Source organism: the organism of the source record quoted next, unplaced genomic scaffold (genome assembly GCF_019419815.1).
Source record: "Pyrus x bretschneideri cultivar Hongxiangsu unplaced genomic scaffold, Pyrus_bretschneideri_v1 Contig14, whole genome shotgun sequence".
Taxonomy (NCBI): Eukaryota; Viridiplantae; Streptophyta; class Magnoliopsida; order Rosales; family Rosaceae; genus Pyrus; species Pyrus x bretschneideri.
In genome coordinates this window covers 7,647,484-7,791,662 of record NW_025999435.1, presented here as the reverse complement: position 1 = coordinate 7,791,662, position 144,179 = coordinate 7,647,484, and the positions used below count along the sequence as shown (strand labels likewise).

Genomic DNA, 144,179 nt, shown 5'->3' with positions numbered 1-144,179 from the left:
ACTTCAAAAGTTCCTTGTTTATGTAACAAAGAAACAAGCACTAAAGTTTGTGTTGATTAAGGGTTGTTCAAAGCAACTCTTATTTCTTCATACAACAATTTGTATTTGAAGAATTATGACATTAAAAGTGTTGTTCTTCTCATGTTTAGACTTATCTAACATATTCTTCCAATGATACATTATCAATAGGAAGATTGTGAGGATGAGACTACTTAGTTATATCTACAAGCCATTAAAGACAATCTATGGGATTGTAGAACTAAGTCCGGAAATTAAAGCGTTCGGTTTTTCTTTGTCAAGTTTTGGATAGCGTTTGCAAATATATTGGTAAACAAATACATAACGAATATAAATTGATTGATTTTAAGCCATTTGATTCGGGTCTTTAAATCAAATAGCACCACCCACTATTTTCGGCAAATTCCATATCCCTCATCGGAATTCGAGAGTTTTGGAGGAAACTCTTAGTAGGGTATGGGAGGCTCACTATTACCAAGCCCACCTCACGATGATACGATATCGGCTAGCATTAATAATAATGAGAGAGTACGCTTACTCATTTGCATCTCTTGCAAGTACCCATCTTATTTGGCCTCTAGAGAATGTTGCCTCACAATGATATGATATCGGCGCCATTGCACTTAGTTAAGTTATTCCCACCATGCTTAGTTCATGAAGGGGTTCAAGAATAGCCTCACAATGATATGATGTTGGCCATCCTCGTTGCCTACACTCACCTCATCATATGCGTATAGACTCCTCCTGAGTGTAAGCATGCACTTTGTACTCCCCCATGATAGGGTGAAGCCGGTGTACAAGTCACAAACGATTGGAGCCTACCACAGTGGAAGGCCACGAAGAGATATTCAAAGCATCTCTCGCTTATCAACTTAATAATGGTTTGGTTGAGGGTTTTAGGTCTCATCACATAAATATTCATTTTAATCTAATTAAAACAATTTTGGTCCTATTACAACTATTGGTCCATTTGATTGATTTAGTTGTATATAATACTCCCACTAAGCTTTTAAAATGGTTTTTAAAGCAAGAGTATATGATACTACTAACATAAGGTTTGCATTCATTGATGGACTATATAGTTGCCTTAGGGCCTTAGGATGACTATGAACCTTTGATTCGATTCAACACGAGCCTAGTGTTGAATCTTGGTCTAGGGATGGTGATTGATTTTAGTTACGCGTTTAATCACATTAAGGCGTGTTGTCTTATTGGGCGTTGGACCCAACTACTCCAATTTAATGCATATCGAATAAAACAAGAAAGGAGTACTTCAAAGTAAATAAGAGCTTATGCTCTTTTACAACAATTGATCAAATCAAATTACTTTAAAGTAAAGAAGAGCTTATGCTCTTTTACAACAATTGATCATATCAAATTACAACCAAAATTTAATCTACACATTCCCATGGTTCAAACAAATTTGAAACGGCCTTTCACATAGCTCAATTATAGTAGGCTTAGGTTCATAATCACCCTTTCTTTAATTAATTAACGCTTTAACTAATTAAACTTGAATGCAACATTTTCATTTGGTTTTTGTATCCATAGAATTGATTTAGATGGAGCTAAATGAAATGAAAATCCAATTCTCATTTAAAGAGACAAAACAATTTTGTTCTCTACCTAATTTGGGCCAAAATGCTATGACCTCAACTTGTTTGGGCCATAGTGCAATTAACCTCAACTTTTGGGCTATTTTGCAAAAACTTAAACTTTTGGGGTCACTTTGTAAAAACACAAAAGTCCACTACTTCATGTAATTACAACTAGAACCCAAAAATTTCCACAAAAAATAAAACTTCATTAAAGGAGCAAAACAATTTGTCCTTTTAGTGATTTTGGACCTTTACATAAAAACGTAAACTTTTGGGTCAAAATGCAAATACACAAAAGTATCAAAACTTTATATAATTGCACAAAAGCCCCACAAGGACCCTAATTGAGTAGGGTGGCTGATTTTGAAGCAAAGTAATAAAAAAAATTTCAAAGTTTTTTGTAAGTGGGGTGTGTGTAATGGAATAAATCATTACATACCTACCCACTAAAATTTCTTTAATTTTTCAAAACAAATATCTAATATATTTAAACATTAGAAATATTTCAAAACAAAAACTTTATGAAATAAATCAAAACTTTGAATCAAAACACCAAACCTTTTGTTCTTGGCAAGAACATATCAAGAACAATGAAGAACATCCATGAAAACCCATAAGAGCTCCATGAACATTCTTCACCCAAAAACATACCAAAACCACTCAAACTTAAGGGAAATAACATACAACCATACTAGGGTACATAGGGGTTCCAAAAGTCACTTTAAAACACTTTTAACAAGTCAAACAAGAACCCAAAAATCCACCCTTTGGATTTGGCCGAATTTCCCCAAAAAACATGGCACCAAATTTTAGCTCCAAAATTCATGCTCATATGAACTACATCTACAACATTTGAGATGGCAAATTTTCTAACAAAATTTACATTCAAAGAAGCAAGAATAAAGCTTGTAACAATTACAACATTCAAATCACAAACTATGAACTACAAAACCCAAAAGGATTCACCAACTACTAGACTTAGGCTCTTGATACCACTTGAAGGAAGATTTGTGAAAAACATGTTCATTTAAGCAACATCAATAGCATGCAATTAACAATTAAAGGCGGAATCATGCTTGTATGCACTTAAAAACAAAACATTTACCCATGAAATTCAAAGCCTAGTAGATAGGTGAACCAAGACTCAACTCAAAACAAAGTGAGTTGAGAAATCAATACCTTTGTAGATTCCTCTTTGCATAAGCAAAGGCTAATCACCCAAAGAGAGGGCCTTCATTCCTTGCATCTTAGATCCACGGATTTGGGTGGATGAAAAGGTTTCTCCAAGTTCCCAAAATTGAGAACCTCTAATGATTCATCACCAAGGCATAATGAAGAAGAAATGAGTGACCTTGGAGGAGTTTGATTGCTAGATGATCCCTCCAAGGTGGCCTAAATTTTAGAGAGAAAGGAGAGCTTGTGTTCTCATCCTTTCCCCAAAAATTACCATATGTAAATTTTAGGCTATAAAGTCCTTTATATAGTCCCTTCAAATAAGTGACCTAATGGACCAAAAGCCCTATTCTTCTAACATGGCAAGCCTATAGGGTTTATTGGGCTTTCAAGCCCTTTGTTTATTCAAGTTGTCATACAACTTGAGTTAATGGGCTTGACATTCAAATCCCATTGGGCCTTGCGGCCCAAAACTAACCCGAGGTCTTTAACGAACTTATTCGTTTGATTAATTAACATATTAATTAATCCTAGCCTTAGATAAATAATTAAACCATTTAATTATTCTTACTCATCTCCGTTGTTTCTTCAAACTCTACCTTACTCGGTGAACGATCCATTAGGTTCCTTTTAGCGAGGCAGTGGGCGATTAAAACTCTTTCTAATCGATTGTGAATTGAAACTTACTTTCAATTCTCCCGTTAGTGATAATACACTTTTAGGGCTTCCACAAACCATGGTTGACGCCTAGCAGCATGTCATGGTTACCCAAGCTAATCAGAAGAGGTGGAGAACCTATTCAGTTTTAGGATTACAAATGCAATACGGTCTTTCTCTAATACAATACTCTTGACCACATTGTTTGGTTTGATAGTTTATTCATGTCTACTATCCAATGTGAGTCTTGTGCTTATATGATTACCTTGAATGTGATTTGGAACACATTCCTAAATCTCATTCATACTTTGGCCAAAGATTCTTAATCATATCATAGAGTATTCTCCCTCAAACAGTTTGAAGGTTAGAGATCCCTTATTGTGCATTCACTTGCCTCCATGGCTAAGTGGCTTAACCCCAACGATGCCATGGACACCCTCCTGATGGAGTGACTTTGACATAATCAAAGATTAAGGACCTAACCACAAGACAACTGTGATGCCTCAGGTCAAAAGACTAATTTGCATTATCCCAACCATGAGTTCTCATGTGACATGAATATGAGAACTCTTCGTTGATCGTGTTCAGTGAACTCATTCTCTATTGAGCACCTACGTACTTGTCTTGATGTCACACACACCAATGACTCGAGACTAGTCACTCTTCCTGAGAGAAGACATAGCACGTACTGATCTTAACGGACTGTCAATGCCCAATTGACAATCCTATGATCAGGAACATTTAGGATGTGTCAACGAAAGAATGGTCTCATGAATCTAACTTCTTTAGATCGCATTCTTCCAATCACATATTCCTTGGACTTATCGTTTAAGCATATAACATTTATATGAGACGGCTCAAACAATAATGTTTGCCCTTTACATTTAAACTACATTAGTTTGAAATGTCCCTAAAGTATCATCATATGATTGGTTTTAGGGCACATTTCCAACAGAATATTCCGTTGAGTTTAACGGAATATTCCTAACGGACGTTGACGGCGTCAGTTTAGGGTTAACGGAATATTCCGTCAGTTCAACGGAATATTCCTGACGGCGTCACTTGACGCCGTCAGTGTGCCTGGCACGTGGCCGCGCGTGGGTCTGTGTCTGTTTTGGCGCGTGAAGGCGCGTGGAAGGTCCAAAAATTATTATAAAAATATGGGTGTGATCGTGAGGTTGTGTAGATCACATTGGTATATTCATTTGTCCATTTTGAGCAATGTATGAGAAGTTATTTTGAACGGACGGTTATGTGCTTTAAAGTTAACGTTTTTATAGTTAATTCGCATATAGGTGACACGTATCCCGAGGACGAGCGTGCACACTCGAGGCAGGGGGGCTACGACCCTTCCACATACCAGTGAGTGGGCTTTTGGTTTTCCGTATATACCTATATACATTTATATTCCCAGAAATTGTTTAAAAAGGGTTAATTGTTTATGCCATGCACCATATCCTTATTGTTTACGCATTATCATATGCATTAGTAGTGGCATACATATGCATATTTATATTTGGTGCTGAGGAGGCGCAGGTAAGTGCCAGGTAAGCGTTATTTAACGATTGCATTAAATAACGGTTATAGATGCTTAGAGAGCTCATAACCTGCACCCCCGGTGTTAGTGCTCCCGCCCAGAGTAGGGCACAGTCCTTCACGTGTTGTTCACCTCCCGCACCACACGCTCAGCTTGAATCCAAGTTAGGTGCACAGTCCTGTCGTACAGACCACTATCGGTGGTTCCGACTCGTAGGTGACCCGCGATTATTCGCACAGTCTTCACGTGATCGTAGCACTAGAGCGTTCATATGTATTACACCCAGGCCTGTCGTACAGACCACTATAGGTGGTTCCGACTCGTGGGCAGGTTTAGTGATTAAGTTTTGAGATTTGAGCTCTAGATTCAGCCGTACAGGTCACTTAGGGGACTCCGGCTGCCAGATTATTATGCTATTGATGTGATTTATACCTGAGCACATGCATGATATTATAAAGTTTTGTGATGGCATACATGTGAGCATGATTGGCATACCCTTGAGCATGACTTGGCATATCTACGTATATGTGTTTATTTTCTGGGAAGTAAACAGGTTTTACGGCGAGGGGTTAGATTGTATTTTATGAACTGGTTTTCAAAGAATTTGTTTTTGCCCACTCACGCTTTTGTTTTGCGCCCCTCCAGGTTCTAGTAGCTTAGCGGGTTTGGTGGTTTTCCCGGAGGACGTCCCGGCATTCTGACAGACACTCACCTACGTAGGGTCACCTTCGGGTGCACTAATGTTGTATCGTTTCTTTTGGACTGCTGTAGGCTTAAAGCTCTGAATTCAGCGACTTAATTACGCTAGCACATATTCTATCACATTATATTTGCTAGTTTTTAAATTATTCGTACTTTTATATTACTGTTTTTAGCTTCCGCACTGTGCACATGGCTACGTCACTTCCACGTGACGGCCAGCATGCCCTGATCTCGGTTGGGGTGTGTCAGTTTGGTATCAGAGCTTAGGTTTGGCAGTCCTGTATCTTTTGTGAGTATTCTAATGGTTTTGGTGCCTTCTGTCAGAATTATGCCGCCTCGTCGGGAACCACGCCGTTCAGATGAGTCTAGTTTCCCCGATATCACTCAGCTGGGGGAAGCTATTGCTACCGCTATCCAGGCAGCTATCCGCCCTCCCCAGAGGACTCCTCTAGAGACTATGTACAATCTGAAATTGGATAAGTTCCACGGTCACGAGGGGCACGAGGGCGCAGAGCGTTGGTTAGAGCATATTGAGAAGACTTTCCGAGTATTGAATAATCAGGGGAATCTCCCTGTGGAGAGATGGGTCGAGATGACTTCATGGTTTCTGGGTACGGAGTCTGCATCCTGGTGGGAGCAGGAGCTTCGTAGTTTGACTCCAGCCGAGAAGACGGACTGGAATGTTTTCATTAGGTTATTTAAGAGGAGATTTGTGCCCCCAGAGTACATCGATCGCAAGAAACAGGAATTCACTGAGTTGAAACAGCGGAAGATGTCTGCGAACGAGTATTATCGGAAGTTCACCGACTTATCTCGCTACCACCCTGAGATTGCTAGTAATCCAGCAGAGATGCTTTGTCGTTTTCGCATCGGCACTAAGAAGAAGTGGCGTTCGATGTCGACCTCCACTCATTGTGATACTTATCAGGAGTTCTACGAGGTTTTGCTGAGGGTTGAGAACTCTGAGAACATGACGAGCGAGAGTGATGACGATGAGAAGAATGGTAACCAGAAGAAAGATGTCAAGGGTAAAGGTCAGGCATCGCTCGGGCCTCGTCAGACTCAAAACTTCAAGAGGGGTAGTAATAGCTCTAGCTCTTCTAGTGGTGGTTTCAGTGCCACTGGTCAGGGACGAGGAGGTAGATTTACTGGTGGCGCTCGAGGCCAGAGACAGGGGGACGGTGATCGAGGTAGGGCCCCACTTTGCCGAATGTGTAATAATCGGCACACTGGCGAGTGTAGGCAGGGCAGTAGTGGTTGTTTCACTTGCGGGCAGATGGGGCATCGAGCCGCGCAATGTCCCCAGAGTCAACAGCAGAGACCGCAGCAGACTTTCCTGCCACCACCTGCCCCTATCCAGCAGATTCAAGGTCCGAGTGGTTATGGACAGGCCGGTCGGGGTGGTACCTACCACTACCAGGGTGATGCTGTTCCCTATGCCCCGGGACAGTATCAGTATCCTCAGGACCCCTACTCCCAGGGTGGTTACCCTCAGTATTCGGGCGGCTATATGCCGTATCCTCCAGCTCTAGCCGGTGGTTCTCAATGGTATCAGGGAGGACAGTTTCAGTCAGGAGAGATTGCTACTAGCAGTGCAGGGTCTTCGAGACAGACCGGTCAGCCCAGTCAGGGGCGTGGTATGCAGGGTCGCAGTACTCAGGCAAGCAGAGGTCGTGGCGGACGGCAGCAGGGCCAAGGGCGTATTCACAACATTTCTCTGCAGGATGCTCAGAACAACCCGGATTTGATTATGGGTACGTTAAATATTCTTGGTTATTTTGCTAGAGTCTTAATTGATTGTGGAGCTACACATTCTGTGATTTCTCATACATTTGCTCAAGTGACGCAACCTCGTCCCACACCTCTAGAGTATGATTTAGAGTTCGCTATGCCTAGAGGGGAGAGATGTATTGTAGATCGTGTGTACCCAGGGTGTCCAGTGATAGTTGAGGGTGTGGTTATGCCAGCTGATCTTATCCCGTTAGATATTGTTGATTTCGATGTGATTTTGGGCGCGGATTGGTTGCACCCCAATCGTGCCAATATTGATTGTTACGGGAAAATAGTTACATTTCGTCGTCCTGGACTACCCATGGTTACTTTTGTTGGTGAGCAGAGCGGGGTGAGACATGACGTTATCTCTGCTGTGAGAGCGAAAAAGTTGTTGACTAAAGGTTGTCAGGGGTACTTAGCCCATGTGGTGTTGGATGAGGCTCCTCCTTGTAGTGTTGAGGACGTGAGGGTTGTCCGACACTTTCCAGATGTTTTCCCCGAGGATTTGCCTGGGTTACCACCAGATCGGGATTTGGAGTTTATTATTGAGTTGCTTCCAGGTACTAATCCTATTTATTTGACTCCTTATCGTATGGCACCTGCTGAATTAAGGGAATTGAAGGTGCAGTTGCAGGAATTAGTGGATAAGGGTTTCATTCAGCCTAGTACTTCGCCTTGGGGCGCTCCAGTATTGTTTGTGAGGAAGAAAGACGGAACTTTGAGGCTGTGTATCGATTACAGGCAATTGAATCGGGTGACGATTAAAAACCGTTATCCGTTGCCACGTATCGATGATTTATTCGATCAGCTTAGAGGTGCTTGTGTGTTCTCTAAGATTGACTTGAGGTCTGGGTACTATCAGCTGAAGATTAATAGGGATGACGTTCCTAAGACGACGTTCAGGACTCGTTATGGTCATTACGAGTTTCTGGTTATGCCATTTGGGTTGACAAATGCACCAGCAGCTTTTATGGATTTAATGAATCGGGTGTTCCAGCCTTACTTGGATAGGTTCGTGATTGTTTTTATCGATGATATTCTGGTGTATTCTAAGTCGAAGGCGGAGCATGTTCGACATCTTACTTTGGTGCTGAAAAGGTTGAGGGAACATCAATTATATGCTAAGTTTAGCAAGTGCCAGTTTTGGCTAAACCAAGTAGCGTTTCTGGGGCACGTTATTTATGCTCAGGGTATTCTGGTTGATCCTCAGAAGGTTGCGGCGGTGGAGAATTGGGAGCAACCGCGAACCGTCACCGAGGTGAGGAGTTTCCTTGGTTTGGCGGGGTATTATCGGAGATTCGTTAAGGATTTCTCGGTGATTGCTTTACCATTGACGAGACTAACAAGGAAAGATGTTAAATTTGAGTGGGATGATAGGTGTGAACAGAGTTTCCAGCAGTTGAAGCATTGTCTCACTCAAGCACCTGTTCTGGCACTCCCGGACGATAGTGGTGATTTCGAGGTTTATAGCGATGCTTCCTTGAATGGTCTGGGATGTGTGTTGATGCAGCATGGTAGGGTGATTGCTTATGCTTCGCGTCAGTTAAAACCCCATGAGTTGAATTACCCTACTCATGATTTGGAGTTGGCTGCTATCATTTTTGCGTTGAAGTTGTGGAGACATTACCTTTACGGCGAGAAATGTAGGATCTTTACTGATCATAAGAGTCTCCAATATCTTTTTACTCAGAAGGAACTTAATCTTTGTCAGCGGAGGTGGATGGAGTTGCTCAGCGATTGCGACTGCACGATTGATTATCACCCTGGTCGTGCGAATGTAGTTGCTGATGCACTTAGTCGGAAGTCTCAGGGCCGCATTAATGCGTTGTATGCAAGCCGTATTCCTCTTTTGGCGGACTTGCGTGCTACGAGAGTGAGGTTAGAAGCAGAAGATCGAGATGTGGCTTTACTTGCTAATTTTCAAGTTAGGCCCATCTTAGTTGATCGGGTGCTTGCAGCTCAAGTAGCTGATGAGCAGACTCAAGAATTAATCCAAGCTCGAGGACAAGGAAGGAGGAGAGACCTCAGGGTACGTGAATCGGATGGCATGTTGATGCAAGAGGGAAAAATGTTCGTGCCAAATGATGTGGATTTGAAGAAGGAAATTCTTGATGAAGCACATATCTCGGCTTACGCCATGCATCCTGGAGCTACTAAAATGTATCATACCATTCGACCATTTTATTATTGGCCGGGTATGAAGAGGGAGATAGCCGAGTATGTGAGTAGGTGTGCCATTTGTCAGCAGGTTAAGGCAGAAAGGAAGAAGCCGTTTGGGTTGTTACAGCCGCTTCCCGTTCCCGAGTGGAAATGGGAAAATATCACCATGGATTTTGTGTACAAGCTCCCGCGTACACATAACGGTTTTGACGGCATTTGGGTGATCGTTGATCGACTCACTAAGTCCGCACATTTTATTCCAGTGAGAGAGAAGTATTCTTTGAGTCGTTTAGCGGAGTTGTTCATCTCGAAGGTAGTGAAGTACCATGGTGTCCCGGTGAGTATTGTCTCAGATCGTGATCCACGGTTCACATCTAAGTTTTGGGTGGCTTTCCAGAAAGCTTTGGGTACGAGACTACTCTACAGCACGGCGTATCATCCTCAGACAGACGAGCAATCTGAGAGGACTATTCAGACGTTGGAGGATATGTTGCGAACTTAGGTGTTGCAGTTTGGTGATGCTTGGCACCAGCGGTTGGATTTGATGGAATTTGCCTATAATAATAGTTTTCATTCGAGCATTGGCATGGCACCATTTGAGGCATTGTATGGTAGAGCTTGTCGCACACCGTTGTGTTGGTCAGAAGTCAGAGAAAGAGTTTTAGTGGGTCCGGAGATTGTTGAGGAGACTACTCAGAACGTTCAGGTAATCAAGACTAATTTGAAAGCAGCACAGGATAGACAAAAGAGCTTAGCGGATCGGCATGCTACGGACAGAGTGTACGAGGTCGGAGATTGGGTATTTTTGAAGCTTTCGCCGTGGAGAGGTGTAGTGAGATTCGGGAAGAAAGGTAAGTTGAGTCCCCGATATATTGGACCATACATGGTCACAGAGAGAGTAGGTGAGGTAGCTTACAGGTTGGAGTTGCCTCCGGAGCTAGCCAGGGTGCATAACGTTTTCCACGTGTCTATGCTCCGACATTATGTTGCTGATCCATCTCATGTGATACCTCCGCAACCTCTGGAAATTAATCCAGATTTCACGTATGACGAGGAACCGGTAACGATCATCGATTGGAAAGAGAAGGTTCTGAGGAACAAGACGGTGAAATTAGTGAAAGTTCTGTGGAGGAATCATTCAGTCGAGGAATCTACTTGGGAGACAGAAGATCAGATGAGGGACTTGTATCCTAGACTGTTCTTTGACTACTAGGGTTTGTTATTTGGTTGTTTTGAATTTCGAGACGAAATTCTTTTAAGGTGGGTAGGTTGTGACACCCCGTCCCGAAACTATCGAAACGCATAGGTGAAATTACCATTTTACCCCTAGTTTGTTTTGTTATGTTTTAGGTTGTTTTGCGTGGTGTTGGACACACACACACACACCCTATCCCTATCCCTTTCTCAGTCTCTTTCCCTGTCTCTCTCTCTCTCCCGAGTCTCTATCCTTCCTCTTCCTTTTGAAAGTGTACGGACACACACACAACTACCCTAAAACATCACAGATCGAGGGATCCAAGACCACCATCGTGCTTGTGAGGCTGAGAGGAGTCCAGTAGTGCCATTTTCAGGTAAGAACTTCGACGTTTTCACGTCGATATCGCCATGTCCGTTTTGACCACTGTTCATGCAAAGTTATTCTAGTTTGTTTTTGGGATTTTGAAGCTTATAGTTGTGTTTGTGAGGTTCCCAGGAGCTTGGGAGTGCTTTGTTGGACAAATTTGGACGTCGGGAAAGCTTGGTTCGAAGTTGGCCGAGTTTTGGAGTTTTGGACAGGTATATTCTCGTAGTTTTAGGCCTTAAAACTTGTAGGATCGTGTTCTACTAGTCCTAAGGGTTAAAATGGTGCAAAAATCTTGAAAAACGGTTGAAAAACGAGCGAGAAAACCTAAGTTGCAGGTTTTCCGGCGACGGCGACGGCGCCGGCGAGGGAGATTGGCCGGAGAAGAAAGGGGAATATTCCGTTGAGTTTAACGGAATATTCCTAACGGACGTTAACGGCGTCAGTTTAGGGTTAACGGAATATTCCGTCAGTTCAACGGAATATTCCTGACGGCGTCACTTGACGCCGTCAGTGTGCCTGGCACGTGGCCGCGCGTGGGGGCGCGTGGGTCTGTGTCTGTTTTGGCGCGTGGAAGGTCCAAAAATTATTATAAAAATATGGGTGTGATCGTGAGGTTGTGTAGATCACGTTGGTATATTCATTTGTTCATTTTGAGCAATGTATGAGAAGTTATTTTGAACGGACGGTTATGTGCTTTAAAGTTAACGTTTTTATAGTTAATTCGCATATAGGTGACACGTATCCCGAGGACGAGCATGCACACTCGAGGCAGGGGGGCTACGACCCTTCCACATAACAGTGAGTGGGCTTTTGGTTTTCCGTATATACCTATATACATTTATATTCCCAGAAATTGTTTAAAAAGGGTTAATTGTTTATGCCATGCACCATATCCTTATTGTTTACGCATTATCATATGCATTAGTAGTGGCATACATATGCATATTTATATTTGGTGCTGAGGAGGCGCAGGTAAGTGCCAGGTAAGCGTTATTTAACGATTGCATTAAATAGCGGTTAGAGATGCTTAGAGAGCTCATAACCTGCACCCCCGGTGTTAGTGCTCCCGCCCAGAGTAGGGCACAGTCCTTCACGTGTTGTTCACCTCCCGCACCACACGCTCAGCTTGAATCCAAGTTAGGTGCACAGTCCTGTCGTACAGACCACTATCGGAGGTTCCGACTCGTAGGTGACCCGCGATTATTCGCACAGTCTTCACGTGATCGTAGCACTAGAGCGTTCATATGTATTACACCCAGGCCTGTCGTACAGACCACTATAGGTGGTTCCGACTCGTGGGCAGGTTTAGTGATTAAGTTTTGAGATTTGAACTCTAGATTCAGCCGTACAGGTCACTTAGGGGACTCCGGCTACCAGATTATTATGCTATTGATGTGATTTATACCTGAGCACATGCATGATATTATAAAGTTTTGTGATGGCATACCTGTGAGCATGATTGGCATACCCTTGAGCATGACTTGGCATATCTACGTATATGTGTTTATTTTCTGGGAAGTATACAGGTTTTACAGCGAGGGGTTAGAATGTATTTTATGAATTGGTTTTCAAAGAATTTGTTTTTGCCCACTCGCGCTTTTGTTTTGCGCCCCTCCAGGTTCTAGTAGCTTAGCGGGTTTGGTGGTTTTCCCGGAGGACGTCCCGGCATTCTGACAGACACTCACCTACGTAGGGTCACCTTCGGGTGCACTAATGTTGTATCGTTTCTTTTGGACTGCTGTAGGCTTAAAGCTCTGAATTCAGCGACTTAATTACGCTAGCACATATTCTATCACATTATATTTGCTAGTTTTTAAATTATTCGTACTTTTATATTACTGTTTTTAGCTTCCGCACTGTGCACATGGCTACGTCACTTCCACGTGACGGCCAGCATGCCCTGATCTTGGTTGGGGTGTGTCATACAAACTTAATTCTAAATTTTTTTTTTATTTTTTATTTTGGAAATCTTTTGAATTGAAAGTTAGTTAGGAGTTTAATAAAGGTTTGAGTATTAAAATCCTAAATCAATTATTAATTTTTATTTTAAAATTTATGTAACTGATATGTAAATTCATTATTGCATTAATGTTAGGGACCTTGATCAAAATCTGAAAACTAATAAGATTTCAATCAAAGAACATTGGTAACTAAGGACCAGATACTAATTTTTCCTTTTTTTTTTTTTTTTTTTTTTTTTTTTTTTTTTTTTTTTTTAATATGTTCGATGAATCCCTCAAAAGTCTAAGCTAGCTTAGGCAGTTAGTACTGCAAAGTTCCCACGAGGAAATATTCCTGAATATGCTACTATTTGAGGTATGATATCATTTTATATCAACCTTGTGCCATTGATATGGACAGATTGAACTGAAATGTGCAACTGCAACGCTAGTTTATCGATGCATGAATGTGAAAAGGAGGTAGAGATAGAAGATAATGCATGCATGTATAGTAAACTTACACATACATCTGAAGTGTGAAAATAAATGGTGACGAACTCGTACCCAAAAAAAAGTAAAATTACAACCGATGGCGACAAGGCATGTGAGTTGTGAAGAACAAATTGGTGCATGAGCTTTCATGCTGTTGTTACCTTGACCACTGCTCTCAAGTAGATTTTAAATGGTGGAGGGATAATGATATCACATTAGTTGTACCACATTGTGCAACACCTCTTGCATTTGACTAGCATTATCGGTTTTCAGTGTGGTTCATTAATATGGTACTCCTAACATTACTCCTTTGAGTGTCACATTGTTGCGTTTCTACTTGACTCTACAAATTCACATGTTATAAGCAAATAACTTATTTTCATTTACCACATAATATTAATATACAAAACACACTTATAACACAAGAAGGCTGGTAAAACGAGGTGTCAAGGACACCATAATATTTCTCATATATCTACATATTCAGTGGCGAAGCTAGGAATTATAGAGGGAGGGGCGAAACTTAAAAGGGTAAAAGATCCCAAAAAATATAGACATCCAATTCACTTTAGATAGCAACATATTAATGTCGCTCATAATTTATCGTTGCAAACAAGTCACCATTGTTGCCAGTGAGGTTTCATGCCATGAAACGTCGCATAATAGGCTCATTATCAATAAAAGCAAAAACATCTCTCTCAATGTAAACAACTATTGATCTCCCATTTTGTTACGCAGTGTATTTTCACAATATTCAGAGCAGAAAATGCTCTCTCCACCAAAGCAGTTACAACCGGTAACACCAAATCCAATGTAAGAAGCTTATACACTAACTTGTAGCTTTCTTACATCTTGGTCTTTACCAATTCCTTTGAAATATCACTAATTTCTTTTAATGATGAACTCACAATGTATCTTCATATCATGAATATAATTGTCAAGTTGAACTAGAAGATTCATAATGTCCACACCATCAAAATATTGAGGATAAAATTTGGCAAGACGAACAAAAAAGTTCAATTCACCACGTACAAAACGCCCCTCAAGTAGGAATGGCGACAGTTTGGTTTGGGGACGGAAATGCTATATTCATCCCATAACCACGAAAATTAACAATGTCCATTACCACAAATTAATCATCGAGGATTATCCACAACCATACCCACCGGGTAATGGATGCACCAACAATTAACGGTTATATCCATCTTCGTCAATACAAAAAATATATTCGTTCGATTGATGCATTATAATTTTGTAGATATTATTTCGTTACTAAATATTTGATGTATAAAATGATTCAATGAGCGAATCTTATAGAGTATAAACATAAAAGCATTGAATTTAAAACATTGATGATGTTGGCTGATCTTTGATATCTCGCATAAGCACCATTGAATTTTTATTGATTTTGATTCAAAACTTTTGAACTTTCTCACAAAATGCAACTCACACAATGCAACTTTTGTATTCTCAAGGTCATGGTTTGATGAATATACATATATATACAGGTTATATAATACAAGTATACTTATATACAAATTATATTATTATATTAGTTAAATTATTTAATATATTATTTAGGTCGGATTTTAGGATGGATACGGATTTGAAACCCTAATAACCATATCCATAACCAAATAATATTCCCGGTTTTTCACATATCCAAAATATACCCGAATTTTCATACCAAAATTCATTCCAATCAAGCATTTATCCACAATTATCAGATTTAATGATTAGAATTATCATTCTTACCCTCGAGTGGCCAACAACACCTAAACAACATAACTTTTGCGTGGGCCTTAAAAACTAAAAAACCAACAAATTTTTCCTCCTTACCGTGTGGACCTCACAAACAAACAGCCAACTTTTTTCTTTTTCTTTTTCCTTTTTTTTTTTTTTTGACCTTCTTTTCTTTCTTTCCTACTGGGCATTTTTTAGATTTGATAATTTCCTACACAATCCAATCCGTTAACACGATACAAAATAATAGATTTAAAATCAACGCGATAACTAATCAGGTCACTCGTTAAGAATCCTGTAAAAAATGAGTCCTTATCGGGTTTACACATAGGTGACCAGTTTCAACTCATTAAAAAAATTATTTTGATGATTTTAAAGTTAAACTACTAAAAAAACTTACTATAATAAAATAGCTATAGTGTATATATTGTATATTAAAAGGTTATTTGGTCAAAAATCAATAAAAGCCTTACTAGTAAGTCATATATTAATGACATATTTTTGTTTTGAACTTAATCAATAATATATTTTTATTAGTTAGGTATAGATCAATGATAAATGCCATATAAACTTTAAATCATTATAAATAGTTAAAATTTAACTCTTCTATCCTTCTGTCTCTTTCTCTTTGTCAAATCCCGTACTAGTTTTTTTTTTTAATTTAAAAGTTCTGTGATATTTTACATACATGTCGGAGTCTCATTTACTAGTATATTTTATTCAAGTTTGTTATTTATATTTATTTGGTAATAATACGTTGTTATCGAAATGGCCACGCATTGCATTTTATACTTCAGTAGCCACATAATATTACATGCCATTGACAATTTGACATCTCCAACAATGGGTGAATATTTACCAGTTAAGATTTATTGGTTTGTTTAATTCCATATTATCTTCCACTTGTCAACCTCTCTATCATCAATTGCATTCCTATCTTACGAAACGCCACCATGTGGCCTAATTATTCATAGCCCTCATATGTGTGCGGCTATGAGCCCTGGGGGTAGAAGTCTACTTGCATGAGGTGTTAGCTACAGGCATGAAGGTTCGACAGCTCTTAAGCCACTCTTCACGTATATACTTGACACATCTCCATGCATTCAAATGCTTAGTTATATCTGCAGAGTTAAACTTCATTCAAATTATTTTATTATTGTTTTACCTAGCACCGAGTCTTTTGGCCGACCTATACTACTATGAAAATAAAAATACATGAAAACTTTGGTTGAAAGTATTGAAAATAGTGAAATATAATGTAAAGTGGATGAAGATGATTAGGTATTTATAGAAAAATGAAAAAAAAAAACAATAATTTTTCGTTTTATTTTTTCTGTATTTTTAAATATTTTTTTATTAAGTTAATTAATTTGGATCCTTGGACAGCCAAAATTGGACACATGGTCAACGGTAAGATTTTTGACTTTTTTTTGGGTAAAAAAACCTAGACTGTTAATCTGGAAATCGAATGGTCCAGATTTTGTCACATCACTAACCATTGGTTTTGAATTTCAAAATTTTTTGATCGTTGGAAATCCAATGGTCATCGCCGCACCACATTGCGTTTGTCCCTCGTCCCTTTACTGCACTGCCAACGCGAGCCCCTCTTTTGCACGTTGTCGAGGAATATGTGCCCACTCACGTGTGTTTCCCCCACACCTGATACGAAAAAAAATTAGTGCATATGGCTGACATCAACCTGTTGTCAACTCAGCTGGGTATTGGATTAGTGGATTTTCTGCTGGGTGACTTGCAGGCTCATGGATAGGTTGGGGTGAAGCGGTTTTTTTTTTTTTTTTTTTTTTTTGAGAGAGAGAGAGGTAGACTTGCTCTTGGGAGCATTTCTTCGATATTTTTGGAAATGAGCTAGCATGCAGTGCATGCTTTGGAGCTCACGTAGAATACATGTGTATGTGTGTGTATGTGTGCGTATGTGTGTGTGTATGTGTGCGTATATATATATATAGACACAAGTGTTAGAGAGAGTGTTAGAGAAAGAGTTAGAAAGAGACTAGGGTTAGTAAGCTTGTGTGTGGAGATTGTTGTGGACTTGTCTTGTTGAGGTTTTACCTATCAATCGAGGTGAGTGGTTTATCTAATGTGTCTTAAAATGTTTTTATTTTCTGATAATTGAAAACCATGAGTTATCATGCGATTTTACACTATTTCCAAATATCTCTCTATTTCAAGTCAAGCATGCTAGATTTTGTGAAGTATTTTCAGAGTTATTATATATCTGATCAGTGAGAATTGTTTGAGATGTTCATGGAACATGAGGACTTTGGTGTTCATTAATCCGATGGATAAAATGTAAGCTGCACATGAGACATTAGAGCAAAATGGCCATTAGGGGTCACGTGGTGAGTTACAATTTATGAAAGATATAATGAACATGTAAAGGAATGATGTGATATGGAATTATGTGGCCAATATTTTTATATTATTCTCGTACTTTCTAGCGTGTGTAAAATGACATTGCTTGACTAGCATATTACCTATTCTACTCACTGGACAACGGTGGTTGACCCCTCACCTTTAATTTTACAGACGAGTTATTTGGCAAGACATGTTGTAGACGAGCTACGGTAGTGTTAGATAAGGGAATTTAAGGATTTTATGTATTTTGTACATCATGTAAGGATTATCGAGATTATTGTTATAGGAGAAATTTAGTTTTTCGTATTTCTTTTTCCTTTTACTCGCGCGCCAGGCGAGGAGTTATTTTTTTCACCGACCTTGGGTCTGGGGCGTGATACTCTCTTTATAAATGTCATATGGGCTTTAAACTATTATAAATAAGGATTTAGATCCTCTCCGAATTAGTTTCGTAGGGATCCTCCAAACCGATGGATCTCATCAATTGATACAAATCTAACGGCCAAAATCTCTTCTTTTTCCTCTATTCCCTTAAACTCTTCTCTTTCTCCTTCACTTCGAAGCTCTCAACCTCGAACCACTTGCCCCCCAAATTCCAGATCAAATTCAACCTCACCTCACAACACAGCCACAACCCACAACCCCCATTGTAGGTTCCTCACCTTACACTCCCTAAAATCAGCCCCAGCACCGCCACATCCCTAAATTGCAGGTCCATTAACCCTAAAATATCAGCTGACCTTAACGAAACAACAAAGAGAAGGGTTGTCCAAACCGATGTCTATTGGTTACAGAGTTATTTTTCATAACTATGGAAGAATTATAAAGAGATAAACAAAGTTACAGTAAAAAGAAATCTCAAAGATGAAGAAGAAGAAATAGCAGAATAGGAAAAGGTTTTGGCTGTTGAATTTCTATCCCCAATATATAATTGATTTAGAGATGATCTTAATCTTATAAATAATTAAATAGTTAAAACATGTATATTCTATCACTCTCTTACCCTTGGTTTATATGGAGGAGTTTGCACACAAAATAAATAAATAAAAGAAACCAGGAAATTGAAACTGCAATGCAGTGTTCAAATCCAAATGTAAAAAATAGAACTAGGAAATGGACATTGCATTACAGTGTCTAAATACAAATGTAAAAAATAGAGTAGGAAACAAACACTGCACATTACAGTGTTTGAATCTAAATGTAAAAATCAGGAGTCGCACGAGATATGGGGCATAAGAGATGTGTGAGTGATGGAAAAAACAAAACCATGAAACAGACATTATAACGCAGCACCTGAATCCAAAAGTAAAAAAACTAAACCAGGAAACAGACATTGCATTGCAGTGTCTGAATCCAAATGTAAAAAGGAACATGTAAGAGGCATATGAGTGACGGAGAAAACGAAACTAGTAAATGGACACTGCAACACAGTTTCTAAATCCAAATTTAAAAAGCAAAATCCGTATTGACTTATTGCAAAATAGAAAAAACTATGAGAAATGGAGTATCAACTGAAGTGGGTGTCAGCTGTAGTGGCAGATTTTGTAATTTTTTTTTTTGTTTTAAGTGCATTTAAGTATTACTAGACATGATTGACCTATTTATAATTAACATAAATATTGTTGATATATTGTTAATATTGTAACTTTTTATTGATTTTACACAAAATCACCCTATATTAAATATGTATTATTATTCTATATAAGTTAAAAAATTTAAGTTTTATTTATTTATTTATCTATCTTTATTATGAGAGTTTCTTATTATCATTACTGGGATAAATTCAAATCTACTAATATAGGCAGAAGGACAGACTTTCAATTTTAGAGTCAACGACCTAATAAAGTTTTTTACTCTCTCTCATACAATCATATACACAAATGTTACCCTTTTACAAGTGAGATTAAAACATTATAAAACACATTAAAAAATAAAAATATCAAAGTAATTTAAAAAAAACACATTAAAAATTTAAAATAATTAATTTACAAGTGCGAAAAATATGAAAACAATATGTAAATGCTCGTGATCGCATTCTCGACATTTTGAGATGGGTAAATTGTCGTTTGAATTTTTGAAACCCTACAAACCCTCGTTAATAGGAATTTTAGGGGAGTTCAAAATAAATAAAAATTCACATTAATTAATATACAAATGTGAAAAATATGAAAGAATATATAAACACTCGTGATTGAATCCTCCACGCGTATATGATGGTTACATTGTCATTTAGATTTTTTTAAAGGAAAACTAATGAAAATGGTTTGAAAACTTTGAGTTTTAATGATAAGACAAAATAAAGGGTAAAGTGAATAGTACCAGATTGACTTTTTAATGTAAAAATGTGGTTTTTCGTTAAAGTGAACAGTATCATGAGCTTTTCATTAAAACTCCCTTTTTTAAAACCATCTAAACCCTGATGAATAGTTTTTTTTTTTTTTAGTGAAAAATTAATAAAATTCATAATAACTATTGTAGAAGTGTGACAAATGTAAGAAACTTGAACGGTTCGGATCGATTGTCGTTTACACCTTACTCTTCTCACATTCGTTTTTCAAATTTTCATTTTGACAACATGACCTTTTAACGAATATACATAAATGAACGATTCGAATCGTTAATATCATGTTCTGATATTTACGGTTAACTAAAATATAAGTTGATATTTGTAAAGTGTCTAGAGATTTTATAAACTCCTAGCAATATTTTCACTAACAGTAAAACTCTGAATGTAATATCAACGATGCGAATTGTTCATCTTCCTACACCCTCTAAAAGATCATGTTTTGAAAAGAAAAAAAAAAAAGGTTTGGTGAGAAGAATGGATCGTAAATGTAAATGACAATCAACCATTAAATTTCGATCTATAGTTTATGTGATTATAGTGGCGAATGTCAAAGTTGAGCCCTTCATAAATGTTGCAAAGCTTGTCATTACGAGCATATATATATTTACACTCAACTTTGACATTCGCCACTATAATCACATAAACTATATATATATTCACACTTCTACATTAATTAATATTTATGTGATACTTGAAAGACAAATATATTTTTATATTCTGAAGTAATATTTATGTGACAGTGTGATATGTATATACGATTTTAGTATTATGTTTTTCATTTAATTATTTGTTGGTTTAAATTGGCGGGTCAGATTACTTGTTAATATTAGCGGGTCGAGTTGGGTCAGGTCATATTACACGTTCATTTTAACAGGTGTTACACGACACGACCCATTAAGGTATCAGGTATGACACGAAAATGATATGAACACAGAAAACACTGTTGGAAAATATTAGTATTTTGATTTATTTGAATATTTGGTTTTTTGGGCTTAGCCCGTTAGCATTAGGGTTTCAATTTCTTACCTTTTAGGATTATGGTTAGTTTATTATAAATAACATGTTTGTTATTCGGTCAATAACAAGTTAATCACAATGTAAGCTACGGTTATATAGTCGTTTCGGCATTTTTGTTTGTTTGATAATATTCTTATTAGTTTGTAGTCTTGGTTATAGCACACTATATTTGACACACCCCAACCGAGATCAGGGCATGCTGGCCGTCACGTGGAGGTGACGTAGCCAGGTGCACAGTGCGGAAGCTAAAGGAAATAATGTAAAAGTACGAATAATTTAAAAAACTAGCAAACATAAAGTGATAAAATAAGTGCTAGCGTAGGTGAGACGCTGAATTCAGAGCCTAAAGCCTACAGCAGTCCAAAGGAAGAGATACAACGATAGTGCACCCGAAGGTGACCCTACATCGGTGAATGTCTGTCAGAAATGCCGGGACGTCCCCTAGGAAAACCACCGAACCCGCTAAGCTACTAGAACCTGGAGGGGCGCAAAACAAAAGCGTGAGTGGGCAAAAACAAATTCTTTGAATACCATTTCATAAAATACATTCTAACCCCTCGCCGTAAAACCTGTATACTTCCCAGAAAATAAACATATATACGTAGGTATAAATATGCCAAATATGCTCAAGGGTATGCCATCATGCTCAAAGGTATGCCGTCATGCTCAAAGCCTCAAAATAATATGCAAGTGCTCAGGTATAAAACATGTCAATAACTTATCACTGGCAGCCGGAGTCACCTAAAGTGACCTGTACGGCTGAATCTAGAGCTCAAATCTCAATCTCAACAACTAAACCTGCCCATGAGTCGGAACCACCTATAGTGGTCTGTACGACAAGCCTGGGTGTAATACATATAAACGCTCTAGTGCTACGATCACATGAAGGCTGTGCGAATAATCGCGGGTCACCTACGAGTCGGAACCACCTATAGTGGTCTGTACGACAAGACTGTGCACCTAACTTGGATCCAAGCTGAGCGTGTGGTGCGGGAGGTGAACAACACGTGAAGGACTGTGCCCTACTCTGGGCTGGAGCACTAACACCGGGGGTGCAGGTTATGAGCTCTCTAACATCTCTAATCACCATCGAATGCATATATGAAGTAACGCTTACCTGGCACTTACCTGTGCCTCCACAGCACCATTATATATATACATACACGTAATTGCATTTATAAATAAACGTAGATGCAACTAATCATGCATAACCACCAATATATAAAAGAAACGGCGTATAACGAATAAGCATTTATACTAATTTCTGGGAATTATATGTATATAGGTATATACGAAAAACCAAAAGCCCACTCACTGGTATGTGGAAGGGTCGTAGCCCCCCTGCCTCGAGTGTGCACGCTCGTCCTCGGGATACGTGTCACCTATATGCGAATTAACTATAAAAACATTAACTTTAAAGCACATAACCTTCCGTTCAAAATAACTTATCATACATTGCTCAAAATGGACAAATGAATATACCAACGTGCTTTACGCAACCTCAGGATCACAACCATATTTTTAAAATAATTTTTGGACCTCTCACGCGCCCCCACACGCCAAAATAGGCACGGACCTACGCGCCCCCACGCGCGGCCACGTGCCGTGCACACTGACGGTGTCAATTGACGCCGTCAGGAATATTCCGTTAAAACCCCGGAATATTTCGTTATACTTAACTGGATACCGTTACTGCCGTTAGGAATATTCCGTTATAAATTAACGGAATATTCCTGTTTCTTCTCCGGCCTACCCTCGCCGGACTCCGGTCACCGGAAAACTGAGAAAACTTTAAACTCACTATTCTCCTTCGTTTTTCAACCAATTTTCATGATTCTTGAACCAAAATAAAGCCTAGACCTAGGAGAATCACGATAGACCACTTTTAAAGGCTAAAAACCACGCGATCATACCTGTCTTCAAACTCAAAAACCGGCCAACTTCGAACCAAGCTTTCCCGACGTCCAAATTTGTCCAACGAAGCACTCCTAAGCTCCTGGGAACCTCACAAACACAACTACAAGCTTCAAAATCCCAAAAACTAGCTAGGTTAAATTTGCATGAACAGTACTCAAATCGGAGCTTAAGAAATCGACGTGAAAACGACTGGTTTCTCACCTGGAAATGGTACAGCTGTACTCCCACGAGCTTCACGAGCTCGAATATGGCCTTAGTTTCTTCGATCTGTGAAGATTTGGTTTAGTTGTGTGTGTGTCCGTACGTTGCAGGAAGAAGAAGAAGAATAGAGGACTCGGGGAAGAGAGAGAGACAGGGAAAGTGACAGAGGAAGAGGGAGAGTGAGACAGTGTGTGTGCAGGTGTGGGTGTGGTCCAACACATGCCACAACACACAAAACAACCAATTACATCAAAAAACGAACTAGGGGCAAAGTTGACAATTCACATGTGCGTTTTAATATTTCCGGGACGGGATGTCACAACCTACCCACCTTAAAAGAATTTCGTCTCGAAATTCAACACAACCAAGTATAACCCCTAGTGACCAAAGAACAATCTAGGATATAAATCCCTCATCCGATCTTCTGTCTCCCACGTCGCTTCCTCGACTGAATGATTCCTCCACAAAATTTTCACTAAACCAACCGTCTTGTTTCTCAGAACCTTCTCCTTCCAATTGATGATCGTCACGGGTTCCTCGTCATACGTCAAATCTGGATTAATCTCTAACGGTTGAGGAGGTATCACATGAGATGGATCAGCAACATAATGTCGGAGCATAGACACGTGAAAAACATTATGCACTCTGGCTAGCTCCGGAGGCAACTCCAACCTGTAAGCTACCTCACCAACCCGCTCTGTGACCATTTCTGGTCCGATGTACCTGGGACTCAACTTGCCTTTCTTCCCGAATCTCACTACACCCCTCCACGGTGAAAGTTTCAAAAATACCCAATCTCCAACCTCGTACGCTTTGTCCGTAGCATGTCGATCCGCTAAACTCTTCTGTCTGTCCTGGGCTGCTTTCAGGTTAGATTTGATTACCTGAACATTCTGAGTAGTCTCCTCAACAATCTCCGGACCCACTAAGACTCTTTCTCCTACCTCTGACCAACACAACGGTGTGCGACAAGCTCTACCATACAATGCCTCAAACGGCGCCATGCCAATGCTCGAATGAAAATGATGCGAACTAAGTAAGCACACAAATTAAAACCCTCTTGTGACAATTGTAGTATATAAATAAGTAGGGATCGTTCTTAACCGGGGATTAGGAGGGATTGCAAAATCACTTGGAAACTTACTCAAAAACGTAAAATAAAGTTTGAAACACTAAACTAGACTCAAAGAATGCAAAACTAACAATAAAAACACTCAAACAAATCAAAAGACTCAAAGAATACAAAACACTTATAAACACAAATTAAGACACTTTCTAACTAAATTAGACACTAAGGTAAAGGGGGATTGTGGTTTTGACGAAAATAAATTAAATGCACAGATTGTAAATTTAAGGCAGAATGTAAATATGAATGTGATGAAATATGGAATGAATGCTAGCTAGAAGGTTCTTCTCCACACATGTTACACTTGCATACACTTTGATTTTCAGTTGGTCTTTCGATGAATTATGAAACTCAACACCCCGGGTTAATTAGGTCCGCTTAAATTAACCGTCAAGTTTTCCTTAAGTTAATGAATTGGATGATTGCATGCGACAACCCAAAGCATTCCCCACAAGTTCCCTACATGAATTGCATAATAGAGATACAAGCAAGAATCATTAAGCATCATGAAAACTATAAGTATTGACGAGGCATTCGTTACTATGATTGCATGAAACTTATGCCAAGAATTTATTTAACGCGATTGTTTATAAGCAACCTCCACTACTTGTGAAAATAAGTTCATAACTATTAGGTGAAATTCACTTATATTCTAGCGTCATATTCATGCATGAAAATTAAGCGTGCACTCTCAATCAACATACATAAATAAGTTATCGATCAAGCAGTTAAACAAATTGAATTCACCATTCATGAAATTCCAACCAAAAGTAATCAATTCATATTGCAAGCATAAACATGGTTTCGAATCACCCCCTAGCTAACTAGGGGGATTTAGCCTCTCATGGTCACAAAAAGAGAATTACAAATGAATTTAAACATAAAGCACAAAGGATTGATTACACCTAGAACGCCCAACGAATCCACGTGAATTGGTGCGCGTCGAAGCTCCTCTTTCCTCTTCTCCTTTCTGCGGCAGATTGGTTAAATGGTGTTGGTGGATGATTTGCGGGTTTAGGGATGGATTTATGGAGGTTGGGTGGTGCGGCAAGGTGGTGTGGTGGTGTAGGAAGGTGTGTAAGATGATGGAGAGTGGTGGAATGATGGAGGAAGGCTGGTATGGTGGCTGCACTGGAAGGGAAAAGGTGCGGCTGGAAAGAATTCTCCAATATGGTGCTGCGGCTGATTGGGTTTTTTATGGGAAAAAGTGGCTGAATAATTTATGAATCAATGGGATCAAAAAGGGGTGACGGCTGAATGTGAATTAGTGGAGAATAATTAGAATGAATCACGGCTAAGAAGAAAATATAAAAATATGGTGGCTACGGCTTGAAACCTTTTTTGTTTATTAGGTTTTCTTTTGATAAATGGGGGGGGGGGGGCCACGGCTTTTGGGAATAGCTGGAATGGAATGGTGGGATGCACGGCTTAGGAGGAAGATTGAATGGTTGCATGCGGCTACTAGGATTAATGTGTCAAGGCCGAATAGAATGAATGGGAAAATATAGAATAATGTGCGGCTAGGTTGTAAAAATGTGTAGGGTTTTAGAAAATAAACCCTAGCTTATTGAAATTAAATTAAAGTTAATTCAAAGGCTGCTAGAATTAGGGAATTAAATTAGAAATTAAAGGGGATTGCTTAATAGGTGCGGCTAGGGTTTAGGGTTAGGGCTTTTGTGCATAAAATTGGACCAAAGTGCCCCCCTTGCACGGCAAGGGAAGGGAATTAGGGTTAAGGCACGGCAAGGTTGTGTAATTGGGCTAGGGCCTTGGTTTTGTGTCCTAAAATACGGACGTTTAAGTTTAGGAAAGGTTACCAAAACGGGAAACTTAGGGTTAACTTTCCCACTTCAAGTAGGAAACCTTGTTTGAGTAGGATTCCTCGTTTTGGTAAGAATTCATCGTTGGAGTAGGAATTCGTCGTTTCTTCAAGTCTTCAACTCATTCATTCCTCTTTCGCTCCAAAAGACTCCAATTTGCATCTTCTTGCACACTTTGGCCTTATAATCTGAAAATGCAACAAAGTGACTTTAAACACTAAAATAGCTAAGGAAACACAACATAAATGCACGAGAACAAGCTAATTAAGTCGCATGAATATGCTCCTATCAGAAAACTATTATTATAGGCAAATTCCATCAAATCCAACCGCTGGTGCCAAGCATCACCAAACTGCAACACCGAAGTTCGCAACTTATCCTCCAACGTCTAAATAGTCCTCTCAGATTGCCCGTCTGTCTGAGGATGATACGCCGTGCTGTAGAGTAGTCTCGTACCCAAAGCTTCCTGAAAAGCTACCCAAAACTTAGACGTGAACCGTGGATCACGATCCGAGACAATACTCACGGGGACACCATGATATTTCACAACCGTCGAGATGAACAACTCTGCTAAACGACTCAAAGGATACTTCTCTCTCACTGGAATAAAATGTGCGGACTTAGTGAGTCGATCAACGATCACCCAAATGCTGTCAAAACCGTTATGTGTACGCGGGAGCTTGTACACAAAATCCATGGTGATATTTTCCCATTTCCACTAGGGAACGGGAAGCGGCTGCAACAACCCAAACGGCTTCTTCCTTTCTGCCTTAACCTGCTGACAAATGGCACACCTACTCACATACTCGGCTATTTCCCTCTTCATACCCGGCCAATAATAAAATGGTCGAATGGTATGATACATTTTAGTAGCTCCTGGATGCATGGCGTAAGCCGAGATATGCGCTTCATCAAGAATTTCCTTCTTCAAATCCACATTATTTGGCACGAACATTCTTCCCTCTTGCATCAACATGCCATCCGATTCACGTACTCTGAGGTCTCTCCTCCTACCTTGTTCTCGAGTTTGGATTAATTCTTGAGTCTGCTCATCAGCTACTTGAGCTGCAAGCACCCGGTCAACTAAGATGGGCCTAACTTGAAAATTAGCAAGTAACGCCACATCTCGATCTTCTGCTTCTAACCTCACTCCCGTAGCACGCAAGTCCGCCAAAAGAGGAATACGGCTTGCATACAACGCATTAATGCGGCCTTGAGACTTCCGACTAAGTGCATCAGCAACTACATTCGCACGACCAGGGTGATAATCAATCGTGCAGTCGTAATCGCTGAGCAACTCCATCCACCTCCGCTGACGAAGATTAAGTTCCTTCTGAGTAAAAAGATACTGGAGACTTTTATGATCAGTAAAGATCCTACACTTCTCACCATAAAGGTAGTGTCTCCACAACTTCAACGCAAAAATGATAGCAGCCAACTCCAAATCATGAGTAGGGTAATTCAACTCATGGGGTTTCAACTGACGCGAAGCATAAGCAATCACCCTACCATGCTGCATCAACACACACCCCAGACCATTCAAGGAAGCATCGCTATAAACCTCGAAATCACCACTATCGTCCGGGAGTGCCAGAACAGGTGCTTGAGTAAGACAATGCTTCAACTGCTGGAAACTCTGTTCACACTTATCATCCCACTCAAATTTAACATCTTTCCTCGTTAGTCTCGTCAATGGTAAGGCAATCACGGAGAAATCCTTAACAAATCTCCGATAATACCCCGCCAAACCAAGGAAACTCCTCACCTCGGTGACGGTTCGCGGTTGCTCCGAATTCTCCACCGCTGCAACCTTCTGAGGGTCAACCAGAATACCCTGAGCAGAAATAACGTGCCCCAAAAACGCTACTTGGTTTAGCAAAAACTGGCACTTGCTAAACTTAGCATATAATTGATGTTCCCTTAACCTTTTCAGCACCAAAGTAAGATGTCGAACATGTTCCGCCTTCGACTTAGAATAAACCAGAATATCGTCGATAAAAACAATGACAAATCTATCCAAATAAGGCTGGAACACCCGATTCATTAAGTCCATAAAAGTTGCTGGTGCATTCGTTAACCCAAATGGCATAACCAGAAACTCGTAATGACCATAACGAGTCCTGAACGCCGTCTTAGGAACGTCAACCCTATTAATCTTCAACTGATAGTATCCAGACCTCAAGTCAATCTTAGAGAACACACAAGCACCTCTAAGCTGATCGAACAAATCATCGATACGTGGCAACGGATAACGGTTTTTAATCGTCACCCGATTCAATTGCCGGTAATAATACACAGCCTCAAAGTTCCGTCTTTCTTCCTCACAAACAAAACTGGAGCGCCCCAAGGCGAAGTACTAGGCTGAACGAAACCCTTATCCACTAATTCCTGCAGCTGCACCTTCAATTCCCTTAATTCAGCAGGTGCCATACGATAAGGAGTCAAAGAAATAGAATTAGTACCTGGAAGCAACTCAATAGTGAACTCCAAATCTCGATCTGGTGGTAACCCAGGCAAATCCTCGGGGAAAACATCAAGAAAGTGTCTGACCACTCTCACATCCTCCACTCTACTAGGAGGAGCCTCATCTAACACCACATGGGCTAAGTACCCCTGACAACCTTTAGTCAACAACTTTTTCGCTCTCACAGCAGAGATAACGCCATGTCTCACCCCACTCTGCTCACCCACGAAAGTAACCACAGGTAGTCCAGGACGGCGAAACGTAACTATTTTCCCGTAACAATCAATATTGGCACGATTGGGGTGCAACCAATCTGCGCCCAAAATCACATCGAAATCAACAATATCTAACGGGATAAGATTAGCTGGCATAATAACACCCTCAACTATCACTGGACATCCTGGGTACACACAATCTACCATACATCTCTCCCCTCTAGGCATAGCGAACTCTAAATCATACCCTAGAGGTGTGGGGCGAGGTTGCGTCACTTGAGCAAATGTATGAGAAATCACAGAATGTGTAGCTCCGCAATCAATTAAGACTCTAGCAAAATAACCAAGAATATTTAACGTACCCATGATCAGATCCGGGTTGTTCTGAGCATCCTGCAGAGAAATGTTGTGAATACGCCCCTGGCCCTGCTGCCGTCCGCCACGACCTCTGCTCGCCTGAGTACCGCGACCCTGCGTACCACGCCCCTGACTGGGCTGACCGGTCTGTCTCGAATACCCTGCACTGCTAGTAGCAATCTCTCCTGGCTGAAACTGTCCTCCCTGATACCATTGAGAACCGCCGGCTAGAGCTGGAGGGTACGGCATATAACCACCCGAATATTGAGGGTAACCACCCTGGGAATAGGGGTCCTGAGGATACTGATACTGTCCCGGGGCATAAGGAACAGCATCACCCTGGTAGTGGTAGGCACCACCCTGACCTGCCTGTCCATAACTACTCGGACCCTGAATCTGCTGGATAGGGGTAGGTGGTGGCAGGAAAGTCTGCTGCGGTCTCTGCTGCTGACTCTGGGGACATTGCGCGGCTCGATGTCCCATCTGTCCGCAAGTAAAACAACCACTACTGCCCTGCCTACACTCGCTAGTGTGCCGATTATTACACCTTCGGCAAAATGGGGCCCTACCTCGACCACCATCACCCTGTCTCTGGCCTCGAGCGCCACCAGTAAATCTACCTCCTCGTCCCTGACCAATGGCACTGAAACCACCACTAGAAGAGCTAGAGCTATTACCACCCCTCTTGAAGTTTTGAGTCTGACGAGGCCCGAGCGACGCTTGACCTTTACCCTTGACATCTTTCTTCTGATTACCATTCTTCTCATCGTCATCACTCTCGCTCGTCATGTTCTCAGAGTCCTCAACTCTCAGCAAAACCTCGTAGAACTCCTGATAAGTATCACAATGAGTGGAGGTCGACATCGAACGCCATTTTTTCTTAGTGCCAATGCGAAAACGACGAAGCATCTCTGCTGGATTACCAGCAATCTCAGGGTGGTAGCGAGATAAGTCGGTGAACTTCCGATAGTACTCGTTCGCAGTCATCTTCCGCTGTTTCAACTCAGTGAATTCCTGCTTCTTGCGATCGATGTACTCAGGGGGCACAAATCTCCTCTTGAATAACCTAATGAAAACATTCCAGTCAGTCTGCTCGGCTGGAGTCAAACGACGAAGCTCCTGCTCCCACCAGGATGCAGACTCCGTACCCAGAAACCATGAGGTCGTCTCAACCCATCTCTCAACAGGAAGATTCCCCTGATTATTCAAGACTCGGAAAGTCTTCTCAATATGCTCTAACCAACGTTCTGCTTCCTCGTGCCCCTCGTGACCGTGGAACTTATCCAATTTCAGATTGTACATAGTCTCCAGAGGAGTCCTCTGGGGAGGGCGAATAACTGCCTGGATAGCGGTAGCAATAGCTTCCCCCAGCTGAGTGATATCGGGGAAACTAGACTCATCGGAGCGACGTGGTTCCCGACGAGGCGGCATAATTCTGACAGAAGGCACCAAAACCATTAGAATATTCACAAAAGACACAGGACTGCCAAACCTAGGCTCTGATACCAAACTGACACACCCCAACCGAGATCAAGGCATGCTGGCCGTCACGTGGAGGTGACGTAGCCAGGTGCACAGTGCTGAAGCTAAAGGAAATAATGTAAAAGTACGAATAATTTAAAAAACTAGCAAACATAAAGTGATAAAATAAGTGCTAGCGTAGGTGAGACGCTGAATTCAGAGCCTAAAGCCTACAGCAGTCCAAAGGAAGAGATACAACGATAGTGCACCCGAAGGTGACCCTACATTGGTGAGTGTCTGTCAGAAATGCCGGGACGTCCCCTGGGAAAACCACCGAACCCGCTAAGCTACTAGAACCTGGAGGGGCGCAAAACAAAAGCGTGAGTGGGCAAAAACAAATTCTTTGAATACCATTTCATAAAATACATTCTAACCCCTCGCCGTAAAACCTGTATACTTCCCAGAAAATAAACATATATACGTAGGTATAAATATGCCAAATATGCTCAAGAGTATGCCATCATGCTCAAAGGTATGCCGTCATGCTCAAAGCCTCAAAATAATATGCAAGTGCTCAGGTATAAAACGTGTCAATAACTTATCACTGGCAGCCGGAGTCACCTAAAGTGACCTGTACGGCTGAATCTAGAGCTCAAATCTCAATCTCAACAACTAAACCTGCCCACGAGTCGGAACCACCTATAGTAGTTTGTACGACAAGCCTGGGTGTAATACATATAAACGCTCTAGTGCTACGATCACGTGAAGGTTGTGCGAATAATCGAGGGTCACCTACGAGTCGGAACCACCTATAGTGGTCTGTACGACAAGACTGTGCACCTAACTTGGATCCAAGCTGAGCGTGTGGTGCGGGAGGTGAACAACACGTGAAGGACTGTGCCCTACTCTGGGCGGGAGCACTAACACCGGGGGTGCAGGTTATGAGCTCTCTAACATCTCTAATCACCATTGAATGCATATATGAAGTAACGCTTACCTGGCACTTACCTGTGCCTCCACAGCACCATTATATATATACATACACGTAATTGCATTTATAAATAAACGTAGATGCAACTAATCATGCATAACCACCAATATATAAAAGAAACGGCGTATAACGAATAAGCATTTATACTAATTTCTGGGAATTATATGTATATAGGTATATACGGAAAACCAAAAGCCCACTCACTGGTATGTGGAAGGGTCGTAGCCCCCCTGCCTCGAGTGTGCACGCTCGTCCTCGGGATACGTGTCACCTATATGCGAATTAACTATAAAAACGTTAACTTTAAAGCACATAACCTTCCGTTCAAAATAACTTCTCATACATTGCTCAAAATGGACAAATGAATATACCAACGTGCTCTACACAACCTCAGGATCACAACTATATTTTTAAAATAATTTTTGGACCTCTCACGCGTCCCCACGCGCCAAAATAGGCAAGGACCTACGCGCCCCCACGCGCGGCCACGTGCCGTGCACACTGACGGTGTCAATTGACGCCGTCAGGAATATTCCGTTAAAACCCCGGAATATTCCGTTATACTTAACTGGATACCGTTACTGCCGTTAGGAATATTCCGTTATAAATTAACTGTATATTCCTGTTTCTTCTCCGGCCTACCCTTGCCGGACTCCGGTCACTGGAAAACTGAGAAAACTTTAAACTCACTATTCTCCTTCATTTTTCAACCAATTTTCATGATTCTTGAACCAAAATAAAGCTTAGACCTAGGAGAATCACGATAGACCACTTTTAAAGGCTAAAAACCACGCGATCATACCTGTCTTCAAACTCAAAAACCGGCCAACTTCGAACCAAGCTTTCCCGACGTCCAAATTTGTCCAACGAAGCACTCCCAAGCTCCTGGGAACCTCACAAACACAACTACAAGCTTCAAAATCCCAAAAACTAGCTAGGTTAAATTTGCATGAATAGTACTCAAATCGGAGCTTAAGAAATCGACGTGAAAACGACTGGTTTCTCACCTGGAAATGGTACAGCTGTACTCCCACGAGCTTCACGAGCTCGAATATGGCCTTAGTTTCTTCGATCTGTGAAGATTTGGTTTAGTTGTGTGTATGTCCGTACGTTGCATGAAGAAGAAGAAGAATAGAGGACTCAGGGGAGAGAGAGAGAGACAGGGAAAGTGACAGAGGAAGAGGGAGAGTGAGACAGTGTGTGTGCAGGTGTGGGTGTGGTCCAACACATGCCACAACACACAAAACAACCAATTACGTCAAAAAACGAACTAGGGGCAAAGTTGACAATTCACATGTACGTTTTAATATTTCCGGGACGGGATGTCACAATATTCAATCTAGTTGGTCTTTTATTTAATCTGCTTGGTCGGGTTGGTATTTTATTTGTCAGTTTGTATGCTAGTTTTTGTCGTTGGTTTAGTTAGCAAAAAAACCAACAATAAAAAACTGAATTTGGAGTTGTAGTCACCGCTTGCGGCCAAACCAGTCGAGTCCACGCACCAGATTCTGCCTCAACAACCTGTGCCGTCTCACCAGCTGTAACCCAACCCAGAAGCTGATATGTTGCTGCACACCTGCACAAACCCGATCACTCACCGCTGCACCAGAATCCCATCGCCATCACACGATGTCGTCATCCTGCCGCTGCAACCAAAAGTCGCGCCCATAGAACTGTTTGCAACTGCTGTTAGTAATTATTGTCTTTGCCCCTTTTTTTTTTTTTTTTTTTTTTTTGATCTGATGATTGTATTGGAGTTCTCATACACTCGAGTGCTTGGAATTATGACCACCAAGTGATAGTGTTTGTGTTTGTTCATTGCTACACTTGAGATATGGAAATCTCGTCTGTTTAGTGACGGGTTCTTTTCATAGTCTCAACACTAGCAAATCAGAATCAGAATCAGTTTGCCAATCTAGTCAAGTCAAGTTTGCCAATTCGCCAGTCAAGTCAAGTCCAATCAAGTTGCATGCCAATCCATCTAACGGAGCTAGTCCGCATCTGCCTGTTTACAAACTCATGTCGTATACCATCATGAGTTTGACGGGGAGTGTTGGAAAATATTAGTATTTTGGTTTATTTGAATGTTTGGTTTTCTAGGCTTAGCCCATTAGCATTAGGGTTTCGGTTTCTTACCTTTTAGGGTTAGGGTTAGTTTATTATAAATAGTATGTTTGTTATTCAGTCGAGAACAAGTTAGTCACAATGTAGCCTAGGGTTATGTAGCCGTTTCGGCTTTTTAGTTTGTTTAATAATATTTTTATTATTTTGTAATCTTGGTTATGACACACTCTGATATTTAACTAACACGACACAAATGCCAAGTCTAGCATTTCTTCAATTCGCAAAACAAATTACAGCAAACAAAACAACTCCAATGCAAGGTCAAATTGTAGAAGGAGACGTCAAGCAAGCTACGACATGTTCAACTCGTAACAATGATTATGAGTAGAGCAGGTTGATGCGGGTAGCAGCGGTTGCTGAACAACGCAACAATAAACGGAATTGCAGGTTTCCATTCAGGTTTAGAGGAACCAAAGGGACTGATTCTCGCTCTTAGGGTTAATTTCCGACAACCGGAGGTGCTGTAGCACTTTCTTGCGCCTCTGTGTGGCTTTGCCATTGTAAATTATTAGAAGCATTTAATAATCATTTTATTTTTAGTTTTTACTTATTAGAAAACTGAAAACTGATATCTTGGTTAATAATTACTTTCAGTTTTATTAAAATTTTCCTTAAGTTTTCACTTTTTGGTTTTTAATTTTCTATAAAATAGCTTTTTGGTTTTCATTTTCCATAAAGAATTTTTTTTTAATTTTCTTTTTTCCTATTCGTAAGGGGAGGAAATAGAGTTTGACTATATATTACAATAACTTACAGAAGAGGAGGGGTTTTTAACCCAGTACATGTAGATAAAAACCTAACACCTATCCATTAGGATATTAACTCACACACAATTTGTTAACGTAATTACCAAACAAGATTTCAGTTTTAAAAAAAAAAATGTAAAAATGAAATGGTTATTATGACCCAGAATCCGTTTTTTACTCCCAACTAATCACATTTGTATCCCACAACAATGACCAAGCATTATTTCTCAATATTTGAAAGAGTTCAAGAAAATCCACAGCCCTTGTAACATTACAAGGTAAGATGGTATTTTCATGTAAACAGGGGCAAGAAAGTTCTCTGTAAAAAAAAAATAGGGGTTTCTAACCAAAGAGAAATATCCATAGAGCCAAAAAATGACCATACCAAGAACAAGAAATATGCACTGGTTTATCTCAAGATGCAAGTTGGGTAATGGCCCTTTCGTCCCCACACTAATTGTTGTTGAAGACCTAAAATTAGATCCTACCCTTGATGGTGAACGTTTGGTTCCCTCAAAATACCTTAACGAAAGGATATTACACAGAACAAAAAATGGAACCCCTACGAACGAGAGGTAAGGAGAAAGCAACGTAGGAGTGCCACAAATCCGAGGCAACTCAACCTCTGATACGATTCTAGTTGTTTCGATTCCTTCACCAAATGGAAATAAACCTATAGAACTGTTCTCAGATGCGGATCCGGCATCGCTACATTCGTGCGTTCTGAGAAAATTAGAATCTCAACTCGACCACCATATCATTACCACTTGATCCGCATCTCTTCTTGTACCCACTACACACAAAATTAAAACATAATATTCTTGCAATACATAATATCCTTACAATTCTAGACTCAGATTCTACATTTAGCAACAAGCATATTGACACTATTACGATAGCACGAGTGTGACATCTTTATGATTTGCATATTTTCAACGTTCAGGCACTATAGCCTTTGTTGGAAGGATGCAACTGGCCAACTTCATAACCGTTGCACGCAGCAGAACAAGCTTCCGCCATTTCGGTTTCAGATACTCCGCTGTTGCAGATGCTGGCAAATGTGCGCATATGTTTCATGCCATACTGAGTCAATGACCCGCAGTGTGTTTCGAACACACGAACCTGTAATTCAAAATTTAACCTTGGAATTAAATCTTGAAACTGTACAATTGAATAATCAAAAGGGTTAGGATAAGTCATTACCATAGATTTTAAGCATCCCCAATCGTCCACAAGGGGTTGACCAAGAGCTCTCACAGAATTGAGTGTAGAGGAACCTTTTCCAGGTCCATAGAGAAATGTTCCAATGAACTGAATGCTTGCATCCAAGTGAGTCCTATGCCTCATTGTTTCTTTGATCTCATTGAGGATTTCTCTACTTTTTCCAGATCCACGTTCTGATCTTTTGTACTGTAAAACACAAGTAAATATTGAACGGTAACCTCACCGTAAATCTAAATGTAGAACAATTTTTTTTGTACTTTTACTTGTATATGTGATAGTGGAAAAGAAATTGTGGGAAGAAGCTCACCATTTGCCACATGTAGAAAATCTCTGCATCTCTCTGGTTGACAACTTCCATAGGCTTTTCTAATTGGCCGTTGTTAGGAGGCAAGTTCACAGAGGCAGGATCAAAACCTAGGTACAAATACAGCTTTTCTTGTGTAATGTTTTTGCTCCCATATTCCATCACATGCGATCCCACATCGTAATTGTTTGAATTGGAAGTCCGTTGCTTTACCTGCAACAACTCACACATGCATATTGGAATTCAATTTAATTTAATGGTCGGCTTGTACATTAGGTCCAGAATCAAAAAGTTGAGTTCAGATATTGTAAGCTCACCGCCTGATACTGTTGTTCGATTGTTTCTTTTTTCAGATTGTGCCTCTCGCTGAACGTTCAAGGAAAAGGAGATTTAATAAAATAGACTTATACAAGGTCATATAGAAGTTACAAATCCTGCATACTTTGTTCAACATATGCCCCAAACAATATCCACTATACCATGTACATATGTTTGTTTTTATTTTTCGAATAACTTATAGTCAAATTAGTTTCTTAATTATTTAGAAATTTGACAGTACAGATTTATTTCTCATCTTCGAAAGACCAAGAATGCATACCTATCTTCCATCCAAGAAATACTGTACAAGTCCCCCAAGCAAGTGATATATTCAGGTGGTGGTGGGGGGTCCATCCCAGGACAATAAGTTCCAAAGCTGTTCTCTTGTGCATTTGATGCTGTAGTCACATAAATGTTTAGGTCTTTCGGCATTATGCCTTCGAATATGCTCCCACTCTCACAAGCTTCTATATATATAACCTGCACATGATGCAATAGTGCTCATGCGCTTAACTGTTTAACCTTGAATACCAAAGGAAGTGAGAATAAAAAGTGATCTACTTACCATCTCTTTATAGCTCCCCGATGCATGTTTCTTCTTCAAAACCTCAATAAAATCCATGGCATAAAGGAAAGGCATGTTTGGCATCCCTACAATCATATTGTAAATTGGTAAGTCCTTACTCTCATTTTACAGCTTTTCTCAAGTGAGCAGTAAGGTTGGCAAGATGACGGCAACATCTCTACTCAAATGGATTCCAACTTCAGATCACATGAATTAACATGCTATGCGACAAACCTAACCACTTGCAAGCCAAAACAAGAAAATAGGACAAGATCTAACCCTACACTATGTATGCGTATGAAACAACCCATGATGAAGTAGTGTTCACAATATAAGTTGAGTTAGCACAAGTGGTGAGCTACGGTGGGAGGTTGGGAAGTGTTCGGTCTCTCCTATGTAATATATATGTAACCAAAGAAAATAAAACAATGGTACCATGGATGTCAAAGAAGAGGTAGTGAACTCACCAAGGACACCAGGACCCCCATGATCTGAGTAGTATAAAAAGATCCTATCATTAGGTTTGCTATCCACAACCTTCCCACTTCCGCCTTTCACGGCCTTTTTGTCCCCAAGGAGGACTGCATACAGATTGGCGGCAGTTACTTGCTCACCAGTGTAATCCTAAAGCAGTTGATCCAAAATAAATTATTCACAAACATATGGAATTCGAAGTAGACATAGCTCAACTATTACCAATTAAGTGACTGACTACGACTACAATAATATGCAAACTACATTTGTTAATGCACGCAATGTTCTAAATTAAGACTTATGTTAAAATGCAAAAAGGGCGTAGTTCTCAAGTAGCTTTAACACTAGAATTGCACAAAAATCTTCTGTGTGAAGTAATGAGATTTGTTCCCAGTAGAATCTTTGTACAGCGTACGCTAACAACTGTTCTAAGTGTTGTTATTCCCACCCCAGTTTCTTATTTCCCCACCCACTTTTAATAAAATTTCTAATTACAAGTTTGCTCATTTATAAAATGACCGATAAAGACCTTAAAAGATAACCCTCTGTTTTTTTTTTTTTATATAATTTCTAATTACAAGTTTGCTCATTTGTAAAATGACCGATAAAGACCTTAAAAAATAACCCTCTTTTTTTTTTTTTGTCAAACAATAAATTTTGTTAGATTAACCATCGACAGTGTCTGAACCCATGTCGTCATACAAAAGGCTCAACACCTTTCCACTGTTATGTGGTAAAGGACCACTTGCAAAGATAATCTTCTGTTCACAAAGGATTTATCTTTCCTTAAGCCTTAACTCACCCCATAAAATCCCAGTGCGACTCAACTTGAAATTGTTCTGGTTCCACACTATTTTCTACGTTTACTGCAAATTAATTCTCATAAAAATCGCAAAGAAGAAGACAAACCCAAAAACCAAGCAACCAAAGTTTGCTTCTTCTCCACTTTCTCCAGCCACTCTCTGGTTCAAGTTTAATGATTTTGTTTCGGTTGGATATTTCAACAATGGATATCAGAATGAATTGATATTTCAACAATGGATATCAGATGCTGATATTTTTATACACAAATGTGGAAGAACCGAGGAAGGATAATCTTCTGTAAAGGGTTTCGAGTTTGATCAGTAGAAAAAAAATGGTGCAAAGTATGTCACTGAATGCTCTAAAATTATTTCTCCACTGGTACAATAATTTTAAAGACAAGTGCGGAGCAATAGTGCTAATGAGGATACTTTAGGAATAAAAGTGGCTGGGAAAATAGCATTTTAATTTTTTAACTTTTTATGGTGGGTGGAATTATAATGTGGGTGGATAAATAAGACAATGGGTGAGTCTAGTAGCTCTAAAAAATTAGGCCTTGGGCTCTTCATTAAATGCCTTGTTTGAGAACCATCTTGGTGTTTTTGGTCCAGGCTATTTTCTGTTACTTTAGCTTGGGCCTCATGCTTCACCAAAAAACCCAAAACTATACAAAAATACAAGACAAGTTTGTAATCACAAGAATAAAATTTTTCTTTTTTCAACCCAAAGATTTTGGGGATTGGAGATTAATTAAATTAAACACAAAAATTCAATAAGGGTAATAACTCAGAAAATACTCTTCAAATCACCAATTATTTTGTCAAACTTCCGAATTTAGTTTATGGATGCAAAGGGCCACCATAAATAAAATTGAATCATGAAAACATTTAGAAAAAACAAAGTAGAATATAAAGGGTAAAATGATAATTTTATTCGAAGTGCCAAACAACTCCCTTTTTCAGGGTTAAAAAAATCCCCTTCTCAAGCATCCACAAAGCATTCAAAAAGCAAAGCTTAAATTACACAAGAAACATAGGTCACACATTAATAGAGATGCTGCAATACCACCTTGTTTTCTTGCACTAATCGTCTTCTCCTACTAGAACCATTGGTGCAAAAATGTGAATGAGACTAAAGGCAAAAAGCAACTTGCAACTCCAATGATTAAGAACATCCTGGAAAAGGACTTTGATGGATCTTATTCCACATGTTATTAAATTATTGTGTCGAGACGCCATCATGGCAATTTGATCCTCTCCTACTCTTATGGTTGTATCGTATAAAGAACAAGAAGGGAAGGGAAGAAAGTAAGAGAAGCGAAACCTGTACACATAACTAACATGACAAATATATAATCTAACTTATCATAGATATATAGATCTTAGTTTTCCAAACAAAATGAAAGAATGTTCTTAGCAGCATTTTAGAGTTGCCTTAAAGAAAAGGTTATCCTATCTGCACACCTCTTTTACTTGACACTCACAACCTTCTCAATTTCCTACTATTGGATCAAATGAATTGAAGAAAATCAAAGGACAAAAATTAACAAGGAGTATGTGGGAGGTAAAAATTAGTGTGTGGATAGCACCACCCTAAAGAAAAGGACTGTTTTGGTTTAAAAAGGAAGAGTTTGATTCCATCTTATCTGATTATAGGTTTTATTTTTTTTTTTTTTTTTTTTTTATTTTTTTATTTGTGCTTGAGATATGCAAAAAGTATATGGAGAAAAAGAGTAAAGAGGGATGGTGATCAGGATGAGGGAAAAAATAAAGAAGGATGATTGAAAATGAAATCTTGAAAAGCTAATCCTTCCCCGCTCTTCATTTCCCATTTGAGTCATTTCCCCGTAGCTGAAGCACAGAAATTGAAACACTGCCTAAGTAATAAAATGGTTATCAAAAGCAGACCTGGCATTTTGGACCTGACCCGTTAACCCGACCCATTAATATTAGTATTTGAGTGGATGCTTAACGGATTGGGTCGTTAACAGGTGAACCCGTTAACAACTCGTTAACTAACGGATCACTTTGGGTCAACCCGTTAGCATCCGTTAGTTGAGGATGTTTTAGTAATTTCAGTCTAAGTCTTAACAATAAAACATAAACTCTATGCAAAAAAAATAAAATAATAATAATTGTTAACGAGTGAAATGGATAACCAGTTACTTAACAGGTCGGGTTTGGATGACCCGTTAACTTAACGGGTTGGGTTTGGACGATCCGCTAACTTAACGAATTAGGTTCAGACGACCCGTTAACTTAACGGATCGGGTATCCAACCCAAACCCAATAAACTCGACCCATTTACAAGTCTAATCAAAAACTGCCTAAAAGGTTGTTAAAACCAAAATGTCAAACATGAAACACTGCCGCAGTGATACTGCTTTTTAAGCTCAGCCCACAGGAATCCCCTTTAAACCATGGAATATGTTAGGCTTTTATCTTTTTCTTTTTTGGTTCGGCATCTGCAAAATTTGATTTGGATATGCACGACAGACTTGTTAATATTCTTTTATCTTCTGAAAGAACGTCAAATCCTTTTAATTGGTTTAAGAATAAAGAAATACTAAAAGAAAAGCATAAGTAGGGCCAAATGAAAGTTTGAATGTCCTCATCTTAATCTTGTATTAGTTTTTGATTTGTCCTTACCAATCTACTAGCTCACCACTCTGTGGTTAGAAAAAAAAACCTAAGCTTCCCCCCCCTATCCACTGTTAATTACTTACAAAATGAATGAACGGTTCAAAATTAAGAAAGCATATTAAAAAAAAATCTATCCATATCCATGTCACACCAAAGTATACAATATTAAATGTAGAATTCACACACTATATTAGATATATATGATCTATCTGCATATACAAATAGTTATATATTGATTTCAAAAAATAAAAAATAAAAGTTGTACCTTAGGCACGCCGGCATAAACATCACCACCCTGAGGATGGTTGATGATAACTCCTGGCCTCGGATTCATTGAGTGCTTGGCTATGTCGTCGTACATAAATACCACTATGTTCTCCTCCTTCAGCCCACCTTTTTTCAGTAACTGATATGCGTGGCAAATATCCGCCTGAATATACACGATAATATTAAAGTGTAAATCCCCAAGAACAAAGAAATTTCAGTTGTTATATTTATAAAACATAAAAAATAAATAAAATAAATAAATATGAAATAAACTTTCCTTGGTTAGCACAAATATTATATTTACCTGATGCCTGTAGTTTCCATACCCGTTTGAACCGGCTACAAGAACCGCCCATCTTGTACCCGGTTCTTTGTGATGAACATCTTCCGGTTTATCCTTCTCGGATGGCAACCGGATTCCAGAGTCCCACCGCTCCAACCGGGCGGCTCGGCCTCCACCTATAGCTTGGATGACCAGTACAAACAAAAACAACGATATCCACGACACAGTATAGTTACCAATCATCAACCTGGACTGATGTTGGACCGCCATGAAGGGTGGAGAACCGGTTCAACAAAACCGACAGTGCTAGATTTAGTTAAGAAACGGTGGAGGAAGATGAGGAGAGAAAGAGCAGCGGGGCGAGGGAGAGGTTGGTGAGTGTATAAAAGTGAGGGGGGACTAGCGGTGCGGTGTGGTGCCATGCAAACCATGACAAGGATTTGACACGTGTGCGGAAGATTTATGAGTTGGTGGGTCCAGCGTGACTGGGAAGGGACAAGTGTGATCTACGTTTGATGTTTGGAGTTGTTGATTGTGGCGGTGGTTAAGATATTTTGGCTTTTTACTCATAAGTCCTTCTTTCTTTCCTTTTCCTCGGCCGGAGGGAGACTAGCCGCTAGTGGATGTGATTAAGAAGCTTTGGTTTCATTGTATCAAAAATAAATAAATAAATAAAATAAATAAATATATATATATATATATATAATTTGTAAATATTGTTGATTAAAAAAATTATAAAGCAAACGTAATGTAAAACCGATTATGAACTAACTACATTTGTTTTTTGTTTTTTTGTTTTTTTTTTTTTTTTGTTAATGCGTGCCAACTCGAATTCTAGCTTGATCAGGTGAGTAGAATAGATATGATGGTGGTGGTGGTGTCAAATACGCTGCTGACTTCTACACTTAAGCGACTACGTATGGTTGAGGAACGAATATGTGGCCTTGAGTTCGGCTGTTTGAATGTCAAACTGTGAAGTGCATCAGAGTGTAACTAATTATAGAACACCTCACTTCGCTAGGGGATTTAATAAAGTAACCTCTTTTTTTTGGTAATCAATAATGAAGTACCCTTTTTGGACGAAAGAATTGAGAACTCTTTGTCGATCGAGACTTTGATAAATAACCAACCAACCCGAAGCAGTGTTGTTTACATTTCCAAATTGAAGATGCTCCTGAATCACTTGATTTTACAGCTCCAGTGATGTTTACTTATCTAAAATGAAGATGTCATTGGTTGTCAATACAGTGTTGTTTACTTCTCCAAATTGAAGATGTGTTGACATGAGGGTTAGGATTGTTAGTATTTTTCTCAGAGCTGTGAGAAGGGTTTCACTTATAACAAGGGTTTTCACGTAGAGCGTTTGAGTTATTTGTTGAGTTGAAAGGCTTTCACGTTGCAAAGCCTTTTCTATTTACGGAGATGGACCCCATGATAATTAAACATATCTGCTACGGTAGAATCATGATAAGACTGTGCCTCCTCGGCATTTACTTGGATATTCTCTCTGTCATTTTAATCCCTTCCTTAGCAGAAACTCAACCATTATCTAGTCTCGCGTCTTTGATTCGAACCAGGATTTTGAACCTAGTCCCTTTATGCACTTGATTCATCCTTATCCATCAAGCATGAATTATGATTATTAAAATAATTCACATCTCACCACTTAGTACTACCACTAGTACAAAAAACACTTTGCGCGATGCAGGTTCTTCGTTGCGCAAAGTCAAAAAACGTCGTGCAAAACTTAACTCAACGCACCTTTGTCGCGCACTAACCGTTGCGACAAGGCAATGGCAGAAGGGGTTTGTGCGACGAAGATTCTACCTACGTCGCACAAAGAGGTTGGCGCGACGTAGGTAGAATCTTCATCACGCAAACCTCTTTGCGCGACGTAGGGGATATGTCGCGCAAAGCCACTTAGCGCGACGAAGGTCATACGTTGCGCAAAGCCACTTAGCGCGACACAGGGCATGCGTCGCGCAAAAAGGTTGGCGCGACAAAGATTCTACCGACGTCGTGCAAAGGGCTTTTCGCGACGTAGGTAGAATCTTCATCACGCAAACCTCTTTTTTTTGTTTTGGTCAAAAATATTATTTTTTTAATTTTTAATAAATATCTTAATTAAACTCTAAACAATAATTAATTAACCGAGGAAAAGTATTTAGTTATAAAATATATAAAAATATACATACAAGGTATCCAAACAAAAAAAAAGAAAAAACTACAAGTAGTCTTCTAGGTTTGATACATCAAGCTACTAGGTATTAGTAGGGCAAAGTGGCTTAGAGGTCGAAGGTGTAGGAAGATCAGGTACTGGTAGCGAGATTTGGAGGCCGGACGTCTATATGGCTCGTACAAGGTCTCTCACATGTCCGGCATAGACCTTCACCTGCTCGCCCTGGGCCTTAATCTGCTCGTCCTGGGCCCTCATCTGCTCGTCCCGGGCCCTCATCTGCTCGCTCTAGACCGCAAGCTGACCCTTTAGGGTTGTTACTTCCTCCTTCAATACACTGACCTCTCCTGTGTTCGATCTGGAAGAAGAGGCACCCGTCTCACGAACTCGCGCTTTCCCCATACACTGAACAACTTTGCCATGACGACGACCGAAGTTTTGATCCATGACATTAGTCAGGATCTGAAAACCTGCATCCTCGAGTACCGTGACGTCCTCGATCGAGGTCTCCGGAGGAAGTTGCGATGTTGCTTCTTGAAGAACAGTAGTGCGCTGTTCCACCATAGCATCCTGTAATAATAAAGGAAAAAACATATAATGTTTAATAACATAATATAAATAATATTTGAACGATTCATACATATAAAAATAATAACAATTACATATACTTACATGAAGCTGCTTAGCTGTCTCATCACCAGGTCGAACGTAAACGTCCTCGAACATGTCAATCTCTAGGAACTTAGAACCCTCCTGAAGAAAAAAAACATTAAGAAAATTTTATTAATCAATAATAATAAATAAATTGTATAAAATTTCAAAATTAATATACTTTTACCTGACGTCGTGCCTCAAGCCTATACAAAAAGGGCTTCGAACCAGAATGGTGGAGAAGTGTTTTTGAGTTCCGAGCTATCTTGCCATCAATAGATTTCTTCTGTTAAACACACAATATACATGTTAGTGCGATTATTTAAAATAAATTAATAAAGGAAGCTTAAAAAAAATAACTAAAACAATAATAAATTATTATTAAAATATTATGTACATACCACAAATTTTGGGTCCGTAAAATGTTTGCAGAGCCACTTCCAATCCTCCGGCCGGTCCTGCAACTCGATTGGGCAACCATGTAGGCGAGCAAACTCCGGATCATCCCATAGCTTAAAATGCATGTGATGATAGTTCTTCCAATGTTTGTACCGATTTGCTAAGGTCTCCTCTAAGTAGGCCATGACCTCAGGGGATATGTCGTCAAGATCAAAATTGACCTACGAATATGAAAAATAATAAAATAATAGTAAGAAATTTAATAATATTAAGATAATATATTTTGGTTTTTAATATTTGTAAACAAAATTAAAAAAATGATAAAGGCTAAAAATTAATACACTAACCGACAAGTTTTCTCGCACTAGTTTCTTCGTCCCCTCAGGAATTTCTGCCCAAGACTCCCACTGCATAGGACAATTTTGTTTAATAACAACACCACAACTACTAGCGACGCTGTTATGCTGTTGTGAGGTAGCCGTTCCACGATGTCACGGGTCATACTCAATCTTGATCCTGGAGCCGATTAGACGTACGCTCTGTGCCTCCTTCAACATTCGACTAGGCCCCTTGGCGTTTTTTTTAGCTGGCCAAAAATAATTAAATGGTGAAATCCCTAAGCTTAAATTTGTACAGAAAATTCGACATAACCTCCCCTAATAGTATAGCATTTCCCAAAACCTTAAAATAGTAAAATTCAACATAACCCCCATCACATTTTCACGTTCCAGTAAATTTTCACCATCATAAAAATAATAATTTTAAAATGATAAAAGAAAAATACAACGTAGTGATTGAAAATTAGAAAAAACTACCTGGCTGTGAGGCCTCACCCTCGACTCTAGATGCCGAGGAAGTGTGATCAGAAGGCTCCGGCTTGTGGCGGTGTCAGTGAGGCCGTCGTGCACTAAGCGGCTGAACCGACACTGATGATGTTGATGAGATGGGCACCTGGGACGCCATAGGAGTAGCCTCAGTAAGGGGTGTAGGCTCCCCAATCAATGGAGCACTCACGCCTGGAGCAGTAAATGTTGATAATGCAGGAGGTTCATTGGTCACACTCCGACGACGAGTGATCAACCGCGACATCTATACACTTTTTGAACCATAAAATTATAACATTAGAAACTAATCCTTTCTTGCATTTGAAACTAATCAATTAGTAGCCAAAGTAGTAAGTAAGTAGGTTACCAACGTTCTTAATTTCAAAACATGAGGAAACTACCTATCCATTTTCATAGCCAACAAGTACATCAAGTGAAACAAAAAAAAAATGGGTAACATTGTAATCCGACACTAGGATTACCAAACATTGTAATCAATCAAAGGTATCAAAACTTCATTAGACTAATTGATATGATCAAAGTACTGTACAAAAACAATTTACTTCATACAAGCCATTCAACCAGACAGATGCCACAGCAAATGAAAAGGCAATCTACTTACCACTACTTGATTTCTGGAATTGGATCCTTTAATTTTTCTTTGGTGATAACTCTTTCTCTTACTTCTATCATATTGGATTTATATCCAACACTGCTTTGCTCTTTGGCTTGTGCTTCTCCAAATTTACTCTGTACAGAGGTGGGAATTTTTTTTACAAAATGACAGGTACATAACTCAAAAAATGATCAAATGGGTTAAAAAAGTAAGGGGAAATATGTTGAAGTGGTTGTGCTGAGAACGACACAAAAGCGTGCAGCCCCAACATATCTTCATTGGAATTTGTAAAGTACATATCTTCATTGAAATTCGTAAAGTAAGGGAAAACTGGGACTATTTTTAGGATTTGGTTGCATGGATTTAATATCTTGTTCTTTATTCGTAAATAAGTATCATCAAATTCTTCAATATACGTGATTGAAATTGTAGGCATGCAAGTAGTTCCCTTAGAAATACGCAAACATACAGTATGGGATTTTTTGTAATTGAGGGATGGTTTAGACGTCCATAAATACCTTTATTTTAAAAGCTTAGCATCTCTTGTCATTTTCCATCCTCTTTGGCGTAAAAAAATTTTTACTCATGCCCACATCCGGATCAAAATGAGGATTCTTTTCAGGATCCACATCCAATTCAAGTTTAAGAATCTGGAATGCTTCTTTCTTCTGTTTGTTAACGTTGACCTGAAAATACAAGAAACATGAGATTAAATTTCGAACAAAAGAAGTCACTTGCTAAAAAGTTAACAACACTCCATCTTCCTCGCATTTGCAACAACCAGTTTGAGGCTTTTATGTTATACGAAGAACAAGGAAATTCATTCTTAGAAGATAAGTGGGACTTATAATCAAAAACGCTGCCAAGGTTATACTAAGAAGAAGGAAATTCATTCTAAGAAGATAAGTGGGACTTATAATAAAAAACGCTGCCGCAAAAGAAACAATGACATTTTATTTAATTGCTATCAAACCATTTCATAAGGCAAGCCCTAGGAAATTGAAAACGGCTTTAGAGTTAATCATCCTTCATATTTAGAGGTGTAGGTTCATCTCATGTTATTTATATGTTAGGAATGAACTCTTCAATTGAAAAGTTTCAGATGAAAGAGAGGTCCTTTTTCTATGAAGTTGCAGGAAAGAATTCCCCCAGTTCTTGTCCACTTATTATGCAGATTCTCCTTTTCTTTTTCTTTTTTTTTCAAAGTGAACATCGACTCCTTTTATCATTCTCACTTTAAGCTTTACATGTCACTATGCTCGTTTTATAGCTTTTGCTTTAGACCAGATTTCTTTTGGATTTGTTTTGATTAATGACGGCTTGTGTTTATAATATGAATTGTTTACAAAATCAAGGATAGAAGAACAAGTATACAAACAAACATTGAGGTGACAAAATCTGGTGAGCCTTACTTTTCCCTTCATAAGAGCATGCTCATTCCAAAGCCAATTGCTTATTCATTGTAGGACTATATGCTGCCCCATCACTCTCAATTTTTTGTTTTCTTATAAGTTGTAAAATGTCAGTACTTGGATTTAAAAAGGGTTAGTAATAGGAAAGGCAATTTCTGTTATGTTACAATTTAAGAACCATGCATATTTAGCATAATAGAATAGCACACTCGCAACCCAAGAAGAGAATCATAAGAGGCAACAAACTTCAAAGTATTGTGCTTTGCCAAATTTACTCTGTACAGAGGTGGGAATTTTTTTTACAAAGGGACAGGTACATAACTCAAAAAATGATCAAATGGGTTAAAGAGCCGTCAATAAATACCTTTATTTTAAAAGCTCAGCATCTCTTGTCCATTTTCCATCCTCTTTGGCCCAAAAATTTTTTTACTCATGCCCACATCGGAATCAAAATAAGGATTCTTTTCAGGATCCACATCCAATTCAGGTTTAAGAATCTGGAATGCTTCTTTCTTCTGTTTGTTTATGTTGACTTGAAAATACAAGAAACATGAGATTAAATTTCAAACAAAAGAAGTCACTTGCTGCAAAGTTAACAACACTCCATCTTCCTCGCATTTGCAACAACCAGTTTGAGGCTTTTATGTTATACTAATTTCAAATAAGCAAATGTCATACCCATTTCAACATACCCATTTCAAATAAGCAAATGTCAATCAACCAAGTCGACATCATAAAAAAGCAATAAAATTTTCACACAAAAATTACATTGAAATTTGACATTATGAGAAATCCCATAAAAAAAAATTACTTATAAAAAAACAAAAATTAGGATTTTGGGAAGTATAGGGGAAGAGAAGAAGAATAAAGGCAAAAAAAAAATTCATATCCAAATACCCGATTTCAACTAAACCCTGTTTACAGAAACCTTGTTTACATAAAAATTGGGGATTTTGAGAAGTTTACGGCCAAAGAATGAAGACGAAGAAGAAGAAGGACCTTCAGTTGAGGCGCTGCATTGGTAGTGACTGAGAGTGTGATCCCTCTCTCTACCTGCAACCCATCAACCCCTCTACAAACCAGAACCAACATCTAATTTTATCAGAAACCCTAAATAACATGCAATTTGAGCCTAAATAACAAAAACCCATTGAAAATTAGAAACCCTTACCTTGATTTTGGAACTTGATTCGCGTCCGCTTCGAGATTCACGTTGGATTCGAGATTGTGAAGACGAAAGCTTGCGAGAAGGAAGAGAGATCTACGGGAAATGGAGAGGGAGAGATGAGCGCGCGAGAGGGAAGAGAGGTCTACGGGAAATAGAGAGGTCATCTATGGGAAGTGAGAGGTGTACGGGAAAGAAGGTGGAATTAGGGAAGTGAGAGGTCTACGGGAAACTCTTGGAAATTTAAAAAAAAAAAAAACGCCTATTTTTCACTATGGTACCACCAAAATTATCACAACTTGCGCGAGGTAGGTATACAATTTGACGTTGCGCAAAGTGGTTTTGCGCGACGACCACGTTAAGACGTCGCGCAAGGTTTTTTTTTTTTAATAAATTATTATAAAAATAACTGAAAATGTGACTTCACTCATTTCAAATTCAATTTTTTTTTTACATCAACCCCACAATAATATATTTATCTAACAAAAACCCGCAATAAATTTTTTTTACATATATATCATTCAATTTCTTAAGTGTTATAAGTACATAATAAATAAATTAAAATCTACTTAGTAAATATATATACTATTGAACTTGATGGGAAACGCATTGTACGAAACTAGTTTCAACGATCCAACTATCAAACTTGTTTGTACATGCTTCGAGATTGCGTACACCAAAAATCACGAAAAACAAACATTCAGATATCAAGTAACGGAACAAAACTTTTCGACGGTTATAAACGAAAAAGCACAATTTAACGGTAGTTTTTAACTCTGATTTTGATGATTTTTTAGAGCTACACTCCTTGACCCTATATGAATACAATGAACCAATTCGATCTTCAATTTAAAATATTTACACTAGTGGATACCACAAAATTTTATGTTATAATTGATGAAAGTATAAATAAACTCTTAAATGTTAATGAATGTATCATTTTGATGGGAAACGCATTGTACAAAACTAGTTTCAACGATCTAACCGTCAAACTTGTTTGTACATGCTTTGAGATCGTGTACACCAAAAATCGCAAAAAACAAACATTCAGAGAGCAAGTAACAGGACAAAACTTTTAGACGGTTATAAACGAAAAAACACGATTTAATGGTAGTTTTAACTCCAATTTTGATGATTTTTTAGAGCTACACTCCTTGACCCTATTTGAATACAATGAACGAATTCGATCTTCAATTTAAAACATTTACACTAGTGGATACCACAAAATCTTATGTTATAATTGATGAAAGTATAAATAAACTCTTAAGTGTCTGTGAATGTATTGTTTTGATGGGAAACACATTCTACAAAACTAGTTTCAATGATCGAATCGTTAAATTTGTTTGCAGATGCTTCAAGGTCATGTACGCCAAAAATCGCAAAAAACAAACATTCAGAGATCAAGTAACGGAACAAAACTTTTCGACGATTATAAACGAAAAAGCACGATTTAACGGTAGTTTTAACTCCGATTTTGATGATTTTTCAGAGCTACACTGCTTGACTCTATATGAATACAATGAACTAATTCGATCTTCAATTTAAAACATTTACACAAGTAGATACCATAAAAGAAAAAGGCAATGCAAGAACCCCCAAAAGAAAAGCAAAAGGAAAAAAAAAAAAAAAAAAAGCAGCTTTGCGCAACGTAGGTACACATGCGTCGCTCAAAGCAGTTTTGCGCGACGTAGGCATGCGTCGCGCAAAGCAGCTTTTTTTTTTTTTTTTTTTTTTTTTTTCTTTTCCTTTTGCTTTCTTTTGCATTGCCCTTGTGCTTGATGAAGCATACGGAACCAATTGTGTTTGTTCTAAGTTTTCGCAAATTGCTCACTCAACTTTATTTCATATAAGGCTATGAGATAATTCACTACAACCAGAAACCAAATCTCTCTCTTTAACCCCTTGGAGTTAATGACATGTATATGGGAATTCAAATCATTCTAATTTTTTAAATTTTGTTGTTTTAATGCAAATGAAATCCGTCTAGGTGTGGACAACTACTGCCTGAAAGCTTATAATTTAATATCTAAAAATTAAGAATTATATAAACTAGGTGGCTAGTTGAACAAATTTATTTTGCTTATTCATAGTTGAACAGATTTATTTTGCTTATTCCCTTGCTCCAACGGTTTATGTATCTTTACTTGAAGTAAACATGTCATAAATATTGACTAATTGGGTTTTATATTGTTCTTTATTACAAGTGACATTGCTTTAAACTAGACTAAGAGGAGGAAGAGGTTTTGAAACGCAAATGGTTGGAAAGTAACTTAACTAAATAAAGAGAAGTAACTTAATAGAGAAACCTTTAGTTCAAGCCGTGACAAAGTAATTTCCTCTCCTTTATATCTTGATTGTACGTAAGGTAAATTTAACTCAGACAACTTTGAAATTCAGGGTCCATCATTGGATAAACAAGACGACTGTTACAAGAACAGGTGATTAGGCAATAACAAAATATGGCACATGAACATGATGATATAGCAAATTCACTAAGTAGCCCAACAACAACCTTTTTTCTTCATAAACAATAAACCCTAATGGTTTACAGAATCGGTTAAATCACACAATAATTCAGCTATAATAATTAGATATCAAACTCATCATTTATATAACTCGAACTTAACACCTACCGCATCAAACTTTTCATTTGACAAGCTAAATTGTAGTGATTTTTTGAATTGATCACATACGTAACAGTTTTGAGAAGAAAAAAAAAATTATCATATGCATAACAAAATATTGATTTAGGACGGACAAACAGACAATAGTCTATAGTCAAAGCATAAATAAAACAGTTTAATTTGCTAATTCCAGGGTATAAATTATACTTTAGAACCAGAGCTTATGCATGCTTGCGCAGGTGAGAAATTGACCAGCCATTTTTGCCCATTCAGTGTTATGAGGTGTGGAGGAGGATTCAAACTTGGGTGCGTCGGGCAGAACATATCCACTATAAGCAAAACCAACATTTGATAAAGTGAACAGGCACCGTGTAGTTACAAAGTTGCCATGTACAACAGAAACTGCCTAAAAAAGTACGGTGTCCTGTAACATCAGAAATTGCATCCTCATTGTCAAATATTCCGACGCCAAAACACGGTTTATTTATTTGCACATATATTCAGGTCCCCTGAAAGTTAGTGTGGCCGTTCTTCAACTCTCTGCAAGAAAAAGGAAGCATACAAGGAAGACTTCATCTAGTGCACACTTATTTCAAAGTTTCAAAAATATGCAAGTCATCCAACAAGAGCTACAACTAATCAAATGCTTTGATGAACAAAAGAAAACACCTCTAGCAGGTGAAACGTGCGTCAAGACATCGCATAAATAGCATACAAACAATCCACCCAACTCACGCAACTCAAATCATTTTATGCGGCCAAGTTCTCAACAACAAACAGAGCTTCCTACATTGCATTCATACTATAACTTATGGGGTGTGCTATCCACACACCTCTTTTTACTTCTCTCACACCCCTTACTAATTTATGTCCTTTGATCTTCTTTAATTCATCCGATCCGACGGCCGAAAATTAAAAGGGTGTGAGAGAAAAAGAGGTGTGTGGATATCACACCCCTAACTTATAATGCAAGGGTTAAGAATTGACGGTTCAGATGCGGCCCCAAGACACTAAACACATTGATTATTTAGTTTCATGAGATTATAACATGAAAATGAAATAGACATAGTACCTCTTCCTTTTTGTCCTCTTTGCCTTTTGTGAAGAGCTTGTAACCCCCATATATAACCGCCCCCCATCCAGCTAAAGAGACGAGCACAAACTGTAAGGGACCAAAAAGAAAAAGCCAGGTGAAGCAAAGCCATAAGATGTTAAGAGTTTTGACTATCATGAACAATAAGTTTGCGCTCGCATGCAACATTGTTGAAAGCAATCCAGTTATTTTGGTGTGAGGACTTAACCAGATCATTTTGTCTCGTTTTACCAAGTAATTCAACAGACAACTTAACGACATCCCCCAGCATATCTCCTCTTCTCCCACATTATCATATGGACTAGAGCCTTAATATACACCCTGAATAATAGTAGCATTCAAACTTTCTCACAGACATACCACCTTTTCAGAGTGGAATCTAGGACCACTGCATAGTGCATACATAGCACCGATAATTCGTTCCTCAACATCACAAAGGGACGTAGGCAGTATGGGAATACTCCTCAGTTTTGTAGCGGTACACATTGTTTAGCTGTGTAAAATCAAGCCAGTATTACGTCTGGATGTGAAAGTTAAGAGCTGAGATGCGCTTATCTATTCGCTTAAGGAACTCCTTGCCACCACATTCTGGATTCAACAGCTGTCGGGCACACCTCATTGCAAAGTAAAAGAGTGCTTGAATCTCAATTGGATAACCATCCATCCCCTGTCCAAAAATCAAGCAAATGCATGAAATTTGGTTCACTTAATTATAAGGTATCCTTAGACTAGTTGGGAAAACTATGGATGCAATTGACAAGGCCAAACCACAAAAAATTAGATATCAAGTAATTTTCCACAAAATCACTAAGAGATCGAAGTGAAAGACATGTGAGTTATGGCATTCTAACTTCTCTATCAGGCAAACTATATTGCCACATAAACAAATCATGTACTGACCCAAGATTCACAAGAATGTGTCTATTGGTACATATCATTTCAGCTAGTGAGGCCAATATTCTAATAGGAGTTGGGAGAATCAACCAACCCAAAACTGATACATAGTTTCAAGAATCCTACAAATAGAAAAGAAAAGACTCACCATCCTTCTATCGATCATACTACACGAAATCCAACTAATTCTCAAATGGAAAACTAAGCTTTTCTTGAACTAAGTGTACGAAGTTAAGTAGTATTAACTTCGTAAAACACAAAACAATTTTGTACTTGATGTACAAAAATATGTGCATACAAATAAATTAAATCACAATAATTAATGAAACTAAATAAAATAGCTACAAACTATTAATCCTTCTAAACCAAAAAATGGGACAATTCCATATTGACATCACCCAAAATTTCTATGTTCCACAGTTTTAACTTCTTGTTTACCCCTTCCACTCCTGTCTTAAAATTATTTTTTAAGGACCTATATGATGAGACCACATATTCTAAATCGTAAGGGGTAGAGACTACACCTAAAATTATTACTAACCATGTAATAGAACAGTGGTTTGACAAAGCTGTAAACAAGCTTCTTCTCTAAATCTCTAACATTCTAGTTTCCTCCTCCCAATTTGGTGAGAAATGAAATCTATCCATTTTTGAGCACACATCAACCTATCCCTAAAATTAGATCAAGTTAACTCAGTAGTTTGCAGTTTCTTAGCTTTTGTTTCCCTAAACCTATCAAAATCCTTCATACTTATACTCATTCATTCTACTCATTCAATTGTTCAAAACCAAAACTCAACTTGTTAAAAATAAGCATTGACAAAGATAATTAAAGAAAAACATAAATACACAAAAATAAAAAAATCCAAACATAAATGTAATCAACAAATAGTTAATTAATTAATCAAATAAATACAATACCTGAAGGTGAAGATGGTGAGGGTTGAGAGAGATAGAGAATCTAAAAGAGAGAGGTTAAGTGTGAAGAAAAAGGCCTCTGAGTGTGGTTATTTCAGAAAAAAAAAGTCATCGACTTTGTGCAACGCCACCTACGTCTCGCAAAACAGCTTTGCGCTATGTAGGTGCACCTGCATCGCACAAAGTTAGGAAAAAAAGCAGAAAAGAATTCTTGGTTTGGCTCCAAAATCTTGCACGACGCATAAAACGTCGCGTAAACCTCCTTTGCACGACGATACCTTGCTCAACGAAGTCATGCGTCGCACAAAGCGGTTTTGCACGACGTAGGTGCACCTGCGTTGCGCAAAGTTGGGAAAAAAAAAGGTAAATCATTCTTTGTTTGATGCCAAAATCTTGCACGATGTTTGGCACTTTGCGCGATGAAGGTATGCATCGTGCAAAGCTGTTTTTGGCGACAAATGTTGACTTACGTCGCGCTAAACAGCTTTGCACAACGCATCCTTCGTCGCGCAAAGGCCATTTGCACGACGTTTTGTGCTTATCGTTGCACAAACATACTTTGCGCGACGAAATTTCCTGCATCGCGCAAGTTTCCGTCGAGCAAACATGTTTTTGTACTAGTGTACGGTCTAGTGGTATTCATCTACACTTGTAAGTGAGAGATCTTATATTTGATTCTCACCAAAGGCAAATTTGAACTACATTATTGCTAACCCATTGTAAGGTTAGCCCACTCCCCCACCCTTTTAGTGTAGATAATTGTATGTTCAAAATAATTCACATGTCATATCAAAACTCATATGATCCTTGGCAATTCTATTTCACCAAGTCTGATTGCCTATCTCTTCACTCTTCCCTCAAATGTACCAAAAATCCTCTAGGTCAGAAACCATATAACTGTTCGATTAAATGACAGTCATGTTAGAGTTTATTTGCAAAAACGTATTCGTTCATTTTCTTCTCAAATAAATGTTTATTTATTTTTGCATAATATTTTGTTTTGATCATGTATGAATGATGAATTAAAAATATAGATGATTCAGATTATTATTGAAATCCTTTATGAAGTGAGCTTCAAAAAAAAGTGTTATTAAAAATCTCATTTGGGATTTTATAGGTAGGGGTGGGTTCAAAAAACCAAAAACTGAAAGAAAAAAAATCAAATCGAACACCAAACCGAAACCGAATAAATCGAACCGAATTATTAAATGTATAGTCAATGATTTGATGAATAAAAATTGAGAAATTTTATTTGGACCCAGTAAATTTATCCCTCTACGTCTGTTAAACTTTTTGTTAAATTTATATTGTAATTATGCCTTAAAGAAAGATGGTATTCCTCATCACTTTGTAAGTGAGATATTTTAGGTTACGTCTTAGTCAAAATCTCCTCTCTCATTAATATAAAATATATCGTTGTACTAAAAAAATGAGTGTAAAAAGATATTAACTAGCGAATGGGTCGTCGAAACGGCTGCGAGGGCCACAATTGCGACTGGGTGGGCTGCTAAAAATAGATTATGGGGAGGTGGAGGAGAACGATAAAAACATAGTGGAGAGGATAGTGACCTTCGACAACACTGAGAGAATGTGTTGCCACTCATCGTAGTTAGGTTGGGTACATCGGAGAAAATATAAAAGATGTGATGTGATAAGAATCTGATAGGAATATTAGTAGTAAAGGTTGTTATATTGCAGTTGGGATTGTGCTAGATGTCATCATTTGAATGTGTGTGAACTGTAATACTGTAATAGAGTTGTTAGTAGCAGTTGTATTAGATAAAAGGTAGTTAGGATAGTTGCTATATAGTCTGTTTTGTAAGTAACATAAAGGATATGATAAAAATAATATTGAATTGCAATTACCTTTCTGTCTCAAGAGTCTCTCTCTCTATGCTTCTTGAGTCAAGGTTGATTTGAAGATCTATCATTGGTATCAAGCCAGTCTGGATCTTTTTAATCCCTTCTCGATTGCCGTATGACTCGTGCATCGACGAAGAAAGCCATGGAATTGCAGAATCATCTTGCTGCGATAAACAGCACTCTCAACACCCTTCTCCAAAGGTTCGACGCTATGGATGCGCGTCAAGATTCATCAAACGCTCGAATTGAGAAGCTTCATCGTGATTTTTTGGAAAAATGTGAAATGGGTTTTCTTGGAGATTCATCAGATGCCACTCAATCGGAAACCAATCTGTGTGACGATTCAAGAACCCAACAATTCCACCTCCACGATTCAGGGTTTCAACCACGACCTCCCATGGTTAAACTTGATTTTCCTCGCTTCCGGGAAAGAGATAACCCCTTAGGGTGGATTTACAAGGCAGAGCATTATTTCGATTACTTTGATATTCCGGTTGACGAGAAATTTGCATGGCTTCTTTCATATAGAGAATAAAGTGCTTCAATGGTTTCAATGGGTTAACTACGTCTAGAATTATCCTAAATGGGAAGATTTTACAAAGATTTTCTACAGGGAATTTGGTTCATCTGACCTCATGGATTGCATTGAAAACTTGGTGAAACTTCACCAATCTAGGTTGCTAAGGGATTACATCATGGAATTCCGGCGATTAGTAAATTGGACTGTTGAAATGACCCCTGAACTCTTGAAAAGTTGTTATATCGGTGGATTGAAACCAAAATTCGCCATGATGTCAAGATTCTAAGACCATTCGATGTTCATGAAGCCATTGCTTATTCTCAACAGGTAGATGCCAAACTGGCAGAATTAAAGGTCTGATCTTTTCCAAAAAACTCTTCCCCTGCATCCCAGTTCAAGCCTACGCCATTATCTGATGTCACTAACACACCAAAGCCTGAGCATTCTTCAAGAAATCAGAATTTTAGGCCCTTAAAAGCAGCAGAAATTGAGTTTCGAAGAAAGAACAGATTATGTTTCAACTATGATGAAATTTTTTCCAAATAGCATGTTTGTGTTGGTCCAAAACGATAGGTGTTACTCATGGATGTGTATGACAATGAAGACCTTATTGAGCATCATTCTAAGGACAATAACGAGCCAGAGGTTACTGCCTATGCAGTTTATGGGATGCCTGCTCTAAAGTCCATCAGAATGATTAAAATCAAATGGTTAGTATTCAATTGTCCTACGGTTTTCTTGGTAGATTTAGGGAGCTCGCATAATTTCATTGATATCTCACTCGTTAAACAGTTGAAAGGTCACCTGGATACCACACACCCATTCACTGTTAAGATTGCAGATGGGGGATCCCTCACTAGTACTAGTTGTCTAGCTAAGGTTTCTATTAGAATACAAAATTATGCTACTGTGCTAGATTTCTATGCTCTTCCCTTGGGTGGTTGTGACATTGTTTTGGGCATACAATGGTTGAGGACATTGGGACCAGTGCTATGGGATTTTGTCAAGATGATTATGCAGTTTGTAGTTAGCAATACCATTTTCTCCATATCAAGTCATCAGTCCCAAGAGCCTCAATTCATTTCTTCCTTACAAATGGACAAGTTACTCACTCATGAACATAGCTTATGAGTTGCCTTATTTGATTTGCAAGTTGGTGCAGAAAGCACAACTCCATCCACTCACTCTCAGTTGACTTCTCTCCAAGACAGTGATCTGCAAGTTCAACATATCAGCTTATTGTTCATACCCCATTTAGACTACCTCCATCAAGATCCCATGATCACAGGATACCATTGTTGGAAGGGAGCAAACCTCCAAGTGCTAGACCTTATAAGTATGGTCCTTTTTAGAAAACTGAAATAGAGAAGTGTGTCAAGGAGCTTCTAGAATCTTGTTTTATAAGGCCAAGTCATAGCCCTTTCTCATCTCCAGTGCTTTTAGTAAAGAAGAAAGAAGGTACTTGGAGGATGTGCATGGATTACAAGGCAGGCAATATTTTCTTTCAATATTATATTAGGCAGGCAATATTTTTTTTTTTTTTTCCACCTGTTGGTTTAAATATATATCTTTTGACCAACAAATAAAAACAATATAATAAATTAGGCAGGCAATATTTTTTTTCAATGATTAATCTAGCTTGTGCATTTAATAAACTTTTATTTGAGCTCTTGTAGGGTCATGATTTGATTGCACATAACAAGATGGATTAATGCTTTTTAGTTGTAGTTTTTTAGTTTTAGTTTTAGTGTTTTATTACAATGACGACAAAAGAAAAACTACGAAAGATATTCAAACTATGAGGACAAAAGGAAAACTACATAGATAGAAATTTAAACTTCTAAGTTTATTAAGTTTAGAAGGAAGAGCACACTGTTCCAAGTGAGTTTTGCTAAGAATAAAAGTGAACAAACAATTTGAAAGTGGCTTGTAAGAGAAGTTACCCCTCCACACGAAGTTCTAATTGCGGTTTTCATTGTTGTGATTTACGGCTCAAAATTAGAATGATGCATAAAGTTTGTGTTACCTATTTCGTTTTGGTACCCTATTTGAGTTTGAATTTGACTTCTTGGTTGGATTCCTTGCTTGGTAGAGGGATTTTTTTAATTACCTATTTTATTGGGATTTTGATTTGCTTCCAATTAGGATTAGGATTCTCATTGTAACCTAAGTCCTATGCACTATAAGTAGGACCTTAGGATTAGTTTATTTTGTGTGCCATCACCATTGATTTAGACAGTTTTCTCTAATTGGATTTTGAAGGAATAATTTGTGAAAACAAGTTCATTTGAGCAACATCTATGCATACAATTAACAATTAAAGGCGAAATCATGCTTGTATGCACTCAAAAACAAAACTTTACCCATGAAATTCAAGGCCTAATATTTATGGTGAACCAAAACTCAACTCAAATATTAAAGAAAATAGTTGAGAAACTTTTATACCTTTGAAGCACCTCTTTGCTTAGCAAAGGATATTCACCCATGTGAGGGCCTTCTTTCCTTAGTCTCCTTGCTCCTTGGCTCCATGGATGTGGATAGAGGACCTTTGCTTCTTGGCTCCATGACTTCTTGGATATGGATGAAGGAATGGATTCTCCAAGTTCCCAAGAAAGGGAACCTCTAAGTTTCCACACCAAGGAAAGCATTAAGGAAGAGATGAGTGACCTAGGAAGAAATCGATGCTAGTCCATTCTTCCTAGGGCGGCCGGCCTCCTAAGAGAAGAGAGCTTTTGTGTTTTTCTCTTTTCTCTCTAGAAAACCCTTATGAGGGAATGGGTTATAATTTCCTTTCTATAGCCACTGACATTGAGTGGCATAATTGAAATTAAAACCAATTCTCCCTCACACTCTCTATGGCCGGCCATGTGGGTTCTTTGGGCTTTCATGCCCTTTGTGTTTTCAAGTTGTCATACAACTTGAGTTATTGGACTTAACATTCGAAGCCCATTGGGCCTTGAGGCCCAAAACTAACTCGAGGTCTAAAACGAACTTATTTGTTTGATTAATTAACATATTAATTAATCCTAGCCATAAATAATTAAACCATTTAATTATCCTTACTCATCTCCGTTGTTTCTTCAATCTCTACCATACACAGTGTACGATCTATTAGGTTCCTTTTAGCGAGGCAGTGGGCGATTAGAACTCTTCAAATCAATTGTGAATTGAAACTTACTTTTCAATTCTCCCTTTAGTGATTATAAACCTTTAGGGCTTCCACAAACCAAGAGTGACACCTAACAGTATGTCATGGCTACCCAAGCTAATCAGAAGAGGTGAGAACCTATTTAGTTTGGGATTACAATGCAATACGGTCTTTCTCTAATACAATACTCTTAACCACATTGTTTGATTTGATAGTTTATTCATGTCTACTATCCAATGTGATTCTCTTACTTATATGATTACCTTGAATGTGATTTGGAACGAATTCATAAATCTCGTTCATACTCTGGCCAGATATTCTTAATCATATCATAGAGTATTCTCCCTCAAACGGTTTGAAGGTTAAAGATCCCTTGTTGTGCATTCACTTGCCTCCATGGCTAAGTGGCTTAACCCCAACTATGTCATGGACACCCTTTGACGAAGTGACTTTTACATAGTCAAAGATCAAAGACCTAACCACAAGACAACTATAATGCCTCAAGTCAAAGGACTAATTTGCATTATCTCATGAGTTTTCATGTGACATGAGTATGAGAACTCCTTGTTGATCGCGTTCAGTGGACTTTTTCTCTATTGAGCACCTACATGCTTGTCTTGGTGTCAATCACACCAATGACTCGAGACCAGTCACTCTCTCTAAGAGAAGACATAGCACGTACTGATTTTAACGGACTGTCAATGCCCAATTAGCAATCCTATGATCATGAACGTTTAGGATATGTATACGAAAAAAAATGGTCTCATGAATCTAACTTCTTTAGATCATATTCTCCCAATTACATATTCCTTGAACTTATTGTTTAAACATATAACATTTATATGAGACAGCTTTAAACAATAATTTTTGCCCTTTATATTAAACTAGATTAGTTTAATATGTGAAATATCCGTAAAATATCATCATATGATTGGCTTTAGGACACAATTCCAACAGATTTTTGGTGGAGGTCACCATTTAAAGTCACGAGACTGTGGCAAATTCATGGCCCTTTTGTTTAGTATTTTGGTGAGAATCAACTTGTGAGTTTTTGAATTAAAGAGCAATATGGGAGACTCTTCTCAATTTGTTTTGGTTCTCTACTCGTTTGATTTAGGGTTTGTAATTTGTGAAATTTGGGTTGTGATTCGTTTGTCTAGTGAAATTCTTCGCCAGTCTTTCGCCCGTGAACACAGACTTTACGCCGAATCACATTAATCTCTTGTATTCTTAATTTGAGATTATTTGTTTCTTCGCTTTCACCTACGATGTTGAAATTCCAGCATAAAAATACAACACCCACCTCCCCAACCATAGCTTGTATAAAAATAAATCAACCAGCAATTTCAACCGAGTAAAAATGATAGGATTTCAAAGAATAAAAAACAAAATCAACAATTTAAGAAAAAAAGAATCACAGTGTGTTCCCATTTATTAGCAAAACGTGGAGTCAAAAGTACCTTGAAAGGTTGGTTAGCCAGGACTCATGAGTATACTAGTTTCTTCTTGCAAAGGAATATAATCCGTAGCAGAACTCTCGTACGCGAAATGCAATTTCTTTTCAGTATTTTCCCCTCCACGAATGCCACTTTAATTTCAACTGATACCACAAAGGAGGAATGCCATGAATCCCTCTTGCTAACTTTGGATCAAACACATCAAAATTCACTTGTCTCAGTGAGTCCAAAAGAATCTGGGCAGGCACCGCCGGCAGCAGCACCGGGCGAGCCTCTACAGGTACTGTACCAGCTAAGTCACGAGCCTTCTGCAAATGGACATTAGCTACTGAGGCCATCTCAAAAACAGCTTCACATAAGCCCTCGCGAGAGTCCAAATGAATCTCCGATTGACCTCCATGCTTAACCAACAATCCATGCTTAGCTGCCACTTCGATTGGTATGTAAGAAAAATGCCGGTTGCGGCTACCATGGTATGGCAGTGACTTAATCAGCAAAAGAAGCCCATTTGCTTTACCAATATGCGATGCTGCATGATCGGCTGCAGTGGAGTTGACACCACCAGCTTGAAGTGTCATGTAAAGAATAGTCGATACTGTATCTTCAGCATATTTCTCCAAGTCTTCAATTTTCTCTGGGGTGTCACCAACCTCCTTTCTTGCATCATTGATCCGAGCTTCTACAGACCGTTTTAGCCATCCCTTGCTAATTTTGTACTCGCGTACCACTGACAACAGGGCTTGAGCTGTTGGGTGCTCAATTAACTTGTTAGCATAGATCTTATCTATGGCTTCTTGCCACCAGACAAGGCGCATAAGACCAACCCTGGGATCAGAAGCAACATCCATAGCACGAGCTGTTTCAACATTTAAGGCACGGACTGCAAATGCAACCTTCCGCATGTGAGGCGGGAGTTCAAGCAGGCAAAGGTAGTTATGGTAATCATAACTACGGACTTGCTGTACACAGTATGAGAAAGCTGATCTTAAGCTACTAGATGCTGAAGCACCATTCATCAAATCTCAACCGTGGTTCCTTTAACAAACATATGACTACTCTATTTCCAAGAGTAACACAATATCCTCAAATTGCATTTAAAACTTGATTCGGATGAGTTAGGATCTAAAGCTTGAGGACCGATCGCCTGAAAAAGAAGAAGGATAGCTATGAAGTAAATCAGAATTGTTTTGCGCATCAGTTTAATAAGATATTTTCTTAAAAGACCTAACCATCTTTACTACTTGCGAAAAATGCAAGTATATCATATCCTTATCAGCAAATTTAAATCCACGAAAAGAATTTTATGTCTCAGTAAGACATTCCATATACATATAACATGATCACAGACCCAGGATTCAAAACTTCATAGGGCTAACTTTTAAGCCAACATACTTCCCCAATTGTACAAGAACAAAATTCGACAGTATGAGTAAATTCCAATGACCAGCAAAAGAACATACAACTAGTCAGGGGGAACATAATGAGCTATACCCCTCAAAACGCATACAAAGTTATAGACAAAAACAAGAAAACAAATAAACATGAACTGAGTACACACGGAGAAGACTGTTGAGTTGATGATTGACCATCACTCTTTTCTTGGCTTGGGATTTTGATTTCGATTACTACTAGTAATTGACTATCACAATAATTTTGAATAGAGAGCTTACTGACCTGAAAACCCCAAATCTGCAAGCTTAGTCTGATAATCAATTAGAATTCAGGAAAAAGATTACTGAGCTGCCAACAGAATTCAAACATGATACATCAATTAGATAACAATCCTATCAGTTATCATGTGAATTAAAACTCAGATTCTTTACAAATTACAAATAAAGCACACCTATCCATTCTAAAAAATGCCCAACTCCTAAATCCCTAAATTAGAATTCGGAAATTGAATTATGAGATGAAGAAGAGTAAAAGAAAAAGAAAGAAGAAAACAAAAATTAGAGTCTTCCAGAGGGAGATGGAAAATTCCAGCCGTCCAAGGAAGCTCAAAGAGGAGGAGGAAGAGAGGGACTGACCGACTGAGGGAGAAGTGGAGGCAGCAGCACAAGGAACCAGGAGAGGAGACGCTCGAGTCGAAAACGCAACGGAGCCTCAAGTTTTTATTTGGGTAAATTACTGTTTACCCCCTCAAGTATGAGTATAATTGCAATCTCATACAACAACTTTAAAACATTTCTACCTGATACATTTATTTATTATTTATTTCAATTTCATACATCTGTTAGTCAATCCGTTTTAAATGCTTGATGAAGCCCAGATTTCGGTGTATACCATGCATCTGAGGAGTACAAAATTGTATCACACGATCCGTCCCTTCTACTACTGGTATGAAATGAAACGGGATATGGCAAATTATGTGAAGAGATGTATAATTTGCCAGTAGGTGAAGTGGGAAGACATAACCATGGATTTCGTGTATGGTTTACCGAGCACGCGATCGAGGTTTAATGGCATTTAGGTGATTGTGGATCGACTCACCAAGACTGCTCATTTCTTGCCTGTTCGACAAACCTACAAATTGGAGAAGTTGGCACAATTGTTCATCGATAATATCATTAAATGTCATGGTGTACCCATCACCATTGTTTCGAACAGAGATTCAAGATTCACCTCTAGATTTTATAGAGTGTTCCATGATGCTATAAATACTCAATTGTTGTACAGCACTGCCTATCATCCACAGACTAATGGTCAATCTGAGAGGATGATTCAGACTTTGGATGACATGTTGAAAGTGTCTGTTCTCCAGTGGAAGGGTAGTTAGGATAGCTATTTGCCATTAATCGAGTTTGCCTACAACAACAGCTACCACTCAAGTATCAGCATGACACCATTTGAGGCATTATATGGGAAGCAGTGTCGGACACCATTGTGTTGGATTGAGGTAGGTGAACGAGTGTTAATGGGGCCAGAAATTGTTGACACCACTAATACTAACATCCAGTTGATTAAGAGGAATCTAAAGGCATCATAAGATCGACAAAAGAGCATTGCGGACCGACATTCTAGGGATCATGAGTATAAGGTTGGTGACTTTGTCTTTCTGAAGCTATCACCCTAGAAGGGTGTGGTTCATTTTGGTAAGCGAGGGAAGTTGAGCCCTCAATATGTTGGTCCCTACCGAATCACGTTATTCAACCAGAACCGTTAGAGGTGAGTCAAGACGTGAGTTATGTTAAGGAACCAGTGGCGATCATCGACCAACAGGATAAAACTCTAAGGAACAAAGTCATTCCGTTAGTAAAGGTGTTATGGATGAACCATGCAATCGAGGAAGTGACTTGGGAAATGTAAGAACTGATGAGGAGTCAGTATTCGTACTTATTTATAATTTTGGGGACAAAATTCTTTTAAAGAGGTAGATTGTGAAACCCCATCCCAAATTTAGTGTATTTTCACATTAACGGATTTATGAATATTACATTGTGTAGTTCACGCGAAATTTATATGCATGTTTCACATGTTCTCAGCATATGCATTCATTAAATAGCTTGCGTCACCCTTGGGTGTTGCCCAACACGTGGCCATCCCGTTGTCTCTCGAACATTGAGATCGAGGTGTGTTATCATCATTGCATATCTGTATGAAGAATTAGATACTAGTATCTACATGAAAGTCCAGAAGGACTTAAGTTGCTTGAAACGGCAAACAGACCACAAGATATGCTCTCAATCAAATTAAGGTGATTATTATATAGGCTAAATATTGGATGAATGTGGTATAATTGTCTCAATTATAGTAGTCGTATATGTCAATGATATGAACTTAGCTGGAACTCCTAAATAGCTCAAGAAAACTGTTGAATATTTGAAAAGTGAATTTGAAATGAAAGACCTTGGGAAAACAAAATATTGTCCTAACCTGCAGATTGAGCATTATGCTAATGGAATTTTGGTCCATCAATCAACTTACATTGAAATGTCCTAAAGCGATTTGGTATGGAAAAAGCTTATCCAATCAGCACGCCAATGGTTCATCGATCTCTTGAGATAAAGAAATTTCCATTTCGCCCAAAAGAACATGATAAAAAGGAATGGTCCAGAAGTACCATAGCTAAGTGCAATAGGTGCTTTATTGTATTTAACATAATGAACAAGACCAGATATAGCCTTATGCAGTCAACTTGTTAGCAACATATATCTCTACTTCGACATTGAAAAGGAGTCGAAGATGTTTTACGATTACTTTGTGGGGAAATAGACATAGGCCTCCTCTATTCCAAGAAACCCACAAATGACCAAAATATTGTTGGATATATAGAGGTTGGTGTTCTCTTTGATTCACAAAGCGCTCTCAAAAACTAGATATGTGTTCACAGATGAAAATACAGCGATCTCATGGCGCTAAACGAAGCAAACATTAGTTGCTACATCTTCCAATACTTGCTCTCCATGAAGCCAATAGTGAACTTTTTTTGTTAAGATCAATGATCCACCACATCCAAAATTCATGTTGTCTATCTTTAAAAACAGACACTCCAACTATCGTTCATGAAGATAATGCTACATGTATTGCTTAAATGAAGGAATGATCCATCAAAGGGATAAAACCAAACACATATCTCCAAAGTTTTTCAGTGCACCTAAGCTTTAGAAAGTTAAGGTTATTGAAGTTAGGCAAATGCGTTCCAGTGACAATCTGGCAGACCTGTTCACTAAATCTACCAAAGTGTACATTTCAGAAGCTCTTGCATGGTGTTGGTTACGCCTACTTATTAATGAGTCAAATTGAAAATGCATAATCAATGGGAAATACACATGAAGGGGAGCATCCAGGACATATGCATGATGTACTTTTTTTCCTTGGACTATGATTTTTCCCCATTAGGTTTTTCCTATCAAGGTTTTAACAAGACAACATCAGCGTACTTAACATTATATCAATAATATAAGCAAAGTTGTACTCTTTTTCCTTTGCTACAATTTTTTCACACTTGGTTTTTCTAGTAAGTTTTTAATGACGCAACCGATATTGATATGGGCATTCAAGGGGGAGTGTTGTAAAAATGTGAATGCCCACATAATTGGACTAAAATTGGAAGAAATTGAAGTCAACTTAGTCAAGTTTGTAGGATAAGATTGTAGACTTAAATGGTATAAGTTTGATTTTCACTATCGTAGTATATAAAATTTTCTTCATGCATGTAAAGTATTGTCGGATCAATACCTCTATATATAAAAGGTATGTTTGTATCTTTAGCTTAACATACAAGATCAAAAGTGAAAGTGATAATATCAATCTGCCTCCTCTCTCTTTACCTGTATTTGTTGCTCCTGTTCCACTTCGATTTCTAACAAATGTTCTCCTTCTCACTTTTGCCTATTTATAACCTCATATTTTATTTCCAACACTTCATTTGTTCTAGTAGTTTCTTCAAGTACAAAAAACAAAAAGAAAAATAATAATTTGTTGTAGGCATAATTTACTAAACAATTATGGAGGCCATAGAGAGAGAGAAAGGTGCGGCAATGGAGAAGAGATGTGTAATTGTGGGTGTGTTCTATTCCACCCATTGTGCCTTTATTTATAGTAGTGGGATAGGTAAAACTTTTCCCTTTAGGATTACAACATTTAATAGGTAATCTACTTCTAATAAGAATATAAGATACATTCTCATATCTACTAGGATTTACACAATCACATTCCTAATCTAATAGGACTGCAACACTCCCCCTTGAGTGTGTAAATACTTAAGTAAATGGCGCATCAGGTCTTCAGTGATGAAGTAAGTACAGTTGATGAAGTCGTCGACACAATAGGCAAATGCGAGTCTCAAATCAATGGAAGAATGCATAAAAAGTAAAACTCACAAAACCTTGCTTTGGTAAAATCCAAGGTGGGGAAAACCTCATAGTTTAAGGAGAAAAGTGAGAAGTTGCATTAAGTCAAAACTATACGTCTTTTGGATGTAAGTAGAAGAGCTTTCAAGGGTATGATCAACCCAAGATGGGTGCCTCATTAAAACCTAGTTAGGTAACAAAAACCTAGTAAGAAAAAAGTACATTAAGATCAAATGAGTATACTTCTGGATACTCCCCCTGAGTTTGAAATAACTTTCAAATGAGAACTACAAGCATTGCATATGAATAAAGGTCAACAAGGTTGTCTGGGATCGGCTTGCATGACTTCAATTTTCTGATGCTTTGCTGATGTAGATTTAGACACGGTATGTCTTGGCGTTGACTTTGTTGATGTATCATGGCTCGGTCGGGTCGATACATGCGGCATAATCTTTATGGATCATCATTAGGACTCAACAATGGATGAAAACACATCAAGTACTTCAAATATGCTCATCAAGAACTCCTAACCATGTCTCACTTGTGGCGTAGTGAAGTAAGGTGAGTCTTCGAACGATTCGAAGATTTCGCAACTAAGGTCATATCGTGGACCTCCAAAATATTGCGATATCCCTAACGGTAAAGACATAACCATTTGAGGATTTTGCCTTATGCGGGTTTGATAAGTAACCAGCGTCAGCATAACAAACAAGACAAGCATCTTTCTGAGGATCAGAGGGGTTGGATCTGCTCAAGATGCATTGGGATTTGCCCTCGTGGTACTTTCAGGGTACGTCTTTAATACCAATTCAGTGGTTGCGTGTAGGCACAATGCTGCATCTTTACTAAGATCAACAACGAAAGAGATGTCCTGTCTAAATACAATGAGCTAAGTACAACGAAGCGCAAAGTTGAACTCAAATATGGAATTTCAAATTCCATAACTTCTTCAAGGGTCTCATTTGCATATAACGTATGGACGATTAAAGGTATACTCAAAGGTAACACATTCGGGGTGTAGTTTGACTGGTAGACCAAAATACCATCAGAACAATGCTTCAACTTCAAGTCAAGGCATAAACAAGTTTCCCAAGATCCTTCATCTCAAATTCCATCTTTAGGTGTGAGTCAGTTTTCTCAAGCTCTTCTGGAGTCTTAGTGAGATTCGTGTCAACAACATAAATTGTAACTTTAGCAATTTGGAATAAAACTTCATAGTTTAACATGCAAGGGCATAATTCATATCCCTGACTGATCAAATAATTGCGTAGACGGGTATACCACATCCGTCGGATTTTTCAATCCATAAGTGAACGCCTCAAAACAAGTTTAAGAGGGTGTTCCATGGTTTTGGAACTAATTGAACCAGTCCATGTAATTTTTCGAGAACTTACATGTAAATCTCCGTATCTATATCCCCATGGAGAAAACACTAACCACATGTCATAATGCTGCTATCAATCATAGGACGTTTTGAGATAAACCTTACGCTATAAGGCGTGCATCATATCGCACTATTTCATTCATCTCATAACGCTTCCTTTCCCACTTGTAACACAACATGGTTACCTTAGGTTGTGTAGAACGACAGGTCCAATACACACTTTGGTAAGGAATTTGACCTGGATTGTAACTTTAGTTGTCCAATCAGTTATATGTTGTCACTTAATCAACAGAACACAGTTCAATATCGTCACTTTTCATTTATGTCGGTAGCTACCATATAAGTGCAAATATCATCGATGATAATCTCATTTCAATTCCATTTAGCTCATCCAAACTAGTATACTGACCAAAAACTTTGAGTCTCGAGAGAAATCCGGATTAATCTCATGAAATGGAAATGATTTGAGACAGCGATCAAGTGTAGATTCATTTTGTATTGTGTCTGCTTCTTCTAGGGAAGTGAATCTACGAATCGAGTGATATGTCAGTGCTCTAGGCCAAGACAAATTGATTGGTTATCCGCTGGTGTACCGGACATTCCAATAGGCGCGGCACACCCTCTAGGGATATTGACTCAATGTCCGTTAAGTACGTTTATCCTTGCAAGCATGTTTGCAGCTAGTATATGATCTCGTCACTTTAGCTAGATCAGAGTAATGCGTTTGGAGCAACATTCTGAAAACTAGAATTCATCGCACTTGCTTATCACACTTGTGTGGTACAGGGATCAAGAGGAGACCTAATAGGCAACATCCATGCAACTTCGCACTGTTCTACAAGAACATTGACGTTCTTATTTCCCCTAACGGAGGGAAGACTGTCTCATTAAAGTGACAACCTGTAAATGAGCGGTAAAGAGATCGCATGCAAGGGCTCGAAAAGAGCTAATGTGAAGGAGAATCATGATTAACAAAAGATACACATCCTTCTTTGATGACCCATGGTGGTACGTTGCGGCGGCTCAACTTGGCACATGGAATGCACACCTAAATGCATAAATATGAAAATCGTCAGGTTCTTACCCAGTAACCAACTGTAACGTCATATAGGTTGGTTGGCAATGGGCCTCAAGGCGGACCAACATAACTGCGTACAAGATTGCATAGCCCTAGGCAAAGACCGAAAACTTGATACTTTTACCAAAATTTGGGCAATCATTTAAATTGCGCTGTATGATCACTAGCGAGACTATTTGGGGTGAACATGGGAATTCGATGTTCAATTAGAAACCCAAAACGACATGCAATACTTTATCGAAAACTGTCGATATAAACTTTCTAGCATTATCCAGTCTTCCGAACTTTAAGGGATAAGTAGGGTGGTGAACCCATAATCGGCTAAGAGGTTTAGCAGTAATGTGTGTGGACAAACATGTAACCAGTTTGTCAATTCATAAACCAAAACCATAAGTATTTATATAGTCTGCATTTTGGTTGGATTAGTTCACATATATTCCCTTAAATCCACTGTGAAAATAGAGTCGTGTCGTATCTTTGCGATGAATGATATAGAAAATCAATTTCCTTAATGAGCATGCTTGGCAAAGTGTGCTTGTAGGCATAATATCCTTACTTCAAATAAGGAGATACGTTGTAGCATCATTGTTCGACCTAAGTGTCCTAAAAGGTCATGCCAAAGCAAGTAAACTAGTCAATCACCAGGCTTCAGGCCGGCCACATGTGGTGTATTCCCAGTTAGAAGACAACCCATTCGCCCCAAATAAAAGCTTCATGCTCATTTTTGGAGGTGGTGCAAAGATATTTCACTCTATTTTCTTTAATGGTTTCATTATGATCATTGTCATCTCGAATATCCTTAAAAACTCAACGTCAGGGTGAATTTAAGGTCCCTTAAATGGTAATTCAGTACCATACAATGAAGAGCGTGCCAAATGCTCTTAATCAGGTTGGATAGACCTGAAGTCGTTATTTGAGATGTGATTTATGTGTAAAGTTAGTGTGCATAATACGCATTCATCCAGATAACTAACTTTCCCACATTCCAACCTAATCACATGTTTAATTGAATCGGTTACATGTATTAAGAAACATGATTCAATTAACTCATATTCGAGGACAACATCAATAAGATTATCCATAAGTAAAACATACACCAAGCTTGAATCCAAGAACATGGAAAAATGTTCACAAAGTAAATGGTTTACTAAGAGGATTCAGCCAACAAGGTCATCCATGTCAAAATTCTGTTCTTCCAACGATGTTTGGTGGAGCAAAATTAGTCTCACATAATGACTACTAGAATGGTACTCCTCAACAACATTGGTAGGGGCATGAACATGTGCATAACCAATGATCTATTCCATCAATACGGAAGTAGATTTTGCAGGGTTGAGATTCGGGAATATTATCCTTTATTCTTGAAGTTTTAGGTCTTAGGTACCAAGGATCACACTTCGAGCATGATGCCACACCTCGGCAGGCCCTGATTCTACCCTATGTTTGTGGTAATTATCAGATCCAATAATTTGGTATACTTTTGCTTTCTACACTACTGCTTCAGGGGTGAGTTAGAAACATGGAAGGACGATAAAAGTATTCTCCAGTCAAAATTCAATTGGATTTATAAACTTCAGAATTGTACTCATTGATAGACGTAATCATGGTGTGCTTCAGGCAATGTCTTTCATGATTAAACAGTCTGTAAGAGCGAACCAAAGAGACACGGAATCGTTATTCATGAGGTATTTTTCGTTGGTAATGCTTCGGGCATAAATCTTCGAAGGAAGATCATGGCAGAGGCTTATTCAACTCTTCCATGCCATTGTTGGCTTCAATGGTTTCTCAGCTTCTTAATAGTCAAGTGGAGATTCACGTCTTGTACCCCACATGAAGTGGTTTCTATTAGAAACGTCCAAATTAGGAAAATCGAACTTGTTATGATACGACAATCCATTGAATGGAGGGAACAAGATTGTGATTGGTGCTATGGGAATGAATCATCCATAAGCATCAAAGTTAGAACATTCGAGTCCTAAGACATGGTTTTCATGAAAAAACATCGAGTTTTCATGGGTGTATTGTTTTATGAAAACTTCGGGTTTCAAAAGCACTAAATTTGAAACTACATGTTCAATTTACTTTATGAACGTTTAGTTCATAAAAAGAGTGGTTCCTGCAAGAACACAGAATGCAATATACAACTAAGTGTAGTGGATTTGGGTTGCTTCAAGAACTCAAGTGTGAGTGTTTCGGGACTACGAAAGTAAGTCAACAGTTCAAAGAATAGAAATAAATTATTGAATCGTTAATGTCCAAAAGTGATCTTCATGTCAATAATTTTGGATTCATTATCAAATTAATGGACTGCAGGTCACTTTTAATTAATTCAATAGATCAGGACCATTCGGAATCGATCGTAGAAGTAAAATAATGACTTCGGATCATATTCACTTTAGATGGCATGAGGTCCAATAATTAAGGAAATATAGCCTAGTGAGGCTTTAACCAAAAATGTCCAAAAAATATTTGGGTATGGTTAAGAAGCGGCGGATGCCAAAATATGGCATCGGGGCGAAAAAGGTATACAGCCCAACATGTAATTGCTTGCTGCAATGGGTCACAGTCTTGCAACAATCTGCAGGCCTTTGGGCTCCCTTGTACGGCTGCACAGTAGCCTAACTGGACTGCAAGTCAGCGGGCTAGGGCAATGCCTAGCAGAGGTGGGCTTGGGAAAAACGCCGAGCTGGGGCGAGCTGAAGCCGAAGCTGGAGTCGGACAAAGTCCAATAACAGCTGAAAGCGAGCCGAAACATAGATGCCCAGAGCTTCTAAAAGGCAGGCCGAGTGGCGAAAAAGCCCAGCACGTTAGCTGGCTTCTTGAACGGTCTGAGGGCTGAAGCCCATGCACCAAGGACCCAAGCAGCAGGCTTGATCCAATTCGAGCAGTAAGCCTAAAAAGGTTGTCCAGTTGCTTACCCAAGCTTCAGGCTTGGTGCGTTTCAGCCACAAAATTTTCCCAAAAAAATGTAATTGTTTTTTTTTTTTCTCGACAATCTTAGGGTTTGAAAAACCCTAATTGCTTCTAATTTCTTTCGATTCTTTGACTCACAAATTTCACATAGCAAAAATTGCGTAATGCATGAAACAAATATATATATATATATTGACAAATATATGAACATATATAATATATATATGGGAAGGAAAATATAAACATAGGGGGTTCATGCATTATGAGTAATGTTTTCATGATTCATGGTCGTTTCAAATATCTTACTTTATTTTTAGCGTACCTGATTGGCAGAAAACAACAAAAACCTTTGAATTTGTAGAAGACCCTTCTCATAAAGTCGGAATTGTATCTCCAATACATTGTATCACGTTCAACAAAGAAAATTAAAGTGAATCAATAGCATGTAGATCAATTCAAAATAATAAATTAATCATAAAAAGAATAATTAAAACGTAATACTCCCTTAATTGAAGATCAAACTCTCTTTAGTGCAGGGTCAAGAGCGTGCTGATAACGTGTTGTAGGCATAATTTACTAAATAATTATGGAGGCCATAGAGAGAGAAAGGTGCGGCAATAGCGAAGAAGAATAGAGAGATGTGTAATTGTGGGTGTGTTCTATTTCACCCCATCATACCTTTATTTATAGTAGTAGAAAAGGTTAATTCCTTACCCTTAGGATTACAACATTTAATAGGTAATCTACTTCTAATAAAAATATAAGATATATTTTTATATCTACTAGAATTTACACAATCACATTCCTACCACAACATAATTCTCTTTAAAAGAAAGGAATATTATTTGAGCTTCCAAAAGTGAGTCATAAGACCACCGCAACCGAAGGTTCCAGAACCCCAAACAAACCCCACATTCACTAGAAGCCTCTGGCGACAGGTCCCTTAACACACCAGCTTTCTATCTTATAAAGCTCGCCTCCCCATCTCCTCCTCAATCCCCTACGCCCGCAATCCCTCAACTTTCTCTCCGATCGATTTATCCGATCCCAAGCAGCCATGGCCGACGAATCCAAAGCCAAAGGCAACGCCGCTTTCTCCTCCGGCGACTTTAACGCCGCTGTCACCCACTTCACGGAAGCCATCGACCTCGCTCCCTCCAACCACGTCCTCTACTCCAACCGATCCGCCGCCTATGCCTCTCTCAACAAATACTCTGAAGCCCTAGCCGACGCCAAGAAGACCGTCGAGATTAAGCCTGATTGGTCCAAAGGTTACAGCCGGCTCGGCGCCGCTCACTGCGGATTGGGCCAGTACGGCGACGCCGTTTCGGCTTACAAGAAGGGTCTCGATATCGACCCCAATAACGAGGCTCTGAAGTCTGGTTTAGCCGATGCTCAAGCTGCTGCGGCCCGGTCACGGGCTGGACCCCCGCCTATGAACCCGTTTGGGGATGCGTTCTCGGGTCCCGAGATGTGGGCCAAGCTCACTGCCGACCCGTCGACCCGTGCCTTCTTGCAGCAACCCGATTTTGTGAAGATGATGCAGGAGATTCAGAAAAACCCTAGCAATCTCAATTTGTATTTGAAGGACCAGAGGGTTATGCAAGCCCTGGGGGTTTTGCTCAACGTGAAGTTGCGCGGTGGGACGGGGGCGGAGGATGAGGAGATGCCGGAGTCTCCGCCGGAGCGGAAGCAGCCTGAGCCCAGGAAGGAGGAGAAGAAGCCGGAGGCTCAGCCGGAGCCAGAGCCAGAGCCGATGGAGGTGAGTGAGGAGGAGAGTGAGGCGAAGAAGAGGAAGGCCGAGGCAATAAAGGAGAAGGAGGCTGGCAATGCGGCTTATAAGAAGAAGGACTTCGACACAGCGATTCAGCACTACACCAAGGCCATTGAGTTGAATGATGAGGACATTTCATTTATCTTGAATCGCGCTGCGACGTATTTGGAAATGGGTCAGGTATGGATTGCATATCTAGTGTTTGCCATTTATTTTTAATCTGCATGATAATGTTTATACACTGATTGATTTTGGTTAGTGCTTAACTGATAGTATATTTGACTATAAGCTTGTACTGTTAGTATGATTTAGTGTTCTTTGTGGATACTTGGTGATGTTTATCGATTTCGATGCAGTTGCTCACTGCTGTAACTTCAATGATGATGATGTTACACAGAACGAGCTTTGCTCAATTCAGAACCCAATTGAAAGTGGGGGATTGAGATTGGTGTGATGTAGCCTCATATGTTAGTTTAGGAAATCTAATAATAATTTGCGGTTTACAATTTTCCCAAGGACTTATGAAATAGCGATGGGTCTTCGCAGATTTTATTCAATTACACCGACCTGACCTCTTGTTTGTGTCCTTTGTTAATTATGCTGTTGTTTGTCCTTATGGACTAACAAATTTGGACTTGGGGATGTCCTCTTTCACAATGCTTGCTTACTCGTGGTTGAGCTCGATAGGCCTATACTTCAGTAATTCTCTTTTTTGGTATCATTTGTAGAAGTTCATATTACAATTTGGATGTGGTAGAATATCCACACGGAAAAAGTGAAACTTCTATCGGCTTCATGCTTGCGTATTCGGTGTTCAATTTTATATGTCCTCTTATTGTTTGCTTTCACTCCTTGCTTGGTCATACCATCCTGTTATAGCCTTTGGTTTTCCTAGTGTCAAAGATGAAAATAGTCTTGTCGACAACTTTATGCTTCGCTCTAAACTTGGTATTGTTGGCTTGTTATGGATTATTGATCCCAGTTCGTTGTTAATTCTATCAGTATGAGGAGTGTATTAAAGACTGTGAGAAGGCTGTGGAAAGGGGAAGAGAGCTAAGGTCAGACTTTAAGATGGTGGCAAAAGCTTTGACTAGGAAGGGAACCGCCTTGGTGAAGATGGCAAAATGCTCAAAGGACTTTGAACCTGCCATTGAGTCGTTCCAGAAAGCTCTCACAGAGCATCGCAACCCAGATACCTTAAAGAAATTGAACGATGCTGAGAAAGCAAAGAAGGATCTAGAGCAACAAGAGTATTATGATCCAAAGTTGGCAGATGAAGAGCGTGAGAAAGGTTTGTTCTTCAGTTTCATGTGCTTGTAACTATCACTGCATTGAAACTTAACTAATGTTTGCATTGATCTGAATGAAATACATTGTTTCCGTGCCATGTATTTTAGTTATGCCATCCATGTTTCTCTAGCTTGACTGCTTGTCGATGATGTGTAGGTAATGAATATTTCAAGCAACAAAAGTACCCAGAGGCTATTAAGCAGTACACTGAAGCTCTCAGAAGGAACCCCAAGGATCCAAAGGTGGGAGAACCTACAGTATCCTTATATAGTTGATCGTCCAAAAGCTTTTTAATATTGTCTGACATTCATAGTTTGATTCAGGCATATAGCAACAGAGCTGCATGCTATACGAAACTCGGGGCAATGCCCGAGGGATTGAAAGATGCAGAGAAGTGCATTGAGCTTGATCCAACCTTTACAAAGGGTTATACCAGAAAAGGTGCCGTCCAGTTTTTCATGAAAGAATATGAGAAAGCTTTGGAAACATACCAGGAGGGTTTGAAACACGATCCTAGCAACCAGGAATTGCTTGATGGTGTGCGAAGGTATGTTTACATGAATTGTGTTTATTGCGTGGTGCTTAGTTTTACTGTATGTTAACTGGATGTGCGCCTGTTACACAAGATGCATAATGCTTGAGAGTTGACACCACTTGAAATTGATTGCAGATGTGTAGAGCAAATTAACAAAGCTAGCCGTGGGGATTTGAGTCCCGAGGAATTGAAGGAGAGACAGGTGTGTGATTTGTCAAACATTCTTCAACGCGGAAATAGTTTCTCGAGATTGTCATATGTTAATGAGTTTGTTGTTTCTTGCAGGCTAAGGGAATGCAGGACCCAGAAATACAAAATATTCTCCAAGATCCTGTTATGAGACAGGTCAGTATAATTTAGTGTTTCGCTGTTGTGTTGCACCATTCCCTCGTTAATTGAGTTTACTCGGTGTATGAATGTCTAAAGTTGTGTTGTTTGCGATGTGTTCAGGTGTTAACAGATTTCCAGGAGAATCCCAAGGCTGCTCAGGAACACACGAAGAACCCAATGGTGATGGCCAAGATCCAGAAGCTCGTCAGTGCGGGAATTGTCCAGCTTCGGTAAACAACGGGAAAGATTTGATCATGTAATCAGAAAGAATCGTCTGCCCTTCAAATTGTACTTTCCAATCAAAATGTCCAGTCCAGTACTTTTCTTTTGGTTTTTTTTTTTTTTTTTTTTTTTTTTTGGTCCATTCCAGTAATTAGATTAGAACCCCCTCGCTTTGGAAAAAACTTTGAGATTATTGTTTTTAAGATATTTATGTAGATGTTTTTCATATGCCAACCTCTCTCTCTCTCTCTCTCTCTCTCTCTCTAAATTGGCATGTCCCTTTGGTGTACCCGAAAGATGCCCCCGTTAAGTTTACTATTCCACTCAAATTACAAGATTTGGATTTGATTTACATAAATCTGTAGAAAATCTTTTGCTTTTAGTTTCTGTTGGTTCGTTTATTAATCCGTCGTCGAAGAATGAAATTGATAAAAGTTGGAATGGATATGAGTGAGTCAGAATTGAATTCTTGTTAAGGGTGTTTATTAAAACATTCTGAAAACTAAATAGATTTTAGGATTGAGTACTTAATACTTTGTAATCTTTTAGTGTTATTTTAAATTGATTTCTTTCTTTTAAGCATTTCAAATAAGTATTTAACATATTGAAAATGTCAAATTTGTTAAGCCTAAGTTAATTTTTTCATTAATGTACAGGTGACAACAATGGGTTTCACTTAATTACTTACTTGGATACTAAAATAATAATTAAAATAACTTCAAAAATGAAATGATGATGAAAAAATAAAAATAAATAAATATATTCACAAAAAAAAATAAAAATAAGAAACAAAATGGGGATTGGAAAATCTCCTAAGGCCAACTCTGATGGTGGGCTAAAAGTCAAATTACCCCCCAAAATTTCCTCCCAAACCCAATCCACGGGGAAAATTTGGGGTAAATGCTAAATGCTAAACCAATGCCAAATTCCCCCTAAAATTTAGCCCAGAAATCGGAGTGAACTCCATCTAATATTTTTCGAAATTTAAATTTTTTTAGATTAAAATGTTCATAAAATTAATTTACGATAGTCTACATATTTATTTATTTTAAAAAAAAATTAATTTAACAAAAAAAAATAGCTTAAGTTCATTCTTTAATAATCCCGGGCTAAAATTTTAGGCTACAACGGTTGGAGCAGAAAAGCTGTTTCTAAGCTAAAAGCTAAATTTTCCGAGCTAAAATATTTGGCTTTTAGCCCAACCATTGGAAATTGTCTAACAAAAAAGTGAGTTAATAATTCATATAGAGTTTTAAAGAACTTGTTTATGCTCATGTGGTTTCCTCATTCGCTGATTCTCGGCTAGTAAAGCTTTTAGTTCTTTGTGAGCTATGGAAATGGTAGTGGCTGCATCATGGTAGTCCCTATCATTTCAGTAACCTCCATGACCATCTCGATGTTTGCAACTTGAGTTATAGGGTGGAGTTTGTGATTATGCGTTGACTTTGGAAATGATGGCTTGAAGGGGATGATGGTGACTGTTACTTGGTGAAAGTCATGCTTGTATGACTTTCTATTGGTGTTGGAGACAAAGTAAACCCTAATTAATTTAACATAAATTTAATTGAGGCTTAAGAGATGCAACATTTTCAATAGATTTGGTACTTGTTTGAAATGTTTAAAAAGTTAAGACCAATTTGAAATGACACTAAAAGATTCGAGAGTTTTAGGTACTTAATCTTAGATTTTATATAAATTATTACTAATTCATCTGAATCAAAATGGAAATCAACATAATTACTAAAATGCTCTTAGTTGAAATAAATTATTTATATACTAATGCTTTGGTTAAATTTTATATACTAATTAATAAAAGAAATGTTAAATTCCGCCATTCAACAAGTATTAACTGAAATTTAATTATTTAGTTTTATTTAATTATTATTGTTGACCTTCACATTAAACTTGGCAGCAGTTGATGGTATCCGGTAAATGTGAAGGGCAATTTTAAAATTTTAAAAATAAGTGAAAATATATTGACAAAGAATAATTCATTCGGAATTCAATTATGTGTTTTGATTCTGATTACAAAGAAAAATTCATTCGGAATTCAATTATGCGTTTTGATTCTGATTACCTTCACGTAAACGTGCAATAAAAGTGGTAGTAATACAAGGGCAAGACAGGACTTGTGGTTTTGTTGAGCTTACGGGCGGTGTCCCCTTTTTTTTTGTTTTTTTTTTTCAAGGAAATATAAATACTTACTTCAATATTTTTTTGATGCAGAGTAAAAAAAAAAAAAGGAAAAAAAAAGGTTTTTCTCAAACAATGAGTTGGGACCTAAATTATAAGGTCCCTCTGATCTGACCATACATGGAAACAAAATCAAGCAGCAACTTCTTCCTCCTTGGCAGCAAGCTGGTTCTGAATGTGCTGAGGAACAACGTCAAACTTAGCTAACTGCATTGTATACGATGCACGACCTTTCGTCATGCCCCTCAGCGTACTCACGTACTGAAACATCTCCGCAAGAGGAACCAGTGAATCCACCACCTGGATTAATACCGAAATGCTCTATTAGTAACCGAAACATGATTACCACTGTATAATACTTTGTACAAGATTCGAATGTAATTAGCAACACACGCTTGCTAGCTGCAATCATAAGCATCGATTGCGTTATAAATCCTTAGACGTACCTTGAGACCACCAGGTTTGTCATTGAAGCTGTTGATCTGTCCTCTCCTCGAGTTAAGATCACCAATCACATCTCCAAGATGTTCTTCTGGTGTAACAACTTCAACTTTCATTATTGGTTCAAGCATTTTCGGGGCAGCTTTCTTTATCCCCTCCCGAAAAGCTCCTCTTGCTGCCAATTGAAATGCTAACACACTTGAGTCAACATCATGGTAAGAACCATCAACTAGTACAGCGCGTACGTCAACAACAGGAAAGCCTGCAAGCACACCGTTGCTCATACACTCCTCTAATCCTTTCATCACCCCAGGAATGTATTCTCTTGGCACTGCACCTCCCTTGATTTCACTCTTAAACTCATATCCTCCGCCAGCCTCCATTGGTTCAAACCGTACGGTGACATCTGCAAATTGACCTTGTCCACCTGATTGTTTCTTGTGCACATACCTCACTTCAGAGGTTCTCGAAATGCTTTCCCGGTAGTTTACCTGGGGTGCACCAACATTTGCTTCAACCTGCACAGATCAAGCAATCCCAGCTATGAAATCCAAATCAACTACATATCCGGAGCATTCAATTCTTTGAAAATTCTCAAAGGAATAACAATGAACAAATTTCAAATGGTTAAGTTCATAGGTACGTGCACAGTCCTTTTATATGCATATACGTGTATATTTATACATAAGATACAAGCACAAACATGGGTGAGATTAATAATCCAGAAGACTGACACCATGGCAATACAAGAAAACGCACAAACAAATAAAAAAACTCCGAATCTTTTATGGTGAAGGTAAGGATCATAAGTAATATGGACAATGAGAAACATGGAGTAGCAGACACAGACCTTGAATTCTCTCTTGAGCCGATCAACAATAATCTCTAGATGCAATTCTCCCATTCCTTCAATCACTGTCTGGTTGATCTCTTCATCCCGAGAGAAGTGGAAAGAAGGGTCTTCTTGAGCAAGCTTAACCAAACCAGCTCCCATCTTATCAACATCAGCTTTAGTTTTGGGTTCAATGGCAACCTTAATTACAGGATCAGGGAAGTCCATTCGTTCAAGCACAATAGGATGATCGGGGTCACTCAATGTTTCACCGGTAATGGTATCCTTCAGGCCTGCAAGTGCAACGATATCACCAGCTAAAGCTACCTTTACATCCTCCCTACTGTTTGCATGCATTTCTAGAAGTCTACCAATCCTCTCCTTCTTTCCCTTGTTTGCATTTAACACATAGGATCCAGCGGTTAGCTTTCCTGCATATATTCTCACAAATGTAAGGGATCCCACAAATGGATCACTCATGATCTTGAATGCTAGCCCAGCAAATGGTTCCTCATCACTTGCAGCCCTTTCAATCGTGATTTCAGGGTTGTCTGCATCAGTCCCCTTCATTGGTGGCACATCAAGTGGTGAAGGCAAATAATCCACAACTGCATCAAGCAATGGTTGAACCCCCTTATTTTTAAAAGCTGAACCACATAATACTGGCACAAAATTAATTGCGATGGTTCCCTTCCTAATTAATTTCTTAATGGTTTCCTCATCGGGTTCAACTCCTTCTAGATAGCCCTCCATTGCTTGATCATCCAACTCAACTATGGTTTCTATCATCTCTGCCCGGTATTCTTGAGCCAGCTCCAGAAGATCAGATGGAATCTCCTCGTAAACAAATTTAGCACCCAACTCTTCGCCAGACCAAAGTATAGCTCTCATCTTCACAAGATCAATAACTCCTTTAAAATTATCTTCTGCACCAACTGGAATTTGAAGTACAAGTGGTTTGGCACCCAAATTTGTCACTATCATGTCTCTTGTTCGGAAAAAGTTTGCTCCAAGACGATCCATTTTATTGACAAAGCAAATCCTGGGCACTCCATATCTATCAGCTTGCCTCCACACATGTTTCAGATTGAGGTTCCACACCAGCAACACTGTCAAACAAGCAAATAGCACCATCCAGCACCCTTAGAGCCCGCTCCACTTCAAGGGTGAAGTCAACGTGGCCAGGAGTGTCGATGATGTTAATCCTGTGATTGTCCCAAAATGTTGTAGTTGCAGCAGAAGTTATGGTAATGCCTCTTTCTTGTTCCTGCTCCATCCAGTCCATAGTTGCTGTTCCTTCATGTACCTCCCCTATTTTATAGTTTCTTCCAGTATAAAACAAGATTCTTTCAGTTGTAGTCGTCTTCCCTGCATCTATGTGAGCCATAATTCCTATGTTGCGATAATCTTCTAAAGCTACAGCACGCTTTCCATCTGGCACAATGAACAAACAAATAGAATAAATACATATCTGCTATATCAGCTGATAAAGAAACACTACTACAAGTATTATTAGTAAACTGAAACAAGTATAAAGAGTTTCTAGGTTTAATTACTAATCCAGTTAAAGAAATCCCGAAGAAATACATTAAAATGGAGCACCATTCAGTTATATATGATTTAGAAGCATTGTGTTTTCATCTGGCAACGAAGTAGCTACATGGCCATGGAAAGGCTATCTCCTTGAACTGTCGAGAACAACATCACTTATCAACATGCCAAAAGGTAGAATTCGTATCAATACAAGTGTTCTAGACAACGACATCGATACCACAAAACATTCGATTACCTTATTCCGATAAACCAGAATTAAATTAGAGTATATTAAGAACACAGAAAGCTAAGCTACTTCTGCTGTGGTTGCAAATTCACAGTGAATGTTTAGTGAAGTTTATATGCTCTACTCGATCCCAAGTACCCGTATACGATAACTATTGACTGCAAAAATCGATTTCTTATCCAGAATAATTTTGAACATCAAAGTTCTAAATAAAAAAAGAGGCACAATCATCCCAATTAGAAAAATCAACTATTTTTGGTTATAAATATTAAAATCGATTCATTTCAAATAAGGGCTGAACCAAAATGCACATAGATCTCACTAAATAACCAAAAATTGAACAATTTGGGAATCCACAAAACAATTCAGAGAGCAATAATTCAGCAAGGAAGCGGCAGATAAACAATAGGAACACAAAGAACAGGAGGAGAAAACTACCCTCTGAGGCCATGGCAAAAACAGAGAGGTTTCTTCGGCTCTGCTGGCGCAAATTCGAGAGCTTTGAGGAGTGGGAGCTGATACGAACATTCCCAAAGAAGTGGGAAAGCGAAGACGAAGTGAGGGAAGAAGAGGGTCGATGGCGAAGACCGAGAAAGCGGGCTGGGGAGGGAGAAATGGCCGGCCGAGTCTGAGAACCTCCATTGAAGCTAAAACTGTACACTCTCACTGACTCTGTAGCCATTGTTTCTTCTTATCCCAGGAAAAGAGAGAGAGAGAGTAGCGGGAGGGGTATTGGCGCCCTATCCGATTGTGATATGACCCGTATGGTATTGTATGGTATTGTATGGATGGGATTTGGATCTCCTCCGATACCTCCTCATTGTGGGATCCAATTATCAAGTCATCATAGCCGCTCACCACATATTATACAGCCATAAATCATAATGTCAGGTAGATAAAATTTAAAAATTTTGATTTGTGGCCGTAGAATGGGTGGTGGACGGCTATGGTGACTTGATCCCTTGAATCCTCACAATTAGAATCGGAAGGGAATCCAAATCCGTATGCATGGGGTAAGGGTTGTGGAAGCGTGGAGTGTTGGGGATAATGAAAAATCAAGAGGCTATTTTTCCATGCATCAATCTGGACCTTGAGAAATGTTTGTACTATTTACCTAAATTCCACATTTGAATTCTGAAATTTCGATTAAATTAGGATTATAACATGTGGTAGCTGGTATGTGAGCATTATGTTTTGGGACAAGTTATTAGGTGCATATAACATACAACGTGAAAATACTGATATGGTGCATTGAATTCACTCAAATTATAACACACGTGTTGAATAGTATCAAATAGAATTTTGACTTTAAATAGAATTGTTGACACTCTAAATCGGTCATTTACACTCCTCTAAATATAATTTTTCACATAATATAACATACTGAAAAGCAAGAAGAGCCGCATCTAGTAAACATAAATCTCAAACATGAGGATTCAAAAATGGAAAGACCAAGATGAGTTAAAGTATCCGCAACAAAATTTACCTCCTTAAAAATGTGCTTCCAATCAATATGATTAAAGACTGAGACAGGTCACGAACATCATTGATGATAGAACTAACTCTCTAAGGAACCTCCCATTGCATTGGTGTAATCTAATATATCTTGGCCGTCAAGAACAAAGAAAATTTAATTTAGCTTAACCGATATTTTCATAAATTTTGTTTTGACATACGATAGCATTAGTAGATTAACTTGTTAAATGATAGAGAAAGGAATCGAACCCACACCATGCTGCCTAAAGCATTAACTTTTTCCGTCACTATTGTAAAACGTCATCTAAATCAATAATTTCATATCTCGACATAGATTAACGGTCATTTCATTTTTAGCATAAGTTAATTGAAACAATTCTCCTCTTGAATTAAGGTCAATAAATACAATTCCATCTCCGCTTAAAATAAAATTTCTCATGTGGCCTCTCCTTGAAAACTTCTAATCTTGAAATATGTAGTGACCATTTTGACACAAAAAAAAAAAAAAATATATATATATATATATATATATATACACGTTGTGACCATAATCAAATTGCTCCCAAAAAAAAAAAAATGGGGAGAAAATTTTGGGTAAAAGTTTTGGTGATAAAGAATAAAAAGGGACGTCAAGCCGCCACGTATCCCAAATTTACATCCTCACAAATAATAGTCGGTTCGGGTTGTTTCAGCAAGCCCATAATCCATCTCACCCCTAAGCCCAGCCCGTAAACGCACTCTTCTTCTTCTCCTTCTTCTTCTTCGTCGGTGTCTATCCAGTAGCTACCTACTTGCTCATGTGCCTCTTCAGTTCCTTATCAGTGATGACTTAACCCATCACTCAAAAAGGTACTTTCCAATTTCCCTTTTTCTTTTTTCTTTTTAATTTGTTTCTACAGTTTTCTTGTTTGTTGAGTTTCTGGTTTTTCTGTGTCCTTTCTGCTACAAATATTGTATATTGGTTTAATTTGAAATTTAACGATGAGAATACTAGGGTGCATTTGCTTTTATATGATAATTATTTTATGAATTATCTGTTTATGTTTAATTTCTTACTGATAGCATGTTAATTTACTAATCCTGCTTTTATTAAGGTAAATGTGGTGCATTTGGGTGATGTATGATGAATTGGTTATCGGTTTAGTCCACTCCGAATTGGATCCTGGCTCACCCCATTTGTTCTTGTTTACTGTTTAATCTGACAATTTAGCGCCCGTTTGATGACCATTTCGTTCTTAGTTTGTTGTTTTTTTTGTGTTAGAGATAGAAGGTAGATACATGGGAGAAATGGGGGATATAGGAGAAGGGATGAGGGATTTTGGGAGAAATGTTGAAGAAATTTATAAGGGAGGATACACGAATTGGAAACTAAAAACGAAAAGAAAACCAAAAACTATTTTAAGTTGTTTTCGCTCTCAAGACTGGCCAATAGTAATGCCCTTCGTCATCAAATGAAATGGTTATCAAAGTAAAAAAAATGAAATGGTTCTTTATATACTTTCACATATTTAAAGCACAAGAATTGAAAACCAAAGTAAAAAAAATGAAATGGTTATCAAATGGTGCATTATTGTTTCCTTTTGCAGAACAAGGATTTCATGTTCATGATTATATAAGTTTGTGTGTGTGTGTGCTTTGATATTCAATAGAGATGTCAGTGGATCTTTTGTTTATAAAATTACGCCAATAGGAAATGTGAAGTTTCAGTTGGCTCCTCTCTTTTTTGATATTTACAGATAAACCCCGAATGATGTCATCACCCGCATTAGCTGCTTCATCAAGTCTTTTACCATTCAATTGTAGGGCAAAGCACTGTGCTGGGCTGTTTCCTAGTTTCTCGAGAAGATGTGGGACCAAGATAACGTTATCTGCCAGTTCTCAACAGAAAGGATTTCGATTTGCGATTGCTTCCAGTGCACCTAGGTCGAATGGTAGTGTTAAGGATTTATCTGAAGCTGAAACTGCACCTCAATTGTATTCTTGGCCGGATAAGAAGAAACCAAGAATATGTATACTAGGTGGTGGATTCGGAGGTCTATATACTGCATTACGACTAGAATCCTTGGAGTGGCCTGATGACAAGAAACCTCAGGTCCTCCTTGTTGACCAGTCCGAACGCTTTGTTTTCAAGCCAATGCTGTATGAGCTTCTTTCAGGAGAAGTAGACGCATGGGAGATAGCTCCTCGTTTCTCAGACTTACTGGCAAATACAAGTGTGCTGTTCCATCAAGATAAGGCCAAACTATTGTATCCCTCTGACCATTATGGACCTACACAATCCAGCCTTGGGGGAACTGTGCTACTTGAGAGTGGACTCCTTGTTGAATACGACTGGCTGGTTCTTGCTTTAGGAGCTGAATCAAAGCTTGATGTTGTACCAGGAGCAGTAGAGTTTGCATTGCCATTCTCCACCCTGGAGGATGCTGATAAGGTAGATCGTAAGTTAAAAACATTGGAGAGGAAGAACTTCCGTAAGGAATCTTTGATTCGTGTGGTTGTTGTTGGTTGTGGTTACTCTGGAGTTGAGTTAGCTGCCACTGTATCAGAGAGACTGCAGGATAGAGGTATAGTACAAGCAATTAATGTGGAAACCACAATCTGCCCGAATGCCCCACCTGGCAATAGGGAAGCTGCAATTAAAGTACTCACATCGAGAAAAGTTGAACTTCTGTTGGGTTATGTTGTCCACTGTATTCGTAGAGCTGTTGATGCAGAACATGATTCCGAGAAATATATATTGGAACTTCAACCTGCTCAAAGGGGATCGCAAAGTCAAACTTTGGAAGCAGATCTTGTATTATGGACTGTTGGGAACAAATATCTTCTTCCTAAGCTGGAACCCGAAGACAGGCCCCATGAGCTTCCCCTAAATGCTCGTGGACAAGCAGAAACAGATGAAAATCTTCGCGTTAAAGGCCATCCACGCATATTTGCTGTTGGTGACTCTTGTGCTCTAAGGGAATCAAATGGAAGGCTTCTTCCTGCCACCGCACAGGTTGCTTTTCAGCAAGCGGACTTTGCTGGTTGGAATCTGTGGGCTGCAATCAATGACCGCCCTCTTTTACCGTTTAGGTTTCAGAATTTAGGTGAAATGATAACTCTGGGAAGAAATGATGCTGCTATTTCTCCAAGTTTCATTGAGGGGCTAACTTTAGAAGGTCCTATCGGCCATACGGCGAGGAAATTAGCTTACTTGATTAGATTACCAACGGATGAGCATAGGCTTAAAGTAGGAATCAGCTGGCTCACAAAATCTGCTATAGATTCGGTTGCATCTCTGCAGAGCACCCTGACTAAGGTCCTTTCAAACTCATAAACCATTATTATGTTTTCCGACATACCATGGTTGAATAGTTGTAAAGAATTCGATTGTTGGTAAAAATCTGTTACCATTGACGTCATTTCAGGTTTTATTTATTAAAATTCTACAGTATTCATATGAATTATTAATAGAACACAGCAGTTAATTTCTATTTATTGGCATGCCCTTGTCATTGTTTGATCTAAGGCGAGGCAGTTTTAGCTGAGGCATAGGCATTGACGAGTGCCAAGGCATTGATTGTCAGATGCGCAGCTTTTGTTACGTGCCTGTGAGCAGTAGTTTCCACTTTGCCATTCAAAGGAAGATTGGCAAAGCCATCCACGCAGGTATCCTCGTTCATCAATGCGGCACTAACCCAGGTTTGGATATTACTCAACTGAAGCCTGGAGCTGGAGGCTCCATCTACACGACCCAGTTCTTCTATCGACTGTTGGAGCATCTCGACTGCGTCACCAAGCTCCTCCGCGCAGTCAACCAATGCTGCAGATGCATTGTGGTTCAAACTGTAGACTTTCAATGGTCTTTTCATGCTTGGGTGAACGCAAGGGTGACATTGAGGGAGGTATGAACTAGTTCTTTTGGGTTGGTCTGGATTTTGCCCGCGTAGATTGAGAGGGAGTTGTAGCACAACCTAGGATACATTGTGACTTTGCATGATGTTTTTATGTAGTCGGTGTTTGTTTCTGTCGGAGGAAATAATCCGATGGCTGTGCTAGAGTTGAATAATTGGAGAATGGACAGAGCCACTACTGCATGCAGAAGATAACCTTCCATTTCTCTCCCTCTCCTGTTCCTTTTTGGTTTGAGTTGATAGGGGAATTTTGTAAAGAGAAGAGTACAGAGAGAGAGAGAGAGAGAGAGAGAGAGAGAGAGAGATCCTAGCAGCACCACTGCTAAATCCACTCCCTCAGATCATAAGAATCAAACCAGGAACAGTTAGTCAATGCCATCAAGGGCCGAGAGGAATTATTAAAGACCGATTCCACTGCAAATTATTCGAGGACGGTAGCATTACATGACATTGAATTTAAATAAAACTTCATCTGCATCTAACAGTATTGAGTTGCAATAAACTTATTGTACTAATCCGTATTCAAAAAAACAAAAAAAAAAAAAAAAAAACATACACACACACGCGCGCACACACACACACACACACACTATATTATTATGTTTTCTTTCATGTGTAAATTCTTTTAATTGGGTTTCTTTATTGCACTATGTTTATAAAAATATATAAATAAAAATACAATTAAATATATAAATAAAAAAAGAAGAAGAAAGACCTATAAAATAATTATGGCTTGATATTCATCTTGGCGTAGTGTACATCTGGCTATTTACTTTCCAATATTTCATACTCCCAACAAAATTAAAAAAAAAAAAAAAAAAAAAAAAATCATAAAAAACAGAGTTGGTCTTCTTGAATATAACACTCACTCACAAAAACCAAAAGCAATTTCTCACATACCAAATGTTGGGTTTTTTCTTTCTTTCTTGAGTACCAAGTAACCCGTTTCGGTCGTAGAATTTATTTTCTACGACCGTCATACCTTTCCTGAGAACCACACAGAATCTAAGGCAACAACGGTTCATTTGACGCCGAGGCGTAGCTGTTGATGAGTGCCAAAGCATTGCTCGTAAGATGTGCAACGTTCACTATGTACCGACGGACAAGACTCTCCACTCTTCCACTCATGTGATGTTCATCAAAGCCATCCATGCAGGTGTCCTCATCTGTTAATGCAGCACTAACCCATGTTTGAATGTCACTCATTTGAACCCAGAAATTTGATCCTCTAGCTACATGACCAAATTCATCGATTGATTTTTGGACCTCGTCAACAGCATCTCCAATCTCCTCCACACAGTCGAGCGCTGCTGCAGCCTCTATGGGATTCAAACCGTGGGTTTTCGACAACCTTTTCATGGTCACATATGTTTCTTGGGTTGCTGCAATGGTCACATTGAGAGCAGTTCGTGCTAGTACTTTCGGGTTGGTCTTGATTTTTCCGGCGTAGATTGAGAGCGAGTTGTAGCACAATTTCGGATAAGTTGTGACGCTGCAAGATCTTTTTATGTACTGAGTGTTGGATTTGCTGGGAAGTTCATTAGCACTGCATAATTGGGGATTAAGCAGAGCTAATAGTACTACTAAAGGAATAAGATGATGGCCTTCCATTTTTTAGGAAAGGGGTCATATATAGATAGAGAGCTTGATGAGTTTGTAGAGCAAAAGGGTCATATATATATATATATATAAAAGGAAGCTAAAGCTATGAGGTTTCCATTTTTTAGGAAGCAAAACAAAAGAGTTTTTATCACAATCGGTCGTTGAAAGCTGGAAACTGACTCACCCTATCAAGATAGTTTTTAAAATTGAAAATCGATTCAATGTACAATCAATGTAGTCCTTGAAAATAAATGTCGCAAATCAATGTGGTACTTCTGTCATAATTTTGTCAAAAGTTTTGTTTTTGGTGATGTGGTACATAATTGAGTCCTACAAGTCTAATTAAATATTGCCATTTGAATTAAAAATATTTAAATAATAAAAGCCAATTTTTATTTTTGTATAACTAACATGCTTAATTTTAGCTGCACTTCATGAAACTCTATTTTGATCTTACTTTGCCTCATGTAATTCAAAAGTCACAATTTTACTCCCTAAAACTCAAAATTCACTTCACTTTGAATTGGGAACTCTCTTTTACTTAAAACTTTTGATAAGATTTAGTGAGATATGTTGAGGGGTAGCTTAGTCATTAAGAAAGTAGTGGTAGTCCTTTATATTGGATTCTCTTGTAATAACTCTTCAATTAATAAAAAATACAAGAGTCGTGAAGTATTTTTCCTCTCTAAGTTCTCTGAGATTTTTCCTTTGGTTCTTCGACCTTCTTTCATTCTCTAAGATTTTTGATCAATGTCAAACTCTGTATTTCTAGTTAATATGGTAGCCTCTTAAAATGTATGTGGGACCCAACACCATATAAGACATGTCACATGTGCAATAAAATTTGATTATGGATCTCTATTATGCGTCATAGAGTATTAAATTTAAAAGAAATTGAAGAGTTGAAAAAAATAAATAAATAAATAAATTGATTAGCATGGTGCACCCAAATTAAACTCATATAAGAGATTAATAGATCTAAGATAATGTGGAGCGATTTTTAAGTTTTATAGACATGATTTTTCAAGTTTCAAGATAAAATGGGAACAAATTCGAGTTCCAAGAAGCAAATTGAAGCGAACTTTGAGTTTCAGAGAATAAAGTAACGACTTTTAAGTTACAACAAGCAAATAAAAATTAAGTTCGAGTTCTTTTAAGGGTAGCTAAAAATAATAAAAAGGGTTCTTCTTCCCCGTGAATGACTATTGTTCCAAAGTCAGCTCATGCTAGCTAATAAAACCACGTATCATATAATTGTAATTTGTATGATTGAATGGATTCTTTTAAAGTTTATGGGGCCCGCATGTAGTTTAGAAGACGTTCTTCCTTTCGACATGGTCATAAATCAATCACTAAAAATGTGCAATTATTTGGAAGATGGATTAAATTTGGAGACCAAACATAACACCCTCCCCAAATAAGAACTAATCCATCACATTCACTAGTGCTTTCAATTCCAATCAAGATTATTAGCATACAATAGAATCGTGCCCGTCAATAATCGCTATGGGAGGTTGCGTTGCCTTTTCAGCCATCTTTCTTTTGGAAGTTGGACCCTCTAAAAATTTAAAGTGATCGATCGGGTTTGTTTTTAATATTTATTAACTTAGATTCATAAAATGATGGAGGGGTAACTTGTTATACGTATTATATTAAAATGTGATGGTGTAAATCGTAGATAAATTTAGTTATTAGTATTTTTTTTTCCTACTAGGATTGTATTTATTTGGAGGATCCAAGTATTCCTCTCATCTTTATTACTATAAATAAAGGCACTATAGAAGGAGAATAACATATCTCATACACATAGAGAAATCCTTACACTTTTTCCACTCTCTCTCTCTCTTGCCGCACCATCTTTCCCCCATGTCAAATAAATTGGCCACAATACGCTATCAACACACCCCTCCGCTATGCTAAAGAATCTAACGTGAAATTTTCTGCTACAAACCAGTTCATCAATATCATTACAATCAAGATATGCCAAAACAACAATTATTATCTTGATAATTTTGCAGCCCTAATAGATCTTTTTTGGAACATAGAGAGTAGCGACTTGAAGCCGCGCCGTCGAGCCACCAAGCCGAGAACCCAGCCTAGGAGCCATGGGCTTCAAGCCTCAAAACCAAAACCCCGACATCATTCCTTGGCGTCTCCGTCCCCAAAACCACGGCAGTGCTTGGCCTGCAACCACTCCACGCCACGTGCTCACTTTCCCGACCTGCATTCATTGTAGAACACTGATTTGGCCATCGAATCTAGGGTTTTTGGGTGTGAACGTTGAGAATATCGCTTCTCCATCGAACCACGAACTGGCACCTAGGTCCCCAACCCAAAAACGCAGTCGCCTGAAGCGCAATCACCGGTCACATTCTCCGGCGACAACACCCAGCTGCGCTAGGGTGTTTTGATCTACCTACTGCCCTTTGGGCTTGGTTTTTGCCTCCGCCTGCAGTAGCTCAAAGCTACATCACTCGGCCCGCATCACACTAGCTTGTAAGGCTTTGGTGTCCCTTTGCAACACGAAGCAGTGGATCCAGCCCTCATGGTTGCGCCGCATTGGATCCCATTCCATGTGGATGGTACACCCGTGCATGCAAATCACCGGATGCAGCAGCCTAGGAAGGCTGGCCACCTTCCTCTTGTGACTTGGCTCGCCTCCTGTCCAGCCGAGTTTTGGGCTTAGGCCCCACGACACCCACTTGTTAAGCGCTCCGTGGGCTTTCGTCTCTCCACATACTAAACGATTGGCTAAGTATTTTCCAACAACTGGATATCGATTCTTTGGTTCTTTTCCCACCCATTTTCTCAAGATAATTGGTATGAATAAGACTCTACATTTCTCGCAACTGCATCTCATTATCCATAATCGAATCATAAGTAACTTCAACCCAGCTAGTACACAATGCAACATCTTCAATGAGCATCCAATTCTTATCTGCATCATTAGCCATTTTGTTGGAAAAAAATTGTATTGAAACTTTGAGAGAAAGATAGGAATGTGGTTGAAAGTAGTTGAGAAAATATGAAATTGTGGTGTAAGGTAGAAGATAGTGAGAAGGTATTTATAGAAAAGTAAAATCAATTTTTTTTTTAATTCTTCAAATTTTTTTTTTTTGGATTTTTATTTATTTTTTACATTTTTTTATTTTTTTATTCATATAATTAATCTTTATCGTTGGATTAAAAAAAATTTGAATTCCAACACTCCAGATTGTAACACGTGACACAACGGTATGATTACACAATTTTAAACTGTTTTTTTTAATTTATAAAGGTGAATAACGTGGACCGTTGATCTCAAATCCAATAGCTAAAATTAAATAAGGTTTTAAAATTTTTATTACTGTTGGAAATCCAATAGTATAGAAAAAATTATCGTTGAGATCCAACGGGCTAGGAGGTGCCACGTGGCCTCCAATGGTCACTGACGAAAGCATGTGTACGTGAACCCCAGTGCCTGATGCAAAAAAGAAGCTGAACGTGGCTGACGTCAGGGCAACGTTAGCCTTACAGCATATCTACTCCAGGCTCTCGGGCCAGCAACTCCCCACAGGCTTCTCCCTCGGGCTCAATCGCCAGCTTGGGCTGGACCTTCTTGCTCAGGCTATTTGGGACTGTTTGTTAGGCAGTCCATCGGGCTATCAGCTCCGGTGGAGCTACTCTAACCCCCACTCCCACCCAAACCTCCATCCCTTCTCTCCTCTGTGCCCACCCAACCCTTCATCCCTTCTTTCTTCACAGTCGTTGTCGGCGTCACCTCCCACCGGCCCCGGCAACCCCATTATCTCCAAAGTTTCCCTAGCAAGCTGCTTTGGCACCCAGAGAACCCGATTACCTCAAAAAATAAAAACCCATGTGAAATTGGAAATAAAAATGGGGTCGGTAGTTGGCTGGGGTTTATCATATCATAATGGGTAAATAACAAAACCCAAGATGGATAATTCATTGTAATTACGAAAAATCCATATAAAATATACAATCTTGAACAACAATTCACAGAAATTCAAACCCAATTTCAAAGAAAATGATAACCCATTTCTTAAATTTCGAATCTGAGCAACAAAACCTCATCGGAGGTAGATTGAAAAAGGACCCACATGAGGAAGCCGTTCAATTGCTCGAAACAAGTGTGAATTTGAAATTGGTTTACCCAAAGTTTTTTTACGGGGACAGGACCATGGTGCATTTCTTGGAGTTCGTCTTGTTGCCGGGCAGTCTTCTGATTGCTCAGCTGCTCTATGGCTCTGCTGGTTAGAGTTCTAACGACGACAATGTCGATTAACAGAAAGACACAGAAAGAGAAGCAGGAAACGAGCAGAGAGGATAGGGAAGAAGGAGAGGGAATTGGTATTTTTAAAAGCATTTTAGGGGCGCCAAAACAGTAGCACAGAGCTTGGTCAGGAAGCTTTAGAGGTAATCGGGTAAGAAGCATTAAGAGCAACTCCAGCGTTCCCTCCCCCCAGGTTATTCACTATTCAATCCACCTGGTGAACAGTAACTGCCCTTAATGAACAGTAATCGCCTTTTGCATCTCCACCGTTACACTTCAATAGCCCTGGCAATATGCAATAAAATATTTGTATTTTTTTTATTTATAAAATAATACAAAATAATTTTAATTATAATTTCGGATAAGATTTTTAATCGTTCTCGTTGTGCCACTTGTCATAAAATCCGAAAAGACAATTATTGGGGATGGATTTCCGATAAGATTTTTAATCGTACTCGTTGCGCCACGTGTCATTATCCGAAAATACAATTATTGGTGATGGATTTCTGATAAGATTATTAACCAATCATGTCGCGCCATGTGTCATAATCTGTTACAATCTTTGAGGATAGATTTCCATCAGATTTTTAACGAATGACGGCATACCACGTGTCATTATCCTAAAATACAATTATTGGTGATGGATTTCTGATGAGATTAGTAACCAATCATGTCGTGCCACGTGTCATAATCTGTTTACAATCTTTGAGGATAGATTTCCATCAGATTTTTAACGAATGACGGCATGCCACGTGGCATTATCTACAACCTAATCCTTTATGAATCCTCTATATAATCCACCATCCATCCTCACAAATCTCACACCAATTTTCTCCAGATCTATATCATTATTCATAGTTTATGCTTCCTTCTTCACAAAAATCTATATCATTATTCATAGTTTCTGCTTCTTTCTTACAATGTCTTCTTCTTCCTCAAGGATGATGTGGGAACTCGATCAAGAAGAGAAAGAATTGTTTAACCAATCAGAATGAATGTTCAATCTCCAGGTGGCAAAAAATGAGAGGGAAGAGGATAAGGAGCGTAAAAAGAGAGATGACGAAGTAAGAATGGGCAAAGCCTCACATTCCCATCGAGTCATCCAAGCTGTGGCTCAAATCTGCAGGCCCAGCCGTTCCAGAAACCTTGATAGAAGTAGGCAACGACGAGGTATGGAACTTTTGGACGTTTATTTTGTCCCTAATAGTGCATTCCCTGATACGTACTTTAGACGTTGTTTTAGAATGGACTGACATTTATTCAACAAAATCATGATTGCTGTTTGCAACCATGATTCTTACTTTGTGCAAAAAAGGATGCTTTTGGTGCTATGGGTCTCCTTCCTCAGCAAAAAATTACTACTGCCTTGCGGATGCTTGCCTATGGAGCATCTGCAGACCAAGTGGATAAGATAACGAGGATGGGGAAATCAACCATTCTTGAGTCCCTGATGAGGTTTTGCAGAGTAATCGAATCTATCTACACCGCAGAGTACCTCCGAAAACCTACAAACATGGACTTGGAACGGCTTTTGAAGAAGGCCGAGATGCGTGGTTTTCCTGGGATGATTGGAAGCATTGATTGTATGCATTGAACGTGAAAAAATTGTCCAAGTGCATGGCAAGGCACTTATGGGGAAAGAAAAGGAGCAAAAAGTATCATTTTGGAGGCGGTGGCATCCTTTGATACATGGATTTGGCACGCCTTTTTCGGGGTTCCGGGAGCTCAAAATGACATTAACGTCCTTGCCCAATCCCCAATGTTCAACGATGTCCTGCAAGGAAAGGCACCAAAAGTCACGTATGAGGTCAACGGACGTATGTACGACTGGCCATACTACCTAGCTGACGGCATTTACCCAAGGTGGTCAACATTTGTCAAAACAGTGCCACATCCGCAAAGTGCAAAGGAAAAACACTTTGCAAGCTGTCAAGAGGGGTGCAAGAAGGATGTGGAGCGTTGTTTCGGTATCCTCCAAGCTCGCTGGGCGATCGTTAGGGGTGCAGCTAGATTGTTTGATGTAGAGTCGCTTCGATCTTTCATGATGACGTGCATCATTCTTCACAACATGATTGTGGAAGATGAGTACGATTATGAAGCCGTTGATGAATATGAGCCAGAGACGATGAACAATTCAAGAACACGTATATATTGTGCTCATGACGCCACCGATGAGCCCATGCAACATGACCGTTACAAAGGGATGGACGTTACAATGAAAGGCTCATTCAACGATATACTGCATTTCAAATGCCAGACATGCACAATGCCCGACAAATTGACTTGATAGAGCACCATTGGGCATTGAAATAAGCTGAAGATAATTAAGTTCATTTAGTGTGTTTTTTTGAATTTGGTATGTTTATGTTATTTTATTTGGTGTGTTTTATTATTTGGTATGTTTATGTAATTTTATTTGGTGTGTTTTATTATTTGGTATGTTTATGTAATTTTTTTAGTTCAGCTTTAGTGAGTTTTTTATTATTCGGTATGCTTATGTAATTTTATTTGATGTGTTTTTGTCATTTGAATAAATATTCTCTTAGTATAAATAACTTACCAAATTCATTTGAATAAATATTCAATAAATTGGAAACAACATAAAGTACTATATTCAATAAATAATAAATTACAACCGAAAGTGATTGGAAAATTATGGGCTCCGATTACAAAAACTACTCTATTCATCATCACTTAACCAATTTGTGGTGCTAGGATGATCTTCTCTTGTGGTGCTAGGACCATCTTGGCTTGCTCTTGCTTCTCTTGCACACCTCCTTTGCACCATGTCCGCTTTCTCTGACTTCCAAAAAAATTTAGAATTTGGAGACTTCCCTTCTAAAGGCGTGTTCATAATCTCACGATCTCATTGTGCCCGTCTTTCTTCTCTAACATGTTCCCTTTCTTGCCTAAGTAGCTGTCTTTTTCTCTCATTAGCCTGAAATTCTCTCTCAATAGCTGCAGCTTTTGCGTCCTCTCTAACCTTATCAGCCTCATATTTCACCATTTCCCTCACCAAAGTCAATTCACCCTGGTAAGTAAGTTCTTCCATGAACTTTGCATAATCATTCTTGGAAGCACTCCCTTTTCTCTTTGAAGCCTTCTTACATTAAGGCCTAATTGGATAACGGGTCGAACCTAACGCTTGTTCAAGGAGAGGCGTTTCAGGCACTTCTTCTGCATCATCTTCATGAACATGCGAGACATGATCGGGTGTAGAGTGTAGAGGGGTGTTGTTCATGATTTTGGTTTTGGTTGAATGCTTTATTTTTGCTTTTGGTTTTGGCACCGTACCAAGCTTGTGCATGAAGTTCCTACACAATGCGGGAGAAGAAATAATTATAATAAAAATAGGTAACAAATAAATAATACAAACAAATAATTATAATGTAAGTAGGTAACAAATAAATAATACAAACAAATAATTATAATGTAAGTAGGTAAAAAATAAATAATACAAACAAATAATTATAATGTAAATTTGGATATAGTACAAACAAATGAATAATATATTGTTACCTGATCCGAGTAATTTTCCCCACTTCGAATATTACTACTAGCTTGTACCAAGGCGTCTCTCCACGTACTAAACGATTGGCTAAGTAATTTTCAACGACTGGACATCGATTCTTTGGTTCTTTTCCCACCAATTTTCTCAAGATAATTGGTATGGATAAGACTCCACATTTCTTGCAACTGCACCTCATTACCTGTAAGCGAACTATGAGTAACTTCAACCCAGCTAGTACACAACGCAACATCTTCAAGAAGCGACCAATTTGTACCTGCACCAGTAGTCATTTTGTTGAAAAAAAATGGATTGAAACTTTGAGAGAAAGAAAGGAATGTGATTGAAAGTAGTTGAGAAAATATGAAATTGTAGTGTAAGGTAGATGATAATGAGAAGGTATTTATAGAAAAGTAAAAACAATTTTTTTTTCGAACAATTTTTTTTTTTAATTTTTATTCAACTAATTAATCTCTGTCGTTGGATATAAAAAAATTTGAATTCTAACACTCCAGATTGTGCCATGTGTCACAACGGTAACTTTTCTTAATTTTAAAACTATTTTTCTTTTATTTATTTATTTATAAAGCATATTAATATCGACCGTTGATCTCAGATCGAACGGTGGATATTACATAAGACTTTTTTTATTTTTTTTACCGTTGAGATCGAACGGACCGTGGGAAGCCACGTGGCTTCCCAATGGTAATTGAAAAAGTGACTGATTTTTCTAAATTTGTGTCGGCGACGCGCCCCTACACGCGAGTGGGGTGCATGCGCCTGACAGAAAAAAAATAAAAAAAGGCTTGACGCCAGGCTAACGTCAGCCCTGACGTCACATTCACTCGGGCTCTTGGGCTGGCCATTCTTCACGGGCCCGGAGCTTGGGTCTCCACCTCCACTCGGGCTCTTTCATGCTGGAGCCGGTCCACAGGGCCTCGGGCCCCTTTTCTCTGGCCTGTACCCCGAGCATCCACCTACGGTGGAGTTGCTCTAAAGGGATGATCCAAATATGATGCCAATCATTGGTGTGCTGTTCTTAGAACAAAGCCGAGGTTATGGGGGAATGAACTGTGGGGTGGAAAGGTAGATGACGGATATGGAGAAAGATGGATCTGTGGGTTTGAAAGAAAGCAGTTTGCAGATAGGGAAGGGAGAAAATAATGGGACGAAAATTTTAAAAAGCAGTGAAGAACGTATGGAAATCGATGATGATTGTTAGGGAAGCATTTCACCAACTCTCATAAATTCATAATGGTAGCGGGGGCAGCAATTGGGAGCAGGGTTGAAGAAGATGAGGGGTCTAGCAAGTCTAAGGTTTGATTTGGTGGATTTGGGATAGAGCAAGATTGAAATCAAACTCAAGAAGAAATCGTGGAAGAAGAAGGAGGCTAATGAAGCAAATTGATCTCTCACCAATGGAGAGAGGAACTCTCATGGAGGAGAGAGAGACTCTCACAAAAGAGAGAGGAGAACTCTCGCGGAGGAGAAAAAGACTTACAGAGGAGGGAGGGGAGAAGAAGATGGAGGGAAGTTAGTACACACAACAGTCATTTTACAAGGCTTTGTATTTACATTAAAAGTATAAACTAGCTATAATTAGGAAAATGACTTCCGCACTCTTTTTTCCTTCTTAGCTCTCATCTTTCTTATTCGAGTCGTTGGACTGAATAATCAAAGAATAATTAAGAGACAATAACAAAATAACAGGAGGAGAAACATAAAATAAGTGTGGAAAAAATCTTTTGATACATGCTTATTCAAGAGTCCTAGGAAAAACCCCATAAACAGTTAGTGATTCAAATAATGAATTGGAATATCCTTGATAACATGAAGCGAGTAAGATTTTGGATGCATACTGTAGAAACAAGTTGGTATAAAAATCAAGGTGAGCTACATGATGGTCTGATAGCTTCCTCCCACCACCCCATCCCCACATTTTTTGTTTTAATCTGTTGTCACAATCCCAACTTTTGTCCCAGCTTCTCCGCAACTCTATGTTCACTAGTCACGTGTTTCTTATTATATTAGAGAAAATCAAATACCAATATTTAAATTGAAGACATGTCAATCATATTGTAGATGCAGATTTCTGCCTTCTTATTCTTGGATAAAATTGCATCTATAAAACAAACAACATATTAGGTCAAGGCCAAGAGCCTCATGCACCCACGATGAACGTGGGGCTTTGGCCGAAGAACCTCCGATACCAAAGTTAGAATTTTGAGGAAAAAGTGTTTAGAGAATTTAGAGAATTTTGCAAGAGTGTAGAACTTGAGTTTTGGAGAGAATGAGATGTTTATATAGGGGTGTGGTCGGCTTCCTTTGGAGAGATGGTGACCAGCCCTTTGTGGCATTTTTGGGTGTAATTTGTAGTTAATTAGCCCATTAATAGATTAATTAGGTAATAAATCAATTAATTAGCTAATTAATATAATTTGAAATGAATGTTTTGAGGGTTACCTTACGGAGAAGATTTGATGAGGATGGATGAAATAGATTTTGAATAAATACCTATTTTGAGTACTTTTGACTTGATTGAGGGATGATTTTCCACTGCTCGCGTATAGGAGTTCTGGTGTTCCTTGAGGGTAATTTTGTCCTTTTCACTCTAGAATCTACGTGTCGTCTCCATATTTTTCTTAATTATTTTTTGCTCCACACATATATCGATAAAATACTCATAGTTTCATCAATCAGTTTTGCTAAATTGTCTTTTTATTAAATTTTTTTTCTCTTTTTATTATTATTTTTTTCTCTCGTTTTCTAAATGAGTAGTCAAGCAATAAAGAAAAAAAAGGACATGCATGTTATAAATAGAAAAAAGTGAAAGAGAGAAATAACATTTGCTAGAGATAGAAGTAGAACGGGCGTAATGTATTACATTGTTTATTTTTGTAACCGTATCATAAAAATGATGCAGGTAAAGAGAGTGAGGGATATTGGTATTATTATTTTTCACTCTTGATCTTGTGTGCTATAATAAGGTTACAAACATACCTCTATATATAAACGTCTTAATCTGACAAAACATTACATACATGAAGAAAAATTTTACCTCTCTAAAACTTTTCACCTAAATCTTTTAAAAGTTGCCACTAAAATTTAATTTAATTTACTTCCTCATATAATTACATATGTTGCATTAACACTTTTTTTTTTCTCTCACTGTATAAACAATTAAACTTCAAATATAGGCGGATGAAATCATAGAAATCCAAGACAGAATGAAACTATGTCCACGTGACATCCATGGCATATTGTTGCTCCCCGCTTTTTCTTGCAGCTCACACAAATCACTTTTATGGGGACTGGGAATGTCTTTATCCCCTAAAAAAAATTAAGAAAAACTAATGAAAAAAATTTGAAAACTTTGAGTTTTAATGAAAATAACAAAATAAGGGGTTAAGTGAATAGTACTATGATTGACTTTTTAGTGTAAAAATATGGTTTTTCGTTAAAGTAAATAGTACCGGAAGTTTTTCGTTAGAGTTCTCTATTAATTCCCAAGTTCTGCATGTTAATAGGAAGTGGGATCTTTTCTTGATCTAATCTATTTTTTTTTTTTCTGTCTTCTTATTTAAACGATTACCGTTTAACAACGTTAGTATCTTCTTTTGAATTTTTTACAAAGAGAAAAGACAAAAAGAGAAGTGTGAAAGGAGAGAAGCAAAGGGGAGATTAAGTGCCTTCTAGGCTCCCACCATGCTTGAATTTCAAGAAGAAACTCATATGAAACCATAATTGTTGCCTTAGTATTTTGAACTAAAAATATAATGTATGTATAAATTTTTATTACACAATATTTTATTATTAAACAAAAATGTTATGTGCCGGTAGGGATGGACAATGGTTATGGCGGACGGGTAACCGTGGTTATTTACCCATAACAGTTTATGTTCATACCCGTGTAACCGTTTACCCGTTGGGTAATTGCATAAACGGTTATACCCATACCCATAACCGTTTATAAACGGTTAACCATACCCATAACCGTTTACCCATTTAACCATAATCATTTACCCGTTTACCTGTTTTTGAACCTGTTTGTCTTTTTTTTACCCATTTACCCATTTTTTCACCCATCTACATGTTTTTTTTTAACAACTTGAAAATTACAAAAGAAAAATTTGTCATAATTTTCGTTTTTCTGACAATTAAACATCATTATAGTTACATTTTAGCATGCATTTCCCTATTGTAATCATTTAAGTCATCATACAATTCCAATAATTGAAATAATAGTTTACGAATGATATTTTTCTGCTACACCCAAGCAAATCTTTAATTATAATCCATATGATTACAAAGTAAAGCTTCTAAAAATAAAAAATAATCATTATTTTGAATACGAAATGATTCAAAGCTGCAAAATAACGTCAATTAACTTTGCCAGTTGTAACTTTATGGTAATGTTAAAGGAACTAATAGCTTCTTTCTTAGCTTGAACATAACAAGATTCCAAAAGTACAGAATATCAATTGGTTCACAATCTTCCACATTTTTCAAATATTCCACAAGCACTTTTTGGCATCGACATTTTCTCCTCCAAATAATCAAAACCAACAAAAATTCATCTCAGGTTCTTTCAATTCCAACTTCATGGCAGCAAAAAATTGACGTTAATTCTAATTTGACTTTTCATTTACGGTTTTTAATTTTAATTTTTTTTAAATTTACATATATTAAATTAAATGGGTAATTGGATACCGATTATAACCGCGGGTAATACCCATAACCGATGGATACTTGTTATAATTACGGGTAATACCCATAACCGTTCATTTAAATTTCACGGATAAATGGTTATACCCATAACCCTTTGTTCGTCTAAACGGTTATCCATAACTATAACCATGAACTTTAATTGGGGGGTAACCGCGGTTACCCAAACCCATGAGTATTTTGCCCATCACTGCGTGCCAGTCAAGCCGTTTTATACAAATTGCTCTCATATTTTTGTTAAGATTGCTCTCATGAACCTTTTTTTTTTTTTTTTTTTAAACAAATGATATTATCTATATTATGGGGTGGAAGAGTAAGCTAAGTCTCATAATAGGCTATCAATAATATAGTTCAAAATTTTCTTTAACAATGATCGAACTTAAGACCTCTCATTTATAAATAAAAAGAATATTATTAGATTAAATTCCCCATCTTAGCTCAATAACTTGGTTGATTTCTTGAGTATAAAACTCTTTTTATTAGTTTAACAGCTTAGTTGGAATGTAATGAGAGATCGCATAAATGTTACAACGTTTTAAGTATAAACTTAGTACCATTGAAACAAGGAACCCAAACTTTTATATTGATATCTGCTTCATCTCTTTTAATGAATGAGCATCCTTTCTGAATTCTCTTTGTGAGGATCTTAGGATTCTCCAATTACATCTGTTCATCGTACATCGTACGGTCAGTTTTTGTTATGTATAGTTTATATTTAACTTTAAATAAAAAATTGATAATAATTTCTAGCCGCACGATATACGATGAACGGATCCTCACAAAGAGAATCCGAAAAGGATCCTCATTCTCTTTTGACATTGCATTCGTGACGTGTAAAATCAATTTACACCAGATTTGGTCGTCTGCAAATTTAAATAATATTATCACATTGAAATCGACATTTTCCTTGGGAAGAGATCCTTCCGGATCTCTTCTACTAAAGTGCACCAATTAATTAATTCGGGCTCTTAACATTTGATCAAATAACTAAAATTATTATTACTTTTAAAGGATCCTCATGTTTATAACCGTTTGTTCAAATTTCAAAAACACTGATTAATTAATTGATGGGTTTTGATGGAAGAGATCTGGAGGAGATCTCTTCCGTTTTCTTTAACCATCTTTTTAATATTTCTTAGCCCGCAAATCGCGCCAAGCTGTCCCTGCCACTCCATGCATCCATGCATCCGTGCACCCGTGAGCCCTCGATGAGCTTTCGTGTATAGTTTTTGTTAGCTTATCGTCTCAGTTTCTTCACAAAATACACTAAGCTTAAGGGACGTTTTTGTGCCTAGTTGACTTCTCGTAAGTTTTTATATATAAACTAAACATGCTGACGGTCAATAACACAAACTTACGAGACTAAACATCTGATCATGTCATTCTTATTTATTACAACATACATGTATGATCCATCACGTATCATTGAAATTCATATGTGTACTTTTTTTTTTTTTTTTTGATAAATAAGAACTACGAGAATAATCAATACCAATATAATCAAAGTTTAAAGCAAGAAAGCGAACAGAGGAGCTACATATTCCCAGATCTGTACATTTTGATAATAAAACTTAAGAGATGATTCCAGAAAATTATAGAAAGAAAATTCTAACCCAATTAACATGCAAATCACGTTATGAACTTAATCATGATCATTTGAATGAGCGAAATGCTTTTATACTTCAGAGTTTGTAAAAAAATTGTGGGAAGATGTGTGTATCACGTTTCTTCCCAACCTAATTCTCTACTGTTCACCACATCGCTAACATATTGTTTTTATTTATTTAATTTATTTTTTTTTTCCTCTCATTCAGCGGAGGAGAACAACCAGTATATTATCTCAATAGCACAACAAATAATTGTCAAATATTTGACTGATATTATCAATTTATTAGATAGTTATAATGTGGTATCACTCGAAAGAAAATGTCTCCATCATTGTTCCTTTATATACAAGCAGCAATGCAGCAACAAAAGCATGAGTACTGTGACATTCCACATCGTTCAGGGAAGTGATCCTTATATGTATATTCTCATCTCTACCTAGCACGAGGTCTTTTGGGAGCTCACTGGCTTTGGGTTCCATTGGAACTCTGAAGTTAAGCAAGTAGCGCGCGAGAGCACTCCCATGATGGGTGACCCACTGGGAAGTTCTCGTGTGAGTTCCTAGAAACAAAACCGTGAGGGTGTGCTAGGGGCCCAAAGCGGACAATATCGTGCTACGGTGGAGTCGGGCCCGGGAAGTGATCCTGCTCGGGCCGGGATGTGACAATTTGGTATCAGAGCCTAACCTTGGTCGTGGTGTGCCGACAAGGACGTCGGGCCCCTAAGGGGGGTGGATTGTGACATTCCACATCGCCCAGGGGAGTGATCCTTATATGTATATTCCCATATCTACCTAGCACGAGGCCTTTTGGGAGCTCACTGGCTTCGGGTTTCGTTGGAACTCCGAAATTAAGCGAGTAGCGCGCGAGGTCACTCCCATGATGGGTGACCCATTGGGAGGTTCTCGTGTGAGTTCCCAGAAACAAAACCGTGAGGGTGTGCTGGGGGCTCAAAACGGACAATATCGTGCTACGGAAGAGTCAGACCCGAAAAATAATCCCGTCCGGGCCGGGATGTGACAAGTACTCTCACTCAATGTAGACCAAACATGGCGTATCTATACAACTATTACACGATAAGATAACAATGACCTAAAATCTGGAGATAATCTAAAGATTAATAGATTTTGATACTGATAGTGATAGGAAAAAGAACAAAACAGCTTTAATAAAGTTTTGGATTCAGAGTGAGTTTGTCACGCTTAAATATCAATAAAAAGGTTAAAACATGTCAATCATATTCTGTAATAAAGCTCCTCCTTTTACTTTTTGTTTGCTATTAACGACAAAATTAATTAAGTGGATATGCGACCAATTGCCCTATAATCAATCTCGTACGTCTCTTGTTTTCTAAGATTGTGGTTTATGAATTTTAATATGACACTCGCAAATTTTTTTGATTTCATGTGTTAGTAAACTTTGTATAAGTTAAGAAGCGAAATACTCTAAATACTTGTAGTAGCAGCAACAGAATTTGAAATCGTAATAATTACAATAAGCATTCCATGCAAGTAAATATGTCATCAACCCTAATAAGAATTTTCTTGAAGGTTTAGATCCAATAAGATTATTTTCAACTGTATCAAGATTCAAGTTTCAAAATTCTTAGTGGTCACTTGATTCAATTCTGCCAAACTTACAAGAACATGGCAATTGGAAAATGCTAATCAAGTAGATTAGACCACTTTAATCATCTTGCTTCTTTTAGTTTCACTAATTGTATATATAACCAAAAGGGCAATCTGGATGGGATATGTTCTTGCATTTTGAGCTCAACAAAATTCTCACTAATGACTGATTATAATTAACCAACAGAAAAAGAAAAACAAACCAAACATATCCCATATATTACACAAGGTAGATGTTCTTCCATTTAACATTTACACATAACCTTTACGGGAAACGATTTTCACACACCCCTTTTCTCCTTCTCCACATCTCTATTGTTTCAGTCTCTTGATTCCCGTTTGATTTATTCAATCCAAACGCTAGAAATAAACAGGACGTGCAAAGAGAAAACAAGTGTTGTGAAAATCAGTTCTTGTGTTTTGCAGCAAAGCGATTAACAAGTGCTAATGCATTGCTAGTGACGTGAGCAACATTATTGACTCTTCTCCTTATAGCATTCTTTATATTCCCATCCATAAAACGACCAGAAAATCCATCAAGGCAAGTTCCTTCGTCAGTGAGTGCAGCACTAACCCATGTCTCCACATTGCTCATGTGCCACATGAAGTCCTGCCCAAACGCTCTCCCCATATGCCCTAGTTCCCGGACCGATTGGCGAGCCGGTCTACGCTATCCCCCATGTTTTCTATGCAGTCCTTCACAGCTCTGCACTCCCTAGGCTTGATCCCCCTAACCCTAGTCAGCTTTGTCACAAAAGACGCGGCTGACCGCACCCGGGCTAGGCTTACTGTCAAGGCAGTTTCAGCTAGTTGCCTTTCACTTTGCCTTATTGCACTTGCGTAGGCTGCAAGGCTTTGGACACAGAGGGCAGGGTACTGGGTGGTTCTGCATGATGCTTTGATGAAATCTGTGGAGCTTGAGTGTCTGGCAACGGCGGGGCCGGCAAAGTATGCCGTGCCAATGGAACAAACATTGAAGAAAAGGACTAGAAAGGAAAGGAATATATCTCCGAGTCTTGCCATGTCTGTAGGGATGGGTAGGATTTGGATGATTGTGAGAGTTAATATAGAGAGAACTCACAAGGCTTTTTACTTTGTTGGAGATTAAATATAAAAAAAAAAACTAATGAAAATAGTTTGGGAATTTTGAGTTTTAACAATAAAGATAAAATAAAAGGTCAAGTGAATAGTATCAGGATTGACTTTTTAGTGTTAAAATGTGGTTTTTCGTTAAAGTGAACAGTGCCGGGAGTTTTTCGTTAAAGTTCCCTTAAATAAAAACACCACAAGCAAACGCAGAAATGGACGTAATCACATTGGCTAGAATAGATATGCTTCTCTTGTACATTCAAGTTTAAATCTTTTGTCACATAATTTAGAATAGTTCGTAGTAAAATATTTGGCTAGAATGAATATGCTTCTCCTGCCGAGAATCTCTCCTAAATCTACATTGATTAGAACACATGTATTTTTTTTTTTTTTTTTAAATTCAAATCTTCCATCTCGGAGTTTAAATTAAGTTAAAGTAACAAAAGAAAAATAAAGCGGTCACATGCCTACTTTTCCTTTATCTTCTTCTACTACTTTCCGTTTTTTTTTTTTTATTACCTATTTAGTCTCTTTATTGTTGTTTACATTTTTTCAACTTTCTTTGGTTGCACGGATTTTAAAGATCACCAGTTTTCTTTTGTTCTAAATCTATATCTTATCCTGAATTCAGGATGAAGATCTTCTTCGAATTCTCTTTATGCAGTCAATTTTCGTTAGATATTGTTTATGTAATTTTAAATAACAAATTTAAAATAATTTTTGACCACACACGATAAACAGATAGATGTAAAGATTTCTACGATCCTCACAATGAGGATCCAAATAAGATCCAAATCCCTGAATTCGATTCCTGAAGTTGGTGAATTACACGATAATGATCATAAAAGGCTGAAATATTTATGTGAGTCTTCGCAATCTCCAAATGATGAACTCGGTGACGAACCTACTAGCTAATCCTTTTTTTAGAGAAAATAAATCTACATCTTATCATCTACTGTGTGGAGTTAATGTAAGCCTAACCATTTTAATTAATCCCAAAGCACCTAGTTATCTACTTTATTGCATTGATTTTTATAGTTTGGGGCAAAAGCAGAATCAAAGTAAGATTCGGCCAAAAACATTAGTCAGTCTAGTGTTGAGTTACTGTTCATTGGCCTACCTTGTGTAATATTCCACCCAAAAACCAAATACTTCAATAACTAATTTAAGAGTACTAATAGTTATTCAAAAGCGGGATTGGATACTTCTAGGCGACTAGTGGATCGACTGGATCACATAATCCCGCTCCTGAAGGGCAAAATGGGCTTGAACAACTATACTTTAAAGGCTTCAAGCATAGAGATAGCAACGGTTGGGTTTGGAGGGCAGAAATGTTATATCTATTCCCATAATCACGAAAATTAACAATATTCATAACCGCAAATTAACCATCAAGGATTATCCATAACCATATTCATCGGGTAACGAATTTTCAATCAGTTATCGGTTATATCCATCATCGTAAAAAAAAAGAAAAATTATATTCATCCAATTGACGCATTATAAATTTTAGTAGATACTAATTCCATCATTAAATAGCAACATCCAATTACAAAAAACATAACAATATATTTGAAGTTGTTCATGATAACATGCATCAATTTCTTGACAGTAAGACTCTTGAAGAGAGATGAATCTGATAAACTTGTAACATTTGATAATTGATATATAAAATGATTCAATGAATTAATTTGGTTGAGTATAACAATAAAAGTATTGAATTGAGGAGGTTGTTGGTATGCCCCATGCATGATGTTTGGTACATAATAAAGATAGTATAGGGTTTGATGCATGCATAATGAATTAGTATAGGGAGAGTTCGGTAAATTGAATAAAATTATATTATATATCAAATATATATATATATATATTTATATACATATATTTGGGTCGGATTCGGGAATGGATACGGATTGGAGACCCCTATAACCATATCCAATATATATATATATATACATATATTTGGGTCGGATTCGGGAATAGATATGGATTGGAGACCCCTATAACCATATCCAAAACCATAACCGAATAAGGTTCACGGTTTTTCTCCATATCCGTACCATACCCAAATTTTCATATCCAAATCCAATCCATTCGGACAGTTATCAACGGTTATCGGGTTTAACTGTTAGAATTGCCATATCCCTATTTAAGCATAATATCTCAATTAACTGGATTAAGTAATACAAAAGTCCCTACCACCCACCTACATCTAAAAGCACACACAGAAAGTAAGGAAAAATTATGTAATCCCAGAGCTCGTTGCAAACCCAGATAGATAGGCACTAACTCAACACAAACATGCACCAATCAGAGACACTTAGTTCTATCCAAGCAGAATAGTGGCACGCATGCATTTGATCTGTACCCGTAGTGGAGGAGTATCCTTCTCTCCCCTCATACTTGGAACGGTTACAATTCAGCCACGTCAACATCTTATATCAATTTTTTTTTATAGGGACAAAAAGACAAAAAGCAAAGTGTGAGAGAAGAGGAGGGAAGGGGATGAGAATAGGAGAGAGAATCCTACTCCCTCCATAATAAGCCAGATAACCACATGAAAACAACATATTCTACTTCGCGCTTAAATTTTGGCAAAAAAAAAAAAAATTCCTGTGGCTGGATTTGTGTTGAGCATCTCTCTGATATATTACTTGGCATACATGTGATTGTAAAAAAAGCAGAAGCTCCTGTTTCTGAATTCTACTGCATTTTACTTTATGCTTGTCAATAAGTGCTTTCCAAATCAGTAACCACTTCCTCGGATCACTGCTTCTTAAGTGCTTTCAAGGAAATACACTGTTAGCTTCTCATTTCTATGAATCTATGTGCTAAGTGATATATTCATTTACAAGGAAAATAAAAAACGTGAACGGTGATAGATTGGATGACAAAATAGAATCCTGTCTCTCGAACAATGTTTCGATTGATGAACAAGAAAATTAATGAATCAACTACATAACCATTGTTTACTAGAATGCGTATCAATAGACTACGAAGATGAATTCTATGATTTTCTCATAATAGTAGAAAGATGTAGGATGTCACGCTACATATATTATTGCCTGTCAAAGCATGTAGTGGTACAATAGTGTTACTGAACCTCCATCTAAAGACTAATCGAGCACTTAATATTTGCCATCGCAGAACTAAGCTGTGATGTACTTGAGAACAGCCCCACGAACCTTTTCCATGAACTCTGCTGCTTGCTTCTGCAAGTCATAAATTAACATTGATATAGATCATCAGAGAAGAACTCTTTAATTTAAGGAGTTGGTATACAAGATAAGTTGTTGGGTTACTGCTTTACTTAGATCTAAAGAAGATCATTACATCCACTGAAAATGAAGTGACCTAAATATAATTACCATCGATTCAAGTTCTACAACCAAAATCTCTTCCAGCTTTACTACTCATCTAATTCTATCTATAGGTGCTCTTTTCTTTTCTGATACAATGATATATTTACACTAAGGGGGTGGAAGGAATATATTGGTTTTGAACTCGTCATCCATGAGATCGAACCTAAGACTTCTCACTTACAAGTGAAGAGGAATACCAATAGACCGTAGTGCTAAGTGGCTCTATATGTGCTCTTCAAATACCAACTAAAGCAAGTAACCCAAAATAGTCTGACAAAACAGAGCTTTTTCTAATTTCTGCATACTAGGTTAAGATCCAGGCAGTTTTTTTTCCATCGTACAAGACTAAGCTTTGTGTTCATCAATGGGCAGTGCGGTGACAGAAGGAACTAAGTTGCACTTTTTAAGTTGAGTACACAACTAAGAGAACGTACTTCCTTGCATTTTTTACTGCGTTCATAATATCTTTAACCTAAATCACAACATCTACTTTTTAGTTTTCTGGTGATAAAAAAATCTGTTGCATAGCATGTTAAAGTTGACTACGGTATGGTTTATTCTCTGCTAAAAAACCAGAAATACAAACAAAGGATGAAATGAATTCTCTCGTGCAATATGAAAGAAGCTTTCCCAAGGCGATTTACCTGGTTACCCTTGTGCGCATTTGCTATGTTTTCGTCAAGAAGAGTCAAGAAGGATCTATTCAGCTCAGTTGTGTTCAACCATCTCTAGTAACTGCATTGTCAAGATTTATTTAGTTGAGCAATACAAAATACTTAATTGTTAAACTAAACGCTCAATGAGTTAAAAGGGCAGCACATACAGTTGATTTTACATCCTTTGAAGACAGGACTTTGGTCAGACTTAGCTTTGCTTTAATGAGGTCGGTTTGCATTTTGTCATATGCTTCTGTAACAGAAAATGGAGCACTTCAGTAAGCAGGCAAGAACACCAAGTCTTTATCAAAAAAGTTCGTGAACTCTTAACAGACCTGTCCCTTCCTGCAGGGCCTTCTGCAATGCTTCCAGCTCAATCAATCTATCTTCTATATCCTGAAAAAACCATCAGAATACCGAATGCATAGTTTCGGTGAGGAAGCTGAATGTATAGTTTCAGAAATTAACCCAAATTTATAGATTCAGGCAGGAACCTGAGTTTTTGAAACAGCAAACCGAAGCTGACCTAGCTCATATTGTAGGTGTGAGAAAAACACCTTGTCCAATCTGCATATAACATAAGCAAGGGGAAAAATTGGGGAAACGAGGCTAGTTTGTGGAGAAACTTTTCAAAAAAATATTTATAATATACCGTAAATAGTACAGAAGAGATAAATTGGAGTGCAAGAAAGAGTAAATGGGAAGCACTAGTGCCACTTTAAGTTAATTTAACTAGGGGAAAAAATCAAATGTGCAAAAGTAAACAAGTAACAAAACAATAAAAAGTAAATGTTAGGCACATTGATAACTGTATTGCTCAAATGAAGTGGCTTTCTAATCGTTGTAAGTTGGCAACTAACTGGAAAGTATATCACATACAATTGAAAAACCTAAACTTCATGTGATATATCAATGTTAACAGTTCGTTATATGAGGTCTATCCGTCTATATGAGCTCTTGGCCACCTTCGTTTCCAATTGCTATCAAACTTTTTATTCATTGAAGCATCTCCTCAAACAATTGGCGTGCATTCCTACTTGTTTGCTTTCTAATCAGTCTTCACACAGAAATGGGTTTAAATAACCAACCTTGGCCTCAACCTCGAAATCTCGAACTCAATCTCCCGAGCTTCAGTGTTGAGAAAGTACTCTATCAACTCCTCCGCCGTATCTGGCGCAACCCGGGACTTCAAACAAACACAAACACAAAACAATCAAACCCAAAAACTAATTATTTAACAAGTGTTACAACAAAAGACCCAGTTCGGGAAAATTCAAAACCCAATCGTCAATTTACTTCTCTAACAGTTCGACGCCGCTCTTTCTCTTCAATGACTTGGCGTTCGAATTCTTCTCGAGCATCGGCGTCTTTTTCCAACCGCCTCTTGAACTCTATCCGAGCCAAATGGCCCGTCTGCGGTGGTCCCAATACACCCTCCGGGTCCTTCCTTAGATTAAACAACAAATCAAATTCCAAAACACTTCAAAATTTGAGTAAAAAAAAAGAAAAATGTTATTCTTTGGATTTGCTACGAAGTTTTGGGGAAGCAGAGTTTGAGGGGTACCCATCCAATGCAAGAAATTCTTGCGGTCCTCGAACGACGCGGCGTCGGCCTTTTAAGTAGAACAGAGCTGGTGGTGGCGATGCCAATGCTTAGAGTTAGAGCAGCCATTGTTTTTGAAGCGCTCTGCTCAGCCTCTGGTTTTTGCTGTGCGTATTTGTTATCCGTTTTGGGGTGGCAGAGAAAGGTAAATAGAAAGAAGTTCGGGGCGCGCAACACAACCAATGTCTGAACTCTTTCTCAACCGACTAAAAGGTGCAAACAGCAACAATGAGCAGCCCTTTTGCGGGCCCAAGTGATATTCTTGGGCTTCAATTTGAGTTTTGGGTTTGGGAGCTTAGATGTGGGGATTTGGGTCTCACTTCAGCTGCAAACCCACTCTTAACTAGGAAAACTATAAAGGGACATTTTTTGTCATTCCTCCTTTATTTGCAAATTTATATATACTAAAACCCCGTCGATGACTACTCTTCATTAATACTACCCACCCGGTTTTGTCCCTCATTCTCTTCATGCTTTTTCAAATTTAGTGGGGTTGTATGGTGAATTGGCGATTTTGCCCTTCTCTCATTTTTCTTTTCGTGGTTGTTGTGTGGTTCCAGCATCTTCCCCTTTTCACTTTCCTCTTCCTTCCTTCTCTTTCCGTTTATCTCATCCTATAACGGAAGAAAGATAGAAAATCAGGGCTCTTCCATTTGCTTCCACAGATTTCTCGATCTCTCTCAAGCTTCGGATCGCTAACCTCCATATGAAGGTTCGTCTCTCTCTCTCTCTCTCACTTTTTTTTTATTCAATTTGTGATCGAATTTTCTTTCCAAGAATGTTAGATATGTTGCCATCAGGAAGAAAGTTTAAACATAGAAAAGCTTGGTTTTCAAGAAATTGTCAATCCTGCAGAAACCTTTGGTTTCCTGTTGAGTTCTCCAGCATAATGTTTTGGTTCTTCAGCATATTTGTTTTGGGTTTGGATTTGAAGGATTTTTTTACCCAAAAAAGCTAGGGTTTCCTGGTAAGTTTTTCGAGTCTTACATCTTGGGGGTTTTGTTTTGTTCAAATATGGGGTTTTATGATTTTAGATTAACAAATGGATTGAAATTTCCTTTTTTTGATTTCACCTCCCACTCAGAACTGTTATAAATATGTAAAAGTTAGAGAGATAACCTTTTTAGTGATAGGTGCGAGGCAGATGTAAAATGTCACACTGAAACTATAGCACAAGAGGATAACAAATAAAAGACAAAGGAATAGATGATGTTATTAATCTTTCTTTCTCTCAGTTTGTATGTTTTTCTCTGTATTGAAAGCATACGGAGTGCTCTATTTACATAGCAACTCCAATACTGATGCATTAATCATACATTGAAAATTTACAACATCCCTTGAAAATATGATCTCTTGCATCCCCAAAGTCAATTTCAATCTGTATGGGAATTGAAAACTTCTGCCAAAGTACTGTGGGCATTCACTACCCACCAGCATTTTCAACACTCCCCCTTGGATGCCCACATATCAACATCAGTTACCTCGTTAAAACTTTGCTTGGAAAAACCAAGTGGGAAAAAACCATAGCGAAGGAAAAATAATACAACTTTTCCTAGATTGTTGATATATTGTTAAATATACTTATGTTGCCTCATTGAAACCTTGATAGGAAAAACCCGATGGGAAAAATCCTAATCGAAGGAAAAAGTGTACAACTTGCATGTATCATGGATGCTCCCCCTGATTCCGCATTCTCTAAATGTAGTTGTTTGGTAAGTCGACGTAATCTGATACTTTATATTAACTTCTGAAACGTGCATTTTGGTAGAGATTTGGTGAACAAATTTACCAGATTTTCATTAGAACGGATTTGTCTGACTTCAATAACTTTAGCCTTCTGAAGCTCATATGCACTAAAAAACTTGGGAGATATGTGTTTAGTCTTTTCGCCCTTGATGAATCCTTCCTTCATTTGGGCAACACAGGCTGCATTATCTTCATGAATGACAGTTAGATTGTCTGTCTTCGAAGTTAGACCACATGAATTCCAAATATGATGGATCATTGATCTTAACCAAGAACATTCACGACTTGCTTCATGTAAAGCAAGTATTTTTGAATGATTTGAAGATGTAGCAACTAATGTTTGCTTGGTTGAGCGCCATGAGATTGTTGTATCTCCATTCTTAAACACATATCCAGTTTGTGAGCGGGTTTTATGCGGATCAGAGAGAAAACCAGCATCTGTAAATCCAACAAGGACTTGGTCATTTGTGGAGTTCTTTAAGTAGAAGAGACCCATGTCTGTTGTCCCACGAAGGTATCGCAATACATCTTTGACACCTTTCCAATGACGAATTGTTGGAGTAGAGCTATACCTTGCTAACAAGTTGATTGAAAAAGCTATATTTGGTCTAGTACATTGTGCTAAATATAACAAAGCACCTACTGCACTCAAATATGGTACTTCTGGACCAAGGACCAGTTCATCATTTTCTTTTGGACGGAATGGATCTTTCATAATGTTCAAAGAACGAATGACCATTGGCATGCTGAGTGGATAAGCCTTGTCCATACCAAATCGCTTCAGAATTTTTTCAATATAAGCTGATTGGTGGACCAAAATTCCACTAGCACAATGCTCGATCTGCAGGCCGAGACAATATTTTGTTTTCCCAAGGTCTTTTATTTCAAATTCGCTTTTCAGATATTCAACAGTTTTATTGAGCTCTTTAGGAGTTCCAAATAGGTTAATATCATCAACATATACTGCCACTATAGCAAATCCAGAGTTGGATTTCCTAATGAACACACAATGGCAAATGACATTGTTGATATACTCTTCTTTGAGCAAATACTCACTGAGACAATTATACCACATTCGTCTGGATTGTTTCAGCCCATACAATGATCACCTTAATTTGATCGAGAGTATACCTCGTGGTTTGTTACTTGTTTCAGGCAACTTAAGTCCTTCTGGGACTTTCATATATATGTCAGTATCTAATTCTTCATATAGATACGCGGTGATGACATCCATAAGTCGCATGTCAAGTCTTTCTGAAACCACTAAACTTATTAAGTAACGGAACGTAATTACGTCCATTACAAGAGAGTATGTCTCCGCGTAATCAATTCCAGGTTTTTGCGAAAAGCCTTGTGCAATGAGTTGTACTTTATATCTTGCAATCTCATTTTTCTCATTGCGTTTCCTTGTGAATACCCATTTGTAACCCACAGGGTTTACACCAGATGGGGTTTGGACTACTGGTCCAAAAACATTCCGCTTTTCCAAGGAATTTAATTCTGTCTGGATTGCATCTTTCCACTTAGGCCAATCCTGTCTCTGTTTGCATTCATCAACAGAGCGGGGCTCAATATCATCACTTAATATGATTTTAGTGGCTACTGCGAATGCGAACATATCATTAATGATTATGTCATTTCGATCCTACAATTCATTTGTACATGCATAATTTATAGAGATTTCTTTACTTTCATGTACCTTTGTTTCTTCAGGTACATGTGTCTCATCAAGGACATTTTCTTTTTCTGAAAGTACAGAATCATGAATTGTGGATGTGTCATTCATTTTTTCTTCTTGAATGATCTCATTTGGATTTAATTGTGCCCTCGTCTTTCCCTTTCGAGGGGCTGAATCTTTTGAATATGGATGTCTACCACGCTTTAGGCGTGCACCAAATAAATCATTCGTTGCCACTTTATTTTGTCCAACAGGGACATCAATTCTTGCAGGTGCATTTACAGCTGGTATATGTGACTTTGTCACTTTCATTGCATCATTAAATGCATCTGGCATTTGATTAGCAATACTTTGAAGATGAACAATCATTTTCACTTCATTTTCACATTGAATGCTTCGAGGATTAGAATGAGACAAGGTGGGAACAACCCATGTCAGCTTTTTCCGTTCTTCTGGAACAGTCTTTTCTCCCTCTAACGACGGGAAGACTATCTCATCAAAGTGACAATCAGCAAAACGAGCTATAAACATATCACCTATCAAGGGTTCCAAATATCTAATGATAGATGGTGAGTCAAAACCCACGTAAATTCCCAGTTTACGCTGAAGTCTCATTTTAGTGCATTGCAGCGGTGCAATAGGTACATAAATAGCACAACCAAAAACTCGTAAATATGAAATGTTTGGTTGATGTCCAAACACGAGTTGTACTGATGAGTATTGATGGTTGGTTATAGGTTTCAATCGAACCAATGATGCAGCATATAAGATGGCTTGCCCCGATGCAGATACTGGCAATTTAGTTTTCATAAGCAGAGTGCGAGCTATTAACTGAAGTCGCTTGATCAATGCTTCTACTAAACCATTTTGAGTATGGACATGAGGAACGGGGTGTTCAACATCGATGCCCAATGTCATGCAGTAATTATCAAAGGTTTGAGACGTAAATTCACCAGCGTTATCAAGTCGGATTGAGTTAATGGGGTAATCTAGGAACTGTGCTCGTAACTTAATTATTTGAGCAAGAAGTCTCACAAAAGCTACATTCCCAGTAAACAAAAGACAAACATGTGACCATCGGGTAGATGCATCAACCAAAACCATAAAATATCGGAATGGTCCACATGATGGTTGAGTAGGTTCACAAATATCCCCTTGAATTCTTTGCAGACATGATGGGGATTCAGCATCAACCTTTAGTTGTGCCGGTCTAATTACCAACTTCCCTTGAGAACAAGCCTTGCAAGGGTTATCATTTGAGTTAGCAATGTGTTTGCTCACTAATGGATGTCAAAGCATGTAAACTTTTGAATCAATGAACTTCTGGTTCATGACAATATGTGATTCAACTGTCTTTATGTATGTATAATACAATCCACTCGACAAACCATGCAATTTCTCCAATATACGCTTCTGGGTATCATTGGAGGTAATGCATAGATATTCCACATTTTCTGCACTTTTCGTTTCAATGTGGTATCCATTTAAACGTATGTCTTTGAAACTCAACAAATTTTGAGTAGATAGCGTACAACGCATTCTGTATGGACAATATTGTTCCATTTGGTAACATAATCTAAGCTTTCCCTGAGTATTCAATTACATCTGAAGGTCCTGATATTGTTGTTACCCTTACTTTTGTAAGCATCAATCTTGAGAAATACTTTCGATCTCGAAGTAATGTATGCGTTGTTGCGCAGTCTACAAGACAAATATCTTCGTCATTTCTCATGTTTTGAGAATGACCATAGTTTTTATCTATGCTCTCTGAGTAAGAGAATTAGAGTTAAAAACAAGTTATAACAAGAAATTTACATGTCACTTTTATTGAATCTGAAATGCTTTTAAACTACAAGTTCAGCATAATAAAAGTACATCAAACATCAATGATTCAATCGGACCGGTATACTTCATTTCCCCTTTCCACAATAAAGTCTGAAACATCTAGGTAGGTTGTGTTCAACTGTCCTGATAAGTTGCACATTGGATCAGGTATATCCATTGGTCTAGCCTGGTCGAGGAAATTAGTCTCAACACCCTTCTCCTTGAGGAGGCTTGATACAGATCCACCAGATGTTTTGGGGTACGACAAGTACGTGCCCAATGCCCATCGCCATCACACCTATGGTAGGCTCCATTAGAGTTTTTGGGAGCATTGTTCATATGAGCTTTGCCTTTGTGGCGATTCACATTTTTGAAGCTCAGGCCTAAATTATGCCTCGGAACTTGGTTGTGAAACTGAACTCCATAATTCTTGCCTTTTTTATTCCACCGACCTCGCTTGTGGCCACGTCCTCGTTTATGATTATCACCACCAGAAGATGTGGTGTTCACTTCGAGGGAAGCAGCATTCACTTCTGGGAATGGTGTAGATCCAGTAGGTCGGGAATTATGGTTTTTCATCAGGAGCTCATTGTTTTGTTCGGCTACCAGAAGCACATATATCAGCTGGTTGTATTCAGTGTAACCTTGTGCTCTATACTACTGCTGGAGGAGCACGTTAGAGGCATGAAATGTGCTGAAAGTTTTTTCCAGCATATCTTCTCAGTAATGGTATCCCCACAGAGCTTCATCTAAGAGGTAATTCTGAACAACGCAGAATTGTACTCAGCCATTGACTTGAAATCCTGGATCCTTAGGTAAGTCCACTCATAGCGAGCTCTTAGAAGAATCACCGTTGTCTGGTGATTGTATCTGTTTCTTAAAGCCTTCTAAAGAGCTAACGAATCTTCAACCGTTAAGTACTCGCTCTTTAATGCCTCATCAAGACGGCGACGAATAAAGATAATGGCCTTCGTCCGATCTTGAGAGGATGAGCTGTTCTCTTCCCTGATGGTATCTCCAAGATTCCCTGCTTCTAGATGGATCTTGGTATCCAGTACCTAGGTAAGGTAATTATTCTCGGTAATGTCCAGGGCAACATAATCAAGCTTCGCCAAGTTCGCCATTTTCTTTGCTGAAAAAAAAATAAGATGTGTAAGAACTTGCAATAATATGTATTCGTGGAGGAATATAATGTTAGAACTTCAGGTTCTTACAAATTTTTCATTTTGATCTTCAGGCCAAAATGATAAGCATTCGAAACTTCTGGCTCGAGATTTTCAAGGTGAGTGAGAAGGGCGATTGTACTGCACCATTCTCATTGAAATAATGTAACATAAAATGGACGATTATTCTGCACCACTCAAGCAGCAGGAAAATTTAAATACGCAAAGCACGGTGGGCGATTATACCGTACCACCTAAAATTGCAATGAAATTAAACAGCAGGCAAATTTAAATATGCAGGGTAGGGTGGGCGATTATACTGCTCCACCTAAAATTTGCAGTAAAATTAGATTTGCAGTCCAAGATAAGCGATGATACCGCACCATCTTAGATCGCAGTAAGAATAAATTTGCAGTTCAAGATAAGCGATTGTACCACACCATCTTGGATTGCAGTAAAATTAACATAAATAAATACTGGGTTAGTAATGAATCTCTACACCAAACAAGAAATCAAAGATATATGTAATTGTTAAGTTGAGAACTAGAAGTAGGCATAGGAGCAAACAGTTCGTCGCGAGGGTATACTGCGCAGTTGAGGTAGAGGAAGAAGATGAATAGTAAAAACTTTAGAGGAAACATTTTTTCTTTCTTTCGTTCAGCGAAGAGAAATGAGAGAATGATTATATTTTAGAGACTCGTGCTAATAACGTGTTATAAATATGTAAAAGTTAGAGAGATAACCTTTTTAGTGATAGGTGCGAGGCAGATGTAAAATGTCACACTGAAACTATAGCACAAGAGGATAACAAATAAAAGACAGAGGAATAGATGATGTTATTGATCTTTCTTTCTTTCAGTCTGTATGTTTTTCTCTGTATTGAAAGCATACGGAGTGCTTTATTTATAGAGCAACTCCAATACTGATGCATTAATCATACATTGAAAATTTACAGCATCCTTTGAAAATATGATCTCTTGCATCCCTAAAGTCAATTTCAATTTGTACGGGAATTGAAAACTTCTGCCAAAGTACTGTGGGCATTCACTACCCACCATCATTTTCAACAAGAACTTGATACTCGGTGACCTTTATAGCAACTTCATTATCTCTTCTTCTCCAACCATGGTTGCTGATCCACGGCGCATCAAGGTGAGTTTAATATTGGCCATATTTTTTAGCTTTGTTAGTGCATCTAATTTATTTTTTTGGATTGGTGGTTTTCAATTTAGGGATGAATATTGTGTTTAAATTTTGCTTTGTAAGTTTGGGGGTTGTGTTTAAATTTTGCCTTTCTAATTTTGTGGGTTTTTTTTTGTGCTTTTGGATTATCTGATTTGATTTAGTTTTCAATTTAAATAAAGTATGATGTTTTTAATGATTTGAAGAACTGAGATGCATGAACATCTCTTGATAATGTATGACCTTCTTTTGATGCTTTCCAATTCAATCAAAGCTAATTAGACAAAATCATGAATTAATTAAATGTGGTGTCTTCTTTTCTCCTCTATTTCTTTTGTTGTTGGGTGAAAGTGAGCATAGTTTATGATAACCTATTTAAAAGGATAGCTGGAGAGAGAGAGAGAGAGAGAGAGAGGTAATAAAGTAGGTGCGTATAGGGACTCAAAAAGGTTAAGGTATACTGACAGAGAAAAATGCACAAATTGGTATGGTAAAAATGAAAAAAAAATGAAAATAAAGTGAACCCAATAGAATATAGAAAATGAAGTGTTTAGGTCAGTTGATATCAATTTTAGATAAGTAATTGTTGCGTAATCATTTTGAATACAGCATGTGGAACACTTTGAAGTTTGGTTGTCTTTTTTTTTTCTCCTTTTCTCTTTCTGTTTATTTAACTTCGGATTGGCTGCGTTATTTGTTTTTCTAGATTATATATTTTAATCTTCTCTAAAAAATTTTGTATCATCCACCGTCACCTGCTTATGCTCCTCGACTTGCTTGATTTTTAGTTTTTGAACTCTGATTTTATACATGTGTCAGCAATTGATTGCCTTCTTTTGGAAAAATGCTAATGAAAAACTGAATTTCGGTTGTATGATTAATGGTTTTTGTTCTTCATTTTACTAACATTTTGGTCCATTTTCTCCAACTCTCTCTTGCAACAAAATCACCACCACAACCTAACAAACCCATGAGCTAGAATTTCAATTACTATGCACGGAGGGAGGTAAAGTTGTTATCTTTCTCTGCAAAGTGTAGATTTTTTATTTCGGGTTTCATTTGTTTGTGTTTTGTTGTCTTTGTTGGGAATATTGGTTTTGTTGTTAGTTGTTGAATTGGAGTGTTGGGTAACTTGAATTTTGCTTCAGATTGTAGTAATTACCGTGCAAATTTACATTTTTTGTGTGAAATTAGAGAGTTTCGATTTTGAAAGTTATATTTGCAAATATAAAAAGAGATTATGTAAAACATGGAGGAACTAAATGCGTGTTTAGTTGTCATTAAATGCTACCTTTTAGCTAGTAATGTAGAGGCTATTAAAAAGAAATTTTATATCATGTTTTAGTTTTGTTTCATTTTTCATCTTTGGCCTTTGTTGTGTAAACTTGGTTGTGCCTTCTTTCTTTAGTCTTTTTTGTAACTTTTTTTTGTTCATATCTCAAATAAAATTTGTATTTGCTAGTTACAGTCTAAGTAGTATACCTACTATGCAGACTAATTTTGTGGTCAAATCTATCAAAGCAAGCTTACATTAAAACTGAGTCATAAATGACCAGTAGTTAAAATCCCTCTGTTGTAGACACCTCTTCATCTCCTCATTGTCTTTCATGGCATCCGATCTACATCCCAAAAACATGGAAAAACTCAACAAAATCAAATCCCTACCATCACCCAGTCAAAATTGCTCATCATTTTTCCCGTAAACATTCCTTGTCGTTCCCAGGGGCGAAACTATAAAGGCGCAAGGAGGGGTGTCTTCGCCTCCTTCAGTCCTCAAGTTGATTCTCCCTTTGTTGGTTATGTTGATGCAAGTTATTTATCTAACCCGCACAGGGCACGTTCTCAAACAGGCTACGTCTTTACCATTGATGACACCACAATTTCTTGGAGGTATATCAAACAATCAATAGTTGCGACTTCTTCGAACCATGCTGAGATTCTAGTCTTGCATGAAACTACGCGTGAATGCTTTTGGCTGAAAGCAATCATGGAACATATTTGAAGTACTAGCGGTCTTTCTACCGTCGTTGATGTTCCTACAACGATCTTTGAAGACAACGTTGCTTGTATCGATCAATTGAAGAAGGGATACATCAAGGGAGACAACACCAAGAACATTGCGCCAAAGTTCTTTATTCTCATCAGCAACAACAACATTAGAACATTGAAGTCAAGCAAATCTGTTCCCAGGGACAACTTGGCGAATCTCTTCACGAAGTCATTGCCCAAGTCTACTTTTTAAAAGCTCGTCCAAGGAATCGGTATGTGTAAACTTTCTAACTTGAATAGTTTATAATTTTATTATTTGGAAGTTTTGTCAAACTTAGAGGGGAGGATCTAGAAGTATACTCATTTGATCTTAATGTACTCTTTTTCCTTACGATTAAAAGCATTTTTCCCACTAGGTTTTTACTATTGAACGAGGTTTTGATAAGGCATCCATCTTAAGGTGGTCATACCCTTATGAGGTTTACTACTTTCGTCCTGTATGAAGTATTTTTTTATATTATGCATACTTCTCAAGTTTCTCCTTAGTCTGTGGGTCTTCACCTACTTTAGGTTTTACCATAACGAGGTTTTGTGAGTTTTACTACCAATGCATGCTTTCGTTAATTTGAGACTCGTATTCGCCTGTTGTGCCAACAACTTCATCAACTAATCTACTTCATCCGTCAAAGACCTGATGCAATATTTTATTTGAGTATTTACACACTTAGGTGGAGTGCTGCAGTCCTATTAGATTAGGAATGTGATCGTGTAAATCCTATCATATCTTAGGATAGCTCTGTGGGATTCTACCATATCTCTTAGATTAGATATTGTTCTAGTAGAGTCGTAATTCTATTGAAGTAAGGAATTTACCTTTCATACTACTATAAATAAAGGCACACTGGGGCGACATAACACAAACCTCACAATTACACATCTCTCTTTTCTCTCATTGCCGCCGCACCTTTCTTTCTCTGGCCTTTATATTGTTCAGTTACATTAGGCGTACAACAATTTTAATATTATTTTGTCAAGCTTGAGGACATGTATTTTTTTTAATTATTATTGTCAACCTTTAATGACCAAGCCGAGATCAAGCCTACTTCTAAGTGTCTCATAAAAAGTTTCAAGCTGCTCGCAAGCTTTACGAGCTGAACATACTAATGTTCAAGTTTGATTTGTTTTTCAATCGATTTGAACTAGGCTTGGCTTGATTTTTTCACGAGCTGAGCTTCGATGAGCCGAATACGAACTAAACCCAATGCAAACTCAAACTGTTTCTGCACATCTATTAAACTGTGATTTGTCTAAATTTTGAAAACTCAAAGAAGAAGATTTTATTTTTTTATTTTTATTTTTTAACAACTGAAAACTAAAAAAAATTACCGAATAAGATTTTAGTTTTTAATTTTAAAAAAAATGAAAACAAAACCTGAAAATGAAATGATTGACAAACCACCCATAAATTAGTAACAAGCTAAAGAAGGAAGTTCATCCTTACTTACGAGACCAAGTAACAATATTATTAATTAGTGTAACATGGTTGATAATTCTCAATGTAAAGGGAGAAGCACTTTAAGAATCATAGAGAAAAAAAGAAAAAATAAAAATAAAAAACAACTTTCCTGACTTGTCAACTTATGGCACATGATTCAATAACCATTCGGCCAATGAGTTTTTATTTTAAGATAGTGCTATCATACACATATTTTTACTTATCATATACCTATAGTAATTTTTAGCTGCGAGATTGAATGAATTGAAGAAAATTAATGACAATAAATTAATGTTGTGTGGAAGTAAAAATGAGTGTGTAAATAGCACTATTTTTTTTTCTTTCTTCAAGCACTTTATATATTTTAATTATGATGGAGAGTCTCGAGGGGGTTATTTGTAAGTAATATTTTCTAAAAACCTGTAGTTTAGGGCAACACAAAACCAAGATCAAACTTTAGTCGATTTTACCTTAGCCCAAAACAAGTTCTAAAGTCTAATACCTAATCAATCAACACATTTTCTAGAAGAAAGAAATGAAAGGTCACCGAGAACACCTCCATTTATGATAGATTTTATGGACGAATTATGCATATTTTTATATTTAGGATTTACATATATCAAATCTACGCTCGTTGAAGGTCAAATTAAAATGATTTATGATAGCACGATGTACGATGAACGAACATGATTCACAGATCTCTGGGATCCTCATTCATGTTGGAGATATCAAAATTTTAAACCAAATTATATGTCGCGAATATAAAATAAACACGTTAATCAATGATTTAGTAATAATCCAATCATCAATAACCACATCATTTGATTTGCAAATTTGGTTTAAAAAAAAATTGATCTCTTAGCATTATTGTATTTACATTCCATGAGCATTTTGACCAAGAAAACAAATGTAAAATGCTCCTTTCAAAGCATTCTACATCTCCACTTTAGATGCTTAAAGTGCCGGACTAAGATTATATTTTCTCCTATTTCTATCTCATTTCGTCCCCTCATCTCACATTCTCTATTTTGTTTTTCTCTTTTTATAAAAAAAAAATTAATATAAGATGTTGACGTGATTTAACGGTGACCATTCAAATTGGAGAAAAAAGAAGGAGAAGAAAAAAAAAAAAAAAAAGAGAGAATTCTCCTCCTAAAGTGCCAGCCTCACCTCTCTAACATTCCACTTTGAAAAAGTTTAGGTGATCGAGATCACTTCCCTTATCATCTCAATTTTTTTTTTCTTTTCCTTTCTCGGAGCTTTCCTTGTTGACAAAATCAACTTGACAACTGACTGGCTGACGATCGAGAACGAGAGAACCAACTGGCACCAATTCTCTCCGTCTTATCATAACTTCGTTGACCTAATTTTGCATCCGGACGAAATTGTGTGCGGCCGCTACAGCCTGCAACGTCAAATATTGAATTATATATGAATAAATGCTCGTTTTGATGTGTTTTTAAAATAACTGAAAATGTTTTTGATGTTAATGTTTTTAATATCAATCCTTAGTAAAAATCCAAGTGGATCTTGGAAAAGCATTTTAAGTGCTTCTACATATCTGATACTTATTCCAAAAAACACTTAAAGTGCTTTTGGAACTCAAAATCAATTTAATAAAAAACATCTTCAAACATTTTAAAAACATATTCAAACGAGTAGTAAGCCGTTGTCGATTGATTTGTGAATGCATGGCTTCAGTTTCTAAGTGCGGAAACGATGAGGATTTTTACTTTTCTTTTTTCAACTTTTGCGTCTAAGAATTATTGTGAGTGTCAATTGCTTGTTAATTAATTCACTTAATTTTCAAATAACTTATTATGTTGGTGGCTTGATATTTTAGTGTTATTGCAACCCTAATAGTATATGCTCTCACAATACACGTTCCATTATGTGCTAAACCCTATTAATAGCCAGGACATATAGTTTAAAGAGTGTAGAACACATTCATACGCAAGCCCCGATAAATTAAGTGTAATTGATTTATTGATTTTAGTTTATTAAATACGTGATCCTAATATCTTATTATTTTATTGTTGTGATTTCAAAATGTATTTTACATTGCATTCACATTTCATAGTCCACACTTCTCATGTGATTTTCCCTCGTAATAGCTAACATCATATTGATCAAGTTTCTCCTCGTTTTCTTTTTTGTTTTGTTTTTAGTACAAGTGATACTTGAGTAGGGAAAAATCGAACATTTGATTGCAAGTGTGGGAACAGATACTCTTAATTACTCAAGTGATAAGCCTCTTGCATTGACTCCTCCGAAAAAGAATGTGAGTGACCATTTCATCACATCTTCTGACAATAGCAATTCCACTCAAGACCAAAATGTAAATCAGCGTTCAAATCAAAGAATAAAGGGTAAATCTCATTTTACTACTCTCAAGTTTCGTGGTTTTCAACATTTGGTACATGAAGCTTTTGTCTCAGAGTTATACCTAAAGTGTTAATTTTGGGGCAGTCTCATATATCCGTTAGTCTGGCAGTTAAGTCTCCCATTAAATGATGATGTGGCGCGCTATGCGGACAATGATTAGACGCCACGTGTCATTAATGAAGTCCATGTGGAAATTAAAATTTCAAAAAAATAATTATTTAAAGAAAAGTAAAAAAAAAAAAACTTCCCCAAAATCCCCACCCCTCCCCCCTAGGGGTGGTTCGGTATGGGATACCGAACCAAAAGTAGTATCCCGAATCCCAAACCGAAATTTTTTGGGACGGAAATTTGAAGACCAATCCCAAACCAAAATTTCGGGAATCCCAAATTTCGGGAATCCCGAAATATTTTCGGGATTTCGGGACAAATCGGGAATCCCAAATTAAAATATGAAATTATGAATTATTCTTCAAATATATAATTTAAGAACACATTCATGAACTAGGAATGTCATTTCATTCACACTACCATTTAATCAAATATTGGCATGCTTGATTGTTTTTATCAAAGTCAAAATTCAAATTAATTAAACCCTTTTGACAATCTGTTAAGAGACAAAAGAATCAAACCTTCTGAAATCATTAGCCATGACAGTAGCAATAATAAAATCTAAATGAATATCAAACAGAACATGAAAAATATGCAAGGTGTAAGGCATTCCAGGTTGCAGAGCATGAATTAGAAACTACTAGCATCAATTATAAAAGAATAATATAATATATATATATATATAAATTAATAATATATAATTTCGGTTTGGTATGGGATTCCCGAAATATTGAGAAGTCAATCCCAAATCCCATACCAAAATTTCGGGATCGGTTCGGGATAGCATCCCGAAAATTTTGGGAATTTCGGTTTGGGAAATTTTTGGTTTGGGATCGGGATTTTTTCGGTTCGGTTTGGGATTTTCGGGAATTTTTTCCACCCCTACTCCCCCCCCCCCCCAAAAAAAAAACTTCCCCAAAATTCCCACCCATGCCCCCCTTCCCACCCACCATCACCCACCTACCCCCCCTCAAAAAAAAAACACTCTAAAAAATCCTCCTTAACTCTCTCTCTCTCTCTCTCTTTCTTTCTCCTCACCCTCGCAATCGGCAATTAAATCTTCCTTTCCGGATTCAATCTCAATCGGCTCTGGGGCTTCTGTTTCAGATTTGGAAACCAAAATTTTAAATAATTTAATCTAATCTAACTAAAAGAATTAAATTCGATTAGGTTTCAAATCTATCAAGGTGATTTGAAATTTCTAGGAAATTTCCCTGCGATGACTAACCATGGAGACTGAGATTTACACACGAAGGACGAGATCAATTGTGTTAAGGATCAATCGAACAGTAGGAATCAAGAACTCGTTGCCTTCGAACGGTCTGGGGAGCTCCAGCGCTGGACCGGCATCGAGGAGTGAGACTGGGCTCGAGGAGCGGTTGACGGGGATATTTGTTGACAAATGAGATGGAGATTTGTTGCTCCAGCAAAGCAATCGGGATGGCCAAGTTTTGCAATGGCTAGAAGCGCTTGATATGCTGGTTATGGGCGCGTGTTGTGCCAACTAAAGGCTAAAGCCACTGTTGAAGATGAATGCCTTGAATGACGTCATATAGGATCGATTGTTAGCTCAATTGAGCTAGGTATGATAGAAATGGTCAAACTCGATCGCTTGATATGCTGGTTATGGGCACGTGTCGCGCCAACTAGAGGCTGAAGCCGCTGTTGAAGATGAATGCCTCGAATGACGTCACATAGGATCGATTGTTAGCTCAATTGAGCTAGGTATGATAGAAATGGTCAAACTTGATTGAATTGAAGCTCTATTTTGCCATTCATTGGTTTTTGGTGAATTAGTTGGGGATTGGGGGGAGAGAGTGGTGCGAGAGACAGAGTGTTAGGGGGGTGGGAGAAGGGGTGAGTGATAGGGGAGGGTGGGCACGAGTGGGGATTCTGGGGAAGGAGATTTGGGTTTTTTTTTTTTTTTTTTTAAATAATTATTTTTTTGAATTTTTAATTTTCACGTGAACCCCTTAATGACACGTGGTGTCCAGTCATTGTCAACATGGGCGTCACATCATCAGTTAATGGGAGCCTTAACAGCCAGACTAACGGATGTATGAGACTGTTCCAAAATTAACACTATAGGTATGACTCTAGGACAAAAAAAACTTCATGAACTAAATGTTGAAAACAATGAAATTTAAGGATAGTAAATTAATATTTACCCAAGAATAAATCACTCCATAGCCTATTTCAATTATTACAAACCAAAACTCGTAACTAATGCAAACAACCCACTTTTAATTACTAAGCAACTGTTACTAGGGCATGTCAATGCTTCCATCAACTCGATCATATCACGTCGTACCACAATTCTAAAATCATATAAATTGATGTTAGTTTACGAGAATTAAACATAAGATGAACTAAATTGAACTGCATATGTAGATCACTTTTACACATTGGTTATCATGTGTAATCTCCTTATAACCATTTGTAATTTTTATAAATTATGAAGATTACAAGCAATTGCGTTGAAAGATCTTAGCAAATCCCTTCTAGTAACACTATTTTAATAAATTACACATGGCTTGTCCATTTTTTTCGGAATTAATATTTTCCTTGTCTTTAGACCAAAAAGCTGACTAGATGACTTCAACTGTACATAAAATCCGCATAAGCAATCGAAAAAGTAGTAGAGCCACCCTCCACTACCCATTTTATTAGAGAGAAAAGAGACGAGAGAGAGATGGGCTGCTACAGCATTTCCATGTTGGAGGTGGCCACGGTGGTTCTGTTGTTAAGTTTATTCGGATCGGCGGCCGGTCAAACGACGCCGGGTTGTGCTCAGGACCTTCTGCCGTGCGCGGACTACCTCAACAGCACAGCTCAACCATCTGCCACCTGCTGCACCGCCATCAAGCAGACGGTGGCCACCCAGCTTCCGTGTCTCTGCAACCTCTTTTACACTCCCGGACTTCTCGAGAGTTTGGGCAGCAACATCACTTCCGCTCTCAGAATCGCCACCGCTTGCGGCCAATCACTTGATACATCCAAATGCAAAAGTACTTTTGCTCAGTGCACTCTTTAGTTTAATTTGGATTTTTCTAAACGCACCCGTTTAAGATCTTGAGCTAACTAATATGTTTTGGTGTTTTGAATTTGCAGCTGTCGTAGTTGCTCCTACACAATCCCCACCTGCAGCCACAGGTACAAACTTATCTTTCTGTTTACTTTTATTTTGTCGGAAAATAAATTTTGATAAATTAGGTGTTAGATTAATTACCCGTCGGGATTCGAATTCACAGTATCATGCAAAAGCTCAACTCCTTTTTACTTGTGGTTACGTCCACTTACCTTCTCTTTCTTTTTACTTGTTTGGATCAAAATTCAAAATTCAATTGGGTAGTAGCAAAGATGGGATTTATTTTTAAATGACTGATAATGGTGTTTAATTAAAATGGAGATCATAAACTGAGCACAGGCATCAACATCCAATTTGAACAACTAGTGATTTATGGATAGATTGATAGCAGAATTGGGAGTTCATAGTCAATGATAATTATGAGCACTGTCATAGTTTCAAAATCGGATTTGAATCATATTATCATGGTTGACTTATTATTAAGCTTAACTAATTCTTACACCTTTTAATATAAATAATACCGTTTGTATAAAAAGAAAAAAAATGACTATTGTTCTTTAAATCTAAACTTATTCAACGTTTTCTAACAAAATGATAAGTTTCACAAGACCACATAAGCATTAGCGTTAGAAGAGGAAAGATATTTACACAAAAACTCATCGCATTGGTAGCATCTGATTAACAAATGAGTAATGTTATTCATACCATATTTTTATACTATATTTCTATATCATCTTAGATGGTATATGATGCGGATAATCATATCATTTGAAAAATTTGAAAAACTCAAGAAAAAGAAGGAGAAAGACTCATCGTATATCATAATCATCATTTAATTAACTAGTTTTTTTAATTATTAGTTTATTAAATAATGAATTAAATTTAAAAATATGATTAATGCAAATGATGTGGTTGTTCACATTAAATGTCATCTAAAATGATATAAAAATACGATACACAAATATAATACGAATAACATTCCTCTTAATAAATTTACAAGTTTGGATTTTAAAAGTTGTAGTTGGTAGGAAGTTGGTGTACCTAGGGAATAGTAGGTAAAGAAAGGGCACTTCACTTGGACATGCCATGTGTTTTTGAATATAATTTGCTAACTTCAGTCGGTGCCACCAAATCTGACTGGCCCTGTTAAAAATTCAAAAGCAATAAAAAAAATAGAAAAAGGAAATATTTCCCACGTCTTTGCAGTTGGGCAGCAAATAATAATAAAACAAAGTTGAAATTTCAAGTGCTCATAAGTCAAAAGCATCAGGAGTAAGCAGTTATGTCATGCCATGTTTGTACATTTATCACCTGAATTTGTATAGAGTTATCAATTTTTTTAACTTAATTTTATCTAATTATTCTTTGAACTTTTATAATTAATCAATTTTTTTTAAAACTGTAATTTTAGTTGATTATTTTCATGAATTTTTATAAATAGGCAATTTTCCACAACGCTAGCTTTTAAAAAATTTCATCTAACTTTCCAATCATTTTAATCACGCGAACAACATATGACAATTGTATAGAGACAAAATAATAGAAAATTGGATAGATGAAAACCTTCAAAGGAAAATTGGTTATTTATAAAATTTTATTGGGTAATCAGCTAAAATTAAAGTTTAGAGAAAAATTGGTTCATTATAAAAGTTGTGGGAATAAATCAGCTAAAATTAAAGTTTAGAGGGACCCAAATGTTTAATTTACATGAATGTTTCTTATGAATTTTTACCATTTAACCAAGTGGTAAATTTAATGTTAAATCTCCACTACGTCGTTATAATATTGCTGTTAATCTTGCAGGAACACCGGGAAATGACGATGGCGGTTCCGGCAGGGTAGAGTGGACTGGATTTTTTGCTCTTGTCTTATTGTGGGCTTCTGTCATGCTATATTAGTCCTTTTCTATCAACTTATTTGAGTAAATAATGCAAACAACAATCGATATTAGGGTCATGAGCTCACAGATTCGGAGATTATGTTATTTGTTTCGTGTCGCTTTACATTAATTTTTTTTAATATCATTTTACTATTTTACCTTAGATCATATTGGTCAGTGAGTATTTTCTTACTCATCTCATGTTGCACAATTTGAAGGTTTACATAATTGTTGTGGTGCTTTTCAATCTTTGTGGACTTGCCGTAAATGGGTGAGTTTTGCTGTAGTCTTCATGTGATTTGAGGAAACGACATTATGAGAATTTGAAGATCAACCCCGAACCGAAATTTTGATATTCCAAACTTTTAGAATTCCTAAAATGTTTTCGATATTTCGGAATGGACCAGGACTGGATTTTGGGTTTTGAGCTTTTGTGCTGTGGGTTAAAATTTGGGCTTTTAACTTGAAATTTTGTTATCCTACTTTATATCAATTGAAATTTAGGATTTTTACCTCATACCAATTTGAAATTTAATACCAATTTTATATCAAGTCAAATTGATGTTCCAAAGTTCCAAACTACTTAATTGCATACTTCTATTTCTAATATAGCATACTATCAAATAACTTCAATTCAACATTCAACATACATGCAACCAATATATATATGTTCGGTTTTGGATTCCTGAACTATTGAATATGTAATCCTCATTCTTGTACCGAAACGTATGGGATCGGTTCGGTATGGAGTCTCAAAATTTTGGTATTATTGGTTTGGAAATTGTTCGGTATGGGATCGGAAAATTTTTTGGTTTGGTTTGGGATTTGGGAAAAATTTCCAATCCTAGATTCTTATATATCTATGATTTTTTTTTTAATAGAAAAAAGCATTCATTAAAGAGAAAAGCCTCTAGTACGTACATTTGTTACCAATACAATCAAGATGGAAAGTAGGTAAAGCACTCGAAGGCAGACAATGGTCCCAAATGTGGGGCGAAGAGAAAGCCCAATATGCACCAAAGCATTAGTGACAAAATTGATTTTACGGAAGACATGCCTCCACTCAACCTGCAAGAACGAAGTAGCAATAAACTGACCTTCCTCAATAAGAGTTTTAATCTTCCAAAGAACATCCCAAGTACCTATCACTGATTTGATCACCACTTTCAATCATGTTTTGGTCATTCAATTGGGCCTTCCACATAAAATATAACTAAAAATCCGAACTTTCTTAGAAAACCTTCAAACTCCCATGATTTTACAATTTTTTATTCTCCACTGCAAATGCATTGCAATTATTGTCCAACAAAAAGAAGTGAATGTTGTTGAAGGTGCATGGACTAAAAGATATTTAATTAGGAGACTGAGTGACATAAAGAAAGATTTTTTTATGGATTTTCACAAAACTTGACAACGAGAATGGCTTCTATTATATGTGTACACTATTACTGTGATATTTCGTGCCAATAATACAATGTTATTAGAAGTGTTGTAAATAAGTGTCATTGATGGTATAACTGGTCCAGGACATCACCTCTGAAAGCATAGAGGTTTAGTTATTCGTAGCAGATATTCAAAAACCAACCACAGTCAGAGTTAATGTGCATTGAGGTTCCCACAAAATCTAGTTCGCTGCTGGGAAAAAATGTGCAACTTTATTTTAACTTTAAGTCTGAAAGAAAATAACATATAAAGCATTTCAAGATTGGTCTCTGAGATTAATAATTAAACGAAGGGTTATTATACAAAATGGTCTCTGAGATTTATATGATCAATAGAAATGGTCTCTGAGAATGAAAATCAATAGAAATGGTCCCTGAGATTGTCCACCAACCATGATTTTGGTCATTCCGTTAAAAACTTTTTGGGCAATTTTTAAAGCTTTGTAACTCAATCGAGTCTTAACCAAATTCGACCCATAATATATCAAAATGAAGATAAGAAAGTGTAGAACAAGATTATACCTATTTGGAAGCCCAATGATTTCCGGAGATAGCCAGAAAATAGCCTGAAAGGTGACTGGTCCGCAGGAAAATTGGAAAACTCGCTGGAAACTGGGTAAACTTTAAACGTTCATAACTTCTTCAATACTAAACGAAAATCATACTTTTTGACGAGACAAAGAGAATGATATCTTTCTTTACTGCTAACGCGTCGTGGTTTGGCCGGAAAATGGCTCGAAAGTGGCTAACTCGAAAATGGTTAGCCACTTTCGAGCCATTGTTCGACCAAACCACGGCGAGTTAGCCTTCGAAAAAGGTACCATTCTCTTGGTTGAGTATTGAATCACTCATCAAGAAGTATTATTTTTGTTTTTGAATCACTCGATTTGGCTGAGTATTGAAGAAGTTATGAATGTTTAAAGTTTACCCAGTTTCCGACGAGTTTTCCAGTTTTCTCACGGACCAATAACTTTTTAGGCTATTTTCCGATCATCGCCAACAACTATTGGGCTTCCAAAAAGGCATAATCTTATTCTACACTTTCCTATCTTCATTTTGATATATTATGGGTCGAATTTGGTTAAGAAACGATTGAGTTACAAAGCTTTGAAAGTGGCCCAAAATCATGGATGGTGGACAATCTCAGGGACCATTTCTATTGATCATGCAAATCTCAAGGACCATTTTGTATAACAACCCCTAAAAGAAAGAATAACCTAGTTCATAAAAGAGCCTATTTTGTATTAAGTTAGGTTATGTAACACCACTGACCATCATTTGGTTCCAACTCCAGTGCTTTCTTGAAGCTTTCAACTGCAGCGTCGATGTCATTGAGTGTCATATACGTCTGCAGCCAGTAAGATGTAGAGAAGTTAGATCATAAACATCAACCAGAAGGCTTTATGAATTTTCTTGCCAATTAAAGATTATTACCTGGCCTTGGCGAAACAAAGCCATCACATTATCTTCCCAATCACGCCAAGTAAAGTTTGTGTCCAATCACGCAAAGCCTTCACCTATTTGTGCCAAGTGTTAAACAGAAAGAAATCATAAACACAATATGTAACAATAGTAAAAAGATTGATAGGTTAGCTCGCTTAAATCTAAAACCTATCATGATATGAGCAAATTTACTATAAGAAATAGCTCGAAACAACTTGAATTCGGTATCAGGTTCTGCTCTTTTTGAATGAATCAAGCATACCATTTGAAAACCATAATAGAAAGGCAGCACCTTTACACAACAATACATATAATTTTCATTTTCTATAGTTTAGCATTTTTTTTTGTTAGATGATCAATCTACACACACAGATATGCATATGTACATGGATATATACAACATAGAAAATAAACATAAGTAAAGATAAGGACCACCACCAAAATTGAACGGATAACGAAATTACCTTTGACATATCACCTCTTTCCCATATCTAATGCTATGTCATAAGTCCCTAAAGTAGCAACTGCCTGAAACATGAAGAAAACCAGAACAAAATACCCCACTCAGTATTATGCAAGTTCCCAAGAGTAGTCCACCACCTTATAACCTACTGCTAAACTACAAATGCAATTCAACTTGACCATCAAATTACACATTCACCAACCAGAAATCAAAAGCCAAAATTACGGACGTTCATTAAAAGATCATGTAAATAAGAAATGGAAAAGGAATCTGAATTCGGTTTCTTAAGAATCAAAGGGAATAAAGCAACCAATCCACTTAACCTTACTCTATCCCCGAGAAAAAGAAATGACAAATATCAATGTGACAAATCAAAAGGTAAACATACTGGAAGGTGTCGAATCCTTCTTCACAAATCCCTCAAGCTTTCCATAGATATCATCGATGTCCTTCAAAGGAGGAGCTGAGTTGAAAAATGACTTGATTTCGGCATCTGGTGTTTCTTTTTGAACTTCCAACCCATTTGAGATTACTGATAGGGATTTTACCACCTGCACCTGCAGAAGTAGAGATAAAAACACTCAAAAATACTTGCAAGAGTACAAGGTTGTCGTAGTATAGCGGCTCAAGCAAGGTCGTTCTCCACAGGGATCAAATGAATAATTTATCTTTAAAACTAACTCTTAATTAATTATTGAAAACAAAGTTTGGAAAATGTTGATTCTAGAATTTAATATAATAAAAACGAATTTTAAAATAAAACAACTAAAGAAATTAACTAGAGAACAATTTAAAGAAAGTCAATTTGTAAAACCTAGGGTTCAGCCGTCACCTTAATAATCCCATGTAGTTCTTTTAATTCCTTATGAATTACATCTGCATATTTTAAAGGTTTGATTTTCCTAAAGTATGCCCTACTTGGAATCTCCAACATCGAACGTGTATCTAACATGCAACTCGTCTATGGCGTCTAGATCGAATGTGAATATGCAAGACTCATTAAGTTTTGTGAAAACTTTTTGAAAAACCATACAACCCTTAAGACGTGTCGTCTATCCTAAAAAGTTACACATATTAACCACAAGAAGCCATCGCCAATTTTAGGGGCAGCCCTCTGCCAAAATTGCTTCAAATTACTTATCTAAACATCCTAATGGTTGCGAATCACTAAGATAAATAGATAGTTTAAAGCACAATGATTAATAATTCAAAACTTGCATGCATAAATTCATAAGAAAATTAAAAAGAAACTACATATTATTGCTAAAGCTCGTGGCCTCGCCCTAGCAAACGAAACTAGTTACAAACAACCATAAAACAAAATATTATTAAGAACATAGATAGAAAACACCTTGAAAATAAACTTGAATTGTCAAGGCTCTCTAAAGCCAAAGTATTGCGTTTTCCCCCCAATGTTGCTTAGAGAACCCTAATGGATAGCCTTACTTATACTATTACAAAATAAAACCCTAAAAGGTCTTAGAGTAAAACTAGCAAACATAATTAAATAATAAAACAGAAAATAAAATGTTTCCTATTTGAACTAGAATTCGGAGTTCTCAGAAAATCACACTTTTGACCGATCAAATCAACTCTGATTTGGTCCCAAAAGGTCTCTTTTTAAAGCTGAAGACGCCCCCTACAAATTTTTAGAAGGAATCTTCCTCAAAATATGCATATTGACCTCCAAAATATCCAAAACGTCCAGAAACGTCAATCTGAGAAAGCTGCGCGCTGAGCCTTAATTTCATCACCACAGTCAAACGGTTTGGTATCAAAATCTGGAATTTTGTTACAGTCATCTTGAAAGACACACCAACATCCTCCAATTGGAATCACTCCAAAATTCATCCGTTTGATCACTTTTTGCTCAAGAGGAAGTTGAATGTCTTACATTGAAAATATATAACAAAGTATCAAAATTCTACCAAAATAACTAATAAATTAATACTAAGATTAGAGTAAAATATATGGTATAATATGGACTCATCAATTACCCTACGGGGAATTCCTTATCAAAACCCACAAAAAAATCTCAATTTTCACATAAACATAACTAATACCCAATATAAGTAGGAAAATGACTAAAAGATCAGATTTTTATCATTTTACAAATCAACTGAATAAAACCCATTATTTTTTGGATCAATACTGACCACACAAAGTAAAAAAATAAAAAAGTCGAAGGATCATGAGGTAGGTGAATATAATTTGGGGAAAGATACCCTTTAGATTCCCGAAACCCACATGCGTATGCTGAGATTTCAAACCAGAAATTCATTACAAATCATAAAAAATAAAACAATTAGTGATGAAATTCCACAATATATTTGAATTGAGAGGAAATTCAAAATTGAAATGCAGAGTACTGATCCCAAGAAGGAGAAAGCAACTGAATGGTGAGAAAGATAGAAACAAAAAACATCACACTTGGAGAAAACATGATTTGAGTAGTTATAAATGTACAAAATCATATATGTAAGCTTACTTGTTAACATTTTCGAGTGGAAAGCTTTTCGATTTTTTCCCCATTTAGATATAACCGGAACGTGGGTCTGAAGATTTGGACCTGTCCTGCCCGTTTATTCTCAAAAAAAATTGGACCCGTCCTGTACCCATCCCGAGCCGTGATTACCTATCTCAACCTGCAGGTTCTCTACTAGTTTGCCCACTCTTAGAGAGCACGAGAGACAAACTTAAATTAAAATGTTACAATTGAAACATGCACTAACCTAAGATATTACAAACTTGGACGTTTTGTTTAGGAATTACCAATTTTACTCTAACACAATTTTTAAATTTTCAAACGCTTAGAGATTAATTAAGACGGTGACTAACTATCTAGTGCTTAGACATAACGTAAGCAACATTAGACGGATATTTTTAGGACAATGATATTTTACAGCAAAAATAAACTATCCATATAATAATAGAAGCTATTAGAAGAGCCTAGTCAAGCCAAGTTTATTACAAGTCAGCCCTCGCAAACCCTAACAAAAAGCCCAAACGAAACGCAGAGAAGCAAACAAAACCTCGACAGCTCCGCTCTCACTCCTCAGAAGTTTCTCTAAAACCCTAATCTCTCTCTTCCTCTCTCTCTCTCTCTCTCTCTCTCTCTCTCTCTCTCTCTGAAACTTTTACAAATGGACGAGGCGAAGCTCAACCAACTCAAGCATTTCGTCGAACAGTGCAAATCCGATCCCTCCGTCCTCGCCGATCCTTCGCTCTCCTTCTTCCGCGACTACCTCGAGAGGTAACAATCCATTTCTCTTAGTATCCGATTTTTCTTTTGCAGAAACCGATTCGGTGTTTGTTTCGCTGTTGAATCGGAACGAAATTTTGAAATCGAATTCGTTTCTTCGTTTCAGTCTCGGCGCTACGCTCCCTGCCTCTGCTCAGAAGCAAGGCGATTCAAAATCGGTACTCTTCTCTCTCTTACTTTTTGATTGTTGCGTTTTATGTTCTGTGTGTATGCGTTTTGATTGAGGGATTTGCGAGCGCAGAAGAGCTATGTCGTGGAGGAGAGCGACGACGACATGGCGGACACTGAAGCCGCTCAAGTTCATGTCGAAGAAGAGGAGGATGAGATAATCGAATCTGATGTTGAGCTCGAGGGTGACACCGTGGAGCCTGACGATGAACCTCCTCAGAAGGTTGTTTGTTAATTAATTTCAGTTTTAGTTTCTTACTTGTTAGTATGTGAATTATTTTCATAATTTTTGTATGTTCATGGCTTTAATTATTTTGCAGATGGGAGACGCATCGGTTGAGGTGACTGATGAGAACCGTGATGCTGCACAGGCAGCAAAATCTAAAGCTATGGAGGCCATTTCAGAAGGTATAGTGGATTACTAATGGTAATGTGCCTGTTCGTGTGTGATTTGAGGGCTTGTTTGAGGATTCGTTCAATTTTATGCAATGCAGGTAACTTGGAGGAAGCAGTTGAACATCTCACAGAGGCGATTTTGCTCAATCCTACATCAGCAATTATGTACGGCACCAGAGGTATGAGTTTCTAGTTCTTATATAATTATATTCAGTAGGGATTATTTTGTTTATTTGAATTTGAGAGTTTACTTCCTACTGGTTTATTTATTTATTTATTTTTTTTCTGAATTCTGTCTACTTGTTACTTCACAGCTAGTGTGTACATCAAAATGAAAAAACCTAGTGCTGCTATCCGAGATGCCAGTGCTGCTCTTGAGGTTGTTCACATACCTTGCTTGTTTTTATACAGTGATGATATTTTTTTTCGCCCATGTAGAATTTGTTTGTATATATATTCTTTGATGTTTATGTGGTTTACTCATTTGAGGTATTAAGTATGATTAGTCAGCAACGTTATGTACTCTACTCTGCTTATTACAACCGGATAAAAATAAAATGTTTCTTTGGGCCGGGTGTGGCTTCATGTATAGTTCTGTTTGCATCAGTTTTAACTACTTGCCAGGTGTGACGTTTTGAGAAGGTGAACTTATGTTTTTATGTAATCTTGATCTCAGATCAATCCCGACTCTGCTAAAGGCTACAAGTCTCGTGGCATAGCACGAGCAATGCTTGGTCATTGGGAAGAGGCTGCTAAGGATCTTCACTTGGCATCAAAGCTTGATTATGATGAAGAAATAGGTGCCGTACTTAAGAAGGTTCGTCTCTCAGTCTCTCTGGTTTGTCAAGTAATTGCATTTTTTGGTTGCATTTATTTATGCTGTGTCATACATAGATAAGTTTGTTCTTCTCATTCTTTTGCCTCTATTTATCCTGTATCATTCATTGTATGTATATCTTATTCTATGTATCCAAATCAACTGCTGCGATCACTGCAAGAAAACATGGATTCTGTGAAGAATGGTTTCGTCACATATACACTGAACTTCGTCACATATAGGTGACGAATTTCCATGCGTCACTACCATACAGCATCGCCTATAGTTGACATGATTTTTTTGTTTGTCATGTATTGGCTCTATATGCAACTTTCCTCACACATTCCTAGATTGAATTCCGTACTTGAACCAAATATGTGATGCTTTGGGGGTCACTTATTCCTCGATTGTGTGATGACTATGGTTTTGTCACATACTGTGTTGGATTTCATTTTTCTTGTAATGCTTTTTCTCATTTAATTATTTTCATAATTGTGCCTGATAATTAGTCTATAATTAAAACTTTGATTCTAGTGAACCAAGAAAATGAATAAAATGAACATCACAATCACACTTTATGTATCAATAGAAGTATTTGTTACATTAGTAACATGTTCAATAAACTAAACATGCACAAAGGGAATAAATGTCGTTTTGAAACAACAAAGTAATGAAAAATAGTCCTAAAACAATCCTAAGTCTCCCATTATCTTTTAGAATAAGACTACATGAAACTTGACTGGACTATGAAGACTCTTGTGCTGTTGCTACTGGTTGTTGGAGGGTGTAAGTAACTTGGCTGACAAAAATTTCTCATAAACCTGCAGAGATACAAGAGAAAAAAAATTGAGCATTATTACACATGCAATAGCAAACAAAGATATATCAAAACTTACTGAAAACCCAACTTGAACAAACCATTCCTAAAAACAATAAAGGCCAAAATCCTCAATTCCCAAATGATGAATAGGTAATAAAGCAAAGCAACCAAACTTAGTGAGGAACTCAAAGATTTCAACTAAATCTCAAAACAAGAATCCATTAAAACAAAAAGCTTTCAGCATGCAACTAATTTCTTCATAGGAGCAAATAATAGGGAGAGAAGTTGGCCAACAAGCTATCAACCTGTAACTGAAAATTAGTACAAAAAAAGAAAAAAGAAAAAGAAGAAATTCATTCAGGCTAATTGTAACTTTGCCAACACAAGTTCCTCACAAATCTGCGTACAAGAGAAAAAAAAAAAAATATCACATAACAAAACCACCAGTAAAAAATAGTTTTATGCAGACACAATTTAATTATATGCTTAGATTGCAAATTGTCTAATATTCAGTTTACAAACTTTACTGTGCCTTTATGAAAAGAAGTAACAACGTAGTTTTTCTTTAAGAAAACCTAATAAAACAGAGAATTGGTAACTTATTACTAGTGAACTGCTTTTTGGAAATAATATTAGTATCTTATTACTATTAAATAATGAACTTTCTTGAAAGTCAATTATTGTGGGTTAACTAACTCTACGAAATGAAAATTGTCTGTTTTCGTGTTTTAGAGTTTCCTTTTTTCACCTAATGGCAACTCCTCCAATTGTAGGTTGAACCAAATGTGCACAGGATTGAGGAACACCGTCGCAAATATGATAGGCTTCGCAAAGAAAGAGAGGACAAAAGGATTGAGCGTGAGAGACAACGTCGCCGTGCTGAAGCTCAGGTAAGGATCTTGAAGTCCATTCCAATGAAAAGATTGTCTATTTTTTTTTTGGCTCATTTGGTCCATTCTTTTCAAGGCTGCATATGAGAAGGCTAAGAAGCAAGAGCAGTCATCTTCTAGTAGAAGGTCTGGAGGCATGCCTGGTGGCTTTCCAGCAGGCATGGGTGGAGGCTTTCCAGGAGGAATGCCTGGTATGCCCGGTGGTTTTCCAGCAGGCATGGGTGGAGGGTTTCCAGGAGGAATGCCTGGAGGGTTTCCAGCCGGCATGGGTGGCGGCTTTCCTGGTGGTGCATCTGGAGGTGCATCTGGAGGTGCACCTGGAGGTTTCCCCGGTAGCGCGCCAGGAGGGGTGCCTGGAAATGTTGATTTTAGCAAAATATTGAATGTAAGTATGTCGGTTATGATTCAATTTTAATATTAAATATGTTCCTGAAATCAGTGACTGTTGGTGGTAATGATGTTTTGTTGGAATTATCGTACCGTCAGACATTGTTTCTCTTATCTATTGTTATATTGAACATTTGGTGTGCTTTAAGAAATTAATTTACAAATTTAAATTGTCTTTGTTGCAATGTGTGTAGGACCCTGAACTGATGAATGCATTTAGTGATCCAGAAGTCATGGATGCTCTTCAGGATGGTACTGTGTCTATTCTTATTATTTTTGCTTTGCATCGATATTTTCTTCCTTATGAAAACAACTCCGTCTACCAGGCTGTTGACTTTTGATAGTGAATGCCTAGTACTTGTGATTAAACTGGTTATGTCAATACATGGAAACTTGTAATTCAAATATTGAATTTGTATTTTTGGAGTTGAAACATAATAAAATAAACCAAACACTAAGAAGTTCAAACTTTATGGTTGAACTCTCAAACCCTTTGATTTTTTGGACGACATATTGCGAATGGAGTACCATTCATTATTCTTCTTTTTGTATAATGTTTTGGTATTGCTAACCACACACCAATTTTTACTTCTCACACCCCTCTCAATTTTCGCTCGTTGGATTGAATGATTGGAAAGATGATCAATGGCCTAAAATTAACTAGGGTGTGTGGGAGGTAAAATTGAGTGTGTGAATGGCACTATCCTAATGTTATGTGCCTGTTTCCACAAGACATCATAATTTAGAAAAAAAAAAAAATAACGTGTAGCGATATTGTCATGAAATTCTCCTTCTGTAGTTTGCTAATGTCATCGTTCGGGTTTACATGTGACAGAATGTGCAGTGATATTGTCTAGTTAGCGCTACTTGGAAAAACAGAAGTAATAGAGATTTTAGGGTTATATTCGTGTTATTTTTTTATTTTGAAAGTGTTGGATACATGTACTAGGAATTTTTAATACAGATTGTTAAGTAAGACTAGAAGGAAGTGGGCTAGTGGAGAAGGAAGATAAGAGTTGAAGTAGGAACCCAAATGGAAGTACAATAACCATACTCTTATTAAATCTGTCTGCAAAGTCGTTTAAAACTTTGGACTCTGATGTATATATCAAGCAACCGAAAGAATCACCTTTTGAAATACAGAAATCATCTTTCCCCACCCTGATTTTCGTAAAATGTTATGTTGAACGTCTGGTTACTGTTGAAGCATTGTGAATTCATATCTTCTGATGTATTTAGATTGAGTGTCCGGTCTTTGATTTACTTGGTCGGCGTCCTACTTCATCATTTACTTATAATGTCCCAAAATCTTTCTGCTAACTGATTTGTCCTAGTACCAGATTTAATTTTATAGTTTGGTTCTAGCTCTTGATGTTCTCACATGCATTAAGGTTGAAGCTAGAGATTCTATGTGTTGTAGGATCAGGGTACCCAGATTTGATAGCAATGGAGTTTCCTACGTGCCTGACCGTAATTGATTTGATTGGTTTTTGCAGTAATGAAGAACCCTGCTAATCTAGCAAAGCATCAAGCAAATCCAAAGGTGGCTCCTATTATTGCAAAGATGATGAGCAAATTTGCCGGACCGAAGTGAGAGTTTCCGAGTTGTAACGATGTTTTAGGGAGATGGAAGTTTTTAATACTTTTGGGTTGGGGATGCTAGTTGACAAATGTATGGTTGGTTTATGAGCTGGTTTCACGTGGGATAGCTTGACAAAATTCTCTGCTTCTCTTACCTTTACTTTTACGACAATGCTTATGGACCATGTTTAGCCGCGTGTCATTGCCTATCGGCAATTTTATCATATATATATATATCGATAAGGGTTTCAGGTTCTCTTCTCAAACCTTCTTACTGGGTCAACCGTCAATTAATTTGCCCTTGTACATTCAACTTGGAGAATAGAGGCTAATTGTTTAGTCTGCTCGTGTATTGGTATGGAGAATTGTGAGAGCATAGCACGTGTATTAATTGGCAACCTTTTTTTTTAAAAAAAAGACAAAAATTTGTCCATTTTATGAATTTTATTATTTATGTATGTAAATATTTGTTTGATATCATGTTAAAACTAGGTTATGCAAAATGTGTTAAACTGTCGTGTATTAAATGTGAAATATGTATATACGCAAGCAATAGGCGTATTGTAGACATTTACAAAGTATATTTTGAGTGGTAGTGGAGGTTTTTTATGAGCCTAACTCTATTGTAGGCTGCTTAGTACTGCAGTTTAGTGATATTCCTTCTCACTTAGGTTCGATTATCGCAAAGATGAATTTTATTGCTAGCTTATTGTGAGAATAAGCTCACCGACTCTTTTTAGTGTAGATAATATCGTTTGTTAAAAAAAAAAAAAAAAAAAAAAAAACCTCTATTGTTGGTTTTGGGCCTTAGGACATTTTAGGGTAATTCGAGAAATCTATATTTGATGGTAATTCGGATTTGACTTTTTTATTTTTACTTGAATTTGGAAACCTAATCATGAAACTGAATTTGGAAACCTTTTCTGTTGAGAATTCATTGTCAAAAAACATACAAGTGGGCCGTGAAATTCTCATAAAGGCAGTGGCGCAAGCTATTCCCACTTACCCAATGAACCTCTTTAAGTTTCCTACGTCACTGTGCAACGAAATGGACGCTATGATCTCCAAATTTTAGTGGGGTCAAAAAAATGGTGAGCATAGAATTCACTGGGTCTCTCGTGAGAAACTGGAGCGGCCGAAGGAGGAGGGAGGCTTAGGCTTGAGGAACTTTGAGTCATTCAATGAGGCCCTCCTTGCTAAGAAGTGTTGGAGACTGATAATGGAGTCAAACTGTCTGTGGGTGTCGCTGCTTAAGGCGCAGTACTTTCCTAACTGCTCTTTCCTTGATACAAAGAGAGGCGGAAGAGCCTCTTGGGCTTGGTCAAGTCTTCTTGTTGGAAGAGATATTCTTAAAGGGGGCGCTCACTGGCAAATTATGGATGGAAATCGAGTTTGTGTCTAGATAGACAAATGGCTCCCGACCATTCCCAGGGGCAGACCATCACCATTAGGCACGATGCAAGTCTCTAAAGGGCTAATGGTCAACTCGTTAATTTTCACAGAGAGTGGGGAGTGGAATATTGACTTTTTGAAACCTTTCCTGGTTGAGGAGGAGTTTGATGCAATCTGGGAGACTCAAATCGGAGATCCAACACTTAGAGATAGACTGGTATGGCCTTTTGAGAAGAATGAGATGTTTACAGTTAAATCTGGATATCATTGGGCTCATAAATGTGCTCACTCACATTGGACTCCAACATTCATACGTCAGCTACCATTCCTGGTGCTTTGTGGAAGTGTGTTTGGCATTTGGAAGTTCCTCCAAAACTCTGATGCTTTTTGTGGAAGTCCTTGCATGTGGTGCTTGCTACTATGGTAAGCTTATACCAACGACATTCTTCCTCCTCTGCGATGTGTCCTATCTGCTAGGTACGGGATAAGTTCATCGAACACCTGTTTCTCGAATGCTCGTGGGTGGAAGCAGTTTGGTTTGAGGGAAGTTTGAATCTAAAAGTGAACATAACTGAGATAACATCCTGGGCAAGATGGATGCTGCAGATGTATAAATCTGCCAAAGGCTCGAATGAAGCGAGGAACCACATGATATCATATATCGCCATTACTTGCTGGCATATATGGAAGGCAAGATGCAACTTCCAGTTCAACTGATAACCTATCTACCCTTCACAGGTGCTTGCCGTTATTATTCACTCGACAACAACTTTCAGGGACGCCTTGTCAATCCAACCCACCACCGTTGTGACCAATCCTGTGGAAGCTAGCATTGGCATTGGATGGTTTCCTCCAATGGCGGGATATATGAAGATAAACGTTGATGCTAGTTGGAGTGCATCGGATGAGCTGGGATTTATGAGAGCAGTTGCTAGAGATGAGGAGGGCAGGTTCTTGGCGGCTTGTAGGTTCAAAGAAAAAGCCATAAGCGTGGCAATGATGGATGCGAGAGCTAATTTGCATGGTTGTATACTGGGAGTGAACAGAGGGTGGAATTTGATAATGGTGGAGTTTGATTCTTTGGAGTCTATTACTTGTTTAAAGGACGTAACAAGGAAGGGCAATTAAGAAGCCTTCCTGGTTATTGCGAGATGTAGTCTTCTGGGGAGTGGCTTTCATTATTGCCGCTGGTCTTGGGTTCCAAGATTTGCCAATATGGTAGCGGACCTTTTGGCTTCGTGGCGTTGTAGGGAGGATTGTGATCTTATATGGGTTGACAGACCCCCATCTTCCCTTGTTCATGTTTTGTGTAATGATAGACTTCCATGTCCTCATTAATTGTGTTGGTAGTGCGAGGAAGGACGCTTTAGCATTAGGTGCGGCGTCTTAGTTTATGTTACTTCCTTGCACTACCCTTTCCTTGTTTTGTTTGTTTGCCTCA

General features: G+C 37.8%; 12 protein-coding genes and 1 long non-coding RNA gene across 20 annotated transcripts; 4 read left to right on the top strand and 9 right to left on the bottom strand.

The window, feature by feature from the left end:
• Positions 1-35,117: 35,117 nt before the first annotated feature.
• LOC125475283 (legumain) lies at positions 35,118-41,791 on the bottom strand. The gene is made up of 9 exons (XM_048579985.1): positions 41,419-41,791; positions 41,113-41,277; positions 37,398-37,554; positions 36,931-37,016; positions 36,646-36,845; positions 36,365-36,413; positions 36,051-36,260; positions 35,723-35,929; positions 35,118-35,641 (listed from the first exon to the last, which is right to left on the bottom strand). Exons 1-9 carry the CDS (start codon positions 41,665-41,667, stop codon positions 35,459-35,461), a joined length of 1,506 nt encoding a protein of 501 aa, XP_048435942.1. The 5' UTR covers positions 41,668-41,791; the 3' UTR covers positions 35,118-35,458.
• Positions 41,792-43,543: 1,752 nt separating this feature from the next.
• On the bottom strand, positions 43,544-45,305 carry LOC103937844. The gene is made up of 5 exons (XM_048579986.1): positions 44,971-45,305; positions 44,626-44,844; positions 44,412-44,510; positions 44,246-44,326; positions 43,544-44,143 (listed from the first exon to the last, which is right to left on the bottom strand). The coding sequence occupies exons 1-5, from the start codon at positions 45,034-45,036 to the stop codon at positions 43,862-43,864; spliced, it is 747 nt and encodes a 248-aa protein (XP_048435943.1). The 5' UTR covers positions 45,037-45,305; the 3' UTR covers positions 43,544-43,861.
• A 6,261-nt stretch (positions 45,306-51,566) lies between these two features.
• LOC125475282 (NADH dehydrogenase (ubiquinone) complex I, assembly factor 6) lies at positions 51,567-63,283 on the bottom strand. Of its 7 annotated transcripts, none has more exons than XR_007256723.1 (6): positions 63,185-63,283; positions 62,832-62,859; positions 61,161-62,301; positions 52,718-53,024; positions 52,337-52,426; positions 51,567-51,804 (listed from the first exon to the last, which is right to left on the bottom strand). XR_007256723.1 is itself a non-coding variant. In XM_048579984.1 (2 exons), the coding sequence occupies exon 2, from the start codon at positions 62,171-62,173 to the stop codon at positions 61,262-61,264; it is 912 nt and encodes a 303-aa protein (XP_048435941.1). In that variant the 5' UTR covers positions 62,174-62,301; positions 62,832-63,178; the 3' UTR covers positions 61,099-61,261. The 7 variants fall into 7 exon arrangements, 1 of the variants encoding a protein (XP_048435941.1); XR_007256721.1 differs by having other exon boundaries at positions 62,832-62,897; positions 63,185-63,265; XR_007256722.1 differs by lacking the exon at positions 63,185-63,283 and adding an exon at positions 63,001-63,178 and having other exon boundaries at positions 62,832-62,897.
• Positions 63,284-73,343: 10,060 nt separating this feature from the next.
• On the top strand, positions 73,344-76,709 carry LOC103952268 (hsp70-Hsp90 organizing protein 3). The gene is made up of 7 exons (XM_009363834.3): positions 73,344-74,278; positions 75,101-75,389; positions 75,545-75,630; positions 75,712-75,935; positions 76,059-76,125; positions 76,209-76,268; positions 76,374-76,709. Exons 1-7 carry the CDS (start codon positions 73,382-73,384, stop codon positions 76,485-76,487), a joined length of 1,737 nt encoding a protein of 578 aa, XP_009362109.2. The 5' UTR covers positions 73,344-73,381; the 3' UTR covers positions 76,488-76,709.
• Positions 76,710-78,513: 1,804 nt separating this feature from the next.
• Positions 78,514-82,539, bottom strand: LOC103952269 (elongation factor G-2, chloroplastic). Its single transcript, XM_009363835.3, is given in 5 exon segments — positions 78,514-78,968; positions 79,115-79,627; positions 79,960-81,018; positions 81,020-81,375; positions 82,160-82,539. Coding segments are annotated over 5 exon segments (2,340 nt in total). The 5' UTR covers positions 82,404-82,539; the 3' UTR covers positions 78,514-78,800.
• A 1,256-nt stretch (positions 82,540-83,795) lies between these two features.
• On the top strand, positions 83,796-86,598 carry LOC103952273 (alternative NAD(P)H-ubiquinone oxidoreductase C1, chloroplastic/mitochondrial). Its single transcript, XM_009363837.3, has 2 exons — positions 83,796-84,046; positions 84,934-86,598. Exon 2 carries the CDS (start codon positions 84,945-84,947, stop codon positions 86,511-86,513), a length of 1,569 nt encoding a protein of 522 aa, XP_009362112.2. The 5' UTR covers positions 83,796-84,046; positions 84,934-84,944; the 3' UTR covers positions 86,514-86,598.
• LOC108867600 (pectinesterase inhibitor 10) lies at positions 86,524-87,660 on the bottom strand. The gene is given in 2 exon segments (XM_048579983.1): positions 86,524-87,050; positions 87,053-87,660. Coding segments are annotated over 2 exon segments (591 nt in total). The 5' UTR covers positions 87,294-87,660; the 3' UTR covers positions 86,524-86,700.
• Positions 87,661-87,808: 148 nt separating this feature from the next.
• Positions 87,809-88,749, bottom strand: LOC103952270 (21 kDa protein-like). The gene has a single exon (XM_048579981.1). It carries the CDS (start codon positions 88,699-88,701, stop codon positions 88,096-88,098), a length of 606 nt encoding a protein of 201 aa, XP_048435938.1. The 5' UTR covers positions 88,702-88,749; the 3' UTR covers positions 87,809-88,095.
• Positions 88,750-104,583: 15,834 nt separating this feature from the next.
• Positions 104,584-105,491, bottom strand: LOC103952274 (21 kDa protein). The gene is given in 2 exon segments (XM_009363838.3): positions 104,584-105,087; positions 105,090-105,491. Coding segments are annotated over 2 exon segments (615 nt in total). The 5' UTR covers positions 105,454-105,491; the 3' UTR covers positions 104,584-104,836.
• Positions 105,492-108,423: 2,932 nt separating this feature from the next.
• Positions 108,424-111,306, bottom strand: LOC103952275. The gene is given in 9 exon segments (XM_009363841.3): positions 108,424-108,731; positions 109,526-109,591; positions 109,593-109,616; positions 109,705-109,790; positions 109,873-109,933; positions 110,032-110,104; positions 110,626-110,723; positions 110,834-110,980; positions 111,102-111,306. Coding segments are annotated over 9 exon segments (726 nt in total). The 5' UTR covers positions 111,210-111,306; the 3' UTR covers positions 108,424-108,668.
• Positions 111,307-127,342: 16,036 nt separating this feature from the next.
• Positions 127,343-129,840, top strand: LOC103952276 (non-specific lipid transfer protein GPI-anchored 7). Its single transcript, XM_009363843.3, has 3 exons — positions 127,343-127,718; positions 127,822-127,863; positions 129,602-129,840. Exons 1-3 carry the CDS (start codon positions 127,403-127,405, stop codon positions 129,694-129,696), a joined length of 453 nt encoding a protein of 150 aa, XP_009362118.2. The 5' UTR covers positions 127,343-127,402; the 3' UTR covers positions 129,697-129,840.
• Positions 129,841-132,330: 2,490 nt separating this feature from the next.
• On the bottom strand, positions 132,331-133,550 carry LOC125475168. Its single transcript, XR_007256523.1, has 4 exons — positions 133,414-133,550; positions 133,027-133,090; positions 132,554-132,636; positions 132,331-132,467 (listed from the first exon to the last, which is right to left on the bottom strand). It is a non-coding gene; the product is annotated as an uncharacterized LOC125475168 (long non-coding RNA).
• A 2,566-nt stretch (positions 133,551-136,116) lies between these two features.
• LOC103952277 (FAM10 family protein At4g22670) lies at positions 136,117-141,603 on the top strand. 2 transcript variants are annotated; one of them, XM_048579980.1, is made up of 12 exons: positions 136,117-136,278; positions 136,394-136,445; positions 136,529-136,678; positions 136,776-136,863; positions 136,950-137,030; positions 137,166-137,230; positions 137,528-137,668; positions 139,262-139,378; positions 139,455-139,569; positions 139,603-139,763; positions 139,960-140,017; positions 141,262-141,603. In XM_048579980.1, exons 1-12 carry the CDS (start codon positions 136,169-136,171, stop codon positions 141,357-141,359), a joined length of 1,236 nt encoding a protein of 411 aa, XP_048435937.1. In that variant the 5' UTR covers positions 136,117-136,168; the 3' UTR covers positions 141,360-141,603. The 2 variants fall into 2 exon arrangements, with proteins under 2 accessions (XP_048435937.1, XP_009362119.2); XM_009363844.3 differs by having other exon boundaries at positions 139,455-139,763.
• Positions 141,604-144,179: the final 2,576 nt, after the last annotated feature.

Excerpts from the sequence above, each read along its gene's own strand:
- LOC103937844 (XM_048579986.1), bottom strand. The coding sequence starts at position 45,036 with ATGCAGTGGGAGTCTTGGGCAGAAATTCCTGAGGGGACGAAGAAACTA. Across the intron at positions 44,845-44,970 it reads TAGTGCGAGAAAACTTGTCG|GTCAATTTTGATCTTGACGA; the intron begins GTTAGTGTATTA and ends TCATATTCGTAG. Across the intron at positions 44,144-44,245 it reads AGACAGCTAAGCAGCTTCAT|GATGCTATGGTGGAACAGCG; the intron begins GTAAGTATATGT and ends TTATTATTACAG.
- LOC103952268 (XM_009363834.3), top strand. The coding sequence starts at position 73,382 with ATGGCCGACGAATCCAAAGCCAAAGGCAACGCCGCTTTCTCCTCCGGC. Across the intron at positions 75,936-76,058 it reads TTGCTTGATGGTGTGCGAAG|ATGTGTAGAGCAAATTAACA; the intron begins GTATGTTTACAT and ends AATTGATTGCAG. Across the intron at positions 76,126-76,208 it reads AGGAATTGAAGGAGAGACAG|GCTAAGGGAATGCAGGACCC; the intron begins GTGTGTGATTTG and ends TGTTTCTTGCAG.
- LOC125475283 (XM_048579985.1), bottom strand. The coding sequence starts at position 41,667 with ATGGCGGTCCAACATCAGTCCAGGTTGATGATTGGTAACTATACTGTG. Across the intron at positions 36,846-36,930 it reads CGGGGAGCTATAAAGAGATG|GTTATATATATAGAAGCTTG; the intron begins GTAAGTAGATCA and ends CATCATGTGCAG. Across the intron at positions 35,642-35,722 it reads GGGGATGCTTAAAATCTATG|GTTCGTGTGTTCGAAACACA; the intron begins GTAATGACTTAT and ends TTTGAATTACAG.
- LOC103952277 (XM_009363844.3), top strand. The coding sequence starts at position 136,169 with ATGGACGAGGCGAAGCTCAACCAACTCAAGCATTTCGTCGAACAGTGC. Across the intron at positions 136,446-136,528 it reads AGCAAGGCGATTCAAAATCG|AAGAGCTATGTCGTGGAGGA; the intron begins GTACTCTTCTCT and ends TTGCGAGCGCAG. Across the intron at positions 137,231-137,527 it reads ATGCCAGTGCTGCTCTTGAG|ATCAATCCCGACTCTGCTAA; the intron begins GTTGTTCACATA and ends TCTTGATCTCAG.
- LOC103952276 (XM_009363843.3), top strand. The coding sequence starts at position 127,403 with ATGGGCTGCTACAGCATTTCCATGTTGGAGGTGGCCACGGTGGTTCTG. Across the intron at positions 127,719-127,821 it reads TGATACATCCAAATGCAAAA|CTGTCGTAGTTGCTCCTACA; the intron begins GTACTTTTGCTC and ends TTGAATTTGCAG. Across the intron at positions 127,864-129,601 it reads ATCCCCACCTGCAGCCACAG|GAACACCGGGAAATGACGAT; the intron begins GTACAAACTTAT and ends TTAATCTTGCAG.
- LOC103952270 (XM_048579981.1), bottom strand. The coding sequence starts at position 88,701 with ATGGAAGGCCATCATCTTATTCCTTTAGTAGTACTATTAGCTCTGCTT.
- LOC103952273 (XM_009363837.3), top strand. The coding sequence starts at position 84,945 with ATGATGTCATCACCCGCATTAGCTGCTTCATCAAGTCTTTTACCATTC.
- LOC125475282 (XM_048579984.1), bottom strand. The coding sequence starts at position 62,173 with ATGAATGGTGCTTCAGCATCTAGTAGCTTAAGATCAGCTTTCTCATAC.